The following is a 140645-nucleotide window of genomic DNA, read 5'->3' as shown; positions in this document are numbered from 1 at the left end:
CGAGAAGCTGTCAGTATGAATGCCCATGAGCATCACACTCCAAGTGCTGCAGCCCCTGGGAAACAAATGCTCACTCAAACCAGTTTGATTCACACCAGTTTTGCATGTCAGCTCTTCTGCAGATAGGACAATGTGGATCCTGTGTGCAGGTCCCACTATTCAGTGTGACAAGCACATCCTGTTGTGTCTCAGCCTGCTCCCCCTTGGCCAGCCACACACCATCCAGCACCACCCCTGGGTGTTTTTACACAAACAGGCCAACAATTGTTCCCTCTCCATGCTGGGGACCAAGGCTGCTGTTTCCATAGCAGCACATGAATGATTCCACTTATGAGCAGCCCTACTATTAAAATATAAACAAAAATAAACCCACAGAGTGACTTTTTCCTTCCCACTACTTGGCCTTCAGAGACCCTTCACCTTCTGCACTGGGCTGGAAACCTCAGGCTGCTGCTGTGGCTTTTCACATCGTGTGTCCCTGTGGCTGCTGGAGCTCTGTGAGCAGTGGCGGTGGTGCTTGGAGTGCCACACACCAGCACTGCGGTGCACAGCCTCAGAAACATGGCCAGGCCAGCTTAGGTCAGCACTGAGATGGGAGCCCACTGGAGTCATGGCCATTCAGCAAGCAGGAGGCTGGGCCCAGCAGAGAAGGGAGCCAGCAGCACAGCACTGCTCTGGGGTGCCCTCAGCTACCCAGCAAGAAAAAATGAGGCACCTGCTGGAAATGGAAACCTTATTTCTGAAGTCCTTTACTTACTTAGTGGAACATTATTTCTGACCCCATCAAAAATCTTCAAAAAACAAGGAGGCTTCTTTGTTTAGAGCTTTTCATAGAGAAGAGAACAGCCCAGAGCCTGCAGGTGGTTTGCAAAACTTCTCTGGCAATTGCATGCTGGACAGGCACACAGTTACAGCCAGTGCTTGCCTATGTGGCCAGCCTCTCATGCCCTGGTAGCCACCATGGATGCCACTTCCCAGAATGTATTTTTTTCAAACAGTGGTGATTGCTTTTGTGTCTCTAGGATGGTACTTGGTGATCTGCAGCAGCTTAGCAGAACAGAAGTTAAACCAGAGCTGCCCATCTCAGAAAAGGGCATGACCATCAGCGATTCTCAGTTCTCCTTTCTGCAGTTTCCACACTGATTTTGGCAAAATACATTGCAACATTTTCACAGCCTTGAAGGGAAATTAATTCTGCAGCTTCCCAAACACAGTGGATATTTTAAGCTGAGTAACAGGCATGGTAGGCCAGGCTGGGCACCAGGGTGGAAGAACTCAGCGAGAGGAAATCACCTTTCACCAGCAGCAGCAGCTGCTGTGCTTCCCCTTCGAGGCTACACACATGAACTAATTTGCCTTAACACAGTCTCTAGGGGAAAAAAAAAAAAAAAAGAGAAAAAAAAAAAAAGAGAGAGAAATGTCTCCTTGTGGTCTAGCCACAACAACCTAAAGCTTCCCAGCAGTATTCAGCCCAGTTATTGTAATGCCTGTGGACTAAAATTGGTCCATCTAATCCTGTGCTTCATCTCTAGTGGCTTCTAGTGGATGCAGGAGGGAGAGGCTAGAGGGAGTTGGGCAGGTAGGCTCAAGCAAGCATACTGCATCCCTGGGACGCTCTCCAAGCCTCCAGTGACCTGCAGTTAACCAAATCCCTCAGCCAGAGAGGACGCTACTGCCTCAATTAATTGTTCTTTAATTCCTCCTGCTGCATTACAAACACATTTTTGGCATCTGGCAACAAGGGGCTCCTGCATTAATTACCCCTCATGTGAAGTGCCCTTTTGCATATCTGGAGTATACCATGTGCCTGTGGCAGCTGGTGCTTTCTTCTCCTTGTGTGCAAAGAAGCAGGGAACGTTCCTTGCCTGCTCACATAAACACACTGGCACTCCCAGGGGCTTCTCCTGAAGCTAATGCTTTAATATGCACTAATGCTCCTGTTTCTTTCAGCAGTGCTTCCACTAGATGTGGAGATTTTGACAGCTCTAAGAGCCTATCAACAGGTACATGGCTTAGATGGAGAGGCAGGAGCTGTTTATGCAGGTAGTTAAAAAGTAGCATTAGAGGCAGACCTGCCTACAGGCTCTGAGGAAGCACTCAGGAGCTCACCTCACCAACAAAGCACCAAGCCCTCCAGGCTAACATTTTCCTTTCAAATACTAATTTCTCCTGATGTGCACATGAAGGTGCAAGCTGCATGCCTCTGCTCTCTTACCAAGGAAGCACTCTTAGGAGCTCACCCACCAACAAAGCACCGAGCCCTCCAGTCTAACATTTTCTTTTCAAATACTAATTTCTCCCAATGTGCACATGAAGGTGCAAGCTGCATGCCTCTGTTCTCTGAATGCTCTGAGAAGGCCAAGTCTCCTTTCCTCTAAACTTCTGCTGCAACTGCTGCTGACACCTTCCCACCTGCTGGGCTCGTCCCTCTGCACTGGCTGTGCTGCCTCTTCCCCAGGCAAAGGTGAGATGTTCCCTTCCTGCAAGCAGACCCATTGCTTTTGAGGCAAGGTGGCCTAGAAAGGTGGGAATGGAAGAAAGGGTGGCAGGAGGTGAGCCTGGGACCTGAGTAAACACAGAGGGCTCCACTGTGTCTGCAACATCTTATGTGAACAGCACCAGCTCCTCACCTTTGATTGACTAAGCCATGGCTGCTCACCTCCCAGATCCTGAGTCCTCCCTCTTCCCAAATGCATCGCTCCGAGGGTGCTTCAGTAGTAGTGTTAGGTGTCTCCGGGCTGAGTCAGAATAGGAAAGGGCACACAACAAAGTTGCACCTTCTCTCACCCTTGGCTGCCTGCCTACCTTTATCTTGTACCCAGGGATAAATCACAGCAGCTGCTTTATCACCTGAAAACCCCTCCCCAGCCAAGAAGAGGGGATCAGTGACAAGGAGAGGAGACCTGCAGGTTGAAATGAAAACAGATTTAATGAAACAGCAAAACTAATACAAAGTATTGGGTTTGGTACTCAGCCCAGTGAATGTACAGTGGCCATGAGGACCAGGAAAGCAATCCTTGGGAGCAGAAGAGTAAGTGAGCCCCTCCAGGAATGGGAAGAAGCAGGAAGAGAAGGAGCCCAGGCAAGAGGAGCTCCTGTCCTCAGCAAAGTTATCCCTTTACACTGAGCATGACTTTTATGATCTGTAACACATGTAGCAAGCTCAAGTCAGCTGCCCTGGCTGACTCCAAACTGCAAACAGCCTGCACACCACAGCTGCTGGTGGATTCTATCCCAGCAAAACCAGGACACTGCCCCACAGAAGGGCATTTCCCATGCAGTGTCCCAGGCTGTACTCCTGCTCTAGACAGTCCCTGAAACCAGGCTGACTGCATCAGTGGCACCCATGGGATGAGCTGAACACAGCACCAGGCTCTTCCCAACACCCTCTACCTTGCAGTGGCAGATCTGCCAATGTGCAGTGCCACCCAAGCCATGACTGCCTTCATAGCAGGGTTAGAGGAACCACACAGTCTCCTGAAAACTGGTGCCCAACCTCCTGCAGCAGCTCCAGCCCAGGGTCTAGGGCAGCCCGGACAGCTCTGATGCGTGTGAACCAACAATGCCATCCAGTGGCTGGTGAGCCCTCGCTCCCACACCTCCCCGACCTGTACAGCTATCCCCGGCCTCCTCTTCAGCTTTTCAGTTATTTTTGGCATGCCACCTTGTCTCTAAATAGATACTCTCCAGACTTAAATACCCACAGCAGATCTCCTGTGTCCAGGTGCTCTCCCACCAGCATACCCCCCCGACTCTGAGCAGCCCTGTCCCGGTGTGACCCCATCCCCACGAGCTGCCCTATACCCACACACTGCTCACACAGAGCAGAGCAGGGCAGGGCAGTGGTGGTAGGGGACAGTTGGCACTGCTAGCTGTTGCATTTAGAGTAAGTACTAATTCAGAAGAGAGGGCCAGCATTTGTTGGAAGTTCAATGATTGAATTAAACAGTCGTTTCTTCCCCTCAAAAAATGACATTAGTGTAACACAGAAAGGCAATGAAGAAATTCCTTGGCAAGGACGGTTTGGAGCAGAAACAACTTTCAGGTGTCAGCATTCCCCACTTATTTCTCCTTTGCTTTCTTGAACTTTATTATCTCTTATTCATCACCTGCTTTCATCTCAGCTGCTCTCTGGCCTGGCACATATTTTGCTATTGCAAAAATACATTTAATCTTTTCTGTAAATTATAAAGAAATCACAACTGTACCTTCTGAAGCACACATCCCAGTCACTATAGAAAAGGGGGTAGGGAGGGGGGAAGTATTTTCTTCTTGCTAGACTCTTTTTTCAGCCTTTAGGCTTAAAAAAAGCACCTTTTCTGTACTTTTCCCCACAACTATGTGGGCTATATACTTCCTTTTTTAGAGAAGCCACATCTATTTTCACAGACTTTAGTGATTCCCAAGAGCCAGGGCTGTCCAGGCACTTACCAAAGAGCCCCAAAACTGCAAAACACACATGCAGTGACAAAAATGCAAGATATTGCCATAGAGACCAAGGGCAGTAGATGACTACAGCTGCTCTGGTACAGCTGGAATCAGAGTCCAGTTTAATCCTCATGGTCTAAACCCACCCTCCTCCATGTCTCAGGCAAATGAAGCTCTTTCTGCCTTGCCATTTATCTCTACCATCTTCCTGCCCTTCTTTGAGACTTTTCTTGCTTTCTTGAAGGCCAAGAATCTCAGAAGTTTACCTTGCTGCCATACAGGAGGACACAAAGCTCTCCCTGCTCCTATTCTACCCATCAAGATCACAGCATGAATTCTCCTGCCTGCCTGAGCCAAGAGCCTGCCCTCTCCCGCCACTGCGCTGTGCCTGATAGCTGTTAGAAACTGGGATTATAGACTATTAGGGGTGTGCTGGGAAACAATTTATTCTCCTCAACTTTTTTCAGTAATGACAGCACTAAGGGAGAGTTTCTCTTTAAGTTTCTGAGACATGTATTCTGGATAGATAAAAAATTCAGGAACCCCAAACCCCCATCACTTGGCTGTGCTCCCTCCACCGACCTCTGCCTTAAGCCCTCTGTGGAATATCATTTGCCTCCACAGTTTCGTTTGATAGCAGCCATCATTCACATCTTCCAGTATCCTCCACTTGGTGCCAGTGTGACACATTTGCCACCCCCACAGACCATGGCAAGCTGTCACTTACTGATTGCCACACACACACAGCAAGCAGAGCTATCAGTACCAAGATGCTCACTGTTTTCTCCAGCCCTATTCATAAATCCCCCACAGTCAGGACTCTGCTTGTCAACTCTTCTCTGCTGTCTTTTCATTGAGATGCAGGTATTCTTGAGCAAACAGCCTGCAAGGGAAGAGACAACAACAATATATGAGACAGCAGTTTGGTGCTTCTGAAATCTCTCCAAATCCTTGTTCCACTCCAGTGGACCACAACCATCACCTTGTAACATTGGCCTTGTCTCCAGGGAAGGACCCCAGAGGAATCCCTTCAGTTATCCAGGCAGTTGAGCATCCAATCTCCACTACATTTGCTTCCTTAATTATTTTTAATCTTGACTATTATCATTGTTGTTGTTACTAACAAGGACTTCAGACTCTCAAAGGACATTAGAAGGTGCACTAATTAGCCAGGCAGATGGCTGCTGCCAGGAAGGCAGCACAGAGCCCAGCAGTCCCAGGGCTACAGTGCCTGCCTGTGCTCATGTCCACCCCCTCCCCTCCTGCCCCCTTCTCACTTTCCTTAGTCCCACTGGCACAGGCTTGGCCTGTTCAAACCATAATCAGCAGCTCCTGAGCCAGTTCATTAGCTAATAGGTAGAATGCCTCAGGTGGCAGCCAGTGTGTATCCCCTCTTCAGGAGCTGTTCCCCTGTGCTAGACCAGCAGAGCTCTGCTCTCCCCTTATTCTTCTTGATCTTCATTCTTCCAACCTCCTGTGACACTGGTGGATTTCTTCTGTGGTTTACTCTTCCCCTAGCACACCATATCTAGCTGGGAACTTGTCCTGTGGCCATCATGACAAACTCACACCGCAGTCTTGCAACACTGCTTTCCTCTTTGCTGAACAACCCCTGGGGAATCAGTGATGTTTGATGACTCAAGCCAGGGCATGGTACACACAGAGGTGATGTGGACACTATTTGTATACTAGCACCTGTGCTGCTGCTCCCTGGCCTCCAAAAACCTCCTGTGATGGGTTGGCTGTGCCAGGCTTGCCCACACTGGCCTAGGGCAGGGCTGGGTAGACCTGCACCATGCACCTCTCATCTACCTGGACCCTTTGGAAATGTTTGTTGCCAAACTGAGATGCCTCACAAGGCCAGTCCAGCTCTAGGGCTTTGGGATGGTGTTGCAGTATCTCCAGCTGTGGTCCTCAGCAGAGCAGTGTCTACAGCTCAGCCTACTCAGCTGCCCAAGACAGAGGTGTTTCTCCAGACATGGAGTTGTTTCTCTAGAGAGGAGTTCAGAGCACTTGGAGGCAGCTTGAGTTTTCGTGTGGCTATAGAGTGGGTCAAGGGGAACAAGTCTATCGTAGGCATCCTCAGTGGGTGTCTAGGGAGTAGAGGCAGAGAGGATAACTTGTGGCTGGAAATGCCCTGGTGATGCCAGGTTATTACACAGTCTGGAGAAACACCTCTGTCTTGGGCAGCAGGGTTTGAGAAGATGAATTTCCATTTCACGGCTAAAATGTGACTCAGACATTGTGGCAGCCTCAGCACCACTGCCCAGCATGGTGCTGCCAGAACACAGGAAGCAGGAAGCTGCTGCCAGTGCCACTTTCCTTGGAAGCATTTCTCAGCCTCTCCAGGAAGCTGCTTTGCTTCTTTAGACATTAATGTTAATCACTCATGCAACTGCCCTTATCACTCCAGGTGCTGCAGAGATAAGAAGCACCACTCATGCTGTTACTGTAAATCTGCTTTCCTTGGAGGAGAGACTGTTTCTAAGCAAGGGAGAAGAGGATTGCTGGGAGGCCAGTGGCTGCTGATGGACAGATGTCACCTCTGCTTCTCCAGCTCTCCCAGGGGTGCTGGGTGGCTGGTTAAACTGAGGATACTGAGCTATATAATTTTTAAAAAGACTTAAATGCCCTGTTTTCACAAGAATATCACTAAGAAAATTGCCTTCTCTTAGATTCACTTTTGAAAAAAAACCCAACCAAACACCTAATTTCCAGCCCAGTAATACAGGGAATTTTGCACCTCAAAAGCTGTTGAGCCTCTTCCCTTTGCTGTTCCTGGCCTTTGAAAATTTGGAAATGCTACCAAAAATGTTGCTTGCAAAGCTGTCTGATCTGAGCCCTGGCAGCTCCCTTCAGGGATGTGAAGCTTATTGCTTCCATTTTACAGAACGTGGAAGGAGGGAAGGAACTCAAAACAAAGAGGGTTTGGATGCTCAGTGACTTGCCAAGGATCACAGAATCACACAGAATCAATAAGGCTGGAAAAGACCTCAAGGATCATCAAAGTCCAACCTGTCACCCTACACCTCATGACTATCTAAACCATGGCACCAAGTGCCACATCCAATCCCCTCTTGAACACCTCCAGGGATGGTGACTCCACCACCTCCCTGGGCAGCCCATTCCAATGGCCAACCACTCTCTCTGTGAAGAACTTTCTCCTCACCTCCAGCCTAAACCTCCCCTGGTGCAGCTTGAGACTGTGTCCTCTTGTTCTGGTGCTGGTTGCCTGGGAGAAGAGACCAAACCCCTCCTGGCTACAACCTCCCTTCAGGTAGTTGTAGACAGCAATGAGGTCTCCCCTGAGCCTCCTCTTCTCCAGGCTAAACAATCCCAGCTCCCTCAGCCTCTCCTCATAGGGCTTGTGTTCGAGACCTCTCCCCAGCCTCGTTGCCCTTCTCTGGACATGTTCAAGTATCTCAATATCCTTGGAGCAGGGAATAGTGTGCTGTGGTCCTGTCCCCCCTCCCCAGGCCCTCACCTTCTCAGCAGGGTCCAAACATTGCAAAGGGGTTTGGAGGCATGGGGGCTAGAGGCTTTTTTGCCATGTGACTGAAGCAGGAAAAGACTTCAGGCTATGCTGGCAAATTATCACAGTCCTGTCATGCTGAAAGCTCTGCCTGGGGGACCCAAGTGAGATTGCTGGGGCTTGGGAATGGCTCAGCAGTGTTGTGCCTGGCTGAACAGCTATAAGGCTGGGCATGGTAGTGCATGTGCACGAGCGTGTATGCCTGGGCACCCACACCCAGCCAGCATGGTGAAGGCAGTGTCCTCTGCCAGCAACATCATCTATTGGATTGCACAAGGGAAAGCACTGCCAGCCTTTGGCCTGCAGTCGCTGCAGTTGGAAGGAGACTGTGTCCAGGAGGAAATATCTGTGAAAGCAGACTACTGCTCAGGACAAGGAGTTTATAATGCTTCACAGTCCCCTGGAGAAATCTTCTAAAGGGAGAATAGGTGAGGAAAGAACTTCTTAAGCAGATTTGTGGAGCTCAGCTTAGCAGTACGCTTGGTGCACATAATAAAATCTTGGCACAGCTAGTGCAATTGCCAGGACCGAAGAAGACCTGTTCTTCTACCTCTCCCTGTCCATTCAGTTTGATCACTTTGCCTGTGCCCAAGCCCTGCAGCTCCAGACCTAGCTCTCCCCCAGCTCCACACCAAGCTTTGGAGACAGTTGCCCACTAATCATCATCCAATGTTTGCAGCTTGGATTTTTCTTTCATATTGTCAGGGCACCATCCATAATGATACCTTTGCATAGGGCACCCACACAGCACCCAGATCACTTTATACTGGAGGGTAGGGATGAGCAGCAGAAAAAGGAAGGGATTTTTATTCAGTGTCTTAGAAAGGGTTTCTGATGTGGCTATCCCATGACTTTGAATGTTTTAGACCAGGATCATAGCTGAGGGCTGCATGCCCCTTACTCATTGGAAGTATTTGGGAGCTGCCATGAATGTGTCAGAGCAAAGCCTTTCTTCTGAGAAACACAAGTAGAAATATGGCACAGCAAACCCACAAAGCAGCCAGCTAGTAGATGAAGACACAGACACTCACAGAGCTCAACCAGCCAAGCTCCCAGGGGAGAGGGGAGCCCAGAGGAGTACCTGGATTGCACGGAACCATGTGGGAGCTGATCACCCACAGCTGGACTATGGTAGCCCAAGCCACTGTCTGGTGATGCCTTCATCACCAAATTATCTCCAGTGGGGCATTAATGCTGGCCATTGCCCACAGCTCACTGCTTTCTCTTTCTAGCTCAGTTTTGTCTGCTACAGAAAGCTTACATGGACAAACTGTGCACCTGCTGGCAGCATGCTAACTGCTTTACTGCAGTCATAGATCTGCAGAAGCAATTTCTTGCCATTATACAGAGTGTGTTTTTCCAAGAACAGGCAATGGAAGAAAGGAGAACTCTCCATGCAGCAATCAGTGTCGTGTATGCTTTCTAGAAGGGGAAGCAAATACCCATGAGCCATGACAACCTTTATTCCTTAAACTTCCCCAGAGGGGGCATTTCAAAGCATCAAAAGGATTTAAACCTGTCCAGCTGCTGCTGAGGCATAATTAACAGTTGCACAGTCAGCTCCAACTGCAGCTGACAAAGCCTTAGTAGCCATCCTCTATTTATCACACTCGTGAAGTATTTATAGATCCACAGCAAGGCAGGGGGGAGACAGAGAAGGAGAGTAATAGGTGAGCTGCTTACTAGGAGAGAGAATATTTGCTTCCAGCTGCACAGCATTTCCTTGGTCCCTGGTGAAGCCTTAAGGGACAGGCACTTAAGATGCCCAGGGGTGCAACCTGTTGGCAGTGGGACACAGTGGCAGGTCCCCTTAGGTGGGAGATGTGGTAGGTCAGCCCCCAGCTGAGATGTCAAGGCCCTTTAGCAAATAGGGGGACTCAGGCTGTTGCAGCTGGATGATGGGGACAGATAAGTGCCTTACATTCTCACCAGGAGCCTTTCAACACGAGGAATTGTCCCAGAGTTGTTTTGGTCATTTTCTGCTCACTTTTGCCTCCACCAGGAGATGTAGTTGGTGAGAGGCCAGCCTGATCTCCCATGACATTGACTATAAGCTGACCTTTGACTGTGCCATTTGTCCTTCCTTGTCTCTCCTCTATGTCATTTATAACCCAGGGCTTCTTTGTAGGAACTGATATAAAACTATCAGTTACCCTGGAGCTACCTGGGTGATCTGTGGGACAGAAGAGTGCTGGATCAGCAGGATGTTTGCCTTGTGGGCTGGAAGGTGGTGCTGGAGCTAATGGACTGGGCAAGCAGCCTGTGCAAGGACTGCCAGTGAGATCCCAGCTGCTCAGGGCTGGAGAGGAGAGGGAAAGAGGTTGCTACCCCCATTCTCCTTTCCAAGGTAAGGCACCCCATAAAAACTGCTGGCTAAAAGCCAAGAAAATGCCACACTTCTCCCAGCCCTGAGCAGAAACTGCTCACATTAACAGTCATTTCCCATCACAGAGGCCTGGGGAAACTACCACTCTGACAGTAATCTCATCTGTGGCATCTTGCACCAGTCTGTGCCCAGGAATTATCAGCACTGGTTTTGTTTCCTGCTGTGGCTTTGTGATACCACTGAGATCATAAATGCATCTAAAGTCTAATAAACGTTTTGTCTTATAATGAAAATTATGACAATGCTATTTCAAGAAGGATGGAAGGTCACCATCCTTGCAGGTAACAAAACTCTTCTTCTGTACTGATTTGCTTTTCAGACACAAAACTACCACATTACTCATTGCTCCATGGCTGATGCAACCTCGCTGGAGAGTTGCCTCATGCTATGGTGGCCTGCAAGGACCCTTGGAGAGAGGTGCTGCAGCTTCCAAGAGCTGCACCCTGCTCACACCCGAGGCATGATGAGCATACCTGGTCCATCCAGCTCTGCAAGGCTTGCACTGGCCTCTTCAGTCAATTTAGCTTCAGCTGACACAACCTCACTCCAAGGATCTGCAAGCAGCTGGGCATTCCATCCTCTTTAATACATTTGAAATAGACTCTTGACCACAAGAAACCATTTTCCTGAGCAGACCCAACGGAATTCCTTTTCTATGCATTTAATTTACAACAGTGTCCTGTCCCAGGGCTCCCAAGTGGCTGCCAAAGTTCAAGTTCCTTTCAGTGGGATATCTTTGGTGCTGCTGGAGGAGGCCAGAGGAATAGTCACACATTAAATATGCAACATAATAAGGTGTTTTTACAGATGGGGTTCACCCAAAAAAAAGCTATACTGGTTCTTGACAATGCTGCAGAGCCTTCATAGTTCAAAGATTCACCTCTGGAATGCAGAAGCAGAGCCAGCAAGATGCTTCCTTCACAAAGGACAGGTCCCTGTGTCCACCTGGGAGCTTAAGCTCCCTCCAACTGCACACTCAGCTGTGCCACAGGCACAAGGCAGCCCTGTCTCTCTGCTACAGTGACAGCCCTGTGTGTTCAACTGCAGTCAGGATCCAGCCATGCATGTGGAAGGTGGCACAGATTCTGCCAAACACTGGGAGAACTGTGGCCATTGTAAGCTGTGGTACATGGTTTACAGTTCATGAAGAGCAGCAAGTGATGTCAGGTACATTCTTTGGAGAGGAAATCTCTTGTTTCAGCCACTGAAGTCCCAGAAACCCTAGACTGTAGGTAACAGCAGGGGAAAGCACCTCTCCTCCCCTGCAGCTGAGTGTTCTGAGCCACAGAAAGAGCCTGAGATGAACAAACTCCCAGCAGTTTTCTGAAACTTCTGTATTTTTAAGGGAAGTGGCTTTGCTCTTGCTGGGTGTGTTGCTGCTATTCTGTGGCTGCTGAGGGGCTGTTAAACTCCATGCCATGGGGTGTTTGGAAAATAAATGAGCCTCTGCAATATGCTCACCTCAGCGACTCAGAGTGGTGGTGGGGAAAGAAAAGGGCAGTCCAAAATACAGGTGGCAAAAGATTAATATACATTAGTGAGTGAAAGAATGAGTGGGACTGCTGGTTTTCATCCCTGGAACAATCAGGCCATAGCACATCTCAGGAGGTGGGGGGAGCGACCTTGCTGTCTGGCACCCAAGGATGCCTTGGGGTGTATATTTCTCCACAATGCAACTTTCAAGAGACTGCACCACAAGAAAGGATGCTGGTATAATCTCTTTCCCTAGCTGTTCTGTGTTGGGCCAGTACACAGACACTGGAACTGCACACAGAAGGAAAGTCCAGGAACAAGCTCCAGTTCCACTTGTGAACCTTCTTGCTGTGTCTGAACTGGGGGCTGCAGCCCCTTTCCCTGAGCTGCACAGCTGAGAGGAGCTGCTTACCTTCATGCCTGGCCTCAGAGGCCAGGGCTGTGCCTTCCTGTGGGCTGGTGGGAAGCATCACCAGGGCCCTTCCAAGAAGCCAAAGGCAGACCTTGCTTATAGCAAGGCCCCGTCTCGACCCTCTCTCTCCCCAAAAGTAATCAGATGGTGGTTAATGCCAAGGTGCCATGGGGAATGGGATTTCCAGGCATAAAGCTTGGGTCAATGACAGACCTCCAGGGATAACCCCCTGCAAAGCCCCCTCCTGACAGCCCTCCTGGCAGTGATACCTGCTGCAGCCCCATGTACTGGGCTGTCAGTCTTGCTGAGGACAGTGGAAACAAAGCCACTACCAAACATCAGCTGGTAAGCAGGCGGGGGTGGCCCCGTCTTATCTGTTTTTCCACATCCCGAGCTGCCTCTCGACGGTGGGAGCCCGCCGGGGGCCGCCCCAGCCTCAGCCCGGTGTGTCCCGCAGGCACCCTCCGGCCCAGCGCGGGACTGGGCACCGGGGTGCAGCGCCCCGCGGCTACAAGCAGCGGGTTTGACACGGCAGCTTCAACCCCCGCAGCTCCCACGGGCGGTCCCGCAGCCCCGCGGCCGCCCCGGGGCGCAGCGTGGCTCACTCCTGCCCCCCAGCGCCCACGCGAGACGCGTGACGGGGCAGAGCGGGGCAGGGGCTCCCTTTGGAAAGCGACGAGGCGAGGAGGGGGAGGTACTGGAGGGTTAATGGGAGCTGCCAGTGGCAGCCTGGCGTCCTGTCGCCCTGCGGGGCATCTCAGCCTTTTCGAAGAGAAGGGCGAAGAGCCATCCCGGCTCCTCACCGCCCGGACAGACCTGGGAATGCCTCTCGGACCACTCACCTGTAGGAAGTCTCTCCTGAAACCCACCACTTATGCACTGCTTTTGCCGCATGCCTTCTGCTGACAGTTCAGCAAAGTATTTCTTGCATGCTATGACCCCACAAAGACTAAAATTGCTCTTAAGTACATGCCAAGCCCACCTCGATTAGAAATCACTCCTCACATACAGGTCTACACAGATGCCTGGAAGTTCAGGTCTGTGGTGCCCAGGAGACATATAAGGAAGATATTTTTACAACTAGTTTGCCGGAGAGGTGGTGGGTGCCCCATTCCTGGGCCTTTGAGCAACCTGATCTAGTTAAAGATATTCCTGTTCACTGCAGGGCTGTTGGGCAAGACGATCTCTTGAGGCCCCTTCCAACCCAAAACATTCTATGGTTTTGTCCTTGCTCTCCTCCTGCTGCACATGGTACCACCATTCAGCAAATTGCACTGCATGATGGACACTATGGAAAGCCAGCTGACCACCACCACTGTCTGTCTCGCCAGCCCAGCCTCCCTCCCGGAGCCGGTGCCGGATGGAAGGGTTGCAGTTGGCCAGGAGCACCTGGACACCAATCTCCTTGTAGTCACGACGTGTCTCCTTTAGCACAGAGAGACCCACGGTATCTATGAATTGCATTGCCCCACAGTCAAGGATTAAGGTGTGCATATCTAAGGAGGGAGGATGAGCATCTGCTGGAGGCCCCTCAGTTCTTTTCTTGGCAGGTTTCAGGCAGTCAAACTTGGTGTTAAAAAAGCTGTTGCTGTTGCCTGTGTCTGCGTTTGCCTGGGTCTCCAGCCTTTGGTGCTTAGCAGCCAGCAGGATAGGATTCACCCCAGTTTTCTGGTAGAGAACAGTCTTGAAATAGTCCTTGTTGGCATAGTAGAGGGATGACTCAAAGCGGAAGATTTTGATATTGACGATACTGCTGAGCTGCTTGTAAGTGGACTGGTCCTCATAGATGTCTGTGTTGCTGACCTTACCCAGGAGCATGGCCCTGGGTCTCTGAGTGCGGAAGATGATGCAGAGCAGAGCGAAGCAGACACCCACGAGGAGCCCAATCTCTGTACTGATCAGCGTGGAGGAGAGCATGGTCATCCACCACACAACCGTGTCCAGCTTGCTCAGGTGCCACATGCGGGGGATGTCACGGAACTTCCTCAGGCCCCCTCGCAGGTTGACGATGGTGACCACCCCTAGGATGGAGGTCTGCAGCGAGTAGAAGAGTGGGGCGATCCACAGCAGCACCAACAGCAGCACCAGGGAGGTGACCAGGCCAGACACCTGAGTCTGGGCCCCTGTGGACTCCTTCAGCAGAGTCTTGGTCAGGGCTGCACAGCTGGCAAAGCAGTAGAAGAAAGAAGGGATCAGGTTGCACATGCCAATGGCAATCATCTCTTGGTTGGCACGGACAGCATAGCCATACTTTTTGCCAAAGATTTCTGCCAGGGAGACAGTCATGGCAAAGCCAATAACAGCAATGGGCAGAGCATCAACTGCCAGGCTGGAAAACAGGTTTACATCTGGCAGAGTGGGTTTCCTGAAACCAGTGGGGATAGCCCCACAAACAGCAGACTTGTATCGCTCTTCAAAGTTAAAGTAGTAAGATACTACTGTGGCAGCAATGACCACCAGCAGCTCTATGGGGAATGGGGCCTTCATCTTCTGCTTATACCGGTCATTGATCTCTTTGACAGGCACTATGATGGCCAAAGCAACTAGGCTGGTGACCAGGTCACAGATGTTGGTGTTCTGGATGTATCTGAAAAGGTCAATCCATGTCAGGATGAAGGATCCCACCCCTTCATGACGAGGTATTTTCAGTCCCAGGAGATACTTCATCTGGGAGGTGATAATGGTGAGGCTGGAGCCAGTCACAAAGCCACTCAGGAGAGGTTCTGACAGGTAAACAGCCACAAAGCCCAGCTGGAAAACCCCCAGCAGGATCTGAAAAGCAAGCCAGCCATACCTTTAGCATCAGTGAGGACTGGGAGAGGATGTTGGCAACTTAGGTCAGTTTGCTTTCACTTTAGCATCTCTGGCTATTCTGTCTGCTGAGCATTCAGTGTCAGACAGAGGACTTCATCCTTAGTAGTTAATCTGGGATATGGGAAGCTAGAGACCCTCCTGTAAGACTTGTCTAAGTCCTGAGATGATGTACACAAAATCCTACAAAGTCCTTGCTGCCGTCTCCTTACACACAATGATGCATAGCTGACACTCAAATTCCAGGCAGCAGCCATATCAAAGCAGGTGTGAGAATCACTTGGTGGCATAAAACCAGTGTTATGCACTGGTGAAAGTGTCTGAAGCATTTAAGTGACAGCTAGGTCCAGGCAGCAGGGACATTGCCAGGGAACATAGCTCTAGAAGGAGCACCTGCTGATGGCAGGGTCCATGAAGGCTGTACTTGCCAGCCCCAAACCTGCTCTAACCTGCACCAAGAGGTAGCCCAGCTCCAAAACTGGGGAGGAGGGGGGGGGTGGGGTAGAAATGTGCTTCACAGTTCCCTCTCCTCCCTTGCTGTGTCTGATCCTTAAAGGATGTTTCAGATACATTCAAGGACCTGGCCTATCACATGGAGGGAACAAAACCCCACATTCAATTGTGTTTGGGGGTTTCTCAACCACTACATTTGATTTGAGGGTGCTGGGGTCCCATCACGTCAGGGAAGGTTTTTGCTGATTTCCAAGACAGCATCACAGCTGGAGCTTAGAGATCTTTACTTCAGACAAGTTCCTAGGAGGGAAAGAGGAGAAACAGCACAACAGTGAACATTCATACCTGGTAAAGACCAACCAGAAAGCTTAAGGAAAGGGCCACAGTGATGGCATAGCAGCTCCTGTCACAGGCACCTGTCCTGTTGCTGAAGAAGGTGGAGTTGTCCCCCAGTGAAGAGCCAGTGCTGTCATCACTGTACCCTGCCAGCTGCAGGTGCCTGTTCACAGACTGCCCAATCATCAGGCACAGGACACCAAAGGAGCCCACGGAGTTATGGCGTGATGTGGCCATAGCAACATAGATGATATTGCAGAAGAAGTTGGTGTAGATTCCGTAGATGGGATCCTGGTTGGCTAAGAGGGAGTAGGAGATGGACTGGGGGATGGCAACTATCCCCACCAGGAGGCCAGATATGACATCCCCAAGCAATTGCATCTTGACATTGTAAGAAGGAAGCCAGTCCAGCACTGGGAACAGCCGACAGAAGAAGGTGGTGATGGTTTGCTGATTGCATGTGCAGACCTCTCTGGCTTTCCTTAGGATGAGATCCTTGGTGCTGAACTCTGCCCGCTCATGCTCCTCCAATGTGATGGGTATAAAATTGGGAGGACTCTCTTCTGATGTCATGCAGCTCTGGCTTGACGCATCCTCCATTGCACCAGGAGAGCTAGGGTGGGAGAGCAGAGAGCCATGAGGTGTCTCAGTCATGTACATCATGTGCTTTGCTTAGCTGCAGGGCTCATGCAGATTGTGTGGATAAATAAAGGAAAACAACCTCAGACCAATCAAAGAGAAAAGCACCTTCCACCAGTGCCAGCTGATTTGTTTGTGTTCACTTATGGACCTGATTAACCACAACCCTGAGACCATGGTGTAAATTGCATTCACACTGGCACAGATGCCCACATCAGGGACAGAGTTACAGAGACCTCTGTGCCCCTTCCTAACTATCTCGTTTTGAAACAGAACAGCAGAATGGGTTAAAATCAGACAATATTATTTCACCAAAGGTAAAATTTTGGGATCCTTCTGTTTCTTGATGACACTTCCAGTTTGAAGTACTTTGAAAATGTTGAGATATTCCAAGTGATGTCTTAGGAATGTAGCCCATGGATAAGGGAGGTCACTTGCAAATTCATTTTTCCTTTAACCTTTCCAAATTTTAAATTACATTGCTGGCTGGCATCAAAGTGGCCCATCACAGGGGCTCCTGCCTGCAGAATGAAAGCACCCTATGTTCTCAGCCTGGTTCAGTACCATGCACACTTTCCAGAGCTGCTCCACGTTTTTCAATCCAAATGAAGCTGCGACAAAACAAACCTTTCAGCCAAAACTGAACAATAAACACAGAGTGAAACTCTCCTGAGAGGAGATCTAGAGTGGCTGCAGTTCAGAAATTAAAGTGGAGTGATAAGAAATCCCATTCTCTTGCCCACATCACGAGTCCCAAGCCATATCCCTTACCTGCAGCTGTGGGTGTTTTCTCACCACCTGGAGCTTCTCCCCTGGGGGCAGACCTGTCTCCTCACCTCATACCACACTGTGGACAGAGAAAGCACAAGGCTAACAACTGCAAACCTGTTTCCTTTGCCTTCCTTCTGGACCATGTGCCACTTTCCTTGAGAAGAGATCTGAGTTACTCAGCCAAGTGACTGGCCCTTTTATCTTGTTCCAGCTGCTGAAGATGGTGCAGCGGGCCAAACAGAGCTATATTTTGAAAACAAACATCATTCTGGGAGACTTATTTTTGATGAAAACTTGTCCTAGCCATTAAGAATGACTGAGAGGGTTTAGAGAAGTGCTTCTGCCAGATAACAGTACTGCTGGTATCTGGAGATGTTTGCTAAACAAGGGGAATGATGCAGAGAAATCTTCCTCTGTGTGCTATTGCTCTGCCCCAATCTGAACTCAGGGAACACCACTGTACAAGTCCTGCTGGGCTTCTCTGCTCAGGTTTTCATCTATTCTGGGCAAGCTTTTGTTCCAAAAACCAATCAAAGGGTAAAACTTGTTCCAGAATGACTTGTCTTTCCTGGTAAGTTTTCCACCAGCCCCACACTCTGCTCCTGCATCTCTGCCTCTGCCCAGCTGCACTGCATCTGCTCCCATCGAGCGGTGCTGCCAGGCTCTGCCAAGGCCCTGTACACACAGCTCTGCACTGGCAGCAAGGGGCTGATGGCACTGGGTATTTCCAGGGAGGGAGAAAGACTCCATGTGTGCCAAACCTGCATGATCCACATTCAGCACTTGCCTTTTAGAGATCATAGCACAAATAACGAGGGCTCTTGCTTTGCAGAGGTAAGCACAGTTCAGTGAAGTGCAGGGTTGCATTTCTTTTGTAGGTAAAGGTGAACAACTGCATTAGAGGGCAGGAAAAAGGTGATGTCTCATCATCCTGAACTGAAACAGCAGCCTCACAGACACCAGCTGTAACTGTTCTGTCCTTGTGATCTCTGCCAACAACCTACATGAGGCCTCTCAGCACACACTGCCAGCTGCAAGTCTCATCTCGTTCTCCACATTTGCTTTTCAATCAACCTAGGCTCTGAGATTTTGCTGGATGTGCCACTGCCCCATGGAGCAGGGCAAATGCCTGGCAGTTGGAAAGCTTGGTCCCTGCCTCTGCTTCTGGCATTGGCTGTGTTCTGGGCTCAGGGAGGGGGTTGAAAACCCACAGCATCTGGAGAGGTGGTGTAGAGCAATGACATTTTCACAAGACTTTGATTTAGATGCTGGAGAGACACCCTGAGGGAAGAGAAGGGGAAGATCAGCATCCTGAGCTACATTTATCTCATCAGTGGAAGTCTGTTTCTTAGTAATTAGAAGTAAATAAATAAGAAACATCAGTGCTCTCTGGCAGCAGGAAAAAATGAGAGCACATGCTAAAGGAGACAGCTGCTCAATGTATTTATCTATTTATATGTATTCTTCATTCTCTGCCGTTCCTCAACAGCTGATGGTATATTCAGGTACATCTGTTGATAGCTCCCCCTTCCTCTCCTCTCAGAAATGGACTATATCTTTCCTTAGCCATGTCATTTCTCCTGTCCTTAAAAAATTATCCCTCCATATGCTTTATAATCCCTCCTAATTATAGCTCATTTAGTATCTTGGCCCGTCTGATGTTGTCTCTACTTACTCATTTTCCTTTTCCATCTTATTCCTTAGCAAGTGACCCAAATTACCATTTTCATCTTAAAATTGAGTTGCTGAAGAACTGGTGAGTCAGTCACTGACGAGCCACCCAGGCTGGTCTTTTAAGTTGGCTTGTTTGCTGGGATGAAACACATCTGAGCACAATCCATCTTCAGGTTTTCATCTCATTTAGGAAGCATTCATTTCCAATTTTCGCTCTCTGATCTGTCCACCATGAAAATGGGACAAAGTACTTATTCCATTTGTGACAGTATCTTGGCTACCTTTGACCTCTGCCCTGCCTTCACTGCCTGCTGCTGCTTTTCCTTCCAACTTCACTTATACTTTCTGAAACTCCTTTGTTTGTTGTGATTTCCTTTACCACCTGATACAGCTTGGTAAACCTTGACATAGCCATGCTCTTCCACCTCTCCCAGGCACAGGTTATGGTGAGCAGTTCTTTTTCCATTCACAGAATCACAAAATTATTGAGGCTGGAATAGACTTCTGAGATCATCAAGTCCAAACTATGACCTAACATCACCACATCAACTAGACCATGGCACTAAGTGCCACATTCCTTCCATCTTGGTCCCTCCCCTGTCATCCTTTGTAAGTGCAACTCTCCTTTCAATTAAGTCTGAAGCCTGTCCTACAAATCCCTTCCCACCACTCCCTCTTTCTGATGTGCAAATTCCCAGTTGCTTTTGTACATCTTCAAATATTCTTTCCCTCCAATTATGTTCTTGAGCTCCTTGTCCCAACTGGCTTCCTGGTGCATTCAGTTCTCTGCACTGACCTCTTTGAAACTGTGAGCCTTCATGCCACTGTATGGTCCTCTCTGTGCTGGAAATTGAGTCTGTAATCACTGAGGAGAGGCTGCTCTCCTGCAGAGAGGCTGTAAGAACATACTTGGTGACACTGAGCACTGTGTGCATCTCTGAAATCAATTTTACAGCATCAAGTAGGGCAAAGGCAGAAACTGCAAACATTTTCCATTTGCTCTATAAAATGTATAGAAGACAGCTTTAAAAAAATAAACCCATAAAGGAACTTCACCTGACCTTGAGCTGGCTAAGGCTGCCCTGCCTTCCAAATGCAAGGTCACTACAGCTAACTGCTGAAACTGTTTGTTTTCAAATGCATCTTTAAGGGTTTACTTTATTGCCACTATAAACTGTTTAGCTGCATTCTGGGCAAGGTTGGGTGGGACAGATGGCATTAACTTGAACAATGCAAGTGCAGACAGGACATTGCCTGCCAGCAGCATGGCACCCTGTGTTTGTAGGACAAGCAGAAAGCATGGAATCTAAATTTATCATTTATGGCGTGGTATGTGAGTAGTGTAACATCCATCCATTGCAGCCAGCTAGAACCAGCAGTGGAAAACCAAGCTCCAGGTACAGGGGAAATGCAGCAGTGGGCTGTTTTGGGTTTATAGTCTAAAGTGGAAAAAAAAAAACAAAAGATGAAATGATCTGAATCTGTGATGGTTACCCAGGCACTCTGCAATGGGTAAGCATAGCCAATTCAAGCCTCTGCGGCTGTGTCAACGCATCACTTGTGCTCAACACGACAAGCTGCCACCTCCATTTTTCTTTGGAACAGAACTAACTGCACTGCTACAAGGATGACTGAGAGACTTGAGCATCTCTCCTACTAAGAAAGACTGAGAACTGGGGCTCTTTAGTCTTGAGAAGGCCAAGAGGAGATCTTATCAACACCTATAAATATCTGAGGGTTGGGTGCCAAGATGAAGGTGCCAGGCTCTTTTTGGTGGTGCCCAGTGATAGGACAAGGAACAATGCATACAAGCTAGCACACAGAAGGTTGCACCTCAGCATGAGGAGACACTTCTTTATGGTGAGGGAGATGGAGCACTGGAACAGGCTGCCCAGAGAGGTTGTGGAGTCTCCTTCCCGGGAGACTTTCAAACCCTCCTGCATGCATTCCAGTGCAGCCTGCCCTAGGTGATCCTGCTTTGGCAGGGGGGTTGGACTAGATGATCTCTGGAGGTGCCTTCTAACACCTAATATTCTGTGATTCTGTGATTTTTTTTTTTTTTTTTAATTTGCTTTAAGGCTTGGAAACATGCTTAGGACTATTTGACTCCTGGAGTCCTTTCAAGTAGCAGCCCACAAATTTGGCTCCATAAATGGCCCAGACTAGCTTAGTACCTGGCTGCACCCCACTGCTCCACAGTTACCTAAATCACAAGCAACTTCCTTTCAAATAAGGCAAGTGAGCCAGGTAACGGCAGAGGTATCCAAGAGACACATTCTTCCTTCCCTTCAGCTTTGGGACTTGACAGGTTTTTTAGATGGCTGCAGGTTCAGTTACACTTGGAAAATATTTTTCAAGATGTAGACATCTGCCAATATCACCATTTTTTAAGGGAAAAAAAAAAAAACAAAACCCAAGGAAAACAAGGAAACCAAACCCAGAATTGGTCCCACTGCTGAGATATGGCAGAATTCAGCAAAAGTGCCTGAGGACAGAGAAGCTGAACAGAATCTCTTCAATGGTTTCTTGGAAAGAAATTATTCACATTTCTGCAAGACAGAACACCAGAGAATGTGGAAGCAGTACACTAGGTCATCACAGAAAAAAAAAACCAGTTTTTGCAGCCTCCTGTTATTTTGCAGGGCAGTTGATGCTACTGCACAGGGTTCACAGCAGAGCATGCAAGGGGAAGTTGAAGTCCTCCCCAGAGGAACACTGTGAGGCCAAAAGTGTCACTCACCCTGTGACTGCACATGGTAATGTGGTCACATCACCCTGAAGTTTGGGAGGGAACCATGGAATCCACAAATAAATAATGATAAAGAGCATCTATTGAAGCTATTGCTCGCTCCCAGCAATTAAGCATGAAGACAAATATGAAAGGAATGGGTTTTAGGGTACTTTTAAAAATCTGAGATGGAGCCTGTGTCCTTGGAAAGAGACTCAGTGCAGAGGCAACAGATCAAAGTGGCCATGGAAGAGCATCTTTGGCCACAGAGGTCATAAATTGCACATCAACTGTCCAGCTCTCCAGGACACCACATGCTGGATCCACCCTCCTACAGCCCAGCTACAAATCCTTCCCCCAGCACTGACACCCACTCCTAGAAAACAGAAAAAAGGAGCACTTCCAAGCACATCACCAAGAGCATTTGGGGAGCATTCCCATCTTACATAAGGAGGGTGAAATAATTCCTCACCAACTTTTGCATCACTTTGTTGCTGTTTTCATGTTTATCCCAGCGTGACAAATATCCAGTGCTTATGACCCTTTTCCAAATTATCAAACTAATAATTTAAAAGGCTATAATGGGTCCATAAACAGATTAAATTCATTAGTTGAATACAGTGGACTAAAACCAGGAGACACATTTCTATTTCATACTGATTTGGCACTCAGCCCAGGCTACTTGGCACCATTTCAGGCTTGACCTGCATGTGCTGCCTATGAGCTCTTCACAGCATTGAGGCCATGCTGCTGGAATGCTGCTTCCCCCTGTAGCTGTTGGCTGGCTCACAGGGTCATCCTATCTGCAGTTTACACAACTGGCTCCTCACCACAGCCCAGTAGGCTCTGTGTCAGGCAAAACTCTGCAGCTAGCTCTCCCAGCAGCCATCCCACACCACCTCATCGTGCAGCAGAGAGGGAATCTACAGATCATACCTCAGCACCACAGAACAGAAGGATGCTCCAGTAGACAAGTAAGAAGCCCAGAAACTGCAGCACATCTCCAGCTACCTGCCTTATGGCAAGGTTGGATCTGCTACTACTGTTTTTAAACAGAAGCAGCTTTTTCACACCACATGTGGGACACTGCCACAGGGTGTGGTGGCAGGGTTCAAGAAAAGGCCTTGGCAAGCTTCACAGAAAAGTGCTGCAAAAGCTGTAACAAAGATCTTGGTGCTCAGGAGGCTTCTAGCCTGCTGCTTACTGGGTGCTGGGAAGACTCTGCACAGGCTGAACCCCTGGTACACCTTTCTGTGACCCAGGAGATGGGACAGGGGACTGTCTCATCTAGTACAGGAATGTGTATGGTGAGAATTAGCTGTCTTCAAGTAAGGTACAACCTAAAGCAGCATGGGTAAAGGGTGTTGCTGATTGAAGCCTGCTAGCTCTGTATCAGCAAGGACCAGAGTCCCTCTGCTGAAGGCAATTGGCTGTCCTCTGCATTTCAAGAAAGCAGAAAGCTTGCAGCATTCTCTCCAACCGAGTGCTCCTGCCTGGCACCAACACAAAAATTCCAGCACGTACACTGGGGTCTCCTAAGGTGAAAGGCATCCTCGGGTAAAAGCTGAGCCGTGCTGGATGGAGAAAATCTTTTGTGCAACTCAAGGACATGTACACAGAGATAATGCTCCCACTAACTGCCCAGAACTGCACTCAGAGCTGCTCTAATCTTTGCTCTGACTCTTACTGACCATGACCTGACAAAGTCATATAACCTATTGTGTCAAATGACATGGAAATACACTGCAGCAATTTTGTAAGGCTGAGTATGTAATACCATGTGCTAATGTAAAGCACAGGTAGCACCAAACCTGCCCAAAACTCTCCTTTCTCACATCTTAGGAATACAAACCTGGCCCACAGGAGGGTGCTGCTCACCATCACAAGGCACATCACCATCATCACTTCGCTTATGACTTGTTATTACTCATGAGATAAACTGCCTCCCGGTGGCAGTTTGCACCAAAGTCAGAACCAGGTGAAAGCCTGCTGCTGGCCATGTACCATCAGTCAATGCCCTGGATTACATCAGCAGGATCCTTCCCTGTGTGCCCATGTGTGTGCCACACAGCACAGGAGAACAGAGCACACAGCTGTGCAGACACTGGGCACAACTGGCAGGAGAAACAGCAGCTGGGGGCTTGCTGCTTAATGCATGTGGCTCCTCTTCTCAAGATTTATAGCTGCAGCATCTTCTAAGGTATCAAACATAGGTCCAACAACAGAAAAATCAGAAATATCATCTTTTAATGGTGATAAAGAATTCCCAATGATTTTACCATATCTGACAGAAAATTCCTGTGCTACAAATCTTCTACAATAAGGCACATCAGCATTTTAAAACGACAACAGAGACAGTGTAAAGGACACCACATAGAGGATGCATCCCATAGCTAACAGTAGGGCACAAGGTGACTGACAAAATAAAACTTTCATCCAAAACCTTTGGTCAGTGAGCACAGCTGAAGGCAACACATCTCTCCCCACATGGACACAAGGCAAGGTCCATGGCAGCAAACACTCCCCCAGCACAGACTGGTGCCACAGAGCGAGATGGCTCCTCCAGCACCCTGCATACCACCACTGAACCAAGGGAAATGTTACACCTTACTTTTACTGCACAGGTAAGTCAGTGTAAGGTGATCTTTTATACCTTCTATACAACTTGTCCATGTTTTACTCAAACTCTTTTGCGAGGCTGACTGGTGAAGTCAGCCAACCAATGTGATCTATTTAATTCCTGAGGTCTCGTTTGGTGGAACTGATTCTCCAACTCAAAAAAGCTACTCCAGGCAAAATTTGTCATTTTGTTTATTCTGCAAAACATGGTGCCATGAATATCTAAAATCATTCTGAATTTAAAATACTTTAAAAATCATACCCCAGCACATACCAAGGTACCAAAGATGCTGATGAGGGACTCAAGAGGCTGAAGAACTCAAACCATCATGTGCTTTCCAGAAAAGAATGAGACTGTAGCTCTCCTTAACTGTGTTTCAGCTGAACTTCAAATAAACATGAAATTTACTTAGATAACAGACATAAAAAACAACATACAAAGCAAAATGTTTTGCTGTCTTCCTGTCCTTAGATCACTTGGAAGCCAGACTAAGAGCTAAGTGCTTTCAGAGAAGAAAGAAGATTTCAAAGAAGATTTGATTCTCCATTCAGTGCTGTAATACTTTGTGTATTTGCACATTAGAGAATAGCAATATGTCTTATCTTGTACAATCTCTAGAAAATAAAATAGAAAGGTACCAATTACACTATGAATTACATAAACATTAAATATTTACAATTTCACCTAACCAGAGGCCTCACTTTCAGCACTGTAATGTCTCAGAAGAAAAAGCACAAATCAAAATTATTTCCACTTCCGGTGGAATTTGACTGAAGTAGTAAAGATCAGGTAGTTTTTCAAATGGGCAGCTGATCCTACAAAGGCTTACAAATATGATAACCAAGCACAAGGAATTCTTGGGGCTTAACAAGGTCATTCACAGTGCAAAGTCTGCACCAAAGGCATTACTCCTTTTATCTACGCCAGCATAGCAAGAGTGCAAAGCCGTTCTAGAACAGACAGTTCAATACTTCAATATTGAAGTTTCACAACAGTATCCTACCTTGAGACTCAGCAAAGTAAAATAAGCTACACAGATGCAAAGCACCTTGTGTGGCACGAACAGCAGGTGATTGCTGTGTCACAGCTTCATTAGCTGTGACATGACTGTAAATAAAAAATAAATGTAAAAAAATGTAAATCAATTCGATTGTTTAATCATCTTTCCAAAGCATATTTAAAAAAAAAAAAAAATCACAGCAGCAGATAATGCCCTAAATCTTTGCCTGGAAAGTTCCATCCTCAGCTAAAAGGGTATCTTCTTGTTCCAGTTTCTATGAGCTTCTTAGACAAGCAGTCTCCTATGGCCCAACCATGTTCCTTGTCATGCTGTGTCAGGGAGGCTCAGGTCAGTTCTGAGCCTGGGTGAGCCCTGTGTGTCCAGCTGCAGAGCCAGCATGGGTGTTCCTGCATTGCTTCTGGAATGGAGACTTGGTGGTGATGAAACTTCAACCCACATAAAAACTTTTGTGTTGTCAGTGCTAGAGATGACAGCAGGGAGCTAAGCATGGTGAGAAATGGCAAGTTAGCACAGCCCTTGTGTGAAAGGGTCAGGAAACAACCCAAGGAGATGTGCAGTGTTGCTGGTCTTCCCGAAGGAGGCTTGGCCACAGAAAGACTGCAACCCTCAGGTAAGAGCTAGATCTAGGACCTGGTACAGGTGGATTTCGTGGCCAACCTCAGCATGAGGCTGGGAAAAGCAGCTAGGTTTCAGCTAGTTTAAAGCTCTGGTGCAGCAGCCAAGATGTGTTTCTGCCTGCAGTGTCTCACCTTTGCACTTCAGACACCTCAGCAGCGCATTTTAACTTCTCTTGGCATGAGCCACCAGAAGCAAGTGCAGATGAAGGAATGACTCTGTGTTTTCCCCAGAGTACCCTTCCTTCATCTCTGCCACTGGGGAATAAGCATGGCAGTCATGGAAGCTCTGCTGCCTTGGCTGGGAGAACTGTGTGTGGACTGAGATTACAGTAAGTAATTATGAAAACAGAAATCTTTTCTATCTGTACTCCAGGACAGCGACTCCTGCAGCAGCACTGAGCAAGAGAAGGGTCCCATGTTACTATTACACTGGCTATGGAGAAAGGCACATGGCTGTGTAACAGCAGTGCAGTACCCCACAATGAAGACACCCGCAGGTTGATCTGCCATTCCTGGTGGTACTGCTACTCCTGCAGCTACACAAACCCTTGCACAACCCCTACACTGAGCTGAGACTCCATCATGCTCATGAGGGAGTGTGCACAGTGATGCTCCCCGCTGGCTGCCCACAGCTCCCTTTCTCCCAGCTCCTGCCCTGCCTGTTTATGAGCTTTAGCTTTTACAAAAAGATCTGGCACAAAAATTGAGTAGGTCACAAGCAATAGCAATGATTCTTCTACTTACAGTCAACCATATGCAGTGTCTTACAGCAACACACAAAGAAGTGTCAAGAAGCTGGAGGTGGGTCTTGCAGTGAATTAGAGAGGAACAGATGGCGCTGCAAAGGCTTGCAAGGAAATCAAGGTCATTAAATCACACAAGACTGAGGTTGGCAGTGTCATTATAAATCCGGTGTACTACTGCAGTACCTTTCCCTCTTCTATGAAGAGGGCTGAAAACTGTTTCCACATCAAAACATTCACACAAATGAAACTTTAATTAGTGCAACTGCCACATTAGGAAGAACCACAATACTATCTATAGCAGCAATAAACATAAAACCAGAACCTGACATTTAGCAGGAGATTACTAAAGCCATTTCCAGCAGTATTTAGTACAGCTGGGACTGTGAGTGTTAATTTCCATAATGCTATGTTGTTGCCATTAATGAATGTGCTAATGATCTCTTAATTCTTCATTTAGACTGATAATTGCTGATTAGTACATTTGGGAATAGAGATCAACTGAGCTGGCCTGGGGTTGTGAAGGCTGCACCTGGGATGAACATTTCTGTTTAGGACAGATGCATAAACCCAGAACAAATCATTCCAAAATCACCCCTTGCTCAAACTGAGCTGTGAGGCAAGGGTAAGGGATGTAGCAGGCAGTGGGTACAGCAGGTTTCCCCTGATAACATCTGGCACGTTTTCCACTGTTCATTTAAACAGTAAAGGCAGAAGAGCCCTCTCCAGGACAGAAACAGGAGTATCACAACAGCATAACTGGATTTCTCTAGCAGCTGCATCCACCATACAGCACCAAAAGGTATATATGCACACACACAGATACACAGACATGTCTGTGTGTGTATACACAGATATATTACATTCCTCTATAAACCAAATTCTTTAGGAAAACAGCATTCAATCAGTGTCCCCCAATTCCTAAAGCTGAAACTGGATTACTTCTAAAGAGTCCATAAACATATTTATGCAAAACGAGCTTCTTACCACCAGACATGAATCTGATTTCAGCCTACGTTAAAAAATTAATCTGGGCCTAAGAGGAAAATGGCTAAAACCCCACTGTTTTAAGAAACTCCAGCTATGATAAACTCTAATCTTCAGTTAATTCTAAAGGATTCTATTATACTGAACTCTCTAGCAATTGGCATTTATCAATGTTCCCTTTTAACCAGGGCTGTGTGCAGTAATATAAACTTATTAATACTGCGACCTCTGGACATGATCTTAAATAAGAACATTAGAAGTTCTTTTGGTTGGCAGGCTGCTTTTGCTGTTTCATTTTTAACATGATTTATTTTCTTTTGCTTGAAATGGAATTTGGAGGCTATATTGCTGCATAAATAACATTGAAGCCAAATACAATGTGCTGTAGCTGAACAGAAATAACTTCAGTGTATCTTTTAGCTGTAATCTAAATTAATTACTCGAAAAATCAATTTATGGTAGTTTTATTGTGCTTTTACATAAATACCCAGGTGCTAAGAAATACCCATCCTGCTACCTGTGGGAAGTGCATACTTCTTGGAAGTACCATTGCTATTCCTCCTCTAGGCACAGGGAGAAGTGGATTTGTAAAAACAAAACAGAACAAACCCAAACATTTTAATAATCAATTACTCTTTTCCCCTTCTCAGTTAGAATTTGGCTGCACAAACCCATGCAAGGTCACAAGTCAAAACATGTCCACCTGGGCAGCATGGAAAGAGGATGAGAGGGAGAGTAGCAAGTATAAAGAGGAAATAATCACTCAGAGCAGTTCTGCTTCACTTCAATTCCACTCGTGGCTGACCTTTGTTAGAGGAAGTCTCCTGGCTGGCTGCTCATTCTTCCTCTCCCTCTCTTGGTTTCCCATGCCAGAGGCAAAGGGGTGACAAGAAGCAGCTATGGGTAGACAGGAACACTTGCACTGATAACACACACTGCTTACTGCTTCAAAAAGGTCTTTGAAAAGGGGGCACTGCCCCTAGCACCATTCTGCTCTCTTGAAGAATACTAGTTAAAAAACAGCCTTTAAAAATTATATTAAGGCTTCTGTTGAGAGTTCCAGACGTGATTTCTGGTAACGTGAACAAACTACTGAAAAGGAATTGCCTCCAGCCATGGCACTGCCATCAGCTGAATGTGATGCATAGAGGTCTCCACTGCTCCCTGGCCACCAGCCATCCCCATGGGTGGCCAGGCACAAACCCCTACAGTCTGTGGTGAGAAGCCTTCTCAAGCTGGCACCCCGCAGCAGGAATGACAGTTCTCTCTCAACACCCACCTAGGGTTCCAAATGGAACACAACCCATTACAGGTATGATGAGGAACATCATTTCCACCCTGCACTCAATCCCTGCATAGGTGTTAACCCCACTCATTGCTTGTATATGGCTTAGGCTAATCCACTCTGGGAAGACCAGTTCAGCAATTATCATTATGCAAACTGCATCAGGGATTCTTAGCTCAGAACAAAAATGTTCACACAGGTTACCACAGAAAAGACCAAAAAAATCACCTCCTTGTATAAATAGGCCTTAAGGCTGAGAGAGAACAGTATCTGTTTTTTTTTGAATCCTGCAGAAGCTTTAGCATGTTCTCTCTGATACCTGGAGACTTGTTTCCTGAACATTGCTAGCTCTGGAACTCATAACGTATGGATCTCAGTCATGTGCTTCTTTTTCAACATATGCTGCAGCCACTCCCATCTCCCCCAGCATTTCTATGCATCCTAAAAAATGCTATAAGATCAGTTAACATATGAAAGTTGCCAGGTCCTCAGACTCATCTTTCTGCTGTCCAGTCCTTCTCTTGAGGCCACAGCTCTTAGAGTTAAATGATAGGTGGCATTTCAGCTTTCACAGAAAGAAGAGATTTTTTAATGGTCCTACCCTGGGGCTATAAAAAAAGAAGAAAGGAAAAAAAAATCCTAAACTCAAAATATTTTTCTGTTTAGAAAGCTGTTCATGATTCATATTGCATTTCATTCCTTATTCACAACTCATTATTATTGAGCAATTAAGGATGGAGAATGTTGTCTGTATACATCACCTTTTTTCCTTTAAAAGCTGTGAAGCTGAAATTCAGAATGTACACTCCCCTGGGAGAAACCATTTCCAAGGGTGCACTGTCCGCTATGTATAGTAAAAATTGTTGTCTCAAGTCTGTCTTCATAATTGCTTTCTACTGGTGTAGGAAAAGAGAATCTCTTCCTACTCAATGCTCTCTTCACTGTTCTGCAGAATTTTAAACCCAAGTGCAAAGTTCAGTTTACACTAACATGGTGAAACAACGTTCAGCAAAGAACTTCTCTGGCCCTCTCACAATGGCTGTTATTATTTCTCAGCCTGTCCTTCCCTTTTCCCATTACATAAAGTCCATGACAAAGCATGCATAAAGGCTCTGTGGTCAATAAAATCTGCATTCATACATCAAGTTGAGTGACATGGAAGAATTTGAACAGGTATTGGATAATCTATTTGGTCCTTTTCATTTTCATGCCTGTGACTGGCTGGCTGGCACATAAGACCACCTGTAAGGGTAGTTTTCTGTTGAAACACAAGGATTTGAGATTTTCCATATCTAATGTCTACAATTGTAAAGAGTTCCTAAATATTAGGAAAACAAATGACCAACCATAAGCATGAATCAGACTTCCAAACAGTCACCTCAGAATAAAAATCATTCCAGAAAAGTTCAAGCTAAAGAGGCAACTAAATTTACTGGCAGGTAAGGACCCATGCAGACATGAGACAGCTATACCCCCACTGCCTGGCTGCATTAGGCTCTCAGGAGACAACAACAGAGCTTCTGGGGGTTATAGGTGGTTAGAAACTATCCATTAAGACCTCTTTGTGCATGTTTATAGATTTTATTTATCTATCTGTCCCAAACTCAGGGAGGTTACAAAATCACCTACCAATCACTCCACAACAAAGACCAGAGCAAACAGACCCCATCAGCCACCTCTTAGCAAAAGAGGGTATGGTGACACAAAAATCTATACCAGGACAAGAAATGAGTTGCCATTCATTATTCAGCTGGACAGGGTACTCAGGCTACTTCAAAACCCCATCCACCCATAAAGACGGGGTTACAACAAATGACTTCAGTGCTGGTGTTCAAAACTCAGGAAGGGAACTGAGACATGAAAAGTTCAAGAGATGAGAGAAATGAGATGAACAACCATATAGAAACTCTTAGATTCCCATTATTGGATAAAAATCAAGTTAAGAATTGCCTTCATTCAGTACCACCTATTGAATCGCTATACTTAGCAGGCAAATTTAAAGCATCAGAACAGATTGCATAGTACCCAGTGTGCTAACAACAGCCCTGTCTCTTCACTCAAGTGCAGACAGATTGCATAGTCATACAGACCCACAGCCACTTTTCCCCAGGCTTTGTTCCAACTCGCTGCCTTCCCACAACTAGTTCTTAGAAGCGTTGGTCCCATGGTGCCCTTGTGCACCCAATGCAAAGTCCACAGCCTGGTGCACACTGTGAAACAGAAGGTGGTCCTCTCCTTCTTTAAAGAATTCTCCTCGGATGAGGGAACTCCTCACTGAAGGATTGCACTGGGCTAGTAGCACCTGAACATCTATCTCCCCATAGTCCTTGCAGACCTCTTTGAGCGTGCGTATTCCTGCTGTGTCCAGGAACTGTACTGCACAACAGTCAATCACTATTGTGTGAAACCCCAAAGGTTCAGAGACAAAATCCATGGAGATGCTGGTCTGGTTGCCACCAGAATCCACCTCTTTCTCTTTAAGCATTCGTTTTGCTGCCTTTTTCTTCGCGGCCTTCACCCAGGCTGGGTTGACTCCAGTTTGCTTGTACAGGGTGGACTTAAAGCACTCTTTGTTGATGTAGTAGAGGGGTGCTTCGAAACGAAACACCACAACTCCTGGCTTGGTTTGCAAGTTCTTGTAGGCAGACAGAGACTCATATGTCTCAGACTCTGCCACCCAGCCAAGCAGCGGTGCCTCTGGTCTCTGAGTCCGGAAAATGACGCAGAGCATAGAGAAGCAAACACCAACCAAAAGACCAATTTCAGTACTGATGAATGCTGAGGCTGCCATAGTAACTAGCCAGATCACTGTGTCCACTCTGCTCAAATGCCACATTTTTGGCAGGTCCCTGAACTTCTGCAGGGCTCCTCTGAGGTTTACAATGGTTATGACAGCAAGGACGCATTTCTGAAGAGAATAAAACAAAGGTGCAATCACAAGGAGGACTAATAGGATTACCAAACTAGTCACCATGCCAGACATTTGTGTCCTACAGCCTGTGGACTCTTTGACAAGAGTCTTGGCAAGAGCTGCGCTTGTTGTGAAGCAATAGAAGAAGGAGGGAATGATGTTGCAGAAGCCAATGGCATACATTTCCTGGTTGGCCTTCACAGAGTAACCATGCTTTTTGGCAAACATCTCTGAGAGGGAGACAGTAATGGCAAAACCAATAATAGCTATGGGGATAGCATCCAGAGCCACATTAGGAATCAGGTTCCAGTCTGGAGGGCGGGGTGGCAGAAACCCAGTTGGGATGCGTCCAGCAACGCTCGAGCCATAAGTCTCTCTCAGCTTCCCAAAGTGAGATGCCAGAGTAGCTACCACGATCACGACTAATTCAACTGGTATTGGAGCCTTGAGTCTGGATTTAAAATGTTCATTAAGCTCTTTGGTTGGGATAAGTACAAGAAAGCACAAGAGGCTGGTGATGAGATCACAGATGTTGGTCTTATGTATGTTTCTGAAGATATTCACCCACGTGGATATGAGGGAGCCGATGCCGCTGCTCCGTGGAATGTCTAGGCCCAGGAGATACTTGGCTTGTGAGGTTAGGATGGTGAAGGAGGCACCCGTGACAAATCCACTCAGCAATGAATCGGAGAGGTACACTGAGACAAAGCCCACTTGAAAGAAACCCATGGCCACCTGGAAGGAATCAACCACACAGAACAGATCAGGATGCAAAATTTTCAGATGTCATCACTGTGGGGGCTCTGGAGGGAGGTGGGATGAAAAGACCCACTATGTACCACCCTGAAGGAGAAGACATGGTCTGAACAGCCTCCAGCATTCATCTGCTCTTGGTGCACCACACTTAAATGACATGTATATTTCATCATCTCAATGGCAGCCTTTTCATACAATGCCAATGTTTTGGCTTCGAATGGGCAAAAAATTTTACAGGCACAGTGACAACTAAGAGGAAACTGTGCAGAATGTTCTTTGATAAAAGAAAAGGAAAATAACTGAAGTCTGGAATTAAAAGCTGACATACCACATCCCGACCCAATGAAATGGAGGCCTAAGCTGTAAGACACAAAAAAAGGAAAAAAAAAAAAGCTTCAGGCCACAGCAAGGAAGGTAGAGAACAGATTGTGAGAGCACAGGTGGTTATGTTCAGGACTTGAAGTCTCCAGAGTTGCAATGCCAAGCACAAAATACTATTAAAAAAGGAGAGGACACAAAGGAGTTTCACGCACCACAGTAGCTGAACACTCCCTGTGTTCAGTAACTCCCTGTATCCACTTCCCTGAGCTACAGACTGAGGACATAGGCAAGCCCAGCAGGTTGTGCATGTAGACAATCACCTAAAGAGGAATTAAAACTATTTCCGTGGACTACCCATTTGTTCACCTCCTCTTACCTGATAAACTCCAGCTATGAAGGTCATGGTGGCTCCTACTGAAATTGCATAGCAGCTTTTATCACAGAGCGACTTCTGCGATGTCTGATTCACCGGCAATGTCTGATTCACAGGCACAATGGTGGTGTTCAGATATGCTGCTGTACCCCTGAGAACATCAGGGTCAGCCGGCTCCAAGTCATAGCCAGCTCTCTGTATTTCACGATCCACCACTTGTCCCACCATTAGGCAAAGCACACCGAAGATGCCCACTGAGATGTGGCGGGAGGTTCCAAATATGAAATAAATAATGCCTGCGAAAAAGGATGTATAAAGGCCATAAATAGGTTCCTGTCCAGCCAAGAGAGAATAGGCAATTGACTGTGGGACTAGTAAGACCGCCACGATCACACCAGACATTATGTCTCCAAGTAGGTACTCTCTTAGTTTGTATTTAGGAAGCCACTGAAAGACAGGAAAGAAACTGAAAACATAATCTTTAACTTTGGCTGGAGTGCAGCTGCAAGTTTTCTTTGCTTGTTTAACCACCAGAGCCTTCATGCTCCTCTTTTTCTCTTGGGGTTCCAAGAACATTGCATGATGTAAACTGCGTTCAGCATCATCTCTTTCTGGCATTTCAGTCAGTGAATTGACATAGTTGAATTCTGCCATTGCTGCCATCTCGAGGACTCCCTAAAAACACAAAGATCATTTGCATTAAACCACAAATGAATGTGCTATGCCTATTTTTTAATAGACTGAATACAGTGTTTATGAAAAGCAAAGGCTAAATTTCTCAGTTCAGCACAGAGAAAGCAATTTCCAAGAAAACTTGGAAATTCTCCCCATTACATCCCTGGTAAGCACAGAAAGTTTGACGTTCCTTACAATAAACCTGCTTCTGGCAGTGTCGTGAAATGGAAAAGAATGCAGCAGCACTGTCCCTTTAGGACACTTCCTTGGTAAAACTGTCTGCAGCCTGTTCCACCATGCAAAGATAGACACAGGGTTTACTGCAGTCCAACAGTCACTCCAATTCCGTTGCTGAAAATTAACTACAATTAGTGTATTTCTAGCATTGCACAGCTCAGTCTAAATCTCATTTATGCCTTACACTCCCAAAGTGCTAATAACAGCATATCCCCTTACATGCTAATTACACCTTCTCTGTACAGTGCAAACGTGAAGTAAATTAGTGCTCTATGAAATGTTTAGAACTGAATTAATCATCAAATTGTTATTTGAGCTAGCAGTGGGGAGGATGCCACAGAAAAGTCATTCTCAAAATCTGTTCACTTGATCACCATTTCTGAGGTAGCTGTAAAACATTCACTGCTACCATCAGTTCAGTTAAGCCTCACACACACACAGACATCTCTTAGACTGCAGTCTAGCTGGCTGGAGTCCACAATTTCCATTCTTCCATTCCGGGTTTGATGCTGTCATACCGAGGTATCCAAAATGCCATGCATCAGCCCTATGTAATGGTTTATACACAACCATGCCTCCAGTCATCTGCTAGCTCAGACAGATAAACTACCTTCACTTCTTCTGGCTAGAAGACAATACCAACCCAAGTATCTACAGTCTTAAAACAGCCTAAGCAAATGATCCTAACTGTATCAAAGAAACCCACAAAGAGTAGAAGCAGCTACAGTATTCAACACTTAGATGTGCTTCTCTTTCCATATAAAAACATTCAGAGATTTCTAAAACAGCATTCCATTTAGAAAGTAATTCAGCCTGAGCAACCCAACTCTTCCACCTCACACTGCAACATTCATCTCCCTAGAGCTACCAGGCTACAGCATGCAGAAGGCTATCTAAAGTCAACACACAGGACAGATGTCAATAGAGAGCATACAGAAAATACCAGAAGTTCACATTTTATCTTCTGCCCCTTGCTGGGACTCCCAAAGGGGTTTTTTCATTCGCTACAGAGCCAGTGAACATCTCTTTGGTGGGTAAGCTCCTGCATTCTTTCAAGTAACTGAACACAGCTATTTGCTAGCCTGCCTCTGAACTGCTGCTGAAAGGGACTCATGTTTCAAACAGACCTCCTTGACTCCAAAACCGTGAGTAGTACAATGGCTTCAGCAGGGATGGATTTTCTGCATGAGAAAACCTTCCTGTTACAAGATCCTAACTATACAACTCACGCTCTGTTACATGCTGGAGCAGACTGAACAGCATTCCAGCCTCATATTCTGTGTGAGATACTTAGTAACACCTACCACTCAATCTCCACACCTACCAGGTATTTCTAGAACCACAGCAATGCTTTCCTCCAGCTCTGCCTTATTCCATTCTCCTGTACCTTCAACTCCATGCCTAATTCATCTGACCCACGCATGCAGTCTGCAGGGTGGTCTTCAAACCAGAAAGATTAGAATAACACAAGTGGGGACAACACACTTCTTTGGGGCTGCTATTCTGAGCAGAGGAGCTGCTTAAGGAAAGTCTGGAAAGTCACATTCCAAAAAAAGAAAAAAAGGAAAGAGCAGCTTTTTTGTCTTTTCACGGGTTAGGTGAGATCTAAGTGGAAAATTCCGTAAGTTGCGCCTAAGTCCCATTTCTGGTATTTATGTTCTTATGTCAGTCTTTCATTGGTACAATGATGAAACAAACTGCAAAAAGTGACATACTCAATATCCCAGAGTTATCATGCTTGGAGGAGAACCCATCCCTACCTTCCACATATCTAATCTCATCCACCTGTACAGTATTACAAAGTCCTCTCAGGGATTAGCAGGGATAACAGCCTGCTCAAGGACAGCACTGGCCAAAAAAAAAAAAAAAAAAAAACCAGCAAATACTATACAGTGAGAATGAAGTGAACATAGCATACAAAGGAGGGTGTCTGCAGTACTCTGCATAAACACATTCTACAGTTGCATTTGCACAGTTTCACTCACGTCACTAGCACGGTTACAAATCAAAAAATCTTTTCAAACAAAGCTCAATAAATCAATACTGCAAAAGTTGAGGGGAAAAAACTCCACCCCAGACTATTTTATGTGTAGTGAATTACTTGTTTGTTTTCTGAGATTTTAGTAAAGATTTTAACAATGAAAATCCATCCAATTCCTCTCTCCCTCATCAAGGATTTGTGGACACCTCACTCAAACCTGGGAGTTTGTTTTTCACCATGCTAGGGAACCCCAACATGAAACCTAGAAATCAGTTTAGTTCTACACAGTGCTGTAAAACATCTGCACAGTAGACAGCCACTCATTTTTTTCAATTATGTCTAGACAGTGGCAAAATGTTGTCAGTAAAAAGCTTTTTGGCTACTGAACTCTGAGCACATACTGGATCTTTGTCTTTACCTGCATGGTAACTTTCTCTACGTGGCATGAAAAGGTCCCTTTATTACAGAGTCACTGCCTCTTGCAACGTCAGGACACTAGGAAATGACACAATTTGCAACACCCATTTCACCCTTCTCTGCCTGAAAGCACCACTCTGTGTTATTTTTGTAAGCATTTAGCCCAAGTTTGCTTAGTAAAACTGGATTCTGTTCTTAAAGAAAACACCCTTTGATTCAGTACACTGAAAGACATTCTGTATATTTAACTTGAGAAAGGAGCTACTACTGTGCTTTTTATTTTGAAAGCTGTTGTTTATATACAACTAATTTGTATGTCTAGAATTCACTTTTATCAGCTCCTTTTGGCCTGAGTAAGATCTTCAGGGGATGTCTGATTGCCACAAAGCTTTACTCACAATACAAATAAAAATACTACAACACAGAACAGAGGACATTTCCAGTACCATTCTGTTATCATGCAACTGCCACAAAATAAAGATATGGGAATGTACTGCATTCTTGAGATCTGATGACTTTTACAGACTATTTCTGGATCCCATCTGGGCCTTTCTTACTGATCCCATGACATGGCAGAGGTGAGCTAGCATCTGCCTAGTGTCTGTCTTTAGGGAAACATTACCTGCACCACAGAGCCTTGCTGGCTCAGACCTTGACACAGTAAGATTATGAGGCTCACTCACCTGCCAAATAACATATTACAAACTTAAATCTACATGTGAGCATTTAGGAGTAAAAACTACATCAAAAGTAGTGTTTCTGCAACATTGAGCTGTTTTCCAGATTACTTTTCTGAATTTCATGTGCACGAGTCATCTCTGCAAGGGATCATTACCCACCTTCATGTACACATTTGTTAGACATGAGAAGTTGCATGCACTAAAATGCATGCACTTTAGTGACTTACATAATCTAAAGAGGCATGAATAATTTCTTAAAAGATGTAAAGGAGAAGGAGGTGAACCAGAAATACGAGTTCAATACAAACTGAATCAGAGTTGGGCTACTACCTCTGGGACTTGGAAAATCTCACCCTAAAAGTATAAAAGGAAAGTGTATCATAGCATTTAGATAACTAAATTTTTATCATTACTTTTGTTGGATGACAGCCTTTCTTCCAAATAATCTCTTAACTGTTGTGAAGCAATAAGGAAATTTGGTATTGCCATGATAAAACTGATATAGGCACTGGAAAAGCACTGCATCCACCTTAGAAGAAAATTCCAATTTTTGACAAAGTCCTTAACATCCTCCAAAAAAACATTCAAGCTACAAACCTTTACTTCAGCAAGACTTAAAAGTCGTGTGAATACTGAAATCTTGCTAAGAACCATGAAATTACATACAACATTCACCAGGTTTAGCAGCACGCGGGGGGGGGGGGGGGGGAAGCTTCCTTACTATCAGCAAAATAACCACTTCACCACTCAAGTGGGTAAACCTGCAAAGCCAGATGATAAAACCTTGTTTCCATGAGAAATTTCATTACCTCCTACTTCAAATCTCAGCTCTCACCAGCAGCAGGCTGTCCACCAACATTCACATTGCCTCTAGCCTCTTTGGGGAGGGTCCCATGGAAGTCCGCAGCTCCGCTTGCAGGAAAGTCTGCCTCCGAGAAGGCAGCTGCACATCGAGTGCGTCGGTTATATTGCCTTGCCCTGCCCTGTGTGAAGCAGATCTCTCTAGAAGATAGCTGGCTGTGGCCTCACACCGTGCTCCAGCAGCTTCCACCTGAACTGGAGCCGTTACACAGTGTTTGCCACGCAATTTTTTCAGCAAGTCATTTCTGTGTGAGGACCCTCCTCCCGCTCTTAACGTTAGCTAGTAGAGGTAGAAGACTGAAGAGCTGTGTTCAGACAGAGGAAGCGCTGCCTCTGAGGCATTTCCTCAAGCAGTGGCTGCCAGCCCGGCCTCGCATATGGAAGGGAGCAGCGACAGCAGGCTCTATGTGCAGGGCACCGGACTCTGCAAGAGACCCCTCAGGCTCCGAACGGAAAGCCATGAACAGGGCTAGCACTGGCTAAGGGAGGGCTTCAAAAAATGCCGGATTTTTTGTTTTGGTTTGGGTTTTTTTGGAGGGGAGGAGGGCAGTTGGTCTCTGGGGTACTTGTTTCTTTAATTAAAATCTGCAAGAAGAACTTACAGCAAGAAGCAATCCACGCGCTTTTTACGGTCCTAAAATTGGTGGCTTTTTGCTGAGATCTTGTGTGTTGCTTTGGAAGCCAACCGACATTTTCGTTTCCAGGCGCATGAAAAGGAAACTGTAGCGCTGTTAATACAAGCTTCTCTCATCCCATTGACCCCAATACCCCTTCCTTCACCCCCAGGCCCTCCGGCGAGCAGACACCCCCTCCCCGACAGCGAGCACTCTCCTCCTGCCCCACGGCTTTCCTTTGCTTTCATCTTCTTAGCTTGAGGCACCGTCTTTGCGACCCGCTCCACAAACCGGGATTATGAGCAGGAACCGCGGCAGGCCCACAGCAAGACCCCATTGCCGACCAGCCCCCCACACCCCCAGCCCTCACCCAAGGCCTGAGCCCGCCCGTTTCCCTCGCCGGCCTCCCTCGCCTCACGACACCACTGAGGCGCCCACTCACCGCGGGGCCGCCGGCACTGCCGGCTACGAGCGGACCTAGTGCGGACGGGAACGACTGATCGGCCACAGTGACTCCCGCCGGCCCGGCCCTGCGCCGCGCCCCCGTCCGCCTCCCCGCGAAGGGGCCGAGAGCGGCGGGCAGCGGAGGGGAGGGTAGGGCCTCGCCTCTTCGCAGCCCGCCCGGCGAGGGCCGGGCCGGCGGAGAGGCCGCGGGGGGCCCCGGAGCTAGGACAGAGCTGCGGCGGAAGCGAGGCCTGGCCCCCAGAGCCACACGTACAACAACACACACCCTTCCCTCCCCCCCTTCAGCTTTTACTTTCTAATTAATGCTAAGCGTGTTGACAATTAGGAGCGGCCTGAAAATGCCTGGTGCAGGAGTGGCTCACTGATTGTGCCCTTCACCCTGGAAAAACAGGGACCCTGAAAACCGCAGGAACTCAGGAACCCACGTTTCTATTAACTAAATCACACTTGCACTTTGAGAGATTAATTATGTGTAGGTAACCTGACAAGAAATGACTGTCACAGATACCATAACGATGGATGACAGAGAAAATTACCTCATTTTGCCTGGTTCCCCCAGCAAAATGCTCTCTGGATTGTCTCGTTGTCCCTCTTTGCCCTGATAACAAAACCGATGTGCTTGGGTTATTGCTAGCATTCAGGCTAAAATCCTTCAGTGGTGTTTGCTCTTATGTCTGCAAGGTACTTTCAACTGGAAGGACAGAGGATCTTTGACGATGTTAGCACTGAAAAATACCAGGGGGTTGTCTCTGGACTGGAGGTTCAAGGTTGGAGGGGCCCTACCCAGCCTCATCTGCTTTTCCTTCACCATTTGCACAACATAGGAGACCTTCTCCGAAATGGAACATTGCCTAATATTTGCGTTTCAGGTGGGACCTTGAGCTGCCTAAAATATCCCATCAATACATGGGCAGAGAAAGTGAGACCAACCTGAAGCCTGCAGAATCGATGCTCATGTCTTCTGGCATTAGGCAAATGCTATAAATCTTGCTGCAGAAATACAGAATATATCCCATAGTAAACATTTACTCTCTCCAGAAAGGTTTAACTAGCTGTCACAGTAAGAACAGACAAGTTGCAAAGGAAATAACAGAGATCCCTCCTTCTTCTCTGGCTACACACTGTCAAGAGCACCAGCAGCTCTGACTTACCAATCCTCATAGGGATTTTGTCTCCATTCAGCCTGCATCTGGAGCTAAACTATTGCAGTTGCTCTGTCACCCAGTGACCCCTCCCCAGCAGAGAGGGGAGACTGAGAAAGAAGACCCAAGGGCTGAAACAAAACCAGATTTAACGAAACAGCTAAAATAATAACAATGCCATATAAAGGATACCAAGCTATAGAGAGCCCAGTGTATGTGTGGCAGTCACAATGAACAGGAAAGCAGTCCTTGGGAGCAGAATGATAAGTGAGCCCTTCCAGAAATGGGAAGAAGCCCCAGGCAGAAAACCCAAGAGATCCAACTCTTAGCAGGCCTCCCCTTTTATAGCATGACATTTATGGCCTGGGATACACCTGTAGCTGACTCAGGTCAGCTGCCCTGGCTGACTCCAAACTGATAACAGCCTGCAATCCATGGCTGGCCTAGGATTCTATCCCAGCAAAACCAGGAGAGAGATTTCCACAGAAGTTTTAACTGAGTCTGAAGTATATGGTGACTCCAAGACTACTAGAGCAGATCATTGTGAGGAGGGACACCTATGACAAAAGCATTAAGAGGAGCCTTTTGTGTAAGGACGCTGCAGGAGCTTAGTGAGAAACAACAAAACCAAGCAATGGGCATTTGAGCATTTTCACTGTTCTAGAGGCATTGTTTGTGGAACAATTTGGATCATCAAATGCAGCATGTCTTCATGGAAGAAACAGGATATCCTTTAGGAGCACAAATAAAGAACTTGATTTAAAAAAAAAAAAAAAATCCAAAGCATTATTTTTTTTCCTACTCACTGCTATCATTAGGGTTGTGGTTTTTTTACTGTACACTGATTTTCTACAAAATGGGGGAAAAACCCCAAGTAAATACTTAAGATGTGTAAATCATTTAACTTCCCCGTGATTTCCTCTTCTTGAGGTATATTAAATTTTATGGTGAATGTATTTCCTTGCTAAGGGAACTGTTGGTCTTGGAGAAATGTACCTCTGGGCTCCTCACACTCCAGTCTCCTGTCAAGGAATGGTTAGCTGGGGCTTGCTGACACAAACACTAGCATGTGCCATCTGCCCACCCTACTCAATCTGCCTGTCAAACCTGCTGCCTCTGCTTCTCCAGATTGTCCCATCATAGTTATATTATAAAATCTTCAGAAATCAGGTTCTCAGGTGGCAAAATAATCTTGAAAAACACTCCATTCTGTTCCACCAGGCACATACTCCTAGGCAGCTCTATACACCACAGCCATGAAAGCCCTCCCTGCCTTACCTCTCATCCAGCAACCCTCATACAGTCTCAATTTCAGAGAAGTCTGTCTTTGCTAATACTATAGCAGGCAAATGTATGGGGGAAGCAAACTGCACCATCAGCTTAGTATCTAACTCAGAAAATCTACCTTCCTAGGTATTAACTTTCATCCAAAAGCTTTGTGAGCCTGCAGCAGTATTAAAAAGGGTTTTTTTCCCCCAGTCTACTTGAAATTAAATCTTTTTTTCTGCCATATAGCAGCAATCACAAAGTCCTTATCTCTTGGCTCACGTTAGTTTTGCCTAGAATAGTCACCTATTTTTGCTCCATTATGACAAGTGTTTGTATCAGCCCCAAACTTGAATCCAATAAGCCTAGCAGTGAAAAGCTACATGCATTTCCCCCTCCATATTAGATGCTAGGCAAGTTCCATCCAAGCAGTTATTGTCTTTATAGTCAACATGTGTTGTGAGAAGGGGGATGGGAGGAACTTAAAAATACTGTGCTTGAGTAAAGCTCCTGTGCTCTTAGTGATTTACAGCAGCACAGCACTGAACTTCATTGGCTAGTCATGTGTGCTTCACCTGGTGTGAAAGCAATAGCTACATGGCAACCAGAGAGAAGCCCAAGTAATAAAAGTGCCAAAGGATAGGCTCACTTCTTTTGCCTCATTTGAGTGGTTGAGCGCAGCTGTCCTCTGCATCTCACTGGCTCCAAGCAGTAAGGGAATATTTGCAGTCACCTTGAACTACTGCTGAGCTTTCCAAATTTGGCCACTTTCCTGTTATGCTGACAATTGATGTGAGCAACGGACTAAGGGCTGTGGATCCATTACAGCTTGGCATGTCTGTTTAAACCATGAAGGGAGACATCACTCTGAATCCAGATAGATCTTGCGGAGTTTAGTTTTTTAATCCCTGCAACTAGGTAGATGTTGATTACCACAAGTGACACAATAGAGCTGTATTCATGAATCCTAATTTATATAGAAGCACCCAGAACTCTAGCCTTTATTTCTTAAAGATGTTTATGTTGGCAACCTTGGTTGGAAGCAGAATACTTTTATGATTTGAAGCAACACCCAGACTGTGAATCTTCATGTTGGACCTGAACCACAGCTAGGCACAAAATATTTGGCATCAAAGACTTAGCCTATCTCCCTGGCAGTGCCCATGAAATCCCTTTGTGGAGTTGATATGTGCAATCAGGGCTACATCTGGAAGGCTCAGCATGTGCTTGATCAGAATAGAACATCTGTAACACATGGAAATGGAGCCTGTAAAGCACCTTATCCACTGCTGACCATATTTCCCATGGCTCTGTGAGTACTCTGTAGGAGAAGTGTTAAAATGTGGCTTAAAGGCTGACAAAGCTGGTTTCATAGAGAGGTAATCAATTCTTTACTACAGCATTGCTTTTAATAGCAGGTATACAGAGGAGGTCAAGACTCTTGGCAGGTTTCCATTGATAGAGGACATACTAAACAGTATTTAACTTTCTTCCCTCTCTTTTGTTTTTATCTCTCCCTTACTTCTGGGGCTTTTATGAATTGTCCATTTCATTGAAGTTTGGCAAAGGAGAGTCCGAGCCACTAGCTTTGTCCTGTGGGAATACACAAAACACAAAAAATTCACTTACTATAGAGTAATGTTTTCTTGCTATGTTAATACATATTTGACAAGTTGTTTCCAAGGACAGCTTTGCATTACTGCTGAAAAAAAATATTTCTTCTCCCTCCCCAGTTTAGAGTTAACAGCCTGGAAAAAAACCAGACATTAATATGTTTGTAGAAGACTGAGTTCACAAGACAAATTAATGGCCATGCAGACTGATTTAAAAATATATCTCTAGATTTGAGGCTGCCATTATAGTAAATGAAAGCAAATGTAGGCATTATAGTCAATGAAAGCAAATGTAATGTTAAGCTGCACTGTGTAATTAAAACTGTTTGATCACTTACCTCTACCAAAGTTCATCTTCAGTGGTGGTGTCATTTTGTATTCTTCCTCAAAACCTGGTTGGCTTAGAGTTAAAACAAATATATTTGCATTTAGGGCAAGACAGCATTGTCCTCAACCTCCTTATTAAATGTTGTCCTCAAACACATTCCTTCCAAAATTAAATTCTACCATCAACCTGTCTCCCTAAGAAATGCTTGTCAGAAGAGAGTATTTTTTCCCTGCAAAAACTGAGGTGAAGAAAGTATGATTTTATTTGGAATTCATAAACGAAGCAAAATCTGTTTGCAAACTAAGCTTTAGTTGCAACAATTAAAAAATATTTTAAAAATATTTTAAATAACTTCTAACTAAGTTTTCTTTGAAAAAGTTTGTAGAAAAGGTGCACCCCTGTTGTATCCAGCAGAAATGCATTTGAGTATTGGACTAGTGCCATCTGAACAGAAATTCTGCTTACACATTTATTATCTACTTCAGCATTTAGATTTGTCTGGGAATCCTTTCAGGGACTGGGTTTGCTCCAGCTCTTGCTCAGCTGATGGAAACCTCTCTTTCCTCAGAGCAGGCTCAGACTTTTATTGAATACTGAGCAAACCCAATATCCCCTTTGGGCTGAAGGTAAATGAGTTCTCTAGTGAATCCCCGGAGATTTCTGCCAATACAGATTTTAAGAACTGTGGTCTGAGGCTGTAGTCCTGCTGGACTCACTTCTGGCAAGAAGAGGAGACGTATGCAACAAAACACTGTTCACAATTTTAGGTGAAGGATTTTCTCCCTAAGATTCACAGCCTCAGGCCAGAGTCCTGGGGAATAACTAGTGTTTTTGAACACTTACTCTTTGAACATTTTCCAAGGTTTGAATCCCCACTGTAAAGAAAGTGTTGAATGTTAGTGCCGTATAAAACACAAATCACACCTTGTTAATAACGAAATAAGAGACATGAATAAATCTGACCCCCTCTTCTGAGAGAAAGGGCAGTCTTCTAGACTCTGCTTGGCTTGACTCTGCTTGAGACCAAAGCAGAGGAGTGCAGGACACACGTCCCTAAATGAACAACCACTGGAAAAATTTGCAGGGAACACTTTGAGTAAAGATTTACCTGTACTCAGTAATTTGGTAGGCGATTTCACCTAAGAAAGATAGAGAAGAATGTTTTACAAAGCTGGCAATGCATTCAGGTTTGCCCTGGATCATGAGATCAGAGGGATAAACTAGGTGAGGATGTGGGACAGCAAACAAAAAGAACATTTCTTGAAAGCATGATTGAGCACCCAGAGATTTGGGAGGTAGGTGGGAGCAAGAAACCACATCAGAGGAGAAGTTGGCTTTATGATAATTAGGAGCAGATTGCTTCCCCTTCACCCTCTCCTCTCCAACACCCCACGATCCCACCTGAATCCTCATCAGCCCCTCAAGGCCATGCCCTGCATGAAGGAGCCAGCACCCAGAAGCCATCAGCCTGGCTCACTGAATGCCATGGCTTTCTGTGTTCTGCTCAGGTCAGTGGTGCATGGCCAGTGGCTCAGGTGTCTCACTCACGTTGCACCAGACTCAACAGTGCACCCATCTCTTCCATGAAGTTCTCTCTTGAGTGCTGGTAGCAGGCAATCCAGGCCTCATCCATCTGCACCACTGCCACATCCATTGTTCTGATGCTGAAATCCTGACTGTAAATCCTAGAGCACAGGCAGTCATTTCACCCAGGAAAACCATTCAGCATTAGAAAACTAACAAACTCCTCTGTTAGAAAGCACTCTGCAGAGTGCTTTGACATCATCAAGTATAAGGCAGACAGCTATCTGGTAAGTCTAAGTGAGTTGCAACTGTTATATGTTCTCATTTGACAAAGTCTTCTGCTTATCAAACCTGGATGGGCACTTTCAAATGCTGAAAATGAGAAGGGGAAGCATTTTGCTAACAGCCTTGTGTGAACAGTGGTTTGACCTGCTGCAGGCAGGCTCTTACTGTTCTAGTACAAGCATCGTTATAGGAAGTGCCAAATGTATTAAATGGTGTCCAGGCTTCTGGAAATTGACTTTGATCCCACAGGCTAGATTTTGACTGTGAGTAATGGACTGTGCTGCTGCCAGCACAGCCCCTAGGCACACAGTGATTCAAACTTATCCTTACAATCCAAGTTCAAGTTCAGCTTTAATTTGTACAAGTTACAGAGATGACATCTTAAAATCCAGCTAGACACTGAGCAATCCCTTCATGGAGCTGGGGAGTTTAGTGCTGCAGCAAAATCTCTTGTGGATCTGTAACTTAATGTTGGTGTGGCCTTGCAGCTGACACCCAGGTATCAATTAGGAAGTGTTAAGTTGTAAATTAAATGTATCACTTGCAAGAGAGGGGATAATAAATCTGTTTAGCTATTAAGCTTGCCCACAAGCAGAAGCAAAAAGTGGTGGAAAATGAGCCAGTTAACTCTGCAGCCCAAGGCTGTTCACTGGCACTTAGCTGGAGGAGTGTCAGCAATACGCATCTGGGAGGGTGTTGCTGTAAACTGAGCCAGACAGGGTTCATCTCTGGTAAGACTGTTTCCCTGGTTAGAAGCACCAGCAGTTTTAACCAGAATCCAGCAAGCATGTAGCTGCCAAGGAAACTGAAACTTAAAGGGCCACTGGAACAACAGGTAGATTATCTCTCCACCCTCAATAATTGTGTGCATGTGGTGCCCTCTGGCTCAGTGAGAATAGGGAGCAGCTTTGCAACATACTGTGTTTAGACAGAGGTGCACAAGCAGTGGAGTTTGATCTCAGCAACACTATTTTTTTCAAAGAATAAAACAAGTGTTTCCAGGTGCAACATACCTGTCCTTGATCAGTTTAAATTCCTACAAACAGGATTGCCAAAAAAAAAAAAACAAAACCCAAAAACGAAACAAAACAGAATTGTTAGTGTGATTCCCAGGAAGGGCAGCTGGCAAGAAATAGTCATATTGGTGAAGAAAAACAGAATACTGCTGCTTACTTTGAAGAAGTGGAAAACATCTGGTTGCTCTCTCATCTTCTGCAATGACTGAAGATGCTCCACAGCTTCATCTCTCCTTTTTTTCATTTCCTCCTTCACTTTGGAAATTCTTGTCAGTTCTTCTTTCTCGCTGGATTCAATGTCACACAGGATCCTAATCTTTTCCTGAATAATCTCTGTCTTCAGCTGTTCAAACAGCTTTTCCATCTGGGAACTCACTGTTTTTGTATTGGTCTAAAGGAACAGGTAAGACAGTACTGGCACAGGTACTCAACACTTCACCTTAGTGTTTCTCTTTATTAATTAAGACTCTACCTATTCTTTGCACTGTGGTTAGAAGGAAGCAGACAACAAGCATTTGCTTAGAATATCCGATTAAACAGAGGGTTATGAAAATTAATACTGATAAAGTAACAAAATCAGAAAAAAATCATCTGACAGTATGTGAACTATGTCAGTACACACTGAAAATCCCTCTTTGTAGACTCAGGTGATTTTTTTGTTGTTGTTGTTGGGGGGGGGGGGGTTGGGTTTTTTCTTTAATGGATAGAAAACTTTAAAAATACATAATGATATGTACAGTCTGCAGTGTGCCAGTCCTGCAATCTGGTCTGTGCAACAATAAATGGTGGAGAGCCTTACTGTGGGGCTCCTGTGGAGCTATGCTGGGGAGGCTGGAATAAAGTTTGGCTTCTGGCAGTTTCTTACACCAGTGTTTTCCCTATATTGGGCTGTATCTCTTTCTATTCATCTACTTCTAAGAGTATAACTGCCATTACTTATTTCTGGGAGATTGTGGAGGATAGATTCTATGAATTAGTGATGGCCTGGGTACCAACCTTGAGCTGCTGCTCACTTTTCTGAAGTCCTTCTAGAGCAGTATTTAAAGCGTTTTCACGTCCTTGCAGCCACGTCTCCATGTCCAAGAGTTCACCCTAGCAGAAGGATAGACAGCCTTGAACTTTACAGCAGGGCAGCAGCACAGGTGGCTTTAAATCAGACTAGCAGTTTGTTGAGCTGGTGAATCGGTGTGGGCATGTTCTACCTGCATGCTTTCACCAGTAAGTCCTATAGTAAACTGTGTTCACTTCCCACGTCATAGAGATAGGGCATAACAAAAACTGGTTGATCTTAAAATCCTTGAAGTTAACGTTCATTGTTTACATATGTGTGACTTTTTATGTGGTAGGTTAATACGCAGCCTTCCTTTTGAGTAAGTGAATTTCACTTTAAATGAATAAATCTCACTTTATGCATTAATGCTTTGGTCCTGCCAGGATCTTCACATTTGCCTGTTGTACTCCACAATGACACATTTCACAGGGGACACTGAACCTCATTCTTTGGAGATTAGACAGTTTTTGAATGGTTCTGGTTGCTCACTGTTTTTACACCTTGAGCACCCATGAATGGCCACAGCAGACACAGCTGCCAGATTCCCATTTCTTTAATAAAAATGCCAGAAAGCTGAGGTTTTCCATAAGATATTTGTCACAGCTGGAGAGTTTTGTTTTGTTTTCTTAATTAAGACAAATAATAAAATTTACTGAGGTTACTTGCACCAAAATGCTTTTGTAATTCCTCCTGACCTCCTGAAGAGCTGCTCTCCTGATTTTCCTGGCTGCCCTGGGGAGTTTTAAAAAACCCAAACAAATGAAACAAACAAAAAAAAAAAAAAAAAACCAAACCCAGAAGAGTATGCAGCTGGTAACCCAGCTTACCCATGGAGATGGCTTCCCCATAACAGTGCAGTGTTGCTCTTTTACCAGCTCCAGAGATGATGGTAACGGCTCCTGTCCTACACCGCCCCTTTCTGTTTGGCAGCCCTGAATTTATGTAACTTGGGGGACAAGGTAAGTTTGTGATATGTATAACTCCAAAGGACACTGGGGCCCGTCCTGAAGTCCAGAGCAAGCCAGGTGTTCCCTGCCAATGCACTGGGAAACCTGTGGGTTTCTGCAGGGTGTTTTGCCTGGCCTGTAGATTGAGCCCAGCAATTTAAAATGCAAGGCAGTGAGCGAGCTAGCAAATGCACTTTATCCCCTCAGTCTCAGTAGATTTGGATGCATTTCAAAACCAGCAGGTGTACTCAAAGGCAGGGTCATCAAGGGCCCACTGGGCTGCTGGCCTGGAAAAACTAAGAGCAGAGGAAGGAAGGAGATAGAGGGAAGGGCCTCGAGTGGCCAAAGTCCAGCAGTGGTGAACTGAGGCTCTGTGGAGGAAGAGGCTTCTTTATCCCTGCAGGAATGCCAGTGGCAGTTTGCAGCTGCCCGGAGCTGCAAAAGGCATGCATGGGACAGCAGAGCCCTGCACCTCTCTCACACACAGAGCCATGTCAACACACGCCGCAGGATCTACCCACCCTTGTCCTGGCCAGCCCCAAATCAGGCTGCTTTCACAACACAAAGGAGGAAATGAAAAAACACTTTCCACCACAACGCTCCAGGCCTCACTGGAGTGGACAGTAAATACCTCAAGCTGCTGCCTGCCTGCCCTCACTCCACCTTCCCCCTTTCCCCGGTGAAAGCCTTACTTCCCCTCCCATGGCTTCCCCCCTTCCTGCAAGTCAGGAGGTGGGGGCCGTGGTTTGAGGAGAGTCCCTTACCAGCTGTTCGTCATAAGCCTCCTTCAGGGTGATGATGTCGTGGCCCTTGTGCTGTCCCGCAATACAGCAGAGCAAGCAGATGTACAGCTTCTCATCCCGGCAGTAGCACTCCAGCAGCTTGCCGTGCTCCTGGCACCTCCTCTCCTCTGCCACACTGCCAGTGCCCACCTCCACCAGTACGTGGTCCTGCTGGGAAGCCGTAGCACTGTGTTTGCTCAAATGGGCCTGGCATAAATATGCATCACACATCAGGCAGGTTTTCACTGCTGGCTGGGACTTCTCCAGGCAGAAGTCACAGAGAACCACTGCCTTCCCGTCTTCAGAGCCATCCTCATGTTGCCCTTTGGAATTGGTGGCCAGAAATGTCTCCACAATGCTGCACAGCTGAAAATTCTTCTGCAGCTCGAAATCGGGCCCCAGCTGAATCTTGCACATAGGGCAGGAGGCAGGGAATTGCTGCTGAGAATCGAGTACCTTCTGGATGCACTGCTTGCAGAAGTTGTGACCACAGCTCAGCATTACTGGGTCCTTATACAGATCCAGGCAGACAGGACAGCTGAGCTCATTCTCCAGGCTGGTAGCCCTTTCAGATTTTTCCCCAGCTTTTGCCATGGCTGTAGAAATTGCGGGATAGCCCGCCTGCGAGAAACGAAACTAAAAGGACTTCCTCGGCGTTGTGCCCTGGTAGGAGGTCCAGCCGAAAAGACCAGCCCCAGTGCAAGAAATTCCACACTAAGGAAGACAACCGTGACAAAAAAGAAACGGCAAGAAGCTCTTCTGGGGGATCTTTGAAGGCAAGACAGCGACTGGTCTGCTCCGAGTGGCTCGCAGCTGGTGGGAGGCCTGCCGAGGCAGCGTGGGCAGAGCCGACTCTCGGTCACCGTGGAGACCACCGCGGGAACAACTTAACCTGGCTTGTATCGCGGTGAAAGCCTGAAAAAGACGTTTTGAAAATAGCATTTGTATAGGCACACACCTGCAGTCCCACTAGTTTGGTTTCTCAGGATGGTAAGAAAATGTTTGTAACATCTTGGTTTATATTTCAAGGGGCAAGCCTAAGCCCTGAGGGAACGTGAAGCAAAACTAGCATTGCGAATCGTTCACCTGGAGGACGCCATACCCCAACAGCTCTGAGTGCCCAATATCTGAAGACGGAGATTTAGCCCTGCCCTGAATCTGTGTATCTGGAACTCTGGAAATTATTTATCCCTGTGCTGCAAGCAGCTGTGTCCCACACCCTCACGGCTTTGCTAGTGTCATCCATGTCCAGGCCACCATCCCAGCAGCCTCTTACATGCGCTTGGCCAAAAGCCTCCTCCAGAGGGGGGATACTGTGGTTCCTCTGGGAACCAACAGTACAGCACAGCATGCAGATGCAGACCAAATCTGTCTTGCAGTAGCACTCCACAGTTTGCCGTGCTGGGGGCTTCCCCTCTCATTCAAAACACGCCACAGGGCTCCATCAGGACACAGTTCTTTGCTCTGTGTTTGCTCAGGTGGGCTTGGCACAGGAAGGCCTCACAGGTCAGGCGGGTCTTCATGGCTGGCTGGGGCTCCTGAAGACAGAAATCACACAAGATCACCTTGTCTGGCCCTTACCTGCGCGTTGCACTCCGTGGTTTTCCTTCTGATGAACTGCAGCGTTCAACAGCTTCTGCACTATGCTGTGGAGCGGAACCTTGGGCTCCTGGGCATCTGGAAGGGCCCTGACGGCTTTGCCTGGCAGCCCCATGCCTCCTGGACACACTCCTTGCGGAAGCTATAACCATAGCTCAGGGACACTGGATTGTTGTAAATGCTCAGGCAGTTGGGACAGGTGAGATCCTCCTCCAGGCCGACCATAGCACCCAGCTCAGCCACGGTGCCTGAGCTGTGGGACAGGACTGAGGGGCCAGATGTGGGGAGAAGCAGGAAATGATGGGTGCCTCACCCTGCGGGTGGGGACCTGCTGCCACTCAGCTGCCTCTCAGCTGCTTCTCAGCTATCATGCTGGCTGAAGCCTTGGTCATCACAGGACGAGTGCCTTGCAGCAGCTCTGGTGCCAGGAGCTTGGCTGCTGCAAGTGGAGCACCCTGGCTTAAACAGAAGAGCTGGGACCAGGAATCGGAGCCACTGGTTTCCTTCTGCGCCCTGTGTAACTTTTCGTTATCCCAGTCCTTCTGCAGATATTTCTTGGGATAACATGTGGTGATCCTCCATCCTTAAAGCCTGCCCTTGTGTTCCCTGGTCCTTTTCCCAGCTCCACTACTGCCCAGGTTCCTACTTGTGCTCAATATTTGAGTGCAGAGAGGAAAGCAGGAAGGCTAAAGCAAGTTTCCCATGCTGCCCTTCCACCGGGTGGGTACCATGCCCCAGCCCTCATCCAGAAGCTCTACAAGGGCTCTGCTCAGGGCTGCTCCCTCCTTTCCTCCTTGGAGCTGCCAAGTCTTAGACTTCAGTTTCTCCTAGAACAGGAGAGAATAAAAGGCTCCTTGATTTCCAGAGCAGGGGAGAGAGGAGGGTGGAGGCAATTTATTTTTGCTGCTTTAAAAGCTAATCCATTTTCTATCCTGCTATCCTGAGAAGCTGTTGGCACAAAGCACACTGCCAGTTAAGTGTCCCAGCCAAAAATGACCCTCATGAGCCCTCTGTGGAAGAGATCTTGCTGCCTGGGGTGTTTGCAAAGGCTGGTGTTATTGGACTACTCTGGTTGCTCCTGGGTTCCCAAGGACTTGTTAAATATATATTACTTGAATGAAGCCAGGCTCCCAAGCCACTGTCTGGGCAGGGATTCTGTACTTGGTTAAATGCCCAGAGAGGCAGTAGTTATTTTTGCTAGTTTACAAGAATTCATTGTACAAATCTGAGACCTTAAATACAATATACAAATTGGCCTCTTAATCCTCTCTGACATGATGCCTGTGCTGGGAGTAGATACAATGAGTCCCTCCATATCAGAGCACAAGCTGATTTTCAGCTTGCTGCCTATTACCTGCTCCGTAACACTTTCATATGACCTTGGCCCACTGAACGGTGATGCTTCAGATGCTGGTTGTACTTCCCAAATTATGTTTCTTGTTCCCATCCCTAGCCACCATGTCCTTTATTGTTATTTTTCTCCCTTCCACAGGGTTTGTGGCTTCTCATGTCACTACTGCTAATCCCTTTTCCACAGTTGTCTTGAACATGACTAACGCTGCATGCAGTGCTCACCTGGCTTTGCTTTTCTCTCAAAGCACATGAAACTGATGCTTTCCATTGCCCTTCTCCACCTCTTCTAGAATGGCAGACTTGGATTTGCCCTGACTGCTGTCCTGCTGTGTGCATCGCAACCCCCAAATCTGGTGCTGCATAGGAGGAGCCCTCTGAATGATCTGCTTGGAGCCTGTGAGGGCTGCAGAAGGATTTGCTCCCCAAGGGAGCCTGTGGCTCACTCATGAGTTACTTACTGTGCCCAGCTTGCAGACACAGGCGGAGACAAGCTGCTGCTTCATCACCGCATGCTGCTGCAGCCAGCTGCACCCTTCTGTCTGTGCATGCTGCCTGAAAACTGCCTAGACTGAAATGTTCTTCCTCTATCCTTCACTAGTTAGGGTTCATAATCCTTTCATTGATGAAAAATGAATTTCCTTAATTTCCTTCATGCCTTTGGATAGTCAGTAGATTCTGGAAGCTGCAGGCAACAGCCACTCTAAATATCTGCTGGTATCTCCTGGGCCACTTGCAGGCAGTCTGCATGGCAAACAGGTGCACAGCCACAGCCAAACAGGTTAACTCTTCCCTTTGGTCTCTCAGCTACACTGATGTGGGGGTCCCCCACATTGGCAGCAGAAGTAGAGAGAGCAGTAGTTAGTTGTCAGATGTGTATATTTTTCTGTGTATTTTTAAATCAGTGCTGCTTGGCTTTGACTGATTGCAACAATCCAGTAGAACAAACCCGGAGTTCAGTTCCTGGAAGTAAACTTGAAGGTGAGCTGAACCCCAGGAGTGAGGATGCTTGGAACATCCCTGCCTTCACTGTCTGAGTGCCCCAGGGAGAACCCCACATCCCAAGGGGATTGCATGAGTCGCCTTTTCTACTTGGACTGCTGAATTGCTGCCTGGAGCTGACTCTCAGTAGCTGGCAGTGGTGAATGGAGATGGGGGTGGAAATGAAAGACAGGGCTTTCACCCAAGAGTTTGCCACTTAGCAGCAGTGAGTCAAATCCTTTCCCTGCCTCTCTCCAGGCAGGCACTGCTATTTGGCAGACCTGCTGCAATGAAGACTTTGAGTGATCCAAAACCAGTGCAAGCAGAAAAAGGTGACAGACAGCATGTGACAGGCTCCAGGGCAATCCAGTGGCCCTTTCTGTGCCACTCTCTAGCAGGCCTGCATGGGCAGTCAGCTTTCAGTGGTTTGGGGAGTATAGAGAGCCTAGAGCATCATGTGCTCGTGTGCACTGCTGCAGTGTGGACAGTTTTCCTCTAAAATCCTTGGTATTATTAAAGTGATGAGGAGGTGTCTTCCCTCTGCTGGGCTGGCTGTTGGCAGGCAGGCAGAGGGCTTGTCCCACCAAACCAGAGCTGCCCCGCTCTCTCCAGCTATCTGCTATTCCTTTGGTGCTGAGCATCTGCCTGGGCAGCCACTTGCTCATGATGAGCAAAGCCCAGTTGTAGGAGCAAGAAAGGATCCTTGTGGATTTCAGGCTGAAAGAGAAGCAGAGATGCTCAGAAAAGGAGAGAGAGGCAGCAAACCCAGCAATGCTACATGGAGCCATCTGCCTCCAGAGAGCCCCACACCAGCATCTCTATCATCATAGTTGCTGCTGGGGCAGATTTGCTGTCATTGCCCTGGTCATCAGAAGGGCTGTTCAGCCACTGTTCAGTCTGTGGCCCACTGTGCACCACAGACAGCAAGAGCCAGCAGCCATAAGGAGCTGGAAATGCTCCCTTAGGGCTAGCAGCACAGTGGAGTTTTGAAGGAGCAGGATTAGTGTTAGAAAAGCTGGTGGAGAGAGAGGATGATGCCTGCTGACCTTCAAGAGGCTGCTGAGAAACATGCAGGGTCCAAGTCTGCCTTGAAAAAGATATTTGGAGGCAGAGACAGTGTATGAAGAATTAAAACACATCCAGCCAAAGACTGAGGGGAAGAGAGAAAGAGGGAACAGAGATTGCAGCACCCAAAGCTAGCAGGACCTGGAGAAAGTTCTCCACTGGCATTTGAAGACACAAAGCAAGCACAGGAGGCAGGAGCTACAGGTGTGCTAGGGAAGGAGATTAAAAGCATGGGAGGGAGTGGGAAGGAAAGCTGGGAGGGGTTCTATGTGGGCAGCTGCTGCAGGCAGGGAGGGACCAGTGGGCAGAGAGGTCCTTGAGCTGTCAGGGTACAAGGAAACCAAGCCTGTCCCTATTCTTCCATTCAAAGACACCTGGACAGCAAGCTGGGACTGATAAATGCTGAGGGGGAACAAAGGCATACATTATGCCACGTATGGCCTCCAGAACCCCACTAGACAAACCTTGCATGGCCCAAGGGCCAGAACCCAGGGCAGGATTTGGTGTTGGATGCTGCTGTCCAGGGCTCAGGTGGGAGGTGAAACTCCAAAGGGTAGCCCAGGACAGCTTGCCAGGCAGTGAAATAAATCCAAGCAACAGGCGTTTCACATCGGTCAGGAGCGTGAACCTGGTGTGGCATTTCCAGGCCCTACCTTGCTATGTCCCTGCCTCCCCTGCCCAACCACAGGCCTTTCTGTGAGCCCTTGACTGTGGGGCAGGAGGGTCCCACTAAGGTGATGGAGTCCAGGGCAGCTGTGGTCTTGGCCAGCCCAGCTCAGCTGGGTAGATGCAGGCACTGCCAAACACTGCCCCTGCAGCCCCGTCTGTGCCTGCTGCCTGCATTGTGTATGCTGCCCACACATTGTGTGTGTGCCAGCCAGCCAGGGCCAGCAAAGGCAGCCCTAGTCACAGAAGCCCATTCCTGACTTATTTTGCCCTCCTACAAGGCAAGGGAGCCTAGGGTAGGAGATGTTGCAGTCTCCCTTCCCTCCAGCAGCCAGATAGCAGTCATGTAAGCTACTACACAAGCAGTGCCCACCTGTGTGTGAAGAAGCCTTTTGTCATAGTTACACCCAAATGAAAACTGCTGCATTGTGGGGTTTTCCCAAATGGCTGCAGGTAATTGCTGGGACTAATGGAGCTGCTGAACTGATGTCACAAGTCCCCAACAGCTCCCTCCAGTCCCTAGGGCTGCTTGCAGGATGATGCTTGATAAGCAATATTAGTCCTTTATTTTCCAGGAAGCTGCCTGGGAACACAGCATAGGCCAGGCTGGGAGGACAAGCTTTAGCTGCAGGTCTGTCCCTCCCTGTAGACCCTTATTTTGTGTGCCCCTACTCCACCCTGGAGCTCTGCCAGCCAGGGACCCTGCTTCCATGTCTCTTGTTCCACTTGTATCCACCCTGGGCACCCAAACACCAGTTGCGCCAGCTGCATCCCCACATTTGCTCCTTGCAATTTCATGTTTAAATCTGCCCTGACACTGGAAGTGTCACTGTGCCCTGATGTATCTTAGCAAAATATTCCTGAGTGGTGGCCTTGAAGCCCATTTTTTGGGGGGAAACAGCCCAGAAATGGGCTCCACTCAGAGAGCAGCAATAGAAGGGAGGAGGGTGGGAGGCTGGTTCTAGCTCTCTGGCTGGGCTTCTGCCAGCTGTGCTGCACAGAAGATGGGTGGGTCTGGGGCAGCTTCCCAAATTGGCAGGAAAAAAATAGCTGGGACACCTCAGCACTTTGCAGACCTCTTCCTTTCAAGCACCGAGATCCTCCCACCCGGCAGCATCACTGCGCTGTGTCCCCAGTAACTTCAGTGCAAAGCCTCTGACCTGCTGAGCCCTTGCAGGGGTGACAGCTGGCACTGGGCCCTCATCTGCTGGGTGCTGCAGGGGAGCTGCCCTGTGCTGCAGGGGAGCTGCCCCATGCTGCTGCCAAATCCCTGAGCTTTTTTTCACCCAGACCCTTCCACAGGGTCTGATGGCCAGGACGCCCTGTGCTGGGAAACTGTGGTTGGGCCAGCTTGGCTATGTCTTGGAGAATAGGCTGACTCCAGGGGAACTGTTCTGGTCCTGAGCAGCACAGACTATCCAGGTGCTGTCTTGAGCTGTATGGTTGCTTCATCACCACCTGGAGTCTTTCCTACACCACTTCTAGCAATTCAGCCCTTTGCTCTTCTACTGACACTGAAGCAAATTTGAGATGTGTACCCCACATCATTTTTCACCCCCCTGTTCTGGAGTGTTTTTTCTGCAGTGAGTCTTGTGGCATTGGCACAGCTCTCAAACTGTGAAGTATGGAGCTCACACTTTTCCTACATGTGTCAAACTGGAAGAAATTACACTTAAAATAGAAATATACAAGGATATGCCCTCACAGAAGCCACATCCCTGGCAGTGAGCAAGCTTGGGGGGCTCTGCCACCCCATCTCTAGCCCCAGCTGTGTCCACACTGTCCCACTGCTGTCCAGGCAGATGCAGGAGAGCACCTTCCACAAAACAAAACCACCTCTTCCCACAGCAGGCTTGTGCTGCTAAACTAAAGCATTAGCAGAGCAGACTTATTCCTTTTTTTTTTCTCTTTCCACTTTATAGTATATATTTTATCATTTAGTTATAGGCAGATCACTATTTACAGTACATGAGCGTAGAGATTCTACAGTCTTTTTGATGTAAACAAGTAACTCCACGGCAGGGGAGTCTGGAAAAAGAAGCCAGTTCTGAAGTATTTACACAATTTAAAATAGAACTTTTATACCCACCAGATAGATACAGGTAATACATTGAGCGATTTGGTTAAATTATTATCTATGAAACTATAGAATCTGACAATGTAAAAATACAAGAAAACGTTCTCTCGTTTTAGAAGGTAGACAGTTAAATCACACTAGAAATAAATCTCTCTTTTAAAAATAATAACAACAACAACAACAATAATAATAATAATAAAGGAAAGGCATAAGAATCCATGCCACCTTTTAAAGGTTAAAGTATATTACATAAATAAGGACACAATGGAACGGAACTGGGGGGAAAAAATTAAGTGAAATATAAAAAACCGCTACCGATTAAAAAAAAAAAAAACCCAAACCCAAACCAAACCAAAAAAGAAAACCCAAACCAACAGAGTAAAAACTTGATTCCTAATCACAGAGAGATCAATTCTGCTACTTTTACTTACTCTGCAGGTAGAAATTTGCAGAGCTAAGTAGTACTTACTCAGCTTGAAGAAGCGAGGCAGAATTGGCCCCTGATAATTATTAGCAGTGTCCTTTTACTTCAAAAACAGAAAAAAAAGAGACAGAATTTAGCTTTTTCTTTTTCATAAATAACAAAGCAGATGTGCCCCTTTTTAGGTGAAATTCTTACACCTTTCTCAAGAAATGCATCAGTTTAGTCTTTCTCATTCTTACATGCAAACACACACTCCCTCCCCAACTCAGTATTTACTGCAGCGTGGCTCTTGGCTTGGGGCTGTGGCTGTGGGCACTGCTGCTGCCACTGCCCCTGACCTCAGGGTGGGTGAGGGAAGAGGAATGAAACCCAAAGGCTGCATGTGGCTCTATTGCTTGAGATTGTTGGGGATGGGACAACGATGCTTAGACCAGAAAGGGTGTCAGGGCTCAGCTACAAACGATTTATCTCAGTATTCAGCATACCTCCAAAAAGGAAGAAAAAAATAAAAGAAGAAACAGGAAAAAAAAAAAAAAAGGAAAGAAACGGCAGGGTAAAGGAAAAAAAAGTGCTGGTCTGCAATTGCACCACTCCTTTGCATGGATCAGTGCTGAAATCAGACACTCAAGACTAACGTGGTGACTAAACTGCCACATCGCTAAAGATGAGCAGCCCAACCAGCTGTGCTGAGTAGGAGTCAGGATAAACTTTTTCTTTGGGGCAGCTTTGAACACAAATCCCAGGATTGTCCTCTGCATTCAGCCCAGACACTCAGAAATATTTGCTCCTTCCAGCAGAGCCCCAGCAACCTGCTGGACTCCAGCCAGAAACCCAGTACCCCACCCTGAACAATTTCCCCACAGTACCCACAGGCAACTACTGGGAGACATTCTATAGTTATAAATTTTTTAAAACATAAATCTCCTTTCTATTTAAATGCCTACCATAATCTACCCTTTTGCTCCTAGCTTCTCCTTGAAATAGTGCTCCCACCTGCCCTGCAGTCCTGGCTCTCATGGGCTGCAGCTTCCTGAGGCTGTCATGGTGCTGGGGTGCAAGGGTTCCCTTTTTGGGGTGCTCAGCTCTGAGCTGCATCTATAGCAGGGCACCTGCCATGGTGCCACAAGCTGAGTGGGATGTAAAGCTAATCCTCGAGGGGGATGCTCCCGGCTCCCCAGCCAGTCCTGCAAAGTGCTGGTGCCTCTGGCTTCTCTGTGCAGTGCCTGGGCATTGTTCTGCTCCTGCCCTGTTTCCCAGTTAGCATCCAAAACAGTCCCAGGCTGCTACGGGAGTGAGATCTCACCTGCTTCTTGTGCCTGAGCCTTCCTTCCTGCCCGTTTGCAGGCTTGAGCATGGTGAGCTCAAGAGACATTTATATTAACAAAAAACACACACACACAAAAAAAAAACAAAACCAAAACCAAACAAACAAAATAACTGGACACTTACTTTGCACCACAAAGCCTGTGGATTCTAAACCCCACAGACCTGCACTTCTTGAGCCGAACACCCTCCACTCTCAGCCACTCTTAAAAGTCAGGGGAAGCCCCTGGGGCTGGCAGCACACAGTCTCCAGGGCTGACAGCATGTGCCCTCTGCTTTTCCTGCTGCAGTTATGGGCTGGCAGCCACTGCTGTGCCTTGCACACATCTGTGCATAGTGCATAAATCCTGGAGAAATTTCTTGGGGAAGGAAGAAAAACAAATCATCCCAATTTAATGGAGGGGAAAAAAAAAAAAAAAAGTCCCCAAAGCAAAAATCCCAACCCAATCCCAGTTATAGGCTTCAGGCACCACAAAGACCACTTATTGCATCTCTTCCTACCCTATGGGTGCAGTACTGATGGGCTCTGTGCAGGATGAGCCCTCCCTTTCCCGCGCACTGATCTCCATATCCAGAAGCTGGGCATGGGCAGGGGCTGTGGGCCAACCCGGGACACCCAGCTGCAGGAAAACAACGTGAAATTTTGTATCTGGGTACACCAAAAGCAATGCTTGGGAAGTGACTGAGCGATGCCCCCTGCAGAGGGCTCCCCCAGCTCCAGAGCCCCCAGCTCTGTACTAACCCTTCCCCTCTGCCACGCTTGATGCATCCCCAGCAGGGCCCGGCTGCAGGGGCTTGGTGCCCCCGGCTGCGCAGGAGATGGAAGAATTCCACTTACTTTGCTTTTTTTTTTTTGTTTGTTTGTTGGGTTTTTTGGATTGATCGTTTTCTGAAAAACATCAGCACAGCACAGAACAGTACTACCCACCCTAAATGTGTCGCTATATACATTCTACATAAGCTCTATAGCAATCACATGTAAACATCATCGTTGTGAGGAAATACTAGGACAGAAAAAGGCAAAGCTACAATGAGGCAATTGCCAATAGCAGATACTCCGTCTCGGCCAGAGCGACTCGTGTGTGCTAAAGTGGGATGGGTAGTGGGGGGAGCTTGTGGCAGGAGCTATGCCAAAACTCACTGCCGAGACAGAAATGGCACAAGGACTGTTCCCTGACAGTAACTGTCACCAGTGGAAGGTGATGCCGCGGTGGTGTGCGGACCTCCCACTGCCAAGCTGGGTGTCAGAACCAGGGCTTCCCCGACAGCAGGGAGAATTAGCCAGGTAGCGGTGCTGGTATCGACACTTCTGGCACTCCTGCTCCCACCAGAGACCAGCTGCATGCACGGCCCCACGGTCAGGACCACCTCGGCAGGGCACAAGCTCTTGGCATCACATCTCGTGTAACTTCAGAGGCTTTGGTCATACTCCCTGCAAGGCGAAATAGTACCCAGGAAAATGAGAATCAAACCCCTACGTCATGCCAAGGGCAGACCTCAGGAGACTCTAATCTATCTATTGGCAGAGTTAAGGCTATAATATTCTATCTACATAGGATGGCTGAATCCCTAATGGTCTCTGGGTCAGAAAAATAAATGGAGATGATGGCAATGGCTTGAGTAGCAGTGAAATTCCTGCTCCCTCTGGAAGATGGAGCCTGGGGCCAGCTCATGATGGGGTTTGCTCCAGCCAGTGCTGGGCTCTATCCCCACCTCACCTTGCCTGGAGATGGAGGGCATGTTCACAAGCAATTTCATGGTGGTGCTGCTTGAGCATGCCTTAAATCCAAGGGCTCCGAGCCAGAGGCAGAGTGGGCACTGATGGGCATGAAGGAGAGATCTTAGGTGCCAACGGGGTGTTGGGGAATTGTATGGCTTATCAGGTACCGGGCAGGGCATGGGCAGGGTATTGGGTGGGGTGGGTGTTCGGTGTGGCTCTGTCACTCTGGATTTTGGGCTGGCTGCCAGGTGGGGATCGTGGATGGGTCTTCTTGCCCTGCTTGCTTTGCAGGGAGTGGAAGCAAGCAAGAAGCAATCCACTCTGCCCATCTGGTCTCCCAGCCACCAAGGGAGCCAGAGAGAAGCCAGCTCCCTCGCTTGGACCCAGAGTTGGCAGTCCCCCAGACTATGCCAGTAAGACCCACTGGACCAAGCCTGACCGGCTCCAGCCCCCTGGCCCTTCTCTCCTGGCTTCAAAGGCTGGAGCAGCACTGGCTGGCTGGCTCCCTGGGTAGTGCATCCTTCAACCACCCCTCTCCTGTAATCCTGCAAAGCCCCACGGCAAGAATGGCACAGCACTGGTGTTCCTCACTGCACGTTGGCTCCATTGCGCACCAGGACTCAGCTTGGCATTTGAGAGCCATGACCCAGGTGGGCTGAAGGCTGGGGCCACATGAGCAAGATGAATGGCTTTGAGAGCAAGTGGGCAACCCAGACAGCCCACTGAGCGCCCTGGTTTGCCAGTGGGAACGGGGGGGTGCCTCCACAGCCAATGGGTGGATGCCCACTCCGTGACTCTGCTCTGACCCCCCATTTGCTGAGTGGCAAGTGCCTCATTACAGTGCATAGTTAAAAATCAAGGAAGCGGTACAATAAATCTGAATTACAGTACATCTGAGCCATAAATACATTTTTTTAAGTATATACTTTTTTTTTCCTCTTCTTCTATTAAAAATTAGTTTATAATCCTGATTCTATTCACAATTAACAATTTCATCATCACACACTACAGACAAAAAAATGTTATGGTGAACACAGCTGCAACTCCACGGCAGGAGCAGGGGCAGGGCTGGGGGGGTGGGGAGGAAGAGGGCCCGGGGGGTGGCTCCTAGGCTCACCCTAAAACAACCAGTCAGAAGCAGGGGGAGGGGGGACACTAACGTGTGGCAGTGAGACATCAACACCATGGGGACTCACAGACAGAAGCAGCTTTGTTCAATGTAAACATCGATCGAAAGGACAGCAGTCTCTCTCTCTCTTTCTCTCGTGCCTGTGCTCTCGCTCCGCTCTTGCTTTCCACAGACTGGATAATTTCTTTGAAAACGTAAACATATTGGAAGTGCCTTGACTGAGGTATTGAGGTATTCCTCCAAGGTTAAGGCTGTTACCGATGCAGGCTTAGCTGGGCCTCCTGCAGCAAGCTGTCGAAATCCATCGCCTCGTACTTGCTTCTCACTGGAGCCGAGGAGGACTCCTCCGCGCTGCAGTCTGGGGGATAGCAGGGACACAAGGCAGCCAGGTCAGGGAGTGAGGAATGAGCAGAAAGGGAAACTGAGGCACAGCAAGGTCCTGCTTGCTGTCCTGCTACCCTCATGCTGCATCCCAGCATCACAAAGCCAGCCTGGACAAGACGGTAATGGCAAAAGGGAGCATGGACGGTGCTGTCTCCTCCCTCCATTGAAAAAGAGCTGTTGGGCAGAGGGGCTGTAGCAGTGCCCAGCTCAGAAGGTCATACACCACAGACACCCATTTCCAGGTGCACAAAACTGTGGGATGCAGCTGAATTCCACAGGGCTGTCCCACAGGATCCATGCCAGTCACGAGGAGGGGGTGCCTGCCTGTAGTGCTCTCCAGCCCTTCTTCAGAAGCTGAACAAACAGTGCCACCAAAAAGCCTGGGAAAGTCAAGCAAATGCCAGAAATAAGGCTGCCTAATTTATCAGCAGCTTAACCCTTTTGGGTGTGTCTTTTTCAGTGAGTCATGAGTAGCATGGCTGCATTTCACCTCTGCCTGTGGGCTCCCCATCTTATCCTTACCAGAACTTTAGGAATGGCTGCACAGTGAGGGGGTGACTGCTGGCCTTGCAGCAATCTGCAGGTGAGGAGCATGGAGAAGGGTTCTCCTGTGTCAGGGGAGGCAAGTCTGGGCCCCCTCCCACAGCAAACACAGCCATGTGTTAACATCATCATGGCAGGATGCTTCCTATCTTTGTGCCTAAAATGAGAGGCCTTGAGTTTATTTAGATGAAAAACTTGCACCCACATTTGCATTTGCGACCACAACCGAGGTCAGAGGGATTGCTGCGCTCAGTAGGTGAAATATTGGAAGGTGCTAGAAGACTAAACTGGGCACCTAGAGATAAATCAAGACTTAGGTCTTTATTTCCTGGGCCTCAGTCTCTCATGCATGAAGTGGTATATTAGCATCACTTCACTCCATGTGGAAGGTACAGAAATGAATGTGCAGTGTTCCTGAAACACCAAGAGCAGTGAGGGCTGAGTGAAGCCTGGATCACAGTTCTCTTGCAGGACTAGCATAAGGTTCCACTCCTGTCCTTCAGCTCAGGCTGCAAACCACCACTTGCGGATGGGATGGGGTCCAGAAAAGACTTTGGTTAATGTGGTCACTAAGTGAGGCAGGAGGTCTCGCAGAAGCCCACACAGCACAGAAAGAGTTAATGCGACTACAGCACATTTCAGTGCCGTCATTTTGGCTCAGAAGTGCTTGTGCAGTGTGGTGAATCTGTCCTGCAGAGCAGCAAACCACCCAGATCACCTCTTGGGCTAATGAGATGTTGCTGACTGCTTTCTCTAACGACAGGGAAGGGACATCTCTGCTGGAAGGCATCCAGCGCTGTGTAGAAACACAGCAGAGATAGGATGGGCTGTGGTCAGCTGAGACCCATCAGCCCTGGTTTGTGATGCTGTTTTGCAGCCAACACACTGCAGGTCCTCATGCCAGTTGCTTTCCTTTGCTCCCCCCAGGTTCCCAAGCCATCTGACTGAGCTAAGAGCAGCTACGTGAGCCATAGGAGAGCTGGTGGCCTTTTTCTGCAGGCTCTAATGACATTTAGGATCCTTGCATGACAAGGATTCAGCAATGCAGAGTTACAGCTCTGAGCTGATAATTGAAGTGCTTCGGAAAAAGCAGCTCCTGCTTTCTTACCCAGGTCAGTGTATCTGGTCCAGAAGAAGTGCCCGAGGCCACCAGAGCTGAGCTGGAAGGAAGGCTCATTCCTCTTCCTTAGCAAGGTGCCGTTCTTCAGAGATAAGGCGGCATGCTCTGAATACCGGTAGGTGATGAAGCCGTATTTATCTCCCCTGAGCAACCAGAGAAAGAATTAAAGATGTGATGGGCCCTGCAGCCCCTTTGATGTGGCTCTGCCCAGCACTGCACTCTCAGCACTCCATCCTGCCATCCCTACATCCCATTGTTCCTCTATCCTGCCATCCCACCCACCCACAGACCCTCTCCATGCCCTTGGACCTGGGGACACACTGCATCTCCTCACCCAAAGGACTGAGACCATAAGCTAGGCTGACCAAGGGGGTTGGCATGGGGCAGAGCATTTCACCTCACCAGCACAACCACGCTCGCACACACACAGCTGGATGCAGGAGTGACACTGCGCTGCCTGGCAGTGCTACTGCTGCCTGGGGAAAGGGGTTGTCTGCAGCCACTGGAGCCACAGACTGCAGCTCACTTCCCACCCACCTGTTAGTCCTAGACAGGACCTGACACTCCACGATTTCACCAAAGACCTCAAAGCGTTTCTTCAGTTCACTGGAGCTCATGCTGCTGGAGAGGTTTCTGACATACACCACCCGGCCTTCCCCCTGGCAAAGCAAGGGAAAGGTTTCAGGCTCTGGGACCTCGCACCTCCACACAGCTGAATGGGCTGGAAATGTAGCGCCACGGAGGAGCCCTTGCAAGCCAGCCCCAGGAATCAGGCTGCAGTGGGGCAATACTACTCCAGGCAGAGCCTGACACCTCCAGGGTCTGCTTATCTTGGCTCTAGCTAGCTCATGGGTGCCACCTCCAGGACACCACTGCTGCCGGGGCGGCCGTATCTGGGATGGAGCAGCCACTGCCCCTTCTTCTCTTCTAAATTTCTCCTGCGTCTTTTTCAGCTTCTCCTGGTGAAGATGCCAGAAAATATTCCCAAGAATAACCAGGGCAAAATTCTATTGCATTGCAGAAGAAAATGACAGAAGGGCAAGCATGAGTGTGCATGTGTGTGTGTACAACACTACAGAGGACCAAGTTATTTCCTCCCACACACAACCTCCCAATCCCACTCCCACCTATGAGCATATGCTGGGTTCCTGGTGCACAAGGCTGCCACTTCAGCAGGGCCACATCTGTAGCAGCTGATCAGCTTCAGGGATTCCCCAGCTCACCCCACTAAGTGCCAATGCCAGCAGTGCTGAAGCACCAGTGTAGGATGCTCTGGGCATTACTGAGCCAAGGACTCCATGTATTGCCAATTGCTGTTGGCTTCTGCTTCATGCTGGGTTTTTCACTCCCCTCTCCACCCCCATGTCCTTGTTTAACGCTGGCTTTGCACCAAGGGATGCTGAAGCCAGGGCTGATGGGCTCCACTACTGCTTATCTGGAGTGGGAGATGAACTCAGAGCTGAGGATTGCTTTGTCCCAGCATGAGGTCCCCGCTCACTTACGATGGCCTTTTCTCGTCTCTTCTCCAGCTGGCCCTGGTGCCTGCTCCTGCTCTGACACTGCTCACCATTCTCACACCTGGGAAGTGAGGAAGAAGATGTCAGCATGGGGGTGTAGCGGGAGGGATCTGGTGGAGGAAGGATCAAACACCAAAGAGAAGCCAAGGTACATAGCATCTGCAGCAGCAGGCAGGCCAAAAAGAGATGGGAGTCTGGAAACACTGGAAAGGACACTGGAAAGTCCTTTCTGATAGATGTCAGAGAGGATTCCCAGGTGTGGCTTCAGCCCCTGCCATGCCCCATGGTTTCCAGGGCCATGGCAAACCCTGTCTGCTCCTCCTGCTGCTTTCTCTGGCCATGCCCGATGTTTGCAGCAGTTGCTGATGTAGTACCAATTATTTGAATAGTTTTTTTTTCATTAATTATTGTCTTTATCACTTGGGCCCGCAGAGCAGAGGGAGTTGGGGCTGCCACGCACCAGAGCAAAAATGCAGGGGCAAGAACAGTCCCAAGAGCCCTCCCCACGGCCCTCCTGTACCTGAAGGTGCGTCTGCTCGCGGGTGATCGGGACCGGCAGCACGAAGACCCTGAGCTGGACCTGCTCCGGGAACAGTAATGTGAACTGGTCCTGGAAAGGATGTTTCTCCGCAGGCACAGCTTGGTATCGCCATGTTCTTCCTCCTCGTCCTCTTCCTCCTCCTCCTCCTCCACGAGGGAGCCACTCTCACTGCAGCTATCTTCAAAGACATTGTCATACTCGGGGGTCTTGCAGAAGGCCATGTCCTCATCATCAAGAGCACTGTCCAGAAAGCCAAAGTGCTTCGTTAAGCTGGCTCTGATCTCCTGGTCTCTCAGCTGCTTGACACCATTCTTCCACAGCATCTCGCCGCCTGCCTCCTTGCTGCTGAAGTCCAGTCCCTGGTAGTGGGCAGCCGGGATCCTCCTTTTGTGGTCCGACTCTACCTGGCCCGGGGGCTCCCACGATTTGAGCACCTTCCTCTGCAGCGTGGCCTCGGGCTTCAGCACCTGGCAGTAGTCATGGTCCCCAAAGGAGCAGGAGAAGGGCCGCTTGAGCACGCCCTGCTGCTCAGGGGGTGCGGGGTGCCCGGTGGCTCGGCTCAGGTGGGCGAAGAGCTCTGTCCTCTCCGGGTGCTTCCTGGGGGCTTTCTGGGAAGCTGCCAGATCCCCTGCACCCCTGGGGCTGTGGGCTGTCCCATCCTCCTTCCCCGGCTCCTGGGGGATGTCTGGCTTGTATAGGTCCTCCTCGGCCGGCTTATATGGTGGAGTGGTGGGTGGCGTGAGACCTGAACCCCCCCCCCCGGACAAAGGGCAGGAGTCAGCTCTGCCCCTGACATCCTGCCCCATCCCACCCTGGTGCCTGGGCTGCAACAGGCATTGCAAGGGAGGAGGCTGCTCGGTCCCACAACCTCATCCATCCATCAGCACTTGGGAAAAAGAAAGATGCCTGATCCCAGCAGGGACCAGAAGACTCTCCCTTCCCTCCTGGTTCATGCAGGGGCCCTCTGAACAGTGCCTCCACCCCAAACACATCCCCCTGAGCTGCTCGCAGTGCTGTGATGCAGAGGCAGCACATGGGAAGTGCACAGTAGGGGTGTGCCAGCAGATGAACACATCCCCTTGGCTGGACTTGGCTGGAGCTGGTGACTCCAGTCTGAATTTAGGGTAAATTTACCCCCTCCCTGAAAGGATTTTTGCAAAATTAAGAAATTAAAACACTGTCCTACCTGCTGTCCCACACAGCTCCACAGTCAGCATTGGCTCAAAGTTTCTTTTCCCAAAGGTTGGGTCACTGAAGAAGAGCAGAAAATAAGGAGAAAGTGTTCAGGTGAACCACAGTTCCAGAAACCAGAAGCTGAGATAACACTGCCTGCAAGAGAGCCCTCCCACTGTGACTAGTGCCTGCAGAGTAACCGAGGGGTGAAAGGTGAGCAAGGCAAGCAGCGTGCCTTCCCTGTCCCAGCCAGAGCCCTGGGGCACATTTCCCCTGGCACAGAGAAATGCTCTCTGAGCTCCTCGCACCTGAGTGATGGCTGTGGCTTCCCACAGCCTCGCACTCAGCTGCTCAGCTCAGTCTGCTCTGCAAAAGCAGCTTCTCTCACTCACTGCTGCTGTTTGCCCAGCCAGACAAACTCAGGCAGCTTTTCAGCCCCAGTGCTATTCTTCTAGCCCCATGCCCACTTACGTTTGTGCCAAGGACAGCGTGAGACACCGAGGTGTTTCTGAAAGGCAGGGAGAGAAACAGCGTTATCAGCAGAGCTGTGCCACCTCCCATGCCCATGATGCTCACAGCAGGAGCCAGGGACCCTCAGCCCACCCTGGCCTGGCCAGAGGCAGAGGACCATGGGCTTTGCCTGCCTGCAAGAAGGGAGCATTTGGGGAGGGCTCTAATACTGCCAGGGTTGAGCCATTTGAGCTCACAAAGAGTTTGTGGATAGCTGCGATTCGGGTTCAGTGCAGCTGAATCCCAGTGCCCAGGCACAAGGTTAGCCCACAGGGAAAAGGGATCTGGAGCAATGGGGCAGCCTGGTCCCTTCTGGGTTAGCACTACACTAACTCCTTCATCTTGTTATAAGGATGGGGAAAATGAGGCAGAAGGCTCCCATGGATTGGAAGAGTACCTCAAAACCAGAACAAGCCCCCAGTTCCCCATGCATGGGACTCCCCCAGGCAGCCAGCACATAGGTCAGGACTTGGCTGTGCTTGGGGCCGCTCTCAGCTTCACTGCCAGCTGAATGCCAAACACCTGGCCAGCAGTAGAAATGGCCCAGGCAGTGTGGGCACACCCAGCAGGGGTGACCAGAGTGATAACCCCTGACTCCCTCACCTGCTTGCTCCAGGAGGGCACAGCGCCGGCTCTCAGTCCCATCACCCACCTCACCATGCCCCGGGGAGCACAGGGAGAGTGGCTGGAGCTCCGCTGGTGGTGCTGTGCCCCCCACCTCCACTTCAGCTGCAGGCTCTTCAGCAGAGAAGCCCTCCAGCGCTGGGCACAGTGTGGGTTGCCTGTACATTAGAGCATTCTGGGGGCTGCGGCTGTCCCCTGTCTCCCTGGGGCTGGAGGGGTCAGGAGATGGCTCATCAAGGAAGGAAAGCCAGTGGCCAAGCTCAGGGTTGAGTCTCTTGGATCGACGGACAGCATAAATGGTGCTCTCCTGCTTGCGGGCCACCTTCCCGGCAGCGACCCCCAGGACACTCACACACTTCCCAGCATCGTGCTCAAGTCCACTCGGCTCCCGCAGTGCCTCTGCCTCGGGCCTGGGGCTCTGCTGTGGCTCACCCTTCTCTGGTGCTGTTTTGGCTCTGGATGTGCAGGTCCCAGTGGCATCCTCCCCATCGTGGGGTGGTGACACAGGGGAGTGGGAGCCAGGTGGCTGGGTCAGGGCAGCATATACAGGCTTGCCCAGGCGGTATGGCTTGCTCACATCACACAGCAGGTCCCGCGCCAGCAGTTCCTTCAGGATAGAAAAGGATGCTCCGGGCTTCTTGCAGGCCCCAGACACTTGCCAGGTGCAGCCTGGTGGGCTCTGGGCACTGACAGGGGTGCCTGGCTTTGCAGGGCAGTCCGGTTTTGCTCTCTTGAAGGGGCTGCTGCAAGGCTGGGACTTGGCATCAGCCGTGTCACGGAGAGGCATCTTTCGCGCTGGCAGGCAATAGGTGTGCATATAGCGGATGAGTTCCACCACCGAGTGCATCTCCCCCTCACAGTACTGGCTTCTGGGGCCATCATCTGCCAAGGAGGAGGGGGTCACTGAGTCACCAGAACTCAGTGAGTCCTCACTGGAGTCACTGTCATCCTCGTGATGAATGCAGTCACCTGGGGAAGGGTGGTGGTGGTGGCACTCCTCAGGGGCTCCAGGGCCTTTGGTCTGGGAGCAAGGAGTGGTGGAGGTCAGGTGCCGGTGCAGCTCGGTGCAGCTGCGGCTCTGCGTCTGTGGGACACTCACCTTTCTGTCCCGGGGACCCTCCACCTTCAGAGATATAAGAGGAGAAAGTCAGCCTTGAGCCCACAGCCATGACCTGACACAAGTACCAGGCACAGAGTGAGAAGCTTCCTGGCTGACAGAGCCACCCCACATCCTTGAACCCCCAGGTTCTAGCCCACCAGCATCCCAACCTTCCTGGGGGTCAGCCCCACACCGCAGGGGCTTTCCACTGGGCATGGGGGTGCCAGCAGCTCAACAGCCCCAAGCACCGTCCTTCCAACAGCTGGCATGCAATGATAGTCCTTCTCCCCAGGAGGGATTTGCTGCTCTTCCCAGACAATCTAATTTGCCAGGCCTAATGCACCGCACAATTACCATTAGCCAAGTAGAAATGTCTTTGATGGCAACTTCTGCTGGGTTTCAGGAGATTAGCTTAAGTGATGGGGTCGGCTCTGCAGCACGGCATGCAGCTCTCCCCAGCCAATAGCACCCAGCTTGGGCTGAGAGTCAGCATGGAGTGGGTCGAGGGGTGACCACGGAGCACACAGGGCTTTCAAAAACAGCTGGGAAAGGCCTGACCCCACTGGGTCCAAATGAGATTGAAACATTTCTCAGCTCAGCTTGAAGCCCATAGGTTTTGCTGAGCCCATACTGCAACCCCCATGCAGACAAGGATAGGAACGCCAGCGACTCGCCTGTCCCCAGCCCCTGGCCCTGCTCAGAGCCTGCCCACACTCCCTGATGCCGTCCTTTGGTGACCTCCTTTAGGATGGCTCCTGAGAGGTGGGTGCTGGATGGACTCGAGCTCTGCCTGCTGACAAGTACCTTTGTGCAGGGCCGTGCGGGTCGGGACTTAGGGGTCCCTGGGTGCCGGGCGCTCCCATCCCGCTGAGCCTCACAGCTCGGAGGCACATGTGATGGAGAGAGGAGCAACTTCTTCAGCTGCAAAAAGAAGTGGTAAGAAAAGGAGTCGGCATCACAGTGAGGGCAAGAGAAAGTGCCGGCAGGGCCAAAGCCCTGTGGCTTGCACCTGCACTGGGCACATCCACTGCTCAGCATCAGACCCAAAAATGGGGGGCAGGGGAAATATAAAAAGGCAGGAAGGCATTTCCCACTTCCCCTTGGCTGCAGGGACAGGCACCCAGTGGCACATGGCCCTGGATGGGCAAGGGCTGTCTCAACAGCGTTCATCCACATCCACAGGGACCCCCAAACAGGTCAGGGCAGTGGGGACAGGAGGGAATTTACTTCCCAGGGGCACAGGAGCTGTCATGCCACTCAAACTTCTCACTCCATCAGTTCTGCCCTTAAGTGACAGAAACATTGCACTGACAGGAGTGGTGGGATTGAGCAGATTGGTTGGATCCTGGTGCAAGTCTCATTTAGCCAAAACATCCAGAGGGGACCTTGACTTGTTAATGAGATTTCAAGGCACCTTCCAGACGTAAACCCGTGTGGGACCTGTTGAGGATCTTCCTCAACACAGTCTGTCCAGCCCATGGGCAATTGGAGTGGGATTTTCCCTGGGTTACCCACAGTGCCACCACTTCTGACTGCCAGGTCAGCATAACATCTTTCTTATACTCAAAACCATTTTTGGTTAGTTGAAAAAAAAAACAAAAACACACACACCCCTCCAGCAACATTTCATAATCCACCCATGTCACGCTAACAACCAAAGGTGACAACAGCTCAACAGCAAGACGACTGCGTAGGTGCCAGGGGACTGCATGGAGGACACAGATCTGGGGCTCCCACACTGGCCAACAGGCAGAGAGCCCCAAGTCAGGTGAAGGGGGGGGGGGGGGGCGGTTTAAGGGGTAATAGAAATAGGGGGTGCCCAAGTCAGACTCTGCTGGGCAATGTCAGTTGGGGCAACCACAGCTTTAGGCATGCAGCTCCTCTTGGTGGAAGCAACCAGCACCTTTTCCTGCAACGTATACATCCTATATATACACATACACGTGTGTGATATATACCCCTGCTCAGGGCGTGGGCGGTGGAAATGCACACTCTCACCACTGGATGTCGCTCCTCTCCACCACAGCCCTGGCTTCTGGGGAGACCCCGAGGCCAGGCTGGGGGTCCCGGGAGATGGACCGTGAGCCCTAGGAGGTAGTAGGCTGGGTGCCCCTGTTCCAGAGGATCTCCTGGGGATGGCGGTGGTTTGCAGCAAGTGCTGACAGTTAGTCCTGACCAGGAGGGGGAGCAAGGCTGGAGCCCTGATATTGCAGGGAACCAAGAGGGAAGCTCTGGTCAAGAAATCAGCAGGGACAGGAGGCAACACAGCCCCTGAGGAGATTGTGGTGGAAGGCATGGGGAGGGGTCAAACCCTCCCGCTGAACGCTGAGGGCATGGGCTCTCGGAAACTCTGGCCAGGTACCCTCTGTCCCTCTTGCAAGAGCAGCAGGAAAATCAACCCCAGGGCAGAGCTGGGCAGGAGCAGCCACCACTACCCATGGGCACAGGGCTGAGATGCACTTGGGAGACCCTGGGCAGGCCCACATCCACACATCTGATTAAAAGCAGGTGTGGGTCCTGTCAAAGCAGCCCCACCCCTTTGATACCCACCCCCACCCCCTTCATACATATGTATTTGTACACATACAGCTTGTTCCCGTGAGGATGGTGATGGAGGTGACAGCAATGATGCAGAACATGTATACGTATACAATACAAGTAAATGCTTTGGTATTGACGGTTAAAGAGTTTTAAGCCTAGAATGAAAAAATTCAGACCTTTGCTTCCTATCATACCCATGCAGCCGGCTTATCAGGGGCTCATCCAAATCCACCTTAAACAGTAGGAAGTGGGTTCTTACTAGAGACAGCTCATCAAACTCGGGGGCCGGGGGTGGCCCACCCGTGACCGGGACGGTGGGTTTGGGGGAGGGGGCAGGCGAGGTGTAGGCATGGTTGAGTGTGTCCCCCTCTTCCATAGTTCGGAAGGCAGCCAGGCTCATGTCATCTCCATGTATATCATCCAATGTCTCGGTGAGGGCTGCCAGCAGCGCTTCGTTCTCGCTGTCTATTATCTGAAAGGAGCAGGCAGAGATAGGCAGTTAGGCCGGGCAGTGGAACCAGGGGGTGCTGGGCACAGGTGAAGGGGGGGTGACAGTGCTATACCAGCACCCACGCTTCCCAGTGACCCTGCAGGAGAGCTTTTTCCCGGCACAGCACTGGGATTGGATGGGATCAGGAGGAGAGAGACCCAACTGGCACAGGAGAAGGTCTGTCCCCCTTCACCCCAGTGGGAAAAGAATGAATTAGCATCTTCTCTCACAGTGGTTGCCTCCACCCCACCATGAGGCAAACAGCAGCAGATAGAGGATCTGTGATTAAAAGGCTCCTTGCCCAAGAAAACTCTGCTTGCTGGGAGCAGCATCCAGTTGGACTGGGAGCCTGGGGAGGGGGCAGGCACAGCCCCCTGCCCTCCATGGGGATGAAGATGTCCAAGTGGGCATGGCTGGTTATTTGCAGCTCTCCTGACAACAAAGGCAAAGAAAATCTGAGGAGGTGTAAGTAAGCTCAGCCCAGGGCTGCCCAGTGGACAAGAGAGCACAGTCCCCCAGGAGGGCACAGGGGAAGCTTAGCCTGGGCTGCACCGCTGGGCAGATGCCACAGCTTACACCATGCAGTGTGGGGTCTGTTTTGACCAAAAGTCCCCAACCCCTGCCTCCGGCTTGGTGGGGACTCCCAGTGAACGGCATGATCTGGGGATGCTGACAAGAGTTTTGTGAGCATGTAGGGCTGTGCTGGGCCAGGCAGGGCCACAGGCTGCTCCTCCCTCTTCCCTGTCCCAACCTTTCTCCTTAGGCCCCTCTTCCCATCTAGGCTTCGCCTTGGCTGATGCACCTTCAGTCCTCTCAGTGCCCTCTCGGCCCCACACAGACCCACGAGTCCCCTTCCAGTCTAGATACACAGTGCAAAAGCCCAGAAGAAGATGAAGAAGCTGAGGAATGGGTGAAGTGAGCCAGGAGTTCCTTCTTTTTGGTCCTCTTCCATCCTATTTTGAATGTAAACCATGTCCAACAAAAAGCAGGCTACCATCAGCTATAAAATTAGCACAGGGGTAAATTCAGGCTAGCAAGGAAGACTGTTGACTGCACACAGCCTCCTGTGTTTCTTTCATCTTGTTTGAAAATTAAATATCTTTTGTTCCATGCCCTAACCTTGCTCGCAGTCACTAGAGCAGGCTCCAGGGAAAGGCAGCAGGATGCTCCATTTTTGGCTCCATTTCCTTTCCTCCTGTTACTGGCACAAGAGTGCTGTGCCTACAAGTTCAGTGGGATACATTTCATCATACTCCACTGCTCCTAATGGGTCTGTCTTCTGCATTTCTTTTCTGTTTATCTTTTCCCCAGGAAGTTCAGCGGAAAATATGCATCTCGTGATGAAGGTCCCTCAGCTGAACTGGACCATTTTCAAGCACAGCATCAGCACAGCATAGGAGCCAGAAGGTTGTTATTACAGCCAGGTTAGAAAATATTTGGGCCTTTTCCCCCCTCCTTGTTTAAACACAAATCCTCCATCTTCTCAAAATGTAACCCAGAGTTGGTGATTAGCAGACATCACTGGATTGCAGCCTCCTGATCTGAAGAGGTAAGGGCCTGGATGCTGCTCAGGAGGGCACAGCCCCTGAGGATGGGGCATATCCATGGCATAGCAAGAGCTCGGGTAAAGGTGAGCAGGCTGCCCAGCTTGCTCTGCTCCTGGTCCCCAGGCAGCCTCTATAGCTCCCTTGCCTCCAACCCGCCTGTTGTGCTTACAGCTCTGCCCTGAATCCCCAGCTCTGCCAATGCTCAGCTCTTCTGCAAGGAGAGACACAAACAGTCCTGAGGGATGAGGACCAGCCCTGCCTGTGCCTGGGAGTATCTCAGCCCCAAGCCCAGAAAGGATGCCAAAGCTGGAGAGCCATGGGAAGGGGCTGTTTTTTGCTCCTGCCTCACATCACAGCCCTGAGAGCCCCACACTGCTGCCCTGGCACACCAGCTGTAATTCCCTTCTAATAATACATCACAGGAGGGTTGGCTCAGCAGCCCTCCTCTGCTCATCCACCTCCTCATTATAATGCCTTACTCCGCTTGCCCCATTTAGGTCTGGTGCACAAATTAATGAAGCACTAAACAGCTGGGGAGGAGCTATTAATAGTTGTGTGTGTCCCCTCTTTCCTTCCTCCTTCTTCCCCTTCTCTGCCCTGCCCCTGCCTCCATCCTTGGGTACCCTGTGCCGGGAGGATGGGGATACCTGGAGGAGCTCGGAGTCGTCGGTGCTGTACTGGCTGGAGTCAGTCTCTGAGTGCTCCCCACACCACTGCAGCTCGCTGAAGCAGCCTGCAGAGTCAAAGTCGTTGGCATCCAGCTGAGACAAATCAATCTCCGGGAAGTCAGAGTAGAGGTGCTCCTCGCCAGACACCTCATACTGGGGAGAAGAGAAAAGGGGTGGATGAGCCAGAGTGGCAGGCAGCCACAAGCAGCAGCAGCCCCCTGCACAGGTAGCCTGTCTCCCCATGTGCCCCTGCTCAAGCCCATCACTCAGGCCCTCTTTCAAATAAGCTTTGGTTAGTGGCTGCAGGTGCAACCACATGGCAGTGCAGGGCATGGAGGGCACCTCTTCCCTGTGCATCTTGCAAATCAGTTTGTACAGCCTAGCACTGGCACTGCTGGTTACTGAAAGCCACCCTGTAACTACCACCAACCCCCCTTCTTGTGTCCTGCACCATGGCAAGTGTTGAAACAGCAGCATCTGCATTGCAAGAGCCTCACCTCCTCTGACAAGCAGAAGCTCAGGACACAATCCCCCAGACCCTGACAAAGCAGCTGCTGGTGCCCGTAGAGGAAACAAGAGCCACTTCTGCCTCTGGAGCCCTAAGAGTGACATCCAGGGTCATCCAGCTGTCCTGGGGATCAGTCATAACAGAGTGAGGCAAGAGACTTGGGCACACACGAGACAGCAAAGCATGGGGCCAGGCTCCAGTGGGTGATCTCACGCCTGGCCAGCACAGCTGCTCTGTACCCTGTCCCTGCTACATGGCACTGAAGAACTTAGGGGCAGTCTCTCTGGGGAAGCTGCATGTCCCAAGGCAATACATGCCCTGGTTGCCACATCGCACATGCATGATGAGGAAAATGGCACAGACACAAACTGATGTCCAGGTGCACACTGGGTGATGCAAGCTCTAGGAACTGAGCTAAAAATCTCCATTTAACCCCAGAAAGGAACTGGGACCTGTCCCACTTCTACCTGGCTCTCTGCCACTGCCTGGCCACAAGTACCACAACTACATCCAGCACCTGCAGGAGCAAGGGCTGGCACCAATGCTGCCCTGCTTGTTGCCTGCCTGCGTTGCCTGCACTGCCTGCCTGCACTGCTGCACCAAGCCCTTGAGCCATGCTTGGTTTTGCTCCCAGTGCCCAGGTTCAAACGTGGAGGGGAAAGGCCTGGTGCAACTCCTCCTGGTATTGGCTGCCCAGGGGGAGTTTTCTGGTGATTGTGGGAATCAAGTTTATTTACAGAGCAAATGATGTTGGAGAAGGCAAACATCTGAGCGTGTGAGAGAGGCTGCAGGAGCAGGAGAATGCAAGGGCCTCCCCTCCTGAAGTGCCCTGCAAGGATGTCCTCCAGCACTCAACAGGAAGGACAAGAGATTTCAAATCAAGCTGCAGGACTGCAAAAGAATGTTTCTCTCTTTCTTTTGTCTTTTTTTAATTAGGATAATCTGGGATTATTGACTGTGCTCCCATAGGCTGAGGAACCCATGTGCCATGCTCCCTATCACGTTTAGGACACTACTGTGCACGCTCACTCCCATTTTGTGTTTCTCTCCTGCTCTTCACTCTGTCTGCTCCCAGGGGCAGTGGGAGGGGAGGACACAGTGATTTGGAGGACAGAGCAAGGGTAGGGGAGAAGGTGCTGATGGCCTGATAGCAGGGCAGTGCTGCATCCTTGCAAAGGGCTGCCAGCCCAGTCATACCTATGGCTGTGGTGGGGCTGGGAGCTACAGGGATATGTCCCCATGCTGGGGGGATGCTCCTCCCAGCATCCTTCCTCCACCTTGCTGATGGAGGGAGGTGTATCAGTAGACATCTATGAACATGGTGCCAGCAATTATATTGGGCACAAAATTGCCTATGCAAACCCGTGAACAGCTCCAGGATCCAGATGCTCCTTGTGGACCTCACAAGGCTGGGGCTCCTCAAACCTGTCCTGCAAAAGCATTTGCTCCCCAAGTGGTCAGAGCACAGGTAGCAGGTGGTGAAGAGTCCCTGTCCTCCTCACTGCCAACTCCAGAGGACACAGCTTTTACATTTTTCCCTAGCTCCTTTGCTCAGGGGCATTCTGAGCTGCTCTGGGTACAGATGTCCTTTGGCCTTTCAGATGTGTCCCCTACCTGCTACGGTTTGTCCCTGCTCTCTTGCTATCGCTCCTTTGCCTGCTCCAGAAAAGGTCTTACAACAACTTTGGCTCCCCCTTCTCCCCAAATATTCCCATGGGAACACAGGCAAAGGCTTTTATTTTTAGAAAAGCCATACATACATATATATACATGTGTGTGTGTGTGTCTGTGTGTGCCTGTGTGTGTTCAATTAAAAATAGCAAAGCACTCAAATTCTCCTGCTCCTTTTGATATGCCACAAGGGAAAAGATCTTGGTGCTGAGATCACAAGGAGCAGCTGACACCAGTGCTTGGGATGTCTTTTGATCAGCTCCACAGATGTGACACGTCCCCATTGGTAACAGGGCTGGGTAAAAATAAACTCCTGCAATCTAATGCTGCTGAGTTGCCCTCTCAGGGCACCCGGAGGCAGGTGTGCCCTGGTACTTCCATGCTGCATGCAGCTACCCCGAGACAGTGGCTCGCAGGGGATGCTCCCAGATTCCCAGCTAGCACAGGTCAGGACTGCCCAGCTCTTCTGTGCCAGTCCTTCTCCCCCTCAGAAAAAGTGGGGAGAGCCTTTGCTCAGCCAAGCTACCTGCACAGACACCCATCAGGGCATTCCAGTATGAAGCCTTGCCTGCAGCCAGAGTCCTCTGCTAGAATGGCTCATTTAACTGTTCCAGCCACTGAAGACTTGAGTCTCTGGAGGGAATCCATCACACTGAGCACTGCTAGCCCAGCAATGAGTATTGGGAGCAGGAGCCTTCCGGGCCTGCCACAGGAGTGGGACCCAGCTCCCACCCAGGGAGAGGGTGGCAGCAGAATAGAGGGGATGCTGCCTGCAGGCACTGGACCTCATCTGCTCTGACTTTCCTTTTTCCCACCCTTTGCATTTCCTGCTGCCTTGGGAGAGGAGTGAACTTTTGTTCTAATTTTACTTGGGAGTTTGTAGGAAGATCAGCCATGGGTTCTTGGTGTGCAGCCAGCAAACACCCATGGAGACATGCTCAAAAATTTGGAGGCATCCTCCGGCCCAGACACCTGGCCCATGTGCGCTGCAGCATGGCTGTGACCAGAAAGCTGCTGGCAGCTGATTCTCAGCTCCAAGGAAGAGAGATGACCAAGCAGCCACATGGGTGCCCCTGTACCACACATCTACATCCTTTGGGCAAGCAGGAGTCCAAGCCTGGGCATCCCCTCTGGCAGCACGAATGCCCCACAGCAGCACTGCACGGGGACCTGAAAGTCAAAGCTAAAAGGTGAAAAAAAAGCTAAAATCTGGGAGGATAGCTTCCATTCAAAGCCATCCTCAGCTTTCTCTAAAGCACGAACCAACTCTGAGCTAGCAGAAATGCAACTGCAATTACAGGACAACGAGGCAGCTGATACTCACTTGCATGTTGCAAGGAGCTTTGCCTCTGAAGAGGCTTTGCTTGCTGGGAGGACAGAGCATTAATGTTTTTATTCACTTACTGCTGAGCTTGGACAACTCTTTCCCACTGCCAGGGGTTTACAACTTCCATTGTGGGGGCAGGAATTGCCCCAGGAAGCTGGCAGGGACCCTCGTGCCAAGAGTTTGTGCTCATTTCATGCCCCTGCTGAGGCTGTCTGGATCTGGCAGTAACAGTGCTGTGCATGCCCAGGGAGAGGGGAGAGCAGGAGGGCCCTGTGCTGGCCACTGCTCCACTGGCCCCCTGGCAGCCCCACCATGCATGTCCACCATGGCAGAGCTGGCAATAGTGAGAAAGCACAAGGGACAGTCCCCAGACTGGCAGTCAAGGATGTCCAGAGGTCACCTTGCCCTCTCTCCTGCCCCAGGGAGCCTCAGCTGCACCTGAACATTTCCAGATAAGTACCAGCAGGGCCTCTCCCTAAGCACTGCAGGTGAGAAGGGGTTGGTTCACCCCTGGCCTGCACTGCGCCTTCTCCAGGAAACTTCATGCAAGCTTCTGGTGGCTCCTTGGGCAGCACCCCTTTGTCTCCCAGGACTGCAAATGGAGAGCTCCTGGGTGCTCTGTGGACTGTACCCACCAGGACACATGCTGCTCCAACTCCCTGCCCCTTTCCAAAGCCCTTCCCAGGGGAGTGGCAAGGTAGTGCAAGACAGGGAACTGGCCAGGGAGTTAGGTCCATCTCCCTGCCCAGTTGTGAGGGTGGCCAATGCAGGCAATCACCTCTTGTGTACCCAGCAGCTCCAGCATGTGTCCTGCTCTGGAGCCCCAGCTGAGGGCAGCTGCTGGCTGAAGCCACATCCAACTCTGCCCCATTGAGCTCAGTGCTGGCTCCCCATGTCATGAGGACAGCAGGTGGGACATTTCCCCTTTCAGGTCTTTCTCTTGTTTGGGAGCAGCATTAACTCTGGTATGAGAACATCTCTCTGCAGAGACATAAGGCTCCTCTCCAAGCTCAGCTCTAATTCAAATATTGGATTAACAAGACAGGAAATGTTTTCCTCTTTTTCAGTGTTAACTGAAAAGTTTAATCTGAGCTGCTCTGATTAAACTTCCCAATCAGCAGGGCTGGACAGGCATGCTGGGACTGAGCTGCTGGTTCCCAGGGGCAGCTGTACCCAGCGAGCCTACCAAGAGCAGACCTTGGCTCCACATTATGTGCTGGCTAGCTTGCCCAGGGGGCAGGCAGCTTCTGCATACCAGTCTGAAAACAGGCACCTGCCAGCCAGAGTTCAGCAGCTTTCAGGCAAATGCTGATGCTTTGGGGGTTTGCCTTCCCTGCGGCAAGCCTGGGAAAGAAGGAAAGGAGCGATGCCGCCTCCGGACACCATCTTGGAGAAACTGCAGCCCTGCTGCCAGGCAACCTAAACCAGGGCAAGCAAGAGAGCTCAGTTGGCTGTTGCCTGCAGTGCTTGTAACTGGCACAGAGGAGTTGGGGATGGCACAGTGACCGTAACAAAGAGACCTGCAGATCCTCTCCTCTGTTGTTCCCGACAACAGCACAGGTAGAAATTTCCCTTATCTGCAAAACCCTGGGTCTAGCCCCTTGAAGTTGTGGCCAAGCATTTTGGAGAGAGGCTCCAAGCGTGCTGGGTGATGGCACAGGCATTGTGCTCATGCTTAGTGAGGCTGCAAAAGTTTCAGCTTCTGAAGTCTGCCGGCACGAAGCCCTGCTGGATGGACACAGCGCCTTTGCAGGAACTTAATCCTGTTTAAGCCTGAGAGGTCAGATCTGCATTGCTGCCTGCATGCATAGCCCCAGGATGCTTTGCAATTGCCTTGTCACTCACATGCCACTTTGCTGTTCGGAAAAAAGGAAGGGAAGCAGCATCTCCTGAGAGGGGCCAAATGAACCGGCCAGAAACAGGCAGCCCATCTCCTCGCCAAGGAACTGAAGCAGTGACTCAGCCCACCATGGAGCCTCCTCACAGCCCAGTGCCTACCAAAGCATTAAGGGATAAATATACATCCACACACGCTAGAGACAGAGCCCCAAATTAGCCAGTAGCATTTAGGCTGGGACCCAAACCAGCAGAAGGTGAGAAATGCTGAGAACATGACGTGCCAGCTCCTGCCAGCCCTCCCTCAGCGACATGGGCAGCGCTGGCTCCCAGTGCCCGTGTTCATGGCTAGCTGGGGAGTTTCACCCACCTCACCCTCGCCCCAGGCTTGTCTCTAAAAAGGAAAGAAAATCCTTGGGCAGAGGTTTTGGAGAGAGCTGTCTGGGCTTATCGGGGAAATCCGTAATCACAGACTGCTTGAAATAGGGATTACAGCCATGCAGGCAGACAGGCACTGCTTCACCAGGGTGCACTCTTCCCCGGGCAGGCGGCAGCAGGCTGGCTGATGCAGCGGTGAGTGTCGCTGCCCTCCTGCTTTAGGCAGCTGGGAGCTCCACTCAGGCAGCAGAGACAGACACCTGCAGAACCCAGTACCCTCCTGGGCTGCCCCAGCACCAGAACGGGGAGGTAAGGGGGGCGTGCCGATGCCATGACCCCACATTGGGGCCAAACTCAGCCCCATCTGCCCCTGGGAGCACCCTGCTGTCCCCATGACTCCCACCCAGGGGACACATTTCCCATGCAGTCAGGCCACCAGCACTCCAAGGGGGAGAACTTGGGTGCTGCTAGTTCCTTATCATTCCCAAGGATGTGCCAGGTCGCTCACATCCCTCCCAGCCCAGAGGGATCCATGTGGGGCAGGCAGCCCCCTCCAGTACCAGGGAGGAGGGCAGAGGTAGAAACGGAGGAGAGAGCTAAAAATAAGTGTAAACACAGCAAGGTGGCACCTGGCTAGAGCTGTGAAGGTCACCAGAACGTGTTCCAGCAGATAAGCAGCCCCCCTTTCCACTGGCATTTGACAAAATGTCACTGTGAATGAGGGAGAGGTGGTGTCGGGTTGTGCCTTGGCCCAGCTGCCCCTTGCCACCCCCCGATATTTATAGCCTGAAAGCCCCGAAGCAGAGGGCGAGCAGTTGGGAGGCAGCAAAGGCAGAGGGGACCCTGGGTGCAAACTCACCAATGTGATGTGGCAGAGGGAGGCAAGAGGAGTGCAGAGCAAGGCTGCACAGCAGCAGGCTGCCACTCCTCCATCCAGCTCCCCAATTTGGGGGTAAAAGGAGCACAGGAATCCTCCAGTCTCCCAAGTCTGCACAGAGGCATGCAACACCTTCCTGTCCTGCTAGAAAGAGGGCACTTCACCCTCTGCACTCTACTGATTTTTAATGTTAATTTCTGCTAATCTGGTTTAATGATTCAGCCCAGCCACCAAGAGGCAAAACCAGCACTAGCATCTAAAGCCTGGACAAAATAAATAGCAAGCTGATCCTTTCTTCCACTCGAGCTGCTCAAAGCCAACTGCTGCTTGTCCGCATTGCTGTGGCACATGGGAGCTGTAGCAGCAGTGCCAGGCCCCGTGCCAGGCCCCCTGCACTGGCACGTGTGAAGCAGCCACCGCCTACCACAACCCATTATGCGTGGAAGAGGCAAGGGGAAGGGGTGCAGGCAGCAGCAGGCACCCAGCCCCGTGGCACCAGCCAGACAAGGGGGTGCTGGGTGCCAGGCTCGGAGCCATGGCCTGAACATGAACATGGTCTTGCTCACTGACTTTTGTCTTACATTAGAAGGGTGTAATTAAGATCAATCACGAGATGCCAGTCACAGGGAATATTAAACATTAACTGCAAACAATAAACATGAACTTGCCAGGGTATCTCTGAAATGGAAGGAAGATGGAAGAAAATTGCACTAAACTATCCCTGAGTCACACAATAGAAAAAGAGGAGCTTGAGGTCCTGGTATTAATGCCCTAAATAAACAACACTTTGCTGGAACACTTTAAACAAAGGTGTGTCAGGTTTAGGAAGAAGGGCAGCAGCAAAGTACATCACGGGTTACAGAGCTGCACGTTCATACTCTAGTCAGGAGCTGTTTATTTGGGCTCTAAATATGAGTCCATTTTATTTCTGCCTGAGCTCTGGGACAGGCCAGCCCTGGGCTGCAGGACATGTCCATGCTGGGACAGGGCCAGGGAGACCTTACAGCCCCAGCCACACCACACGGAGCCCAAAGCACCTTCCCACCACTGTCACTTTCTGGCACAGCAACACCAGGAACCAGACAAGGGCAGAAAAGGAGAACTGATGTTGTTGCCCCATGCAAGGAGAGGAGGCAGCAGGTAGATGCAGCTCCTCTCAACACCAGCTAATAGAAATGGCACTTGCTGACCATGGCTGTTGCCAAGCGTCGTGCCATGAAGGCTGCTGGGCTGCCCTGTCCCTGGGATATGGTCTGTCAGGCAGAGGGCTGGCCAGGTAGTGCCAGCACAGTCAGGCACACACAGCATGCTGATAACAGTGTCTCCTATAGCAAGAGAAGCGTGACAGCTTTATCCTGCACTCTTCCAGCTAAGCAGCAGTGCCCCATGCCAACCCTGCCAGCAGCCAACCCAGCAAACACCACCCTCTGATCCTGGCACAGCAGAAGCCAGCACCCCAAATAGGCACATGCCAGTGGCTGCTGCCAGCCTTGCCCCAGTCACTGACTGGGGGCTGTAGGCAGCAGGGCTGGCACTGCTTAATGACATCAGCTAGGCAGGACACAGGCCTGATCCTGAACCCTGGTGGTGTTTTCTAAGGAATTCCTTGTTATCTGCCCCAAACCCAAAGGCAGGACTGACAGAGAGAAACTTGCCTGTGCTGAGCACAGTGGGAATTGAATTGTCCCATCAACTTAGGAGGTCTCCAGCCCTGCCATGTGACCCCCTGGCCTTAGGGATGGAGGCACAGGCAGGAGTTGCTCAGGAATTGTCCCATCAACTTAGGAGGTCTCCAGCCCTGCCATGTGACCCCCTGGCCTTAGGGATGGAGGCACAGGAAGGAGCTGCTCCAGCACCATGCTCACCTCCTCACCACAGCATTTTTCCAGCAAGGCAGCACAGCTAGCACAGGGCAAGGACAAAGCAAGATGGGGCACAAGCCCTGCAGCCTCAAGAAGCTCTCACAGAGAATGCCAAGAGGGACAGCAAGCAGTGGGAACCATGGCCAAAACCAGTAGGGACATCGGCATCCCAAAATTCTTGGGACTACAGACCCACAGCTGGAGGTGGCAAGAAATGCTGTGGCCCTGCAAAACACACTGGGGAGCCCTGGGAGTGGGGGTACCTCTGAGCTCCAGCCAGGCTGGTAGCACAGGGGCCAGGATGAGCCTTGGGAGGGGGCAAGTGCCTGACTCACCAAGGAGCTGACTATTAGCCAGCTCTGCTGGTCACAAAAATTCCCCGCAGTGACACCTCCCTCCTTTTGAAAGGAAAACATGAGGGGGAGATTATTTTCAGACCTTCCTCTTCTGTAGCCAGCAGCCACATGACAGCTGTGGGCAGAGGGACACCAGTGAGGAGGAACTCCCCAGGTCGGGGTGACTGCAGGGGCAGGAGGAGGGGCAGCCCTGCCCTGCCCTTGTCTAGCCACTGGCCCCTTTGGAGGCTTGATCACCAGCGTGCAGGCTGATGGGGCTCCACGAGGCCCTCTCCATGCAGAGGATATTGCAGACATCCTCCCATGGTGCAACCCTTCTCAGCTAACACCAGTTCATCTCCATGGGCACTGTTCCCCTGGCACTGGCAGCTCTTCATCCCTCTCAGATGGCTGGAAGAGTAAATACCTGCCCGGAGGCAGTGAGCAACTGTTCCTCCAGCCCCCCACACAATGAGTGAGGTTGAACCTGCAATAGCACAAGGTGAAAAGCAGAGACACTGTTCACAGGAAACAGGCTAAACATCACTGTGTCATGCCCTGTTGGGATCCAGCTCCAGACCTGCCCAGGCAATCCCAGCCCCGGCTGAGCTCCCTACCCACAGACACAACCTCAGGATCTTCCATGATGTTGTGCCTGGAAAGCTTCCCTTGGCTTTGCCAGGAGCCACATCCACAGCCTGTGGTCCTAGAAATTCCTGAACTCCTCCCAGGGGCTGGCATATGCAACATGGGGAAGCTGGGAAGCTTTTGGGGTCCCCAAGCAGGCAGTGGGAAGTGAGTGTGCTGGTCTCCATTGCACTGGAGCCTCTCAGCCCACAGTGCTGGCAGCTCTGGAGCTGCTGCCTTGAGGCTGTGAAATGACAGTGGAGGGGAAGCCAGCTCGGGGTGAGCTATCATTACTGAAATATTCTCCTCCCCTGCCTTGGGACACCAAACACAGGGCTTTCTGGGTGGCAGCTAGCAGGAGGCAGTGGCTCAGCAAGGAGCCTGGCTCTGCTGTGCTCAGCATGAGCTTGTCATTTCTGGAGCATTCCGGCATTCTGTATCACTGGATCTGTGGACAGGAAACAGGAGCTGAGGTTAAAACCACCCTCAATCCTGCCCCTTAACACACACAACTGATGAGCAGGTGAAGAGACCCGCTGGCTGCTGGCAGCACGACCTGGTGTCATCCCTCTGTCAGGTCTGTGGCCATCATCTGCAGATGCTCTTCACTGCCCTGAGCCATAGGCACCTTTTTGGACCTCACTGATGCTCCCATGCAGAGCTGGGTCTGAGCAGATAGCCTGTCCCCCATCAGGAGCACTCTCTGTCCTTTTTGGCAAGGAAGTGGCAGACAGGGAATGTTGGAAAGCACATCTCCTGCCTGCCTGCCTGCCTGCCTGTAGGTTTTGTGCCAAAGCTCAGAGAGGTATTGATGCCTTCCCCACAATGGAAGACAGTGTGGTGTCCTGCACTGCTCGGTGCTGCCCATGCCACTGGCAGCCAAGTACCCTTTTAGCACTAATCAGGGCGAGGTGGGAGACAGGGAAGGTTCAAGCTGGGGTTAAGAAGGCGCAAGAAGGATCTTCCCGCATTAGCCTGACCTCCCAGCAGGTCCAGCCCTGACACTGCCGCCACAGGCACGCTCCAGTGACATGCTGTGCCCTGCTGAGAGTTAGGGCATCATCACCAAACTTGACCCACTGTGACTCCACAGACCCTTTCTCCTGTCAGATGCCAGCTGTGCTGGCCCTTCTGCTCTGGGGACTTCAGGGGAGTGCCTGCTGTGACCAGCTCCCACATGAAACACACTTTCAGCTGCAGGTGTGGGACCTTGAAGGGTGAAAACCACTGTAGAAAGGGCAAAGCCACTCTGATCTGTCCATACTCTCCCACCAGGCCTGTCCATGCATGCCCAGGCACATACCCTGGTGGGGGTGGAAGGGTCAGCCCTGCCCAGCCCTCCCTGCCAAGTGGATGGGCACTGTGGGCCACCCCTCGCTGCAATGCCGTACTGCAGGGTAGTGCTGCCCACACCAGCTCCTGCATGTTGTGCTGCACAAGGCTCTGGCACCCCATGGGCATCACTACTGAGTGTGGTCACCAGTTTGCTCTGCTCTGGCACAACTCTGTCTGCACTCCCTGAGAAAATCAGCAAGGGGGGAGCAGGGAAGCTTGGGCATTGGTGGGCAGGCACGGTGTGGGCACTGCCACCTCCTGGGCTTGCCCAGGAAAAGGTGTGCTAGCCCCAGCATCCCAAAACTACAGAGAGCTGACACGGCTGCATCACCCCTTCAGGGACTCAAACCACCTAAAAAAGTGATGGGGAAGGGGGATGCTGTGTATTTTCCAGGCAGGCATCATCAGTGCTAGGAAATCATTGATATTAACAGATCAGTGGTACTGATACTGCTCCAGTTATTGCAGTGGGGAAACTGAGGCAGAGGAAAGTGAAATAAGCACAGGTTACAGCAGGTCCCATGACCACAGGCTATGTAGACAACTCACAGGGTGGATGGTGGAGGAATGATCCTCAAGTAGCACCTCTGGGCTGCTGTGCTGGCACCACCAGTGCCAGTGCACTTTCGCTAGCACAACCTGTTTGGCCTGGGGACTACACCAACTCGGTGTCCCAGGAACTGGTGGGTAGCCCAGCCAGGCCACCTACCCGCAGGGACCCAGGTCTTGGGTTCTGTCACCACTTTTTGGCTCTGCAGGGAACACTTCTGGAAGCTGCAGCTGGGAGCCAGTGCTGCCAACCTGGCTGCTCCGCTGAACTTTTCCTGGTGTCAGGACCAGTCACTCCTCTCTGCCCCTCCACAAACAACTGACTCACCCAGGAAAGAAACTGCTCCAAGATCTCCAGATAGAAAACTCCCTCTGAGGGCAAAACACTCCCTCAGTAGCACATACAAACCCAGGCAATCACCCACACACACAAAGCCTCATGCTATTCCAAATTCCCACCCCCCCATGAGGAACCACACCTTTCCCCTCCCCAAAACCCCAGCCCAACAGGCTCCAGCAAGAGCTCCATGCCCAGGTGGGGTCTGGCAGTTCCCCATTGTGGTGACTGGGGGTGGGGACCCCCCTCCCCACCCCAAACCAGTGGAGATGAAGCCCACAGATATGACTTTCTATGCTTAAATCAGACCCCTTTACCTGCTCCATGTCCTGTGCCAACTCCCTCACAACCCTGCCCTGAGTCTTGTCTTCTCCTTATTTCTGACCTTAGCTAATCCAGAGACCAATTTAAAGCCAGAGACCCTATAGCAAGCTAGCCTGAAATCCGGACCTGAAATCTGAATCCAACAGCCTGGTGCCCTGAGTTAACATCCACCTCCAGGTGGGGAGCATCAGGGCTGAGGGTCTCCTTCAGCACAGAGGTGGCCATCTCTGCCCTGGCAGTACCATGTTCCACATGGTCTGAACCCCCATGCAGGGCTTGCAAGGGTTAAGATGCCTGTTTGGTGTGCCACCTTCATACACTTTGGTCCCAGGGTCTGGCATCAGCTCCCCAGTCATGTGAGCAGTTCAGTTACTGGGCCCACCACCGGCTGCCTCTGCACCTCGCTTTTATCCCATCCACCTCTCCACGTTTTGGAGGCCATCAGTCTCTCTCAGTTGCCTCCATTCCCTGTATCAGGGGATACCATGTGGGAATGTGGCCAGGTGTCCTCGGGCAGAGCCTCCAAAGTCACCTTGGAGGGGAATGCAATGGCTCTGGCAGGGAGGCAGGGCAACAAGGCTCCTGGCCACACTCAGCATGGCACCAGCTGGGGGAACCTCAGTAAGACCCTGCCCTGGTCATGCAGGCTGAGCCTGTGGGTAAAACTGGCTTTGCACCCTCCTACCACTGCCAAGGGTGAACAAGCCAGCCCTGTGCCTCCAAAACCCTGGCAGTATGGGCACAGTGGGCACGGTGGGCACAGCACTGCAACGAGCAAACTCCTCAATCTCTCCATCCAGTGCTCCTCTGCAAGTGCGGTTTCCCACCGTGGGCGAGGGGTGGAGCCGCCTGTCCCCAGACCCAGTCAAGCTGCGCTTGGTTATGCAAACCACAGTGGGAGCTGTTTCAACTAGTTGGACTGCTGCCTGGCAGTCAGGTGCCTTCCTCCTCCTCCTCTCAAAACAGCTGCCAGTCCCCTGTAGACAGCTGCCCAGGCTCCCCAGGTGCCTCTGTCCCCACGCTGAACACACCATGCCTGCTGTGAACCAGGGACTCTCTCTCCTTGGGGTGCCCTGGCAGGTAGGGCTGGTGTGGGGGCTTGCACCATGCGCTGTCATCCCCCAGCACAGCTGTGAACCAGCCCTGTCAGCGAGTTTCACAGTCCTTGAGTTGTCCTCAAGTGTCCCAGTATTGCCAATATACAGCATACACCACAGGCAGCTAGAGGAAGGTTGTCCATGCACAGCTTGCACCCACATGACACCCATCACTCAGCCAGGAGCAGGAGGCTGAGGCTGCACAAGCCCCAAGGTGCATCAGAGGCAGGAAAGGTGAGTGCTGCCCAGCACTGTGGCTGTGCTGGCCTTTTCCATCCTGCCTGCATTCTTGGTGGGAAGTAAGAACCTAAGCAAACTGTTCCCTGTGACTCGTTGCAATGAAAATTTGGAAGGGTGCAGGAAAAGAGAGTCATGGTGCCAAGAGCCACAAAGGAGGCCTCTGGCAGAGCTGGTCACCATGTCTGTCACCTGCTATCTCAGCCACATTCACATCTCATGGCAATGGCTCAGTGTTTGGCTTTGCCTGGAAAAGCTGTCTCCAGGCTAGGCAGGGAGAAGAGCCAGCACATGGACAACATCTGCTGCAAACAGCCTATGACATGTTGCAAAATGAGGGAAAATCCCAGATCTGAGCACCAGGCATTTTCATGCAAATCTCATCCTTCCCAATCCAGTACTGACCTCACACTGGGACAGCAGGAAGCCTGCAGCTCTGCTCTGTACAGGGCTGTTCATCCTTTGCACAACACTTCAGCCTCTCCTTAAATTTCAACACAGATTTCAGGGAACTTTGCATGCCACCAATTGAGTCAGTGGAGGCCCAGCAGCCTCCCAAAGAACCCTCTGGCTACTGCCACAGGCTTAGGCACCGTATGGGTTAGCAGCTCCACAGGGCAATAGCTGACATCATGCTGAACGCAAGATGAAGTGGGATGAAGCCAGCTGCCCACATGTGCTAGGGCTGCAGCGCTCCTGCCACAGACAGCATCTGATCCAGGGAGCACAGGTTAGAACAGAGAGAGGGAGAACTGCTGCAGATCAGCCTTTGCACCACTTGTTGGGAAAGGGAATCAGCCAGCCCAGTGCACAGAGAAGAGTGACATGACTCAGCTGCCCCAGCAGCAGTACTGGGAGAAGGAGCTGACACTGGTGCAGGTGGCACAAGAGGTGGCTCCATTCCTGCAGCACCTCTTTACTACAAACTTCTGCATTACAAAGCAAGGCCTTTCCCAAACGAAACGGGCCCCAAGCCAGCTTCTTTCAAGGCTCCTTGGGATGCTCCACTCTACCCATCCCTCAGCGGGTGCCAAGACCTTGTCACAGGTGTCGGTGTTTCTGTTTGGGGTGTTTTTCCAGCTGGTGCTGGATGCCCTTGACGAGTTTTTCCACAAAGGTAGCATCAAGCTGGAGGAGCAGGGAAACCTGCCTGTGCTGAACAGCAAAAGGCGCTGGCAACACCGTGACGCTTCTCCAGACGCTGCATCTAAATATAGACTCCTCATTTATTATCCTGTCGGCTGCTGGATTTGGTGCAAGAGGAGCTGGGGGGCTTCGCTGACACTCCCCCTCACCCACGGCTGGGATCTGCCTGTACACATCCAGAGCAGGTCCTCACATTGGCTTACAGGGTGCAAAGCATAAAACAAACTATGAGCCTTTCTCCTGAGAAATGGGGCTGGTCTGCTGGCGAAATGCTGTGCATCCAAATACCCAACGCTGCTTCCTGGAGGGGTTCAGAGATGTGCTGGCATGCACAGGTCCTGCCTGGGTGGGAAGAGACTCCCTTTGCTCCTGGTGAGAGCAGTGGGGCAGTGGTGGTACCCAGGCCTTCCAGTGAAGAATGCCTGGCTCTCCTGTGCCCTCCCTGACGAAGAAATGCAGGCATGCTTTCTCACCCAAAACAGCCATTGATGCCAGTGCCTGACCTAGCTGCACTTAGTGTCTTCCTGGGACTATGGAGGAGGGATCATTTCCATCAAACACATGGGTTACACCAGGATTTGTCCCTCTGTTGAACATCCTGGAGGGAAGGAAGCATGTCCCAAATTTGCTGAGGACCTGTAGCCCCATGACAGCTTGCCACTCCAGTGGGGCCAGGAAGCCAGGCTGGGCTGAGGCACTGTTGGCTTCTGACAGCAGCCATCCCCCATCTCTTGGCACCAAGTCCCATTGTGAGAGAGAGAGAGCGAGCCAAGCAGGATGGGAACTCCAGGCATCCTGCCTCCTGCTGCCGGCTCTGCTGGCCTGCCAGTTCATGCTGGGACACCTGCTCTCCGGGTGGCCAGGGTGCCCTGCTGCCAGAACTGTTGGCCTTGGCCCTGGCTCCTGCCCTATGACCACAGTGCTGGCCAAACAAAACTTCCCAGTCCACCCAGCCTTTCCCCCACAGCCAAGCAGGAGGGTGAAAACAGTGGGAGAGAAGGGGTTAAGCCATTGATCATCCCTGCTGAACAGCAGCTGGATCCAGAGCCCCAGGCACCCACAGTCCTGAACCCTATGCACCTCTGTACTGGGACCACCCATGGGTCTTGCAGAACTGTGAGGGTCTGCTGGGATCTGCCTTGTCCCCCCAGCAGCTGGGGTGGCAGCACACTCCTCTGGGTGAAGAGGACCATGTGGTGGAAGCAGCCAAAGCAGCCACGGTGCTCGCCACACCTGTGCCACTGCTCACATGGGGCCAGGAAGCTGCTGGGCTTGCACAGCACTCCCACTGCATGCTCACCCATCATACACCCTCCCATGACACACTCTCCTGTCAGTCTCCTGCCCATCACTGGCACAGAGAGCATCTCCTGGATTGGGCAGAGGTGACTCCCCTTGCTCTTGAGAAGCTGAGCTGTGTGGCTGCAGAAGCAGCCCAAGCCCCAGACACAAGGGATACTCACACCCCAGGCTGTCATCACCATGCCAGGTCAGATAGGACAAGGCACAGTGCTCATGCAGGGCAGCTGAAAAAGCCACTCTCCAACTGACAGCTTCTCAGCCGCCACGGAGTGTCCCCTCTGCCACGGGGGATGCAGTGAGACAGCTGCTGCCAGTGGGAACCTGCAGCAGCACCGGGGGAAGGAGCTGGTGCTCTACAAACCCAAGTGAGCCCTGTGCCCACAGACATCCCTCAGCTCAACCCTGGACACAATGGGATGCTCACAGTCTTGAAATTCCCATTCAGTTCCCAACTGGTGACCAGAGATATGGGACATGTTTTGACCCTCTTTCCCCATCATCTCAACAAATTCCAACTAATCCTTGTGTTTCCAGAGAGAATGGGAAGCCTGAAGCAGTCCAACCCTACCTGCATCCCCATGCTTGGGGTGAGCTGGCCAGTCCCATGTTACATTCCTCAGCCAGATGTTACAGATGGCAATAGGCCTTCTGGGGGAATGTCTGGTCTCACAAAGCAGGAGCTCTTCAGACACCTCAGCATGCCTGCACAGGTTGCTCCCTCTTCTTCCCTCATTCCCTGATTAGAGACCATCCTACACAAAAAGACTCACAGAAACAAGCAAACAAAAAAACCCAAACATGATCTACGGAGGACCTCCTCCTCCCCGTGCTGACATCTGCTGAAGCAGCAGAGATGGAGCACATGCATGCCCTGCTTCTGCCTCCCCTCTCAGTCCCAGAGGCCTTTCCCCTGCTTTCCACAAGCTCATGGCAGGGCACAAATCCTTGGGCAGCAGCTGGTATTTGGGTAACAGGCCATGGAGCACTGGGGATGCAGAGCCAGTAGCATGCACTGCTGTTGTTCTGATGGAAGGACGGACACAACCATGTCCGTCTGTCAGGACCACAGCAGCGCATGCTCCAGCAACTCTCTCACGGCTGCCAGCAAACACCCCTGGGACCCCTGAGTCCAGATGCGAGGGTTGCTGGATGAGGACAAAGCTCAGAGGGAACCAGAACCTGCCTGCCAGCAGCTCTGCCCTCCCTGCCTGTGGCTCTCTGGGGTGGGGGGTTGGGGGGCTCCTGTGGCATCCCTACTTGTGCTCCCTGCTCCAAGCACTGCAGCTTATTTTGGACTGTGAGTATTGCCAGATGAGCCTTTGCTGCCGTCCTGCTCAAAGGAGCCCTGTGTCCATCCCTGCTGGGATGTTTTGCAACAGGCTTCTTCACTCCAAACAGCTCACATCCCCAGGCTGTGCCACCCTCCTCACCTTCCTCTGCTAATGACAGTGACCCTCTCCCACCTTTCCCTGCAGGAGAATTTTGCTAACGCCTGCCAAGGGATTTGCAGGTATAAAGGACTTGCTAAGTGCTAACCATGCCCGGGAGCCGGCTGGCATCCAGCTTGGCAGACACCCAGTGTCGTCCTGGAAAAACCTCTGCAAAAATCACATCCCATGGCTGCTGCCCCCCAGCCCCCAGCAGCCACTCATCCCAGCCATCATCCCTCGCCAGGGGCACAGGTCCCATGGGAGAAAGGCAGTGTCTGGGCAGCAAGCACAGGGGACATCCAAAGAAGGAAAGGAGTCGGACGGATGGAGGAGTCGGCTGGGCTCCCTGACTGGCCAGTCAGCCCATACTGTAAAAGGAGTGGGAACAGGGACTGCACAGCTCCAGCTTCAGCGGTTCTAAGATGGCTGTGAAGCCAAGAGGAGGAGGAGGAGGAGAAGGAGGAGGAGAAGGAGGAGGAGGAGAAGGAGGAGGAGGAGAAGGACATTAACCCTGCTGGCACTGTGCTGCAGCCAGGAGCACCACAATGAGGATGAATGGCAGGCTTCCCAAGGCTCTGCTTAACAGCAGATGGACAAGAGTCCCCTGGACTCCCACCTAATAAAATGTAGCTGGTGATGCTTTCAGGCCTGGCAGCACAGAGATGGGAGATGCTGCCCTCAGGTGAGGAGGAGTAGGAGGAAGAGAAGGAAGGGGAAGAGGCACATCAGTGGATGCCTGTGGGAGGGAGGTGACAGGTCCAGGATGCTCAGCAGGGCCCTGAAGACCTCTTGGACATGAACTCACAGAATCATAGAATCATACAAACATAGAATTGTTTTGGTTGGAAAAGACTTCTAAGATCATTGAGTCCAACTGTCAACCTAAGGCCACCATGGCCATTAAACCATGTCCACACAGTTCTTGAAGACCTGGGAAGGTGCCCTCTCCCTCATGCCGCCCCCAGGGAAGCACCCCACTAGGGGTACAGCAGTACTGGAAAGGCAGGAAAGGGGCACCTATAGGTGTCACCCCTCTGGATGTCTGCTTGTTGGTATTGCCACCACTTGTTGGCTGCTTGGCAGGAGGCAGAAGGGCTGAGCAGTTGAGCAGTTGCTCAGCTTCCCTCCTCTTCCCTGTGGACAAGCACGTGAATAATCACATTTTTCCTGCTTAACGTTTTCCTTTAAAAACATTGGGCTTGGCCTTCTCTGCACTTTTCTGTGGGATTCATCAGAGCTGCAGGAACCCAGGCACAGTGACTGGAGAAGCAAAGGTATCAGGCACTTAACAGCAACTTCCCTTCTCCAAAATGTTTATTGGTCATTGACGTCAAGTAATTATTGAGAATTATTAATTAAGAAAGCATTTAAGAGTGTTGCCTTTGTTGAGGTTTCGTCATTACAATTAGTTTATCTGCCAACAGGAGAAACATCAGCCTTTGCAGTTGCGTGGACTGCAGCAAAGCACCTCTAATTAATTTCCCTTTCCTCAGCAAGCATTACATTTTGACCTGCCTTGGGGACTTGCCTTTCTCCAGGTGTGCCAACCACAACAGCCCTGGAAACACCCAGCCAAAGGGACCTCAGGAGGCTATTGTATGGGAACATTATGTCCACTCTAGCCTGTCAGAGGCAGCTACGTGTGGATAGAGGCTCTTTTCGGGAAACCATCCTGGCCAGATGCCCTGATCTCGGGAAGGAAGCTGCAGGGTTAAAGGGGGTTGAGTCCTGAGGTCTCTCCAAGGCCATTTTGCCATGCTTCCATGCCACCTGCTGCCATGTCTCTGGCTCTTATGGCACCCACCTCCCTGTGCCAGCACAGGCATCTTGCCACAGAGCAGCTCTGGGTGAGTGAAAGAGCAGGCATGCTGTCATCCACAGTCTCATGTGACAAGTGATTCGGTACCAGACCCCGTCCTTTTAACTGCTGGCAGCCCCACATTGCTTTGTCCCAAGGACTGGGCTCAGACTGGCCAGAAAACCAATGGAGATGGTTCTGTGCAACCACCTGAGGCAGCTTGGACAAGTACTGCTGCTCCCAGTTCCTCCCCTACCAAACTACAGTCCACTTGTCTAACCTGCAGGCCCTCCTTCCACAGAAGCAGCAGTATAAGCTCCCCTAGAAGGTGCAAGCCCTTCCCACTTCACCCCATGCCTGCCCATGACCAGGATGACCATGGCACAGGCAGGTGGCCATGCACCCCATCTCCTCTGTGCAGGTACAGACTTCTAAGCCCTGGTGCCACCTCCTCCTTCCCTTGCCTAGGCGAGTCACGTGCCACAGCTATCACACAGTGGGGTGTTCTAGCAGCCACATCTTGAAAGAGATTTTCTTTTTGTCTCCTTTCTGTCCCCAGGAAACAGCTGGCTCGCAGGTGCTTGGAACCAAGAGGCACTGCTTTGGCAGCTCAGTGCTTTCCAAGAGTTCCTCCAAGCCCTTTGTACTCCAGTAGCACCCACTGCAAGCAGCAGCAGGCAGCTTGAGAAGTGAGCTAGGGCTGGGAGGTGCCTGAAGAGCAGGGGAGGCCCATCAGTAACAAGTAGGAGAGGGGACACAAGATTTGTGCTCAGTGGTCCAGGACATGAATTTTGGTGGGTTACTCTTCCCTTACTTCCTGGGTGCTCTGGCCCAGGATGGCCTTTTTACAGCCCACTCTCCTATTGCCACCTACACTGCTTGGCCCCATCCTTGTACTTTGTTCCCCACAGGAACTCAAGCCTGCAACAGGCTGTACCTTTGAGATAATGCGAGCCCTGGGGAACACCACAGCTACCCTGTGAACAGGGCACAGGGACAAAGTACCTGCACTCCTGTCACCTTGTCCCAGCCACCCCAGCACTCCTGTCTGCCCACTGACTCGGAGCACCTTTCCCGTGCTGAGTGGAGCAGGACAGGCATTGGCACATGGCATGCACCAGCAGCACCAGAATAGAGCATGGTGTGCTGCAGCTCCTGCCTCACCCATGCGTGCACACACACGCCCTATACACACCCACCCCTACAGACCTGAGGCTACCAGCAATGTGGCTGCTCCAGGACTGCTGAGCACCCAATAGCTAGGTCAGGCTGGAAGGGAGGGGAGGGCCGGGAGGCAGGCAAACTCAACGGCATGTGGGGCTGTCTCTTGGGAGAAGGGCTTGAGCACTGCCCTGGGCTGAGATCCTGCCTCAGGCCAGGCACAGCCAGGAGAGCCTCAGGCTGGTCCCTTCAGTAGCAATTTGTGCCTACTCCCACCTCTGTTGGGGCACTGTCAGCTCTTCCTTCCCTGGGAGAGCTGGGGTGCCTGTGGGAGCACAGGTTGGAAGGGGTGATGAGGAAGCAGGTACTCTAGGGATCCTGCACTCCCTGAGCCCCGGGCAGCGCAGCTGCAACATGTCAGTAGAGAGTTCCTGCAGCCCTTGCATAAAGCAGGGTGCAGGCATCCGCAGCACAGTAGTGCCAGGCTAGTGCTGGTGCAGCTCTGGTGCAGGCACAGCCCCGGCGTGGCACCGCCGCCCCCGCCCAGCAAGCAGGTCAGCTATATTTAACGGAGCAGCGCCGGCACCAGGCACCCTGCTGCCTTGCATCATTGGCACCCTAAAAACCATAGCCTGCAGATGAGGGCTGACTCATTCCAGGCTGTGGCATCCCTGGTGTGATGCCATGCCACCAGCAGCACTGCTGAATCAGCACCTTGTAGCCATCGCCCCGAGGGCTCCCAGCCACCACGGACCGATGCCCACCAGGCAGCTGCTCTCCAGAGGCCACGGCTGTGAGTTGCCTGCGGACCCCTCCACGCAGAGCAGCCCCCCAGGCTGGAGATTTCCACTTCCATTTATTCAAATCAGCTGATCCAGCTCCCCGGCACCAAGGCAGCAAGACCCAAAACTCTCATTAAGGCTGGGCAGACACCTCCCGGGCCAAGGCCTGGCACAGGCGTACCAGCTTGGCAGCGTGCACACAGGGGTTTGCAGCACAGGGTGACAACAAGCAACCCCAGTGCTGCTGCACATCACTCGCTAAGGACATTGCACACAAAGACTATGCAGCAGGCCAGTTTAGCCCCAGTATTCCCAGTTTGCTGCACTCTGAGGGCATATGATTTCCTCGGCGCAACCTACCCCACCAAGCTGCAGTGCTGTGGTTTGTGGGAGCAATAAATCTGGTGCTGGAGCCCAGGAGAGGCACAGTTTGGGGTGCTTTGGGCTGCTGCCCCCTTCACAGCCTTGCCAGCACTGCACAGGAGGGCTGGTGTCTGTCCAGCACCCCCACAGGCATCTAGAAAAGCCCTTTGCAGCCTGCAGGTCTCCAGTTGTCTACTACACTTGAACAGCACCAGCCCCTCACCCAGCCTGGAGAGTTGATTATTAGGGAAAAACACTTTAATGTGACAGCCTGTTAATGGCAGGAACAGATCAGCCCAGGAATCAGAGGAACCCTGTGATTGACAAGAAAAGGAAAAATAGGCCTTCCCCTGGCAGTGATAGGAGATGCTGCCTCAAAGTGGTAGGCTGAGCCCATGAATCCTCAAAGCCTGTTCAAAGTCCTGCACCTTCCCAGGAGCCTGTGTGAGCTCCAAAGACAGAAAACGCTGGGAAGGGAGGATCATAGCTTGAAACCTATGAAGACACCCACTGAAATATAAATACTCTATCCCAGATAATCAAGTTCAAGCACTGCCTCCTCCAAAGGAGGAGGAAGCAAAATCCCAGCATCAGTGTGGACTTCCAGCAGGGATGCTCCCGGGAGAAAGCCTTTGGCACAACACAGCCCCACTGGACAGAAGCAACGTGGGAGGAGAGGCAAAGGCAAGCAGAGTTCAGAGTTACAGTCACTGGAGAAAAATTAATCCTGGAAAAAAATCCCCCTCCATATCCCACTACAGGGAAAGGTTTGCAGACTGCCTCTTTCCACAGCCCACTGAATGGTGGAGGCATGGGATGAGTGGGGCACCTCAAGAGGCTAAGGTTACTTCAAAGCCACATGGGCAGCAGGGATAAGAATCAGGCCTGTGCAACAGCTATTATGAATGATGGTGGGAACAGTGCTGCTAAAGATAACTTAGTGAACAGGTACTAATAATAGCAATACTATAGAGCTTTCTCTTTGTGCTTTCTGCAAAGCTCTCTCTTGGATTGCTGAACACTAATGGATTGGGCCCTGATACAACATCAGGGAAGCAAATGTGTGTGCACATCACTGGAGCCCAGCAGCAGACTGATGCCCTCGAGGAGTAAGGACCAGCAGCAAGTGGCCGACTGAGCCAGCCACCCGCCACGGCCACAGCAGACCAGTGCTGGCTGGGTGCTCAGACCGAGGATCCCACGCTGGAGCTGCCGCCATGCCGGTTTCCATGACAACTTCAGCACTTGGCATGAGATGGAGCTGACAGGATCAGCCAGCAAAGTAACTGAGCGGAGCTGGCGTCCTCCGTCTGCCATGGCCGGCGGCACAGCTCTGCCAGCCCTGCACGACCGGCTGGCACAGGGCAAAGCCCCGGGAGCCTCTGGGCATCTGGGTCCCCCTTGCCTTACAGGGCATGCGCTGGCTGCCAATTGTCCCTGTGAAGTGGAGCCTGCCTCTTCCTTCAGACCCTCGCTGACACCTCCATTGAAAGCACAGTCCAGGTCTCAACCCCTAGTTCCAGGCTGGCTGGATGCACACCCCAGCATCAGAGCGCCCAGCCGGGTTTCTGCCCCTGGCTCTTCCCCTGGTGCTGCCTTTCCAGTCCTGGTGGGGCCATCTCCCCAGAACCTCTGAGCACACATGTCCCTTCAAACCCCAGCTTGTGGTTTCAGAGCCAGCCTGTCAGCGGTACGCAGCTCCCTTCCACAGCTCAAGGAGATGCTGCAGCCTGGGGCTGAGACAGCACCAGGGCCAGCCAAGTATAGCAGTACCAGCCTGCACCACGTCAGCCCTGAGACTCACTGACCCTCAGCCCCCAGGCTTTCCCTGGCTTCCAGGTAATCTAAGATCAAGCTCTCCAGCCAGATGTGCTCAGTCAGGCACTGAGGGACACCATGGAGCAGTGAGGAACCAAACACCTGCAGTACATGACTCCTCAGCTGGCATGGTCCCCCCAGCCCCAAAAGCCAGAGGTGCCCAGCCAAGGAGCCTGCCCAGGGACTGTGTCCCCTGCCAAACCACCATGCATGGCTGCTGCTTTCCCCATCTGCTGGCGGGGAGCAGGCAGGGCTGGGGCAGTACAGCAGGCGGCAGGGACCCCCAGCATCCCTCCCGTCTGCGCACAGGATCCTGCCATGCGCCCTTTTATTCCAGCAGTGCAATTAGCCTTGCTGACCCCTGAAATCCTCAGCCTCTCTAAGCAGCCATGCATTAAATCCCGGATCCAAGAGTGGAAATAGACTTGGTAAAAGGCTTATGGCCCTATTTATTACATTTTACGCGTGACGGAGTCTGACAGCGCAGCAACGCTGCTGCGGTCGGCACTGGCTCTGCCTTCACACCAAGACAGATGGACTGACGGACAGACAGGGTCTGGAGCAGGCAGCAGAGCATCGGCGGGTGTCTCCTCCTGGCCAGGCTTGGGTTGCCAGCTGAGTGCTCCCTCAGACACAGGCAGGCAGGGATATCGATCTAGACGAAAGCTAACACCGCTCCCGGGGCCGGGTAACCGTATCTGCCACACATTTGTATTCCTTAGAGCAGGGCGGGAGGGCTGCAGCCATCTGCCAGAGCAGCTCAGGGATCCTGGGGATGCTGTGAGCCCTCTGTCCGGATCTCCATCACACTGTCTCCTCCCATTTCTATGTGCTGCCTTTATCTTCTCTATTTCACCTCCACCTTGCTAGGGCCAAATAACACAGACCTGAGGAGAGCGTCACCAAAATGGCAGGGTCCTTCCTTTGGAGCCAGGCACCTCTGTCCAGCAGGGACTAGTGGGCTGCCTGGGGCAGTGCAGAACTTGCCCAGTCCCTGCCTGCGTGATGGGGACCAAGGAGACACCGCACCAGAATCTGCAAGGTTGGATAAGGGCATGGGGTGAAGTCTGCATTGCATGTGTTCACCAACACAGTCCTGAGGGTCCTATTATTTAGCCAGGTGGCTCAGGCCCTCATAGCACAGGAGTGGTGGAGGACCCTGCATGTGGGGATTAGCACTAACACAAGGCTGTACAGCTCTGAGCTAGGCAGTGGGCATGGTGAGGGGCAGGGGTGGGCATCAGGGAGATGTGGAGACATGCAGGGAGACAGAGCTGCTGTGTGCTGAGGAAGTAACAAGAAAAGCACAGAAATGAAGGCTCGAATAGCAGAGGGCCCCTCTGCTTTCCCATCAAAAACATTAGGCAGCTTCTGTGCACCTTCATCAGGGCCCAAATCACAAAAGAGATCAGAAAGCCCTTATAAGCAGTTCTGTGCCAGCGAGCTGGGCTCTTGCTGTCAGCACTGCAAAACAGAGAGGAGCAGAAGGGGCACACAAGGTTGCCCCTACATGTGCTTATGAACAGCCAGCTACAGAGACGCAGCATGTGTTCCACACCCCAAGTCCCTGGGACACCAACATGCATGGACACAAATGGCAGCTCCCTTCCTGCTTGGATGGGACCCATGGCACCCTCATTGCAGGGCAGTCAGAGATGTCACAAAACAAAATCAAGGACCAACCTGTCCACCTCAAATAAACTCTGTTTCTATCAATACTCGGTGCCAACGTGCCAGCCTTGATGATCCCAGGTATTAGGAGAGAGCCCCAGCATGCTACACTGGCAAATCCATCTTTTGTGCTCACTCTGAAGGCAGCAAATGGTCTTGTGTGTATAAAAAAGCAGAAGTGGGTCCATGGGATGTGTACAGTGCCTACATCCTGCCACCAGTGGCATCTCGGCCAAGCGCACAGGTCCTAGTGGCCACAAGGGTGGAGAGTGTATGTCCTTGGTAAGGGGAAATAGCACCTGTGGGGTGTCCCTCAGCTCAGCATTTCAAAGGGTCAGTCCCACGTTTTTCACTAAAGGAGCTCAAGGGACTTTGATGCCTGTGGTGCCTCACATGCTTAAGGGCAGAAAGACCTTCGCCCTTTCTTGCCTTTCTGCTCAATTCCATGTTTTAGCAGCAAATCTGCTCCAGCAGCCATGAACCACAGAATTGTCAGGGTTGGAAGGGATCTCAAAGATCATCCAGTTCCAACTCCCCTGCCATGGGCAGGGACACCTCATACTAGATCAGGTTGCTCAGAGCCATATCCAGCTTGGCCTTAAAATCTTCCAGGAATGGGGCTTCCACCACCTCCCTGGGCAACCTGTTCCAGTGTTTCAGCACCCTCATGGTGAAGAACTTTTTCCTAAAATCCAATCTGAACCCACCCGCTTCTAGTTTTGCTTCATTCCCCCTAGTTCTATCAGTATCCAGCAATGAATGATCACCTCGAGGTGCTGCAGCTTCACATGCCCTTTGGCAGGATGCAGAACTTTCACCTCATGGCTCAGCTCTTCTGTGCTTTGGAGCAGGGTTCCCTTCTTCAAGGGAAGGCACTGTTATGTTAGCAAACAGCATGTCTTGTTACAGCTAGGATCTGGCCTCAAATGCATGAAGACATCTATGAAAAACCCACATCTCCATGGGTTCCTGCTTCCCTGCCAGCCTGGTCACTGCCAAGAGCTCCCCACTGCCCTAGGATGGCTGCAATCCTGCCCTGCTAATGGCTGGGGAATAAGCCCCCAGGGTGTGACTGAACGAGGTTTAAACTCCTCCTAACACACATCCACAAAGGTCCCATACCAGCCAGGGCGCTCACAGGCTAATCCTCCTTCCAGAGTGGCAACTATATTTAGGTATCTAAATAAGACAGTGTCTCTTTCCAAAAAAGAGTTAGTTTGGGTTACATAAATACAGAGAGAAACTTGAAAGCTGTTTCCAGGTCCTCGCATGGCCATAAGTGAGAGCAGAGATGGGGACGGTCTCCCCCTGATAATCTGCATTTCGTTTTCGACTCAGCTGACTATGTGGATGGGTTTCCAGCTTCTCTGGGCAGACAGGCAGCAGGCAAGTAGTGCTAGCTGAGACGAGGGAACCCAGGCAAGAGAACCCTCATGAGCAGCCCCTGGTCACCATAGTGAGGCAGGGCACCAGGGGCTGTCAATGCACAGCATCCTGAACGTACCAGCACAGGAACGAAGAAGCTATTGCTGCAGGCAGCCCAGGCAGCACAACCAAAAGCACAGGCAGGAAGAGTCAACAGAAGCAAATAAACTGAGCAGCTCCAGCTTTTCCCATCCGTGCCTGTCCTAAGAGTCCCCCTGAGACACCCCTCCCCACTCAGCTGCTGACTTCCTTCCTCCTGCATCCACTTCCACATCCCGAAGCTTCTGATCCCAAAAAGGAGAGGAGATAGGCCTGCACGAGCATGTCTTGCACATCTACCACTTCTCACTCTGCACCCTGGGGCTGCAGAGCAGGGATAGCACCTGCTCCTCAGCTCCAAGCTGGGGAGGTTGGTTGCTGGTCATCAGCTCAGCAGTGTCTCCACCAGAGCTGGGTGACAACATGCACCATGGGAGTTTCTGAGTACATGTACCATGTGCTTTCATTTTCAAAATATATATAAACAGACATATTTATTCCTTCCTAAAAGGACATGGCCACAAGTAAGAAAAATAAAAAAAAAAAGGCAGCTCAAATATCGTCCAACCTTTCAGCCTGAGAAAACCACACAGTTCTCATAGGCTAGGCTTGTGTTCTGTTACCTGGGAAATGGGTTTTAGCACCCAAAACCCACATGCACCAGTCTCCCGGTGGGGCCCACACAGAAACAGAAACTTCCTTTTTAAGAAAAACCTTCACAATTCATTCTTTTCATTATCAGCATGGTTAAGTCATGACTAGCTGTGTGCAAGCCTGCTCAAAAGCAGAAACAGTGGTGCTTGGTTTAAACCTCCAGCTCCAGCTATGTAGAGCTTTGGGGTTTATGCTGTTCAAAGGAAGGTTTAAAAATCCTTCTATCATTAAGATGCTGGAAGGTGGCTCTGAACCACCTTGTGCAGGCAGGGGTGCAGGCCCCAGAGCAGTAGGGGAAAGGATGGCAGCTAAGCAGCTATGGTTTAAAATGAGCCAACAGGAATGAAAACTGTAATTAACTTGAAGCCAATGGCCATGAAGCTGCAAACATTTGCACCAAGGCCATGCAAGTCCCAGGAAATCAGGACAGAGGGACCTAAGCTGGAACAAAGTTCATCCCACATGCTGGTTGCTGGAGGCAACCTCTGTGTGGCAGGCAAGGGCACCACCATCTTGCCTGGCACAAACCACCCCTGTCCTGCTCTGCCCTCCGCCAGTGTTGCAGGAAGAATCCCAATCCTACCAGCACACAGGCAGCAGCTGTAACCCCTCCTCTGAGTCCATTCTGGCTGGGCAATGTGCCAAAAGACCATGGCTGCTCCAGCCTTGTGCCCACCAGTGTCAGCACAGGATGCTTGCCCACAGGGGCTGGCCTCTGCAGGTGACAGAGGAGCCAGAGCCTGCCCCTGCTGTGGCCTTCAAGGGCAGCTGTGCAAGTGCAGTGCTTTACACCTCCTACTTCTTGCTGTTACCCAGGCACATGTACAACCATCACCCTGGCTGCAGTCAGCACTGCTCTTTGCTCTAACCCAGCCCAGCTGCTGCAGTGTGGCTGCAGCTCAGCCCCATCAGTCTTGTGTGCATGCAAAGGGTCACGGCAGTGTCCCACTGGGATGTTTCCTGAAACACCCCACAGCTATATTTGCACTTTCCTCGAAATAAAGAAATTAAAAAAACATCACTTCTACCTAGGCACTTCAGCTAAAAACAAAGCAGGAAAGGGCACAGCAAGCAAGCTGGAGAGCCTGGGGCATGAGGACCATGCTGCCTGCTCCCAGCAGCAACTGCCCTGAACCCAAGCTCTGTGCATCAAGGGACAGCTGAGGTTACTCCAGCCACGGGTCCCCTTGTGATCCCCAGCTGTCGCTAGCAGGCGGCAAAATCTGCATTTCTCCCTCCTCTGGGTAGGAGGGAGGACAAGGAACACTATTAGAGGCAACTGAGCTTCCTTCCGTCTGCAAGACTGCCACCCGGCTGCACACGCTGCTCTGTCTGCTCCTACCCCAGCTCAGCCCCCAGCCTGTGCCAGGATGCTCTGCCCTCTCCTCTCTGTCTCCCCCCACCACAGGATTTCCTTGCTTGAAAATTAGGAAATGAGGGTTCCTCAGAGACTAGGTGGGGAAGGCAGTTTTTGACAGGGGAAAATGATGACACCTCCCACACCCCTCGCCCACTGCCCCATATGCTGGGGTCGAATGGGGTCCTGCACCCTCCCCGAACAAAGACCGGGGAAGCAGAAGCAACAGCAGCCATGAACTTGCAGCAAACCGAAAGAGGAACGAGGGGCCTGAGGAGCCGCAGTGGCTCAGCAGAAGGGGCTGCTGGGGCCGGCGTGCTCCCGGCCGCTGCAGGCAGAAGGACGCGCGCAGAGGAAGAATTCCGAAAATGCAGCTCGGGGAAGATATGCTGCCCTGACACTGGAGTCACTGCGAGAGCTGGAGGCACTCGTTTTATCCTCCGCCACCTCAGCACAAAAACATCCATATAAAGCATGCACTGCTTGGTTCCCGGGGAGGGAAGAAGTATCATATCAGCGCTTCCGGCACACCGGGGGCTCTCCCGCTTCACCCCCATCGCAGAGGCTCCCCCTCACCAAGGGCAGAGGCCTCCTGCTCCTATCTGCGAGGGCAAATGCTTGCCTGCTTGCAGCCCGGATGGGTACACACAGGCAGATATAAAAAGCTTGTGTGATACTTCAGCAGGACCCTCTCATCGTGCTTCCTCAACAAAGCTCCCTGTACTGGGAAGGCATGCGACACCCAGGGACAGCAGGGATGCAAGATAAGCCAACTATTTTCCCTAAGCCCCACATTACTGCCCAGGAGCCAACAGTGATCAAAGGTTAGTCTGGCTACTGGATGGGGCCATCTCAAAGAGCCCTCAGGGCTCCCACGGACTCCACACTTCCCACCAGCAGATACCAGACGCTGCACAGGGAGCTCCTCCCCGGGTTGGGGGGGGGGGGTTGGGGGGGGGCGTTCCAGCTCTTATAGGGCCAAAGGTGGTTTCTAGCTTTTATGTTTCCCTGTCTTAATTCTGAAGTGAACCAGTTTAATGCAGCAGTTTGCAGCAGCTCGACCCTGGCTGTGTTGCCTCTGCCTGGGGAGGTGCAGTGAGTTGGAGCAGGGTAAGCATGAGGCTAATGAGACCCTGAACGCTGCCAGATCTGTGCAAAGTCCTTCGGCATTTCTTGAAAGCTCCCATTATAAAAAGCAATTAAAAAACAAATAAATAAAGGTTTTCGAGCCAGAGCTCAGGAAAAGTGCTGAAAAGCAGAACAGCAGAGCGATAAGGGAAAGGAAACGCATTGGTTGGACCATCACCCAACCCCTATAGGTCGGCTGCCCCTGGAAGTAGGTCATTACCTCACCTGACCACCTGCCCCAGTAACTTCAACCTTTAGTCTCTGGCTCATTAGTACAAGCAGACGCACCTAAAATCACCTAAAATCAGCCTTTTTCAGGCACTTGTAAGAGAATCCTTCACCAGGTAGCAGGCAGGTGTTAGGAGCCTGCCCTCCCGGCGCGGCAAGCAGGCTGGGGAGCCAGCTGCCTGCTCTTGGGGTGCAGACAAGGGGCTGCCCCAGCCCATGCGCCCCAGGAACTAGGAGTGCCACGTGGCTGAGACTGCAGTGGCCGGCACGGACATGCTGGCAGCGGTGGCTCTGGCGCGCACGAAGTTCCCCCTCCGCTAAATCACTTCAGGCTGCCAAGCAGTCACGAGAAATATAAGCCCGCGCGGGGTTGCCATGGAGCGGGGCTCGGCTGCGGGAGCCCGAAGCCGATTCCTCCGGCAAAGACGTTTGCCGACTGAGGCCCCCCCAGCACCTCCTGTCACCAGCTCTTCTCGCTTTGGCTCCCCGGTGGTAGCAAGTGAGTGCAAGGTACAGGGTCCCCGCAGAGCCTTATCTCTGCCAACAGACCTTCCTTTGCCTGGCAAAGCCAGGGCCCCCTCTGTGCTAGAGCCCCACGGAGTGCTCAGGCTCAGAGCACCCTGCAGAGATAGTGCCCCTCACCAGTTCCCCAAGGACATGGGCAGGCAGAAGTAGTGGTGGCTTCAGTGGAGTTTGCTCCACAGGCACTGGGCTACAAAGGCACAGACAGTGCCTCTGCCCCAGCAGAATGAGTAATGTCCCCAAGCTCCCATGGGTGCTGGAGGAAGTGTGCCCTTGCCAACACTCTGCCTGCCAGCAGTGCAGACAAGGGGCTCCCACACCCTGCCATGAGCCAGCCAGTCTCATTAAAGGGATTTCAGAGCCTGGTGAGCTCCTGTCCTTCAGGAGTGGCAGGTGGCAGTGGCTGGCAGCACAGGAAACTGCCTACCAGGAGACAGCCTGTGGTATACTGGAATACCACCTGCACTGGAAACCATGGGACCCATTCCTCAAAGCCAGGATGGAGTCTGGAGCAGGAAGGGCATCCCTCAAGCATTTTTCACTGGACAACATGCAGTGCTGAAGTGCCAGATCAAATGGAGTTTCTAACTACAAAGAGGCTTCTGACACTGGAAAGGTTAATGTGTAAGAGAGATCCATCTCTCTCACAAAGATCCCTTTGCTGAAGGCACTAGGTTGACACCTTAACTATTTGCCTGTTGGAGAGGTGCCTTTCCATTACGGCATAAGACTAGGGCAAGGTTGTTGCAGAAAGGCGGGAGGAAAACCCATGGCACAGGGCAGCCCTGGAGCCCTGCCAGGGTGGGAAGCACTGAGGGATCCAGTCCAAAGCACTGGCTGAAGGCATGTGGATGTGCGAGGAGGCTCTCCAAAGGACCAGATTTCAGGCCTGCCCTCCTTTCTCCCACGGCTGCTCTCTCCTGGCTCCAAGCAGCAGGCTCAGCAGCATGCTGCGCTCACCATCTCCTGCAGCCAACGCTGCAGCACGGGCAGCTGCCGGCATCCCCAGCAACCACCACCCTCTGGCTTTGCAAACATACCGGCTACTGCCACCCTCGGTAACTGCTGCTGTGCTACAGCCACCCTGCACCGCTCTCCTAGGAGAGCATGAGGGTCTCCAGCCCCAGCAATGCAGCAGCGCTTCGACCCAAGCTGCAGCAATGCAGCCAGGCTGAAGATGCACTCTGCGAAGGCCGTTAGGCTGTCTCAGTCACTCAGACACCCTTCTCAAAAAATCTTTGAGGTTTCTTGCAAAGTCATAGAAAAAGCAGAACATTGGTCTGCTCACTGAGGGCTATCAGAAATTAGGGATGCACTCCCCACTTCATTGCTAGCAGTAACAATCCAGCTGATGGACTGCTTTTACATCAAGGGCTTCACTGTGCCTGCACTCATGGATTAAGGTGTTAGCAAGAGGCTAAGAAGTTAAAGAGGAAATACTGTATTGCAGTTCATGTGATCTTTAAGTATCTCCCCGAGAAGCACCTCGGTTTTTGATTTTTTTTTTTCCTCTTGCTGCATTTTGTTTGCGTTTTTTAAACAGATCAAAGCTGTAAGAGTGAAACTACTCCTGCCTCTCACAGGGATGCTGAGAGTCGCCAGCCACTCCATGGTGCTATCAGCAGAGCTGCCTGGCTGGCACTTTCCAGTGCCTGATGCCAGCAGGCAAACCAGCTACAACCAGCTTCATCCCTCTGAGCAGCAAAGAGTTGCACAAAATGGATTAAGTGGGCCCAGAAATGACATGTTTTGAGTCACAGCATAGCAAAGTCACTTCTTTTGTTGCTAAAAAGGGAAAAGGAGTCAGCAGAAGAAAGGCAGACATCAAGTGAAAACCTCTGATTTTCTTTCTGTAGCAATGCAGGTACCACGTGAACATTGCTGTCCTCGATATGTAAACAGAGGTTAGCAAGCACCCACAGCACAAGCCTGTATAATTAAGGGACTGATGCAAATATCTATGTCAAACCTTCATCATGCATCTCCCTGAGAGCCCTCCTGAGGATTTCTCCCCTGTAGAGGAAGGGATCACGTAGCACCTGCATGCACCCAACTGCATCTTTCTCAAGACCTACTGTGAAAGCAAGGACTGGGGAGGAGCACTGGGGAGAGAGGAGGAGAGTGGGAGTTCCTCAAAATTTCCACGAAGTAAATGGCTAATATTCATGATCTCATGGCCTTCTGACATTGTAGTCTCTCAGGATAATCTGATCTTGTGTTGAAGCACTGGGGACTTTGCACAAGCAGCTTTCGGGCTTCATTGAGAAGTCAGTAACCCAGTTGTAAGCAGAGGATCGTACAGTAGTAATGGGGAGAGACGTCAGCAGCCAGCCCGGGACCGCCTCCTGCTCCGAGTTATAAAGCAGGCATGTGACAGCAGCCAAGGCAAGAGCCTTCCCTGCATTTTCATCAGAGGTTAAGGTACAAGCACAACACAGGTTTACAACTTCAGGCATCTCTTAAGCAAATCCATGCACATCATAGCTGGAGGGCAGTTAATTGTTTTTTTTACTTTTTTTTTTTTTTTTCATTTTCCCTTTTTTTTTACCCCAGCCTTTAACCCCTCTGAGCACATGGGGAGAGAGAGGAAATGCAATCATCAAAAGCAGGCACCAGGCAGGAGAGCAAATGCAGGCTGCACACCACCACCAAGGAACCTGCAGCAGGCTGCCAAGATCTATTTGCTGCTCTTCACCTTACACACCTGGCACACATCAAGCCTCGCACCAACTCTGTGCACCTATCCATGCCAGTCCCTCCAATATAGCACATGGACAGAGTCACAGAATCGTAGAAAAGGTTAGAAAAGACCTTTTTAAAATCATTAAGTCCAACCATCAAGTCAAACCAATGGTTTGCTGTGCCTGCTCCCCTAGGCACAGCAAACTGTGTCTTAGGAGATGCCATAAAACAGTCTTATTTCATCACAGGCCATTTCATAGACCCAAATTTTGCAGGGGATGTTCACAACATGGTGGGTTTGCACCAAAGAAAGATGACAATTTGCAGGAATTTTTTTTCCCCTCAGCAGTCTCTTTTTGTAGTAAGACTCCTAAATTGGCACACCAAATGTTGACCAAAAAGCAAAAAAGAAACAAGCCTTCAGATGCAAGCTGCAATCACATGAGCTTATCATTTCACGTTAAGCACGTGGAGAACGGGAAGGTTTTTGCAGGGAAGCAGAGCCAGGAACTTTCACCTGCCCTGAGAGCAATGGGGCTCGTGGGAGCTGCAGCCTTCCTGCCGTACTTCCTAGGGATGGCATCCCACACAACCAGCCTCCTCTTCTCCAGCCAACAGTTCTCTCAGCAATAATAAATCCGTCCAAACCAGAAAATGCAAACCACTTACAAAATCTTCTCAGCCCACTTCTCACCTTTCCCGACCCTTCTCCCATAATCAACCTGTCAGCAGCTCTTAGTTAACAACCGAAGCTGCCACCTCCCCCCTGCTCTGCCCCCAGCAAGCTGCCCGGGTCCCATGCCAAGCTGGAGCGCCCTGGAGCTGGTGCCTGCAAGGAGAGGCAGCAGGACTACATCAATCTAGCCAGTGGCAAGACCTGCCTGGTTCTCTCTGGCACATGCACCAGGGGCAAATCTGATTTACCAGGTCTTGAAATCTTATTTGTTTTGAACCCAAACAGCAGGATTAGTCCCCGTCCCATTCCCAACACACATGCTCCTGCTGTTTGCAATCCCAGAGGTAAACTGATGAGAGAGCAAGGGTTGGGATTAATGTGCTAGCTTCACAATCAAAGCTATTTTGTAATCTGTGGTTATGAAAGTGAAGGGCTGGATAGATGATGTAGAACTACAGAAAACTCTTCCCACTTGCACCAGGCTCATCAATCCCACTGCGAAATGCACGGTTGTGCTCCAGATCAGTCACAGCTCTCGCTACTGCCCGGCTTATTGTATAGCGTCTCTTCCACCCCCCAAAATGGAAAAGCATGCGAGCCCTATAGCCAGCACGGCTCACTCTCGTGATCGTGCGGGAGCTGCCAAGGAGCTTTAATCTGATTTTAATACCCAGCTCGGTCCAAAAAAGATTTTGGAGCCGCTGACTCGCAGCACCCATACCCTCTCCCTGCTAACCTCTCCCCCTCCCCAAACCTCCATCCCCCAAGATCCCAGCTTGTATGCGTGTAACTGACGCTCGGCATGAGTCATCCCACCGCCCGGTTCTTATCAGCCCTCGCCGCGCAGCCCCCTGCGGAGCCCCCCCGAGCGCCCTGCGCGGCGGCGTCCCCCTCCCCTCCTGTGCAGCGGAGATGTTGTTGCAAAGCGGGTGTGTGTGTGCCAAAATCCATCAAACCATCAACTTCTCCACACTCTTCTCCCCCAATTCCCTGCAGAAGGGACGGGGGGAAAGGGGGGGGGGGGGGCGTCCACGTGCGAGTGGTGCTGAAAGCGCCGGCGGGGCTGCAGGGCTGCAAGCGCCGGGGCCGCTCCGAAACCACGGAAAGAACCGCGGAGGCGGCAGGAATCTGCGCGTCCCCCCTCACCGAATTTCCCCCTCTGCGCACCCGTGGAACAGACCGGAGCTCCGCAGATCCTCCGGGCACCTTGGGGGTAAAGCCGGTCCCCTCACCACCACCACCGGCCCCGGAACAGCGCGGGTCCCTGCTCTCTCCCCAGGTGCCCCGGGAAGGGGGGCGTCTGCCGGCTTCCCTCCCCTGCAGTCACACTGCGCTGCAGAGCCGTACAGCAGAGCCACTCCGCCGCCCCCTTCCCTACCTGGCTATCAGCGAGGTAACTGAAGACGAAGGAGGAAAGATCCTCGTCGAGCAGAGAGCTGCAATCCGGCCCCGGCTCCGCCATCTTCCACCTCCGGCTGGGGCTGAGGCGGCACCGAGCATGCAGCAGGCGCGGCGGCGGCGGCAGGGAGCCCGGCGGCCGTCGGGGCGGAGCCGCCCGCAGCCCCCGCCCGCCGGCTGCAGGAGTCGAGGGGTGGGAGGGAGCGGGGCATGGGGGGACACCCGCGATGGCAGAGTGCCCGTGGGGCTTGCATCCACGTGTGGGGCACAAGCGCCTTCCCGCGGGACAGGCGCCCGCCCCGGGCACCCACTTTAAGCACCGCTGGGCACACTTTTCGAAGTAGGGGCAACTGGGGTGCTGCCAACATCAGCAGGTGCTGCTCAACAGTCTGCAGATCGCCCCGAGATGAGAAATGTAAACCCTGAGAGCAACATGTCAGGCTGAAGGTCACATCCAGGCTTGGGGAGGGTTCACCCACAGTCATGTATGGCTTACAGTCATGTATGGCTTGCAGCCATGCATGGTCCACATGGGCTTCCAACAGAGGGCATGGCCACCCAGGGCACCCACTTTAACCACTGCTGTGCACATCTCAGAAGTGCCAGCCCTTAAAAGTGGGGGCACCCAGCATCACTGTGCACCTCTCAGTGGTCCCTAAACAATGCTATGTTGAGATGCATGAACCTTTAGAGCAGGGTTGTGGGCTGAAGTTCACATCTATGCTTCGTGAAGGAGACACCCATGGCTGCAGAGTGCCCCATGAGGCTTGCAGCCACGATGGTGGGACACAAGCACCTACTGCAGGATGTGCTCCCACCTAAGGCACCTGCTTTAAGCAGTGCCATGCACACCTTAAAAGTGCATGCCCCTAAATGTAGTGATAGTATCACCAGACACTACTCAACAAGTTTCTAGATCACCCCAAACTGAAATAAACAAACCCTGAGAGCAGCATGTTGGGCAGAAGGTCACTTCCAGGCTCAATGGGTTTGCACTGGAGTAGGGCCAGGTGGCTGAGAGCAAAGAGTAACAAGGAGCAAAAAATCTTCAGATTTCCCTCATTTTCACTCAATGCTCATCCCACCATGGTTGTGAGCATCTTGATGTCACACACATCATTTTTGTCTGGGGTTGTGAGGTGTATGCTAAAAGCTTTTTCAGAAATAATTAATGATGGGACCAAAAATCTCACAAATGTTCTGTTTACTTAACCTTAGCAATTACATGGGAAAGAGCAGGGCGTGGCACTTCAGCCTGAATTAGCAGATACAAACCAACCTGGATGGTTGGCAACACCTGGCTCCAGATCCTCAAATACCCTCAGATGGTTCAGACAGGCCTCCAGGACCAGAAAAAGCTTGCTGCTTGTCCACGTTCTCGCTTTCTTTTGTTTCAAAGAGAGAGCTGTTTCCAGCCACTCTTTAATACCCTCTGGGGTCCCTTTGGTTCAGGACATTCTCTGAACACCATGCAATGTAGCAGCACTAAATTTTAGCTGAGGATGCCAAGCCTTGCAACAAAAGATGTCAGTGGGCATCATGTGTCATATCATATGGCTGACGAGAGCTGGGGACAAGGGCAGCTTGGCTGCTGGGGTGGGACAAAGCAAGAGAGAAGCCACCACAAACTCTTCCTGTGGCACTCTATTACTACTTACTCTTACAAAGTGCTGAAGCAGTTACCCAAGGTGCTTTTTATGCTACTCTGCCAGCAATGAAATGTCTCTTCCCATGACTGGGAGGTCTGGGCCAAGGACACACAACTGTAGCTCACAGCAGGCACAGCATGCAGCATTGGAAGGGCTTGGGGAAGGAAATTGCCTTGCTCTGGGGCACGTGCCGTTCCTTGCAGAACAAGACTTCAATTCCCAATCGACCCTGATGGACAGTGATCTGGAGTACATTCCCCCTCCAGTCCTTCCTTTGTAGAAGACGCAAGTGGAAGAAGAACACTACAGAGTGGAGGTGAGCTGAGAACAGGAGGGACGTCAGAGTTAAAATCAGGACTGGAAGGCTTCACCATAGAAGCAGTCTATTGGGAGGAATTTGTTGCACAAAAGGCAAGGTTCTCACTCAACTATCTCGTGACTTCCTTTATACCAGTTGTACTCAAATAGGAAGTAACCATTCATGGGAATGACTTGTGAACAGTTGCTCTAAAATCAAGTTATGCATAGCCATGTGTTTCAGAAATACCTTTTCCCTTCTGCTGCATGTGCGAGCACAGTTCCTTTCTCCTTACTTTCCAATCCAAGAAGATGAGCCAATTCCAGCCCAGCTACTGGCAACCTGTTGGGTGCCCACCCTGGCAGCAACCACCTACACAGTGTGGCTTGGCTGGGCAACCCAGAGGAGCATGAGGAAGTCAAAGCCCAACTTGTGCTGCCTCGTTTCTCCTCTGGACAGACAGGTTAGGGCTTCTTACAGCCAAGTGGGCAAAACTGGATGGAATGTAGGGGTCAGGCTGCTCTTGTGCCAAGAGCAGGGTCAGAGGGGACATAATGGGAACATCTCAGAGGGGTGGACTTGCTGCTACTTCTGGGTTTCAGTGGGATCCCAGAGGACAAAGTACAGTTGCTCACATGGCTGCAAGTCATTTTTAACATGCTCCAACTCTGGTTCTGACTGTTCTGGACTTTTGCACAGTCCAAGTGGGATTTTTTTTTGCCTTTTGTTTTTTTTTTTAACCCATAGAAGAGACTGCACCTCTTCCCTGTGCCCTGGAGCTGCTGGAGGATTGGTTGAATAACACTCTTAAAAAGGGCTTCAAAAGCACCAGGAGATAGGCAAAGGAGGACAAGACGGTATAGCTGGTATTGTCTCCACCTCCTTAGAAGTCAGTCATGTGGTGGCAGCCTCAGAAATACCCGTGGTGGGTAGAGAGGGCCTCTGATCCGCAGTGCCTTGGCGCAGTGGTGTGAAGGGGATGTTATATTCCCGCACACATGCACCCTTCTCTCTGCGCAGTGACCGTGCGGTTCCACCGAGTGCTCACAGCTCCCCCCCTAAACCAGAGCCGGAGCTTTGTGAGCAGGAGAGCTGACAGAGCTCCAGCCTCTGTTGCTCTTCTTATTTACACACTTAAAGAGCAGTGAGCCACAGCTGGGCAGAAATAAGCCCCCCATGCCCACCCCTTGCCTGCTGGCCCTGACTCCATGGCACTGTGCTGGCACTGCAGCCAGCCACAGCAACACGGTGCTAAGCCCAGAGAGGCTGGGGATAACATTACCAAGGTAAAATATAACAGGAGAAGTCTACAAATGCCCTTTCAAAACAGCAGAGAGCAAGTCAAGTCATTAGGCCAGCGGTCAGGAGGGGACAGAGTGTGAAGGTACCCTTAGCCTACCAAAGGCCAACTGTGGGACAGGAGCAGGAGCCAATGAGCGGTGGCTGGACAGGAGACACCCCGTGCTGTGCAAACTCCCCGCCTTTGGTTTCACATTGCAGCTGTCCCTGTTTGTGGATGGGAAAATGTTCTAAAGAGCGAGCAGTGCAGGCAGTGAGAGGCAGCAGCAAATGGGGCTGCTCCTAGTTACAACAACCACAGCCACTTGTGGGCCCTCGCCAGGCCCCCACATTGTATTAAATGCAGCCTCAGGGGGAATTTGTGTTGTGGCCACCCTGGCAGCCACTGGCCCTGGGGTCTCAGGGGAGGAGGGTTCTGTTGGCTGAGTCTCTCTGATCTGGCGGTTAGGTAAGCTGGGGGCAGCCAAAGGGAAATTGCCCCTGAGGCTCTGCCAAAGTCATCTCCTAAAGTAGTCTTAACTCATGTGGGCTGCTAATTGGAGGCCCCACTCCCCACAGGGCAGCAGTGGTTAGCAATGCTCTGACTCTAGGTTTCACTGAGTTTCTCTGCTTGGCTCCTTTCCACGAGCTCTGCTTTTCTTTCCCCTCCGCCCTATATAGCACCCAGCTCAGCCTCGTCCTTCACCTGAAGTCACTGATTGTAGGGACCTAGTATCCCTTTTCTGTCACATTTTCTGTGTCCAGTGGCCCCGGTCAGCTGTGTTCACCTGGGAGTTCCTGCTTCCTCATCCGTTTGTGACATGAGGACTCTGATGATTAATGGTCAGCAAAGAGTGAACCCCTAGAAATGCACCACTGGCTGGCATGGCCCCTCATTCTGCACAAGCCTAGGTAGAAAAATGACCATTTGCTCTCAGTCTGACATCCTCTTTGCCACACGGCTGAGGATGTGGCCTTTTGGCCTGAAAGGGACCTGCAAAACAGAAAGAGTAGCTTCAGAGGACAAGGGGTTGCTGGCTGGGTTCCTAGCTCTGACCCCAGCTTGTCCAGGAAGTGGGACTGTGGCTGTGTTTATTCAGAGGTTACCATATCTGCTCCAGCAGCCCTGGGCATGATCAGTGACTGATGCTCCAATGTGCAAGTAAAGCCCCTTGTGCAGGCACACGTGGGCACCATGTGCCGTGGTAGAGAGCCCCATCCCCCTCTCTAGAGACCACCCGGTAGAAGGTTCCTCCCCATTCCATGGCCCCAACCTCAGCTTGCTGCAGCCCTCTTTCCCTGGAGCAGTGACAGGCCTTTGGGCTGGTCTAGCAGCCCGTGGCCGGCGCTGAGGGTTCAGGGGATGCACACACACAGTGTGATGCTCTACAGGGCTCCAGCCTGCCTGATTGTGCAGGATGCTCCTCTCCAAGCCCACAGCCTTTCACATGCTGTGGAGCTTAAGCCACATAGTTACGGCAGAGGAAACCCATGAAAAGAGAAATGTGGTGGCAAGCCACATAGTTACGGCAGAGGAAACCCATGAAAAGAGAAATGTGGTGGCGAAGGAGTAAGAACAGGGCTGCGGATGAGCTTTTGGAACAGATGGGAATTTCCTGGAGCAAGCAACAGAGGCCACGGAGCCCAGCAGAGGGTAGAGAAGGCTCCTGCACGATGGCTCATGCTGCCCACCAGCTGTGTGGGCTGAGCGAGAAGACCAAGATGCCCATTGACTCCTTATGGCATTTTAAGTGACTCATTTGTCCATGGGAAGCAGCACACTTGCAGCAGCTGAGGCAGCCTGTCCTCCTCTCCAGGCTGTTCCAGCACAGCAGGGCCAGCCGGCCCCTTCTGCCCAGAGACAAGAGCCTGGCAGCAGCTTGGGACACTTGGCTCACCCTGTACCTCACTTTATCTGGAGGAAGAAACCCCCTGTCAGAGCCCCTTCACAGCTTTTTCTGCACTGCCTGACATCCTGCCATGGAGACCCAAGCCTTCCCCTTGCTATTTTGCTGGCAGTGTCCCCACATGCTACCCCAGAAGCAGCCTGGCACACTGGCACCAGCCAGCCTTCAACATACAGGGACCAAAAGAAGCTGCACCATACGGCACATGTCCCTCGTGCTTACTCTCTTGCTCTGGCTGATCTCGGCTTCCCCACTGCACTGTGCTACTGGCAGCTCTCATACCACTCTGACAGTGTCTGTCATAGCCTGTTTATGTCACCCCACTGTCCTCTTGCTGGCCTGCCTGCCTTGTCCCTGCCTGTTGGGCTGATTCTGGTCCTGGTGGCACTGGTTGGCCTCCCTTCCCTGACTGGCAAGACAGCACCAGGAACTGGGGTGTCTTCATCCTCATCATCCTGCTGCCAGACCCCCCTCTGCTCTGTTCCCCAGGAGGAGCAAGGGGCAAGGGGGAGTCTGGCCAAGACCCAGGCTGACATCATCCTCCTTTGCAGACCCTGACCCTGAGCAGGGTGACTCCTCCTGCCTCTCCCTGGGGGCTGCTAAGTGTCTGGGCACTGCTGCCAATGTTTTCTCTTCTTTCTTCTTTACTGTCTCCTTCTGGAGGTGCGCCACAATCACCCAAGCAGATCCCAATGCTCCTGCACCAGCAGAACTGGCCAAGGGGGAAAGCAGCAAAGGGAGCCAGTTTGCAACCCCAGCGCTGCCAAGCAAGGACTTGCTGTTCTTCAAGCAGCCATTGCTGGCAGGGATGTCCATGGGCACTTCCCCGCCTTGTGGCTCCCAGCCCAGGGCGAACACCAACCAGGCTGCTCTCATCTGTCCCCAGGTCCCCCATCCTGCAGTATGCCCTCCACACAGCTCCTGCCCTCCTTAGCAGCTCTCCCTCATGCATCTCCCAAAGCCACTGGCCATTACCATCCCCAGCTACTACACCCCAGGTCATCAGTGGTGGGAAGGGGCTGCTTGTCAGGTCCCAGCTCCCTTCAATCACAGGCACTGGTTGTTAGTGCAGAAACCCCTCCACAGGTGTCTTCTTCTGCTGTTCTTGCCAGCCTGGTAAGCAGAGCCACCCACAGTGTTTTGGGGAGCAGTAAGGACAGGACACTGAGCTTGGTGGGGATTGAGGCTGGAGTACTGGGGCAGCAGGCACTGGTGCATCTCCTGGCCCCACAGAGACACTGCTTTGCTGTTCCCCAGCACTTCAGCACCATGTCCCTGGGCAGGAGACACTTGAGCTTCAGCCAGCACTATAAATAAAACCACACTCTTTTACCCCGCCAAATAGGTTCTCATTGATTTTACCTATTCCTCCTCCTCCTTCCTCCCTTCAATATGTGAAGTCAACTGAGGAGGAACTCGGGGATCCGCCAGTTTGGCAGGGAAAATGCCAACCCCTCCAGGCCCTCTCACCCAGAGATAGTTGCTCTTCCCTGGTTTTGTCTTTCTTAACAGGCAGCACCACTGGAAGAGAAGAAAAAAAGCTCCCCGGTGGAAGTTTGCTGGGTAATTATTTATTAGTCTCCTCCTGACAGTGTAATCACCAGCACAGTGAGGCATCTCCTGAGGCCCCCGCCATGGGGAAGAGGATGAGGAGGAGGATGGAGAGCTTTGCTGGTGGGGCTTTCTCACTGTGGCCAAGGAGCTCAGGGTGAGCAGACACATTGCTTCCTTCTCCAGCTGCTGTGGCTGAAGTAAGGGGGGGCCCATCTCTGAGACCCTGAGTCCCCGCCCTGGGAAGTGCTGAGGGCTGGTTCCTGGTCCCTTGCTGCTGATGCCAGCTGGGGGGCTTAGCCCATCCCCCCTCCCCCCGACCAGGCAGTGTGGGAATGCCTGCTTGCTGCAAAGCAGTTACTCTGCACACGGGAGCTTCCCGTGCAGAGATGGCTAGCAACAGAAATAATGCAGCAAAATCACAGCTCACACAGTCTTCCTGGCACTTGAAAGCATCTCGAGAGCTTAAAAAGCTGCAGGATGCTTTCATTCCTATCCTTTCCCTGCTATCCTTGCTTCTCGCTGCCTATGCTTTGGGGCTCCCTTCCCGGTGGGGAGAGGTGCAGCACTTCAGGGGCAAACGGCAATCCTGACCGCAGCAGGCGGCAGGAGGCAGGAGGTCTCGTACTGCCCGCCGGAGCAGGGCTGCGGGTGACTCATCGCCATGCAGTATGCAATTACGCAGGCAAGTGCAGGTTCCTGCTGCTTTGCACAGGTATCTGTGTCAGCCAGGGCTATTTCCAGCTCTCTCCACGCTCCCAGCTCCTCTGAGAGGTAAGGAATACGGCCGGCTGGCCACTCTGCCTGCCACAGCGGCAGGCATGACATTCTCATGAGCAAAGGGACAGGGGGTTGCATCCAAACACCCAAATTGCACAACTGTGGAGGAGGGAGCAGTGTGCAGTTGCACACACAGAGCCACAGAGAGGCACAGAGAAATGCAGCAAGGCTGCGCAGCGCCCATTGCCACCAACTCAGCACCACATGAGGAGAATTTAGAGCTGTTATTATTAGCCATGCTGGTAGTGCTGGAAAGGACATGACAGGGATGGGATAGAGTGGAGTTTGGAAAATGCTCTGGCCTGGGAAGGCAGGGGAGGGAGTGGGATTAAAGGAGCAAAGCAACGTGCAGCAGTGTCTTCTTCCCTCCCTGCCAGAGAAGATAACTGCAAGCTCTGTGGGGCAGCCCTGCTTTCTCCTGATCTGTACATTGAGTGCACACTATCCTCCATCAAGCTGTTAAGCCACACTGAGCTCAGAGAGTGAGATTTTTTTGATTCCCAAAATATTTGCCTAAGACTTTGCTCATTGCTTTTCCCTCTGGTCACTGTGAACAGGAAGCAGGGGGAAGCTCAGGCCTTGAGCATTTCTTGGACAAGGTCCAACCAAGGGCCACAGCCCTCCAGCTGCAAGCCTCATTTGCTATAGATGTTTTGTAGCTGGGGTTGTCACAACAATGCAGCAGCTGCAGCTGAGTCCCTGTGGTCATAAGCAGAGGTAGCTATACCATTGCACCAATGCTGGATGCAGCAAAACACAGCTCTGGTGGGGTGGACAGGGTGCACCCTCCTGGGAATCCTGAGCGGGATGAATCTGCGTGGAGGAAGTGAGCCTGGACTGGTACAGCCTTTGGGAGACTTCCTGGGATGCTGGAGGTATGCTCAGCTTCACCTGAAGGTTGTGACACAGGGGAAACCTCCATATGTGATACAGATGTGCCTGGTATGGCCCACTCTGTGCCTGTGCAGCATGGTGAAACCATGGCTATATGACGATACTGAAGCTCCAGGGACCCTGTATGCTGCTTGTCAGCACATGTTGTATGTCCTGTTTAACCACCCTGAAGATGAGTGATGTTCATCACCCAGCTGGGCTTGGCCAGACAGATCTGCAGGAGGCAGGCATGGGGGGTAACAGCCAAAGGAGGGAGGATACAGAGCCCGTGAAGGGTTTGGGAGGACTGTGTGCCTCAAACTCTGACATTCACTTCACATGTGTCCACCAAAGCCTGGCCTGGGGAGAGCATGAGGCAAGTCAGACCAGGTTGCAAGCAACGCTGAGTGCCTTCAGCCTTTCCATGCTCCCCAGCAGAGCCCTCGACGTGGGAGAGCTGCTACAGTTTTTTGCCGGAAAAATAACATTAATCATTCTCAGGGCCACCTCCCTGACCCTTGTCATAGTTCGGTGCCTCAGTGCCAGCTTTGTTTTAAAAGCATTATTTATCTTTAATAAAAGCTAATCCAAACAGTGACATTGTCAGGATGATGAAAACAAAAATGCAGTGGTTGTCACAACTCTCAGCATCCCTCGGAATGGGGGCCTGGCCGTGCCCAGTCGCACTCCCCTCCAGCCTGTGTGGCTGCGTGGGCAAAGGAGGACACTGCCAGCAGCACATGCCTGTGGCAGCCTCTGTGCCAGGAAAAGCAGTGCCTGGGTTTTTTTAATAATACACAGGTGCACTTCTTATGCATGCTTGTTATTTCTAAATGTTTAGTAACTTTAATTTTGTTTATTGCATGAATAAATGAGCAAATATGGCATACACAAATGTGGGAAAATAAATTAGTTGGTTAAGGTCCTTCATTAAAGGATCTATCTATTATTAAAAGATCTCTGATATCACATTAGCAACAGGAATATGAAATGCTGTTTATACAAAAGAAACTAGATTTTTCAGGGCATGAATCCGGCAACATGCATTAAGTGAGCGAGGGGCTGAGACCATCAAACATGGCATCTGGTGGCATCTCCATTTGTTCAGGGAGTTGCAGTGGGTCACGGGGCAGCATTCCATGTCCCAGGCTGGTGGCCAAGCTGAGATATTCACCCCGAGGCTGTCCCTGGAAATGTCTCTCTCTGTTCCCCCAGCCCCCAGCAGTGTCCCATCAGGAGAGGTGAGTGGGAAGCATGCTGGAAGCATGCAGGAAGCCTCGCTCATTTCCTGATCATCTCTTCTTCCATCATTCTTCTGGCAGACAGGAATATTGGAGGCCCTGGGGAACACCTGGCACAGCTCCTGCACACCCCTGCCACTGCAGCTCTCCTACTCTGGCTGGCTCCTCTGGTTTCTCCCACGGGGCTGTGGCTTTCGGCAGGGCCATGCACGGGCAGGGTACTGGGCCATGCAGGGGCAGGGTACTGGGCCAGGCCTCCTCTCAAGCTCAGTCTCTCCCTGAGTTTTCCAAACTGGCTTTATTTGCAGGCACAAGCCTGTATTTGAATGCTGCCTGGCCAAGCAGAGTGCAACTATGACTGGGACAAAACAAAACCAGCATTCACGGGCAGTCATTTAAATTCTCAGCAGCTGTTGCCTCCCAGCACACTCATGCCCGCCCTCCTTTGCTGTCCACAGGCACCTTCGGGGGATTTTTTTCCCAGGGTGGTAGGGGAGCAGGTCTTCCAGCAAGTTCACCATACTGCCAGCATCCCTCCTGCTCCTCCTCCTTCTGCCTGCTAAATGTAAGCGGCCAGCCCTGGAGGAACGGTAGCTGTGAGGGCTGCTCCTTGCCTGGGGGTCTGCAACCACTGGAGCTCCTCACGAAACCTCCTCCCTGCCCCAGGGGGTCACGCAGGGCTAGCTGGGTGCTTACCCCACAGCAGGAGCCCCATGTGCTCACTGGCAGCCTCTGCACTGATTACAGGTGCCCTGCAGCTGTCTTCCTAGCCCCAGCTCATTTCCATCTCCTCATGACGCTGCTTCACCCCCAAGGCTAAGCCATGCTGTAGGAGCAGCCACCCAGCCCACCTCCAGTGCACTGTGGGAGAAGTGGAGCCCTGTACCAAAGCAGGGCAGGCAGGCACATAGCCCTGAGACACCAGGTAAGCCCTGTGCAACAGGGCTTTGTGTCAGGCACAGAAGCAGGACCCCGGGCAGGAGCTGAGTGCTGCCTTCTGGCCTCTGGTGCACTCACATCAGAAAGGAATTGCAAGCACGTGTTCCGGGCTGGTTGGGTTTCACCCCAGCCCTGCCTTCCTGTGGGATGGGGGCACGGGGCCCCAGCAGGGAGCAGGCAGCAGCACGCCGGGCACCAGCAGCAGGAGCAAGCACGCTGCGGTTCTCCAGCCGGAGACAGTCAGCTGCCGTGAGGAGCTGGTGGTGAAACGCTGCCTGCAATCCCATTACGGCTGCAAGCGCCAATAAGTTCAGTGGCCTCAATTTATTTCCCATTTGTACACGGTGAAAAAAAAAAAAGAAAAGGAGGATGAGCAAGATGATGATCGGCTGGGATGGGGATGAGCGAGCTGCAGCCACATGGGAGGCACGAGGAAGAGGGTGCGTGCTGGCAGCAGGGCTGGGTGCCACAGCGGGACGAGAGGGGCATGTTGCTCCTGCTGGATGTGCCCAGCACGCCTGAGCCCAGGCTGGCAGAGCTGCTGCAGTTGCAGGTGTCTGGAGCCCATCGGCAAGGGAGCACACCAGGCACAGGTCTGCCCCCTGTGCCAGCTGGAGAACCGCATGGATGGCAAATGCACAGGCTGCTGCGGGCCAGGCTGAGCCCTGCAGGGCAGGTGCCTGTGTCTCCCTCCTTGCCCCCAGGATGTGTGGGGGACTGTAAGAGACCTGGCTGCAGGAAGCCTGGAGGAGGGAGACACTGCTAAAAGCCTTGAGGAGCCAGGGCTCTGATTCCAAAGAATAAAGTGAGGATTTTAATCTGTATTTGCTTACTGAGTTAATGACTTTATTTCTGATTTGATGCTCTTGTCTCTGATGACTCAGGCACAAAAATGGAGAGCAGATAAGAGCAAACAGGCGCAGCTGGAGGAATGCTGGTGGGTACTCAGCACCCAGAGTCTCCTGGCCTGGATCCCTTCCAGGGGATTCCAGAAATGCTGTCAGCACCAGGATCGGGACTGCAGGCACAGGGAGGACAGCAGCTCGTGGAGGCAAAAGTAGAAGCAGCCATCCCAGATAAGAAATGGGCTCTGCCCTGTTATGGCTATGGCAGTTGCACTAACAAGAGTGTGAGATATTTTGTACTTGGCATGACCTGCCTGGATAGGGCTGTACCACCTTGACCCTTTGACCGCATCATCTTCTGAGAGAAATAAATCTCTCTGATGGAGAAAAGAGGAGACCTTCTTCTTTTCCTGACACCTCTATCTGGAACCTGTTTGCCCATCCCTTGCCACTAGGTGATTGCCAAGGTGGGCAGGCAGCAAGGAATGACCTCAGCTAGGGGAGTTAATCAGTCCCAGAGCAACCCAGTCCCTTCTGGCTGCATTTCTCTATCACGAGAAACAAACAGATGTATTTAGACTGAATTAGCTGTTTTAGATTGGGAGGGCAATCCCTAACTGCAGTTCCCCCTCCAGCCTAAAGAAGAAGCTGGGCAAAATGCATTTTCTTTTGGGAGGAGGAGGTCCTTTCCTCTATTGCTTGCTTCCAAGTTCACCAAGCCCTGCAGAGATATGAGCAGAGCTCTCTGCAGCTGGAGGGCTAACATCTCAGCACTTCCAAATAAATAGAAAATGACCCAGTTTCTTTATTTTTCTCTTTTTCCAACATCCAAGCACCCGAAAAAATGAGACAGTAAGTGGAAGCCACAAATAGATTTCATGTATCCTGGCAGAGCTGAGAGATGAAAGCAGGAGAAACAGCTCCTGCCCCCCCTGCTCAGATTTGGGTACAGCAGCAGCACATCCTCTCTGGGCTTAGCTTTCCTGGTTCATAGAAGCAGGAGAGGCTTTGAGGCTGACCCCAGCTCAAGTTCCGTGCTGCCAATGAACTGCTGAGGAAAGCTACCATCTCCCATCCAACCCCAAGGGCTCCAGTGCTCTTTGACCCCAGTTGTGAGGGGGTTTAGACCAGGCAAGACCTATGCTGGTGCAGGCAGGATTCTGACTCGCTGACCTGGTGCTCCAGTGAATGTCTCACTGTCATGGTTCTCCTAGCACTGCAGCTGGATTCACCTCCACTTCCACCTGGGAATGGCTTGGGGTGCAGGAAAATCACTTCCCCTAGGAATTTTTTTCCAGTTTGTGTTTTTTGTTGTTGTTGCTAGTTTGTTGTAGATGATGTCAAGGTGATTCATATGGTCCCCACACATATGGGGACTTGACTCTTCCAAGGTGGGATGGAAGCCACCCTGGGGCTGCTCTAGTTGGCCTTGCTCCAGGTGTTAAGGTGAGTGGCAGAACATGCCCAGCCTTCAACTATTCCTATCACGTCCCATCTGGAGACAGAAATCTGCCTGCTGGCTTCACAATTAGAATTGGAATTATTTGATTACGGGGCTTCATTAGTAAAAACAAACACCAGGCAACCTTCCTCCCTCTCCCCCACCATCCCCCACACAGCCATTCCTCCTCGGGACTGTTTTAGGTACATCCCAGCCAGGATGTGGCCTGGGCACACAAAGGGGTTCATGTCTTCAGCTTGTAGCTGTAATCAGGTAAATTTTAGACTCACAAATCACCTCCTTCAGGTAGAGATGGAGCAACAGCCTCAGATGGACAGCATGATGGGCTACCACCCGACAGTAGGGGTGGCAATGACTTCAGGAGCAGCAGGCCCTTTCCCAGCCCTGCACAGGCTGCTGAATACTTTCATTCCTTACTGGGGAGCTCCCACAGGCTTTGGGGCTTCTGATTTACACTTTGACTCCTTTCCCTTCATTCTGTGGGTCATTGCAATGGGGCCCCTTGCACCTTCACACCAAGCTGGACTTGCCATTGCTGGATCTGTTTCTGTTTCTGTTCCCTGCAGCTGGCTCATCCCGCAGGGAAGTGGGAACGTAGGAAGAGGCTGGGCTGATGTGGAACAGGCTGCACAGCCTCTGGCAGATGCTGAGTCCCCAAAGCTGTGGCTGTTCTGGGGGAAGTAATTTAATTAACACTTGGGGTGCTAGGAACAGGCTGTGCAGCTGGGAGAGGAGGGATGCTAATGAAGGAGGGCTTGGGAATGCTGCTGGGTTAGAGTGCCACTCACCTGCTCCCGGTTCTCCCTATGATGTGGGATGGCTCCAGGCAGTGGGGAAATGAGGTGAGAATTAGACAGCCTTTTTTGCCTCAGGTGCCTGATTCAAGGAGAGGGCTTTGAAATGGCTCTTGACACTGAATTGGTGGCCCACTTGAAAGGGCCTGTAGCAGAAGAGGAATTGGTCTCCCCATTGCGGCATGCCAGCTGGCACCCCCACCAGAGTGTCATGTTTGCAGGATGACCTCTCTGCCCTCTCCCTGCCTGCAGGAGCACTTCCCTTAAGTGCTCACCCGAGCCTCTCTGTCCCCACTTCCCACCTGCACCGTCTTTGCTCCAGCGAGAAGTTGCCTCTGGGATCTCCCCAGTGCTACAGCACATGCTGTGCCTCCAGCAAGCAGCCAGCTGAGCTGGGAGGTGGCCGAGGAGATGGAGCCATGGTACCTGCAGGCTGCACATCAACACCTTTATCCCTCCCTGTGTAGTCAGGGCAACCCATCCCAGACAGGCAGTTGGCTTAGTCCTCTCTGTCTTGGGAAGTGTTGCCAAGTCAGCAGCACTAGCAGTGTGGTTGTCCTAGCTAGGCTTGCCTTGTGGGCTAAATCTTTAACCAGCTCCAGGGTCTGACTTTATCAGTGGCTGAAAAAATGTGTCACCATTTTCCTGGGGCAAAGTATCTCGATCCCTGCAGAAATCTCAGTTGTGGCTCCTTTTCTTGTATCCCACTCAGCAGCTCTGCAGCACTAATGTCTGGCCCTTTGACACAGAGACCCACAGGTCCCTCTGGAGAAGGGAGCCCCCCACACCCAGTGCATGTCCTGGGCTGTCAGACAGCCCCATCTTCCCTCCAAAATCACCATTTGCAGACCCAGACACCCGAGCTTGGTGCCAGGATTGACAAACTGGCACTTCCCCATGCAGGGTGTGCCTGGGTACAGATTGCCCTCCCAGCACGCATTGCAGAAGAAAAGCCACCATCAGAGCATAGACATCCAGATATCCATAGACATCCATGTCCCCTCGAGGGGACACCTCTCTGCTTCACAGTTCCCTCACCAGCCCTTCTGTCTTCCTAGGTCTGGAAAGCCTTCCACAACCCCTGCCCAGAGCAGGATGATTGATTATTGTTATTAAGGCTGGAGACTGGTTTCTGTGCATATCCAGGTAGTTCAGGAGCGGTTAGTCACCCACTGGCAAAGGGAGGCTGGGGTGCCTCTCTGTCCCTGCCAAAGTGGGAGCCCTCCACTGCCTGAGTGAGGATCTGAGGTTGCTCCTGGCACTGCTAACACAGCCGGAAGGAGCTCTATCTGCTTGCCTGCTGTATCTGATGGGCACAATCCCCACCAGCTATTCATGGGAAAGGGCAGGGCCTTGGCAGCAGCATAACCCCAGAGCACGGATTGCACCTGAGATGACCCCTGCACTCCCAGGGCATCTGACGACGGGAAGGAAGAGGGCCTGAGCCCCGAGCCCCATGGCAGAGATTTATGCCTGTCCAAGGTCAGGCATCTGCAGCAGCTTGTGCTTTTACATGGGGTAGGTGCAATGGAGGGGCTGAGGAGGAGAGGAAAGGTGCTTATCCCCAGGATCCTGCATACCACTCAGCAGCCCCCAGCACAGTGGTCCTGCCAGGGGCTCATCTGGCAGTGCACGGCAGCAGGGACATAGGCAGCAGCTGGCTGCTGGCTGGAAAGGGGGGATTGTAATGATGGTCCATCTCAGCAAAGGTAGCAGAGCATGAAAGCAATTTCACACTTTATTAGACAATTCAGGCGCTGGCTGCACAAGCCTGGAGCAAGCACTGCTGCTCACACCTCCACTCCTGTCTCCCAGCCCCAGGGCTGCTCTCAGTGGGGCTCAGCCCTCCCTCAGGCCACAAATCATTGTGCTGATCATGACTGGTGGCCAGTGTGGGCTGTTGGGGACCAAGGCTGTGGGCTGCTTCTCTGGGCCACTCTGCTCACACACACAGGCATCCACCTGGGAACAGTACAGGCACAGGCTGGCTCTGCTGAGAGCCAGTTCAGCATGGCAATGGTGGTGACCTGGAGCACCATGCCTGCATGCATAGCTCTGCAGGCTGGCCGTGCCCTTCAGCCCAGGGCAGCCACCCTGCTCCTGCTGGGTGTCCTCTACTCCATTCCTGCCCTGCTCACTGAGGCCCTGATGCACCCCTAATCCCCTTCTGGAGGCTCGTGGTGAGGAGACAGGTCTGGGTTTGGGAGCCATGGCTTGGGGCTTCCCTAGCAGCTGTTTTCTTTCCATGCATCCCTGCCACCTCAGCAGAGCCAGTGGCACCAATGTGACACCTGGGCACACAGCCATCTACCCTGCAATCCAGGTGCCTCCAACTGGAGATGTGCTCTGTGGTTTCTCATTCTGTTTGCAGCCACTGCAGTGTCCCCAGAAAGCAGCAGTTCCCACAAAGCAGGGGAGAACAGAGTCTGAGCTGCCACTATCCTGCTCCCCAGCATGTGACCAGGCTGGCACCCTGCACCTTGGGGACGTGGCACTGTGCTGTCACACCCCACGGGTCACCACTATCCAAATGCCTGCCAAGTCCAGAATATGAATAAGCCTGGAGAGGAGTTCAGCAGCAGCTCCTGGACAAACTGAGATGCCCAGAAGGCTGCTCCAGCAGCCAAGCTGTGCCAGTGCCAAACCTCGGGCAGGTTGTGGGCAGCAGCGCCTGCCTGGCACCACTGCCACTTTGCAGATCAGCCCCAGGCACAGCAAGACTCTGGCCTAGCACGTGTTTCCCTCCCCCCCCCGTGGAGGCGAGCCACAGCACAGCGGCGCCTGGCCAGGGCGATGCCTAACCTTGACCTGACCTCCTGGCGAGGAGCCGTCCCTGCCTGGCTGTCCCTCTGTGCCCCGAGCCCTGAGCGTGTTCCACCAGGCCAGCCAGAGCATTCCTCCTAGGAGAGCTGTCCTGGCTGTGCTATTTAAAGGCACGTTTGTGCCCTTTAATCCCCCTCCTGTTTAGGCTGGAAGAGCCTCATACCCTCCAGTGACTCCAAGGGGGCACTTCCAGGCTGGAGGCAGCAGCAGGTGCAGTGGATTTGGGTGAAATCATGGGAGAAGTGAAGGATGTCAGTGCCATGTGTCCTGCAGCCAAGTACTAGGCCATGTCCTGAGGGCAGACCCCATTGAAGGTCCCGTGACCATCAAGGTTGGCAGCAGGACTGGTGGGTATTGCAGAGAGGGTACTGCAGAGAGGGTACTGCGGAGTGGGTACTGCTCACCACTTTGAAACCAGAAATCAAAGGAGCTGCAATAATTCCCTTCTTCCTAGTGGTGGTGTCCACAGCGCACTCTGGCTGCTGTCAGGACCTCAGGATAGGCAGAGCACTGCTGCCACTGCCACTGGACAGGGGGCTGTTGCTGGCTGGCTCAAAACCATAAAAAGGGGCCTCTTGGTGCTTCATCTGCAACCAGTTTGGACTACAATGGCTTTGTGTGGCAGGGGGCAGGCAGCCAGTGCCTGCCACAAGCAGCGTGTCCCTGGTGAGCTGCCACCTCCTGTCACCTCCATCTGTGGAATGTGCATGAGTGTTTCCACCTTGCCCTTCATGTCTCAGCCCTGGCAAGCATTGGTAGATGGACATTTGATGGGAGATGGACATAGAGTGGGGACCCAGGAGAACCATCAAGAGATCTAGGACACATCCCCCATGCTGATTGTAGGCAGGGGAAAGAGCTCCTTCTAGCCAGCTCTGACCCACAGGCAGCACTGGGGGTGGGTGGAAGGAGAGAAAGGGGAGCTATTACTTCAGAGCACATGAAATCCAGAGTTCTGGTGACTGGGACAAAGAAAGCCCAACCGGTTTTATAAGCTGCCTGTCAAGTCCTGCCCACCACAAGTCTCCTTCTAGTGGGCAGATTAGGGCACAGGCAACAGCAGTTTCTTGAAACTCCTTATCCTGCTGTCACCTTTTCACCCTCTGAAGGGTCCTGGGCACCCACAGGCTGCAGAGCAGGACCCGCCTGAGCTGCTAACTCCTGCAGTTGCCTGCACTGTGTGTGGGGCTGATTGCTTCTGTGCCCTGCTGTGCTGGCAGGAAGGCAGCTTGGGAGGGAAATCCGACCTGATGGGATTTGATTAGGAACGGAAAAGTACGGAGGAGCCATCAGCAGTGAGCTGGAGGTGTGAGCCCTGATGCTGCAGGGCTGGGGCTGAGTGAGTGACTCTCAGAAACAGCCTCTGCACAGTGCCCCTCATCCCCCATGGCTGTCCACTTTCCTGTCCCAAGAAGTCTATCAGCCTTTTTCCAGGCTGGGACCCTCCCCAGGCAATATTCCCCACCTTCCAGTGCTGCTGTCCCCTCCAAGGCTTCATGTGGGTGAGTATTTACTCAGGGTTTTCACTGGCATCTGGGTGGAGGTAGCAAGCCCCCAGCTTCCCCATAGATAAGTTCTCAAGACCCTGAACGTACAAAAGAGGGTGAGCCCCACAGGCAGCTCTGCCCCAAACCAGACACCTGAACCCATGTGTGGGGTTCACAGTGAAAGCAGAGCCACATGTGAGGCCTCTCCCACTTGCTCGACACCCACCCTGTCCCTTGTCACATGGTGCAAGCTTGTATGAGGACATGACACCTCTGTCCCCTTGCCCAGCTTGCAGCCACAGCCGCAGGGCAGCACTCCAAGAACCCGCACCCAGCCACCACCCCACAGGTAGCCTGCGGGGGACCCAGCGTGCTGCCTCGCTGCTGGGCAGGGCACAGGAGTCGGCGTGCCAGCACTTGCCTGCCAGGCCGTTGCATCTTTGATGCGGGCAGCAGCAGGTGCCCAGGGCAGCCAGGACGACGCCAGGCTGCTGCACCGCCGGTGCCTCCATGCTTCACTGCCTGTGGTGAGCAAGGAGTGGGCAGCACGGCACCACAGGTGGAGCTCTTCTGTGGAGGGAACATCGTGCCAGTCCCTGAGGGCTGCAGGCAGGAGCTGCTGAATTTCCCTCGGATGCCCTGCCAGTGCTGCCGTGAGCACAGCTCCCTGCCCTGAACTCCACCAGCATCATGTAACAGCGCAGCATAAGAGCAAGCCATGGGGAAACCGAGGCACAGAGCTGTGATGCCTCCAGCAGGGGAGGCAGGGAGCACTGTCTCTGTTCCCAGATCAAATCTTGGGTCAGGGGCCGACTGACTCGAGTTGGTTCTCCCCAAAACCTGTCGCATGGGGCCTGAGCATGGGGAGCAGACGTGTATCAAACCGCTGCACGTTCGTGTGGGTCGACAATGGGGACAGGGTAGAGGCCCGGGAGCTGTGCTGGCGGTTCTCAGCCCCAAGCGGCACAGGCTGGAAGGGAAGCAGCGCACAGCGCGCCTCGGACCGGATGATCTCAAAGGTCTTTTCCGCCCCAAGCCATTCTGCGATCCCGCCGCTGCCCCGGCTCCCCCCAGCGCCGCCGCCTCGGGCCGCGCCGCGCCGCGCCGCCCAAGGGCACGCAGTCTCCACCTCTGCAGCCTCCCAGCGCCCGAACCAGCGCTCCCAGCGCCCTGAACCACAGCTCCCGTTGCCCCGAACCGGTGCCCTAGTACCCCGAACCAGCGCTCCCAGCGCCCCGCCGAGGCATCGGGCGGGCGGCTCTGCCACCTTGCGGCCGAGCTGCCACCGCGCTGGTTTAGCACAGCCCCGCGTCACGGCCCCGAGTCGGGGGGACCGTCGGCACAGGAGGGGCACAGGAGACAGCGAAATATATTATAACGTCAGCACAGGGTCACACGGAACAGCGCGGGTGGCGTACACAGCACTTCGCATCACCGCAGCTCCAAGTGCCCCGGGAATGGCTCAGTGGCATCAGCCCCACTGCGCTGCGAGCGGACACCAGGAGAGGTGTTTACTGGCCAGGAGGGCTGGGGTCCTCCCCGTCGCTGACGCTGTCGGGAACTTTAGCAGTACATGAAGGCTGCACTACCAAAGGGACCACAATGGCACACCAGGGTGTGGACCCAGGCAGGTGTGACACTGTGGTGAGGAGCCAGGACTCATGTCTCCAGAGGTGCTCCACCTCACTCTGCGTTCATACCAGCACTGTGCCCAAAGCCCCTTCCCAAGAGCCCTAGATGCCCTGTGACAGGTTGAAGAGCCCCTCTGCAGCACTGCACCCTTTGCAGCTCCATCATGATGTAATTGGGAACAACGCTCTCCCATCACCCCTAGGGATATTTTTGTCCCTGACATGGATTTCAGAAAGTCCCTGGAAAACTGCAGCCACCTGCCATCACTCCCTCATGCTCCTTTCCTTTGTGGGACATAGCACCCTCACACCACCCCATCATAACATCTTCCTGACTGCCGTCCCTTGCATCTACATGCCCCGGGCTGTATTCTGCCAGCTGCTTCCCACCACTTTCTAAGCTTGGGGCCATCACAACCACCCCACTCCAGCATCTCCCATGATCAGTTGTCAGGTGCCAAGCGGATAGCTCTCATCCGATTAGGCCTGTGCCCCTGCGTGCAGGCTGGCCACGCTCACACAGGCAAGCTCCAGCCCATAGGCTCCTGCATGGGGACGGTCACCAGGTAGTTGGAGGGCACATAGCCCTTCTGGCCATTCACCTCCACCAGGCTCCACTCCTTGCTCCCTTTCTTGTCATGTGGCTCCAGCACCACCACAGGCTGCCCTGCCTGGAGGCTGACCTCCTGCGGACTCCTGGCTGCGAAGGAGAAGCCGGCAACCACCTAAAAAAGGCAGAAGGAGGGAGGAATCCCTTGCTGGAAACAAGAGCCAAAGGAGGAAAGGACATACATGGCAGGGCAGGACTTAAAGGAGACATGGAAGTCATTTCCAAGGGGCCAGGATAGTACTACCATCAATGAAGGGACACAGAGCGTCCCACCAAGCACAGTTTTCTTGCTCTGTCCACCCTAGGTCCCAGCAAGGTCGACACCAGGGGTTGTGACACTCTCCTGCTAGGCACAAGGCTACATATGTATGACCACCTGTGTGCTAGAAAAGCAGGCCCACCTTCCCACCCACACACTGCAAGCACAGCAACTAGCATGGAGCTGGTGGGATGGGTAAGAATGGCTCTGAGAGGTGTCCCCACTCTCACCTGGAAAGCTGGGGTAAAGGTGGCCACCTGGGGTCTGGGAGCTTCAGGTAACACATACGAATGTCGTCTTCTCTCTGTGCTGCTTTCCAGGTCTTGCACCTGCATCCCAGGCTGCTGGCCTTGTACTGGGTAATAGGGCTGGAGTTTTCCAGCAGGTACAAACCCTCGGGGACCTGGAGGACATGCACACACACAGGTCATGAGGTCTTGTTGCCTGCCACATGTAGGAGAGAGGAATGGCACATGGAGGAGAGAGGAACAGCAATTTGGCTGTTGCTTGGAAGCAGTGCATCCCTGTTCAAACTGATCCATCACTAGGGGACATCCAGCAACACCTCCCCACAAAGGAGGTTTCAAGACATTTCTGTGTGCATGGGGTTCTCCTTTTCCAGCCATGATGAGCCACAAGTGCTCCCTCATGTGGAAACCTGAACTTTACAGAAAACGGCTATGGGTGCAGCTGGCAAGGCAGAGGTGGGTTTGGGCTGAGCAAACCCTGAGAGGGAGTACCCAGGAGGCAATGGCCTGCTGCTTCATCCAAGAGGAGGAAGTGGTTTGGATTTGGTTTCTGACCCTGGTGCTGAGGCCGGGAGAGGCTTCCCGTAGCACTCACAATACCTCCAGCATCCACCAGCCATCTGTTTGTGTTCCCCTTAGTGTCCACACTTTGCAGCAGAGCTACAATTTGTCCCCTGTGCAAGGTCAGGTCCAAGTCTTTGCTGCCACTGATGTTGCTTGTCACTTGGTAAAGTTTGTCTGGGCCATGCTTGCTCACAAGTGAAAGGATCTTCCGCTCCTCAGCAGGGGTCAGAGGCTAGTGGGGAGCAAAAGACACAAGAGCACTTGATGAGACAAGCGGGAGACTGAAGCCCTCCAAGTGCATGTACTCCTCTTTATGCAGGATCACATCCCAGTGAGCAGTTAGGGGAGAAACTCCTTCACACTATCTCCTCTACCTCATGGTTTGGAGACAAGTGTCCAGAACCAGAAGAGGTGAAACTATTTCATCCCTGGTTATTTCCATCCAGGTGCCATCAGAGTCTTAAGGAAAATATTGTGCCTATGCCAACCCCTGTGCCACTTTCTTAGCCAGCCTCCCCCTCAAAGAAATGTTCTGCACTGGGAAGCCACAGTCCTAGCTCTTCCTACAGCCAGACTGAGAAATCCCTTTCCCATCTCCTACCTGTGTCACAGGGCTTGGAGTGACTGTCTCAAATGTCTTGCAGAAGGTACGGAGCTGAGCACCAGACTGCTCCAATGTGTCTTCCACCATCTTCCTGAAACTGGGCAGAGGCATGTGGCCATGGGGCATCTGTGAAGACAGACCCTGAGATCAGAAAGGGCCCTGGGGAGAGGAAACACTGTGGGTATTGTCAAAAGAAAAGAATCACGAAAAAGAAAGGTGAGAAAGCAAGAGAAGAGACCTTGTCACTAAATATGCAAGGAGAACTGCTCTTTGGCATTGAGCCACGTGCCCTGGGCAGGGCAGTCATACACAGGGCTCTTGGGTCTACCCAACCCACTGCAGCAGTCCCTGGGACCTGATCTCTTGTCCCATCAGTTTGCCCATCTGACTAAGAAGGGAGACAGGTAGATGTAGTTCTGGGGGTAGATGCCTGCAGTGTAAGCATCCCAGACTGAGCAAGGGGAATCCACCCTCATGACTAAATATGTATGAGCAGGTGTCTGAGAAGATACCTCCACACTGCTGCTTCTTATTCTCATCTTGTCACAGGTCAGGCCAGGGCCATGCTCTGCCCCAGTGCTCTAGACTGGCCTGAACCACCACATTTGCAAATGTCAGGTTCAAAGAGTGCTGTGCAGTGAAGGGTCCTGAGAGATATCTCCCGTGGGATGGAGGTTTGAGGGATGCTTGTTCCTGAGACCAGGAGCTCCCTCTCTCCTCCTTGGCTTCCAAGTACAGAGCTCTTGGGAGCTCAGAATTAGCACTCATCTCTCATGCAGCACATCAATGAATTACCAGTGCTGTCCTCAAAGCAGGACAGTTGCTAGGACTAAAGAAGAGAGAGTTTGGCTTTCCCCAAGCCTGACATCCAAGTGATGTTCCAAACGTGAAGAAGGTAGATCTGGCTCATCAGGTATGCCAGTTTGAGCACACACACCAAGGAAATGCTCGCACCTGCTCTAGCTCCTTTTCTGCCTGGTGCAGAACCTGGGCAGCCAAATCCCATTGCAGAGCACTGAAGGAGCACAGAATCTGTCCCAGGAGCTCTAGAGCCACCTGGTTGAACCGTGGAAGCTCAGCCACGAGCAGGGAATTGATGGCGAGGTAGGTGTTCATGGCTGCCTCCTCGTCGTATGTCACACTGCCCATCTCACTCTTCCGCTCCTGAATCTCCTCATAGTCCAGCAGCTTGTCCAGGCGCTTCTTGACCAGCTGTTGTGGCCCCACCAGCATGTCTGAGAGGCTGCAGAGGGGCTGGTAAACCAGCCTGTCCAGCCGTCGCTTCTGTGGGATGCAACATAGATCTTGATGTGAGCCCCTCAGGCAGCCCAGCTGTCTGCACAGGGCACTCTCTGACACAGGAGAAAAGGCTCCTGGACCTGTTGGAGGGCTTGTGTGGAGTGGGGACCATTTGAGATACCCTTCCCTGGAGGCACATAAGGTGCTGACTGAAGCAACCCCTTGGTAGAGAACAGTCACGCATGCTGTGATTCCATGCAGATTCTCGGGTAGGACCCTCATGCACAAGGTCCCACGGGCCAAAGAAGGTTCTGCAGCGACTGCCCCATGCAGGTCATAGCACCCTAGTTTGATGGAGTCCCTCAGCCCAAGGTCTATGTAGTTATCCTACATAGCTGCCCTCCCTCCCCATGATGGCACTCCCTGGGGACACTGTCATCCAGGTGTGGGGCTCAGACTGCCCAGCCCCACTCTTCACTGCTCAGGAAAGCTTCCTGACTGCATTCACCACCCCAAGAGGGAGTCCTGGAGAACCAGATAGGGTTGTTGGAAGGAGACCATGGTGTGCCCTTGGGCTCCCAGAGGCAAGTATGGATGCCCACAAGGTGTGGGTAGGTTAGGCTGAGGTTTGGTGGCAGACACCTTGTGTGAGTCAGATAAACAGTACGCCTGGTTCCCCACCTGTCTGCATGGCTGGCTGTGAACACGTCAGAGCCCTGAAGGAGCAAAGTCTTCAATGGCCCACAGCAGTCTCACTTGAGTCCTCCATTCACACCCCTACCCACAGCCCATTTAAGGGCCTTCAGCTGCTACTTGAGCATTGCTATGTGTGAGATGGTTTCTGGCTCTACCTCCTGGGTGAAACTTGGACCTCTGCTGTAGGCAGCTCAGCTCCTGGACCAATCCTTCAGATGGACATTGCAGCTTTTCTCCAGCCCTGGATGGACTTTAGAGGTGTGCTCTAGCCATGTCTCCTTGTGTTTCCTGGATGGACCATGGAGATGGTTCTTCAATTCATATGTCTCGGGCTGCTGACAGACCCTGTTACCTGCCTCTTTGTGTTCAGGCCCCAGGGGACTGTGCCTGGGGTGAAGATGTTGCCTGCTCTTGGGTCCCTCTCAGCTGTTGGCTGCCATGTGTTGGAATCAGCCTCTGCTGTAACCTGGCAGAAAGTCTTGAGAGCAATGTTTGGCTGTGACCCTGAAGGAGATATACAGGGAAGGAGCACTCACAAACTCTGGGAAAACAGCGCAATGGAGATACTCTGCAAAGCGGTGGTACTGTTGGGCAGGTCCCTCATCAATCTGCAGATCACACTTGTGTGGGGTGGGCAACAGGAACGCCTGGAATAGAGAAAGCCATCAGACTTGACCTGCAGAAGCTGCCCAACACTAGCTAACCCATTTGTAACCTATGCCTGTGTTCCCAGAGACATACCAATGCCCCAGCTTGGGTGCTCTGTGTAGCAAACTAGTGGAATTGATACTCTGGGCTACTCTTGTCTGTAAGCCCAGGAGCTCCATGGAGTTTCTTGTATTTGTGTACAAAATCTTCCCACCAGCTCTGCCTGGAGAGTAAGACTGGTGAGAAAGGAAAGCAGCTAGGGATGGCTTGGGTAGATGCTCCTCTGCTTTGAGAGGCTTTGCTCTAATGTTAACACTGTGGGCAGCAATTTCCTTCCTGCCTGGAGACAGATTTTGAATCACAATCTCTAGACCCAGAGGAAAAAGCACCCAATTCCCAGAGCCCCAGCCTGGATCTGGTGCCAAGGGAAGCCTGGGCTCAGCTTCACTGCCCCTTAGAGCACTGCTCCTGAAGTCAGTCCTCGAGCAGCAGGGCCTGCCATCAGCCTCTAAGAATGCCCTGATCTCTGTCCTAAATCCTGTCTTTTTACATGTGGTCATGTTTAGGAGACCCTTCATTTGTAGCCCTCCTTGCCACAGGAGAGACTGGAGACAGGCATCTAAAAGGGAAAAGGGATTGACCCTTTGAGGAGCTGGTGACAGCTCAGACCTGAGTGCTTGCTGCAAGCTTACAGGGGCTCCTACACAAGCAGAGGAAGCTGTGATGATCTTCTACAAACAAAAAATTGCCACTCATTGTGGTGAGGGCACTGGTACAGACAGATGCAGAAGAGGGAAGTGCCAGTCAGAGCAAATAGAGGCCAAGCTGTGTCTGCTCTATGAGACAATATCTTCATTGGCAGATGTCTTAGAGAAGCTTTCAGAAGGAGGGAGACAGGGCATACATGCATGCAGCCCCACCTTTCCCCACTAGCAGCTCCTCTGAAGCTTCATCCAAGCTCCAGCATGACTCCTAACCACAACTTATTATCTAGGCTGCTCAGACTGTTTGCAGACACTTGATGTTCTGGCTGAAGGCAAGAAGCTGGCTTACAGAGATGCAGCTCACCGGGGGGCAGTGCCAGGCAGGTCCTGAGGAGCACTTGATGTCTCAAGGAATGGTCATACCCTACTCTGCTAGCTGACATCACATCTCACTGTCCTACAGATTGCCATCCCCATGTTTTCTATTCTAATCCAATTATACTTTTTTTTTTTTTTTTTTTTTTGAGCTACAGGGAGTCTCTGTCCCCTTGTCCTCCTTCCCACTCCTATTTGGAGTGGAAAGTACTCCTTGTCAGTACTTTCATGCCAAGGTCTTTCCAGCCCTTGAATTGCTGCTTTCTGAACCCTCTGCCAGTTCCTGAGACTTTCCTGGTAACAGTGTCTGGGGATTTCAAGTTTTGCCATTGCTCATACTTTCATTTCCCTCAAATGCACCAAGGGATTTCCATGAGAAAAATCACAGCAGCTATTCAATCAGGATGTTTCAGAAGGGAATCTTGCCGTTTCCTTGATTTGGAAACACTTCTGCCTTAAACCAGTTATGCAAGAATTCTCAGGCTGAACAGCACTTAGCCTTCTCAGCTATTTAATGCCATGAAACGGTGATCAGTTTAAGGACTGATTAGTCTCAAATGACACCCAGCTCAGACTGTGTCAACAAAGCCTTGACTTTGTTTTAAGCTCTGCTGGATCTGAGTGATCCCCGACACATCTTTAGCTGAGAAAGGCAAGTCACTGACCAACCCCAACCGACACTGCTTTCAATAGGGCTTGAAAGTATTCTGCAACTCAAGAAAGGATTCTGAGATCTGGGCCAACCCCCTACACATTATCAGGGTTTTACCTCTAAATGGCCCAGGTAGGATGCCACGTTCTCCTTCAGAACAGCCACACTGGAGACCACACACTGGAACTTCTCCTCCAGGTCATCATACTCTCTGTCCTCTGTCTGTAAGGCAAGGGGCAGCTTATCCCCAGCACAGGCAGGCCAGGAAATGCCTCAGGCAGGGCTGATGCCTCTCGCTGGGTAGTAGTCAGGCACTTGCTTAAAGTTCACTGTGCTGGGCAGGAGAGACCCTGAGAGGCTCTGGGAATCTGAAAAGTGCCAAGATCTAGGGTTCTTGGAAGACATGGGGAAAGAGGGCTTTTGGTGTGGCTGCGATGCTGGAGAACACGAGGATTTTTCCTCTCCCTGCAGTGCCTGAGAATCCTGTGGATACTTTGGGGGAGCCCCAAAGCACTCCCCCCCCCCCCCCCCCCCCACTCTGCCGGCCCGGATTGGAGCCGTGCTCAAGATTCTCGGCAATGCGGCTGCGGCTCCTGTGGCAGCGAGAGCCACTGGGTGTCAGCATTGGCCGCACCAGCTCGGCTCCGCGCTCCCTCTGCGGGAAGAGCCCTCGGGAGCCAGCGAAAAGCTGCAGAGACGACCCAAGCTGAGGCAGCAGGTCTGCGGGAGGCGGAGTGCGGGGTGCTCACCTTGGCCACGATGCCAGCCTCCTGCATGAGGAGCCGGCTCAGCCGTGTGGTCTTCTTGGCGATGGAGTGCGTGTTGAGGCGCGCCAGGCGCTCCCGCAGCGTCAGGTGCTCAGCCTTGTTGTATTTGGTTGCTGCCTCGGGTGGGGGCGCACAAGGTGGGAGAGGAAAAGATAAGAACAGTAAGCTTGAGGGCAACCTCCTCAGCAGCCTGAGCGGGCAACACAGGCGAGCAGCAGCGAAAGCCCCAGGGATGACAAGTTGTGATCAGCAAGATAGGTATAACCCACAGCAGAGAAGGGAAGCCTGGGGGGAAAGTGCTGTGAAAACCAAAAAAGAAGAGGGAGCTGCTGTTTGTGGGGAGTTTGATTTCTCCTATCCCAAGGTCACGACTTTTCCTCTGTTCCCCCGCTTCAGGAATGCAGATAGACTGGTTTTGTGCTTAGTGCCCCCCATGCCACCCTGCTCCTGCAGCCTCCAGTTTTGCTCAGGGTGGCATTTTCAGGATCAGAGCAATGCCCAGAGCTGCCTGCACCGTGCCAGAGCTGCCTGCAGGAGTCTGCAGCTCCACCAGGCAAGACAGGTGGAGGGCAAGAAAGCTCTGAACTGGTTTAAGTAGGAATTAATGCAATACCAAGAGCAGACTGCTGGGGTTAGGATGGGGCTTCCCAGACACCATGTCCCGTGCCTTTACCATACTCCCTGCCTGTGCCATGCCCTCTGCCCGCTTACCTACTTCTCTGTGCCGTTTGTACTCGTTGATGTTGGCATTGACTTGAAGCATAGCTCGAACAGCTGCCTGCAGGGCTGGGTAGGCGCTGGCACTGGTAGGAGTGTTCTCCAGCATCTTCCCCAGCAGCAGTGGGTATTTGGTGACCCTCTGCACTGGCATCACCAGGAAGAAGCTGAGGTCTGATGCACCTGTGTGAGGCCTGATGGAGAGCGGAACTGCTCAAGGCTGGCATGGAGGGCTGCTTGCCTGCCCCACCACTACTCCCAGCTTCTCTGAGAGCATTTTGAGGAGACAGCAGCCCCTCTTCAGCTACAGGGGAGTTTTCCTGCCTTGGACCCACACAGGAGCTGTGAAGCCATGAGAGGTTCCTGGCTATGAACCCCTGTCCCCTGCCAGCTGCAGGGCGACCCACCCAGGGAGCGCTGGCAGTGGGACGCCATCCCCACAGGCTGTGCCAGCCCCGGGCAAGTGCACTGCCCTCCTGAACAGTGCTGCCCTTGTCTAGCTGGGAGGCACGGGATCGGCGCTTGCTCCAGTGGCAGTGGGGAGGGAGAGTGAGGGCAAAGCAAAGTGCAGGCAGGCTGCAGGCAGGACTACCCTTTTACCTGCACCCAAGGCATCCTCATTTGAGAGTCACAACATCTGTGCTCTTAAACAGCACCAATTCCTAGCATCTCCTTTGCTGCCACTCCTGCTTCTTCTGGCCCAACCATGTTTGTGACACCCTTGACAGTTCATGAGGAGTTTGGAAGGTCCCCTAAGGTCTCTCTGGTCAAGCTGGGGAACATCTGTCTTCCGTGGCCACAGCCTCTTGGGGTCTTGAGCTGGCAGGAGCTGTGAGTGCCACGCTATCCCTTGTTTTGGGGTCCATGATAAAAGACCACAAACCTGCAGTGCCCCTTTAGTAAATGGTGCCAAGGATGTGCCAAGGATGTGCCAAAGACTACACCAAACAATGCCACATACTAGACTCAGCCTGGTAGCATATATTCATGCAGCCAGCTTGTCCACAGAGGAGAAGGGAAAGACCAGTACATAAAACAGGGAGAGGGAGGTGGTAGCCTCAGCAGCAGGTACCTACACTGTTGCATTCAGGGTCTCCAAGATCTCTTTCTGCAGCCTGGGGTCCTTGTGGTAGCTCTCCACCAGCAGGAGGGCATGATCATAGCTGGCACAGTAGATCTTGTAGACGTTCTCCATCTCTTCCTTGAACTCCTGGAACAGGGTGCCTGGGAAAGGAGAGTGAGGCTGGAAAAGATGGTCCTTTCATATGTCCTCAGAAAGGTGGAGGTATCTTTTCAGCCTGCTGGAAGGTTGAATCTAGCAGAGTAGTTCCAGTTGAACCTGACAGTGCAGTTCTCTGCACCCTGTGCACCTGAGCTAAGCTGGGCATGATTCTGTCCTGCTCCCCCCCCTCATTTTTTAAAGGTTGGGTAGGTCTGTCTTGCCCCTGTGAAGTGGACAGGGGTGGCTGCTTGTGGATGATGGTGTGCAAGCAGCAGCACTTCCTGGAGCTAAGGGAGGTACAGGAGGTGTCTGGGCAGGTGGACTGGGGGCTGCATTCAGGCATAGCACCGGCAGTGGAACTGCCAGCATCAGCAAAGGCATGGGGTAATTGTGGGTCAGCCCTCAGCACTGCACCACTTACTGATGCAGAGCAGCTGCTCGTGCTCCTGGGTGGCCACAGCCTCAAGACCCTTCAGAAACCGTCTGGAGATGTGAAGGATGTCATCGATGTTAGAGAAGAGTCCTTCCAGGTCAAGATCAGGCAGCTGAAGGGAACAAAGATGCCTTAGGGTAAGTCAGATACATAAGACAGAAGTGGATCATATGTTGCAACACCCAAGGAGATGGAACAATGCTCTGTTTCAGGAATCATTAGGGATGCTGAGACTTGATTGTGCTCCTCAGTGGGGCAATGAGTTTTTTCCATGTTACAGCTGCATGGTTAAAGCTGTAGGATGGCTATCCTGGGTCAAAACTAATGTTCATCCAACCTAAGAACCTCAGCTAATGAATGGGAGCTGAGGAAGGTTGAAGGTGAGTACATGGTGACCTCCCTATAGTGATTCAGGCATCTTGCAGCACTTGACAGATTCACTCTACAGTCTCCAGGCCCTGGGTGGGGGTCATGTACCCCCTCTCACCTGCTTTTTTTGGAGGTGTGCCCGGATGTCCAACACACAGAACTGAATGTTGTGGACATAACTGGCCTCAGTGGTGATGAGCTCCTCCACAGCCAGCCGCTGGTTCAGCTCCATTTTGTCACAAGGTACCACCTCCTCATAGATGGTCCTCTCATTCTCAGTTGCGTCCTCAGCATCAGGCTCTGCCCTGTGGGTGCTTGCCATCTCAGCAGAACACTCTGCAGGGGGTGGCAGAGGGTCAGGGACAAGCTGTAGCAAAGACAGCCCCAGGACCAGTGTTCTGGTGCCCAATTCAGCTCAGTGCCTCCCCTGTTCCATCCCCTGTGCTGGGGCTAGTCTCAGCACATCCCCAGGGACACTCAAGCCATCTGCATTTAAAAGGAAGGTGTCACTTTATAAAACCATAAACCAATAAAGCCCTGCAAGCCAGCAGTGGGCTGGCTATGGAGGGCAGACACCCACGTGTGGCAGGCAGGGACATGCCACACACACCCGTGCCCAAATTCCAGCAGTACATGCAGGGAAGGGAAAGGAAGCTGCAGTTGCTGCAGGGGCCCAGCACCACTCGCCCATCCCTGGGACTGCGCAGGTGCTGGTTCCCAGAAGCACATTGGGTTTGCCACCTTCGCTCCCACTCCTTGCTGCCAGGGCGAGCTGTACCCTCCCCGCCTTGGCTGCTGCCACCTGGCACATTGCCTCGCCTTCAAGAGTCCTATTCAAAGGACAAAGAATGCTTTTGCAGTGCTTGAAAAATACTCTTCTGTTGCAGGGAGAGATGATTTACAAGTGACAGGGATGGGGGAGAAGCAGGCAAAGCCTTGGGCACCTCTGCCAGAGACACAGCCCCCAGTGCGCAATGCCTGTGCCCTGCCCAGCACAGACTGCTCCTCTCTCCTCTGCCTATGGAGATCAAGAAAATTCAGAGCTGATTCATGCAACTTCCTTCTCAGGGAACACCCTCTGCTCTGACTGATACCAAGGAGGATGGAGCAGCTCTCAAAGCATCATGCATAGTGCTTGGTCCCAGACAGGAGGCCTTGATAGAGAGACACAGCAAAGCCCATGCCAGCCCACCGCACAGCTCAGCTTAGTCCAGGCCCTGGCCAGGGGCAGAGATGCTGTCAGGTGGCCTGTCAGTGGAGCCTGTGGAGGAGGTGGCTCGGTATGATAAAAGCAAGACAGCACAAGCAGCAGCGGGGGGAAGGCAGCTCTGCCTCTGCCACTTGCCCAGCCGGTGCCGATCTCCACACTTGACTGTCAGCCAGGCCATGACATGCCACAGCCCCTGACACCTGCAGAAAGAGCAGGGAGAGGGGCTGACAGGACAGCCCAAGTCTCCACTTGGGGATGGGTCCAGCTAACAAGCAGGTAATGCAATCACAATCACCAGGTTGGGTGAATGTCACCTTCTGGTGCATGTCCACTGCTCAGCTGGAGGAGAGCTGAGCTTGGCACAGCCAGAAAATGCATGTGAGAAGGTATGGGACCTTCACATGCCTTACAGGGACATGTTACCCTGCCAGCTGTCTGTCATTGTGGATTTGGCTGCTGCCCCTGACTATGGCATTGCATTGGCCACTGCCAGACACAGAGAGTAGCAAACACTCTCCTGTGCCCCTTTAGGTGTCTCAGAAGCATGCAGACGGAAGGATGTTCATCATGGACTATCGGATAGGCCTAGTGTCCTCTGCCAGGAACTGACAGCCAAATCCTCACTCAGAGTAGGCGCT

At 51.5% G+C, this 140645-nt stretch overlaps 5 protein-coding genes and 1 long non-coding RNA gene across 6 annotated transcripts in view; all 6 read right to left on the bottom strand.

Annotated features, from left to right (window-relative positions):
- Window positions 1-13458: 13458 nt before the first annotated feature.
- Window positions 13459-23194, bottom strand: LOC128973166 (sulfate transporter-like; the record flags this gene model as incomplete). Its single annotated transcript, XM_054389386.1, is given in 5 exon segments — window positions 13459-15003; window positions 15841-16444; window positions 17356-17426; window positions 17428-17484; window positions 23168-23194. Coding segments are annotated over 5 exon segments (2304 nt in total), but the record flags the coding sequence as incomplete, so codon positions are not given.
- A 7365-nt stretch (window positions 23195-30559) lies between these two features.
- On the bottom strand, window positions 30560-38102 carry SLC26A2 (solute carrier family 26 member 2). The gene is made up of 3 exons (XM_054389040.1): window positions 38077-38102; window positions 33281-33952; window positions 30560-32562 (listed from the first exon to the last, which is right to left on the bottom strand). The coding sequence occupies exons 2-3, from the start codon at window positions 33938-33940 to the stop codon at window positions 31057-31059; spliced, it is 2166 nt and encodes a 721-aa protein (XP_054245015.1). The 5' UTR covers window positions 33941-33952; window positions 38077-38102; the 3' UTR covers window positions 30560-31056.
- A 4913-nt stretch (window positions 38103-43015) lies between these two features.
- LOC128973122 (uncharacterized) lies at window positions 43016-44695 on the bottom strand. The gene is made up of 4 exons (XR_008489282.1): window positions 44665-44695; window positions 44400-44431; window positions 43567-43628; window positions 43016-43208 (listed from the first exon to the last, which is right to left on the bottom strand). It is a non-coding gene; the product is annotated as an uncharacterized LOC128973122 (long non-coding RNA).
- Window positions 44696-45096: 401 nt separating this feature from the next.
- On the bottom strand, window positions 45097-49755 carry LOC128973165 (E3 ubiquitin/ISG15 ligase TRIM25-like). The gene is made up of 5 exons (XM_054389385.1): window positions 49144-49755; window positions 47378-47473; window positions 46539-46772; window positions 46379-46401; window positions 45097-45241 (listed from the first exon to the last, which is right to left on the bottom strand). Exons 1-5 carry the CDS (start codon window positions 49753-49755, stop codon window positions 45097-45099), a joined length of 1110 nt encoding a protein of 369 aa, XP_054245360.1.
- An 11994-nt stretch (window positions 49756-61749) lies between these two features.
- On the bottom strand, window positions 61750-109196 carry PPARGC1B (PPARG coactivator 1 beta). The gene is made up of 12 exons (XM_054389216.1): window positions 109113-109196; window positions 74232-74405; window positions 71807-72019; window positions 69811-69927; window positions 67887-69030; window positions 67245-67281; window positions 66787-66851; window positions 65580-66345; window positions 65045-65120; window positions 64080-64201; window positions 63531-63685; window positions 61750-61853 (listed from the first exon to the last, which is right to left on the bottom strand). Exons 1-12 carry the CDS (start codon window positions 109194-109196, stop codon window positions 61750-61752), a joined length of 3057 nt encoding a protein of 1018 aa, XP_054245191.1.
- A 20009-nt stretch (window positions 109197-129205) lies between these two features.
- Window positions 129206-140645, bottom strand: part of ARHGEF37 (Rho guanine nucleotide exchange factor 37) — a 13698-nt gene continuing 2258 nt past the window's right edge. The window contains exons 2-13 of the mRNA XM_054389270.1: window positions 138916-139131; window positions 138417-138540; window positions 137850-137997; window positions 136768-136967; window positions 136039-136169; window positions 135407-135511; window positions 133447-133557; window positions 131930-132259; window positions 130973-131101; window positions 130408-130603; window positions 129790-129962; window positions 129206-129415 (exon numbers count right to left, since the gene is read on the bottom strand). Coding sequence (XP_054245245.1) covers window positions 129206-129415; window positions 129790-129962; window positions 130408-130603; window positions 130973-131101; window positions 131930-132259; window positions 133447-133557; window positions 135407-135511; window positions 136039-136169; window positions 136768-136967; window positions 137850-137997; window positions 138417-138540; window positions 138916-139119 — 2061 coding nt within the window. The 5' untranslated portion in view covers window positions 139120-139131. The remainder of the gene's footprint in view (window positions 129416-129789; window positions 129963-130407; window positions 130604-130972; window positions 131102-131929; window positions 132260-133446; window positions 133558-135406; window positions 135512-136038; window positions 136170-136767; window positions 136968-137849; window positions 137998-138416; window positions 138541-138915; window positions 139132-140645) is intronic.

Source organism: Indicator indicator, chromosome 18 (assembly GCF_027791375.1).
Source record: "Indicator indicator isolate 239-I01 chromosome 18, UM_Iind_1.1, whole genome shotgun sequence".
In the NCBI taxonomy this organism is placed as follows: Eukaryota; Metazoa; Chordata; class Aves; order Piciformes; family Indicatoridae; genus Indicator; species Indicator indicator.
This window is presented reverse-complemented; position numbering and strand designations above follow the sequence as displayed.

What these genes read in the sequence shown, in the direction of transcription:
- SLC26A2 (XM_054389040.1), bottom strand. Translation starts at nt 33,940, where the DNA reads ATGGCAGCAATGGCAGAATTCAACTATGTCAATTCACTGACTGAAATG. An exon ending in TCATAGCTGGAGTTTATCAG is followed by an intron (nt 32,563 to 33,280) that starts GTAAGAGGAGGT and finishes GATTCCTTCCAG; the next exon opens with GTGGCCATGGGTTTCTTTCA.
- PPARGC1B (XM_054389216.1), bottom strand. Translation starts at nt 109,196, where the DNA reads ATGGCGGAGCCGGGGCCGGATTGCAGCTCTCTGCTCGACGAGGATCTT. An exon ending in TGCCCTCCTGGAGCAAGCAG is followed by an intron (nt 67,282 to 67,886) that starts GTGAGGGAGTCA and finishes CCTGCCTTTCAG; the next exon opens with AAACACCTCGGTGTCTCACG. An exon ending in AGAGACGAGAAAAGGCCATC is followed by an intron (nt 64,202 to 65,044) that starts GTAAGTGAGCGG and finishes TTGCTTTGCCAG; the next exon opens with GGGGAAGGCCGGGTGGTGTA.
- LOC128973165 (XM_054389385.1), bottom strand. Translation starts at nt 49,755, where the DNA reads ATGGCAAAAGCTGGGGAAAAATCTGAAAGGGCTACCAGCCTGGAGAAT. An exon ending in AGGCTTATGACGAACAGCTG is followed by an intron (nt 47,474 to 49,143) that starts GTAAGGGACTCT and finishes TCCTTCTGCTAG; the next exon opens with GGTGAACTCTTGGACATGGA. An exon ending in ATGTTTTCCACTTCTTCAAA is followed by an intron (nt 46,402 to 46,538) that starts GTAAGCAGCAGT and finishes TCCTGTTTGTAG; the next exon opens with GAATTTAAACTGATCAAGGA.